The sequence below is a fragment of the Lepisosteus platostomus genome, chromosome 8 (assembly GCF_059453375.1).
Source record: "Lepisosteus platostomus isolate fLepPlt1 chromosome 8, fLepPlt1.hap1, whole genome shotgun sequence".
In the NCBI taxonomy this organism is placed as follows: Eukaryota; Metazoa; Chordata; class Actinopteri; order Semionotiformes; family Lepisosteidae; genus Lepisosteus; species Lepisosteus platostomus.
Window position 1 is genome coordinate 30,064,368 of NC_142618.1, and position 105,258 is coordinate 30,169,625.

General features: G+C 36.4%; 5 protein-coding genes across 7 annotated transcripts; 1 reads left to right on the forward strand and 4 right to left on the reverse strand.

The window, feature by feature from the left end:
* Positions 1–227: 227 nt before the first annotated feature.
* Positions 228–31,705, reverse strand: cdk5 (cyclin dependent kinase 5). Of its 2 annotated transcripts, none has more exons than XM_088643078.1 (12): positions 31,552–31,705; positions 29,830–29,918; positions 29,309–29,376; positions 24,059–24,119; positions 22,271–22,327; positions 20,611–20,706; positions 19,050–19,124; positions 9,024–9,120; positions 8,578–8,649; positions 7,970–8,028; positions 5,627–5,707; positions 228–4,959 (listed from the first exon to the last, which is right to left on the reverse strand). In XM_088643078.1, the coding sequence occupies exons 1-12, from the start codon at positions 31,586–31,588 to the stop codon at positions 4,873–4,875; spliced, it is 879 nt and encodes a 292-aa protein (XP_088499204.1). In that variant the 5' UTR covers positions 31,589–31,705; the 3' UTR covers positions 228–4,872. The 2 variants fall into 2 exon arrangements, with proteins under 2 accessions (XP_088499204.1, XP_088499205.1); XM_088643079.1 differs by lacking the exon at positions 31,552–31,705 and adding an exon at positions 31,363–31,448.
* Positions 31,706–35,094: 3,389 nt separating this feature from the next.
* On the reverse strand, positions 35,095–48,851 carry abcb8 (ATP binding cassette subfamily B member 8). Its single transcript, XM_088643069.1, has 16 exons — positions 48,622–48,851; positions 47,660–48,005; positions 47,089–47,244; positions 45,972–46,066; positions 44,238–44,343; positions 42,646–42,807; positions 42,041–42,126; positions 41,793–41,890; positions 40,942–41,047; positions 40,517–40,550; positions 39,098–39,234; positions 38,636–38,730; positions 38,150–38,283; positions 37,571–37,718; positions 36,496–36,746; positions 35,095–35,925 (listed from the first exon to the last, which is right to left on the reverse strand). Exons 1-16 carry the CDS (start codon positions 48,726–48,728, stop codon positions 35,851–35,853), a joined length of 2,136 nt encoding a protein of 711 aa, XP_088499195.1. The 5' UTR covers positions 48,729–48,851; the 3' UTR covers positions 35,095–35,850.
* Positions 48,852–49,109: 258 nt separating this feature from the next.
* Positions 49,110–86,603, forward strand: atg9b (autophagy related 9B). The gene is made up of 15 exons (XM_088643068.1): positions 49,110–49,343; positions 56,304–56,449; positions 57,324–57,367; positions 58,985–59,049; positions 60,236–60,406; positions 65,283–65,424; positions 67,987–68,735; positions 69,485–69,638; positions 71,207–71,386; positions 71,853–72,098; positions 72,502–72,734; positions 73,368–73,470; positions 74,419–74,503; positions 77,014–77,171; positions 77,745–86,603. Exons 2-14 carry the CDS (start codon positions 56,341–56,343, stop codon positions 77,148–77,150), a joined length of 2,418 nt encoding a protein of 805 aa, XP_088499194.1. The 5' UTR covers positions 49,110–49,343; positions 56,304–56,340; the 3' UTR covers positions 77,151–77,171; positions 77,745–86,603.
* LOC148657177 (cathelicidin-1-like) lies at positions 83,745–91,435 on the reverse strand. 2 transcript variants are annotated; one of them, XM_088643082.1, is made up of 4 exons: positions 91,217–91,419; positions 90,533–90,655; positions 89,806–89,898; positions 83,745–83,919 (listed from the first exon to the last, which is right to left on the reverse strand). In XM_088643082.1, exons 1-4 carry the CDS (start codon positions 91,394–91,396, stop codon positions 83,839–83,841), a joined length of 477 nt encoding a protein of 158 aa, XP_088499208.1. In that variant the 5' UTR covers positions 91,397–91,419; the 3' UTR covers positions 83,745–83,838. The 2 variants fall into 2 exon arrangements, with proteins under 2 accessions (XP_088499208.1, XP_088499207.1); XM_088643081.1 differs by lacking the exon at positions 83,745–83,919 and adding an exon at positions 88,056–88,592 and having other exon boundaries at positions 91,217–91,435.
* A 3,412-nt stretch (positions 91,436–94,847) lies between these two features.
* LOC148657178 (cathelicidin antimicrobial peptide-like) lies at positions 94,848–97,138 on the reverse strand. Its single transcript, XM_088643084.1, has 4 exons — positions 96,904–97,138; positions 96,227–96,349; positions 95,745–95,852; positions 94,848–95,016 (listed from the first exon to the last, which is right to left on the reverse strand). Exons 1-4 carry the CDS (start codon positions 97,081–97,083, stop codon positions 94,969–94,971), a joined length of 459 nt encoding a protein of 152 aa, XP_088499210.1. The 5' UTR covers positions 97,084–97,138; the 3' UTR covers positions 94,848–94,968.
* Between the last annotated feature and the right edge of the window lie 8,120 nt (positions 97,139–105,258).

The window sequence follows — 105,258 nt, forward strand, 5'->3', positions numbered from 1 at the left end:
AAATATATTCCGTAAATAACTATCTGCATATTTTGTGAATGAGCTAAGAGCCAACGTGTTATTTAAATAAAAAAAAAATCTCTCACTCATGTTGGTTGGTCAAACTTTTGAGTCTTTATTGTGACTTGTAATACACGTCCAAAGAATCAATAGAGGATTTTAAATGTGGAGACCATTTTAAAGATGGAGAGGAGAACATGGATTAAAATCTCATCACATACCAGTCATTATTTTTTGTGTAGACTTTATTCACAAAATGTGAGGAATGCAATACAGAGAAAAGTTACACAGGCAGAATATACACCATAAATGTACTGTTAGGAGCCCACCGTGTTCTCTTCATAACAGAGATACTGAAGTAAGGATAATACCAGTATGAATCTGTCTGCTCACACATAATGTTAATCAGCTGAAACTTGCATAAAGGCCAAACATTAAGGAGAAATTAATGTTGCTATCTTTGCATCTACTACTACCTTAATAAGTCTGGCAATGTTGAAAGCATCTGGGAATTAAAAAAAAACTTTACAATAAAAATAAGAATAACTAGAACTTAAAACATATGGTACATGAAACTTTGAATCAACTTAATTAAATATTTACCAATCATACAAATTAAAATGTACAGTATGTGTGTATACAACATAAAAATAACAACTAATGTACTCAGAAAAGCCAGCTATTGTAAATTGCCTTTGGGCAATGAAGGTGATCTCACTGCAGAGTTCTGTTCTTCCAGTGGTCATATGTGACCCAATTAATCTTTGAATCCTTTTAGATGTGAATTGTTTATTGTTTGCCAACCATGTTCAACCTGATCATTTCTCCTTTAGGCTTTTAAGATAGAAAGATTTTGGTAATAAATCAAATGACAACTAAAGTACCTTTACATGTGATGAAACAATATAAAACATTTCCAAATCATAGTTACAGGTATACTGAGGTAATCAAGAAGTTGTTTAAATAATGTTCTTTTATTTTTTTTTAAGTGCACTCTGAGACAAGAAATATCTTCCTAAACTGACAATACAGCACTGAGTAATTTCAAAAAAGCAAATTAGACACATTCTTCCACTGGTTATCCAACCATAAACTTCAAAATAATGAAGTGCAAGGAAAAAAGCAACCTCCTTTACAATTTTTAATGATACTTGTTAGATCTGTTTTTCATTTGTTTCAAGTCAAATTGGAAACAGGCTGCAAACTGTTACCAAAAGAAAACTATATGAATGTAGGACTACTTGATTAAAAGGTGCATTCTAGAAGATTTAAGATGAACACTTTTTTATTTTACAAATTCAAACTTAGTCCATTGGCAATTACTAATTGGAAAAAAAAACATCAAATAGATATTGACTACTAAAAAACTTGTTTAGTATCCAATAGGTTATAATTTAAGGTTCTTGAGATTCATGCATTATACTGTACATCAGTTAATGCTACCATGGGTTATTCTTAACTTAAATTAGCACTTCTCAAATATACTTCACATTACGCCTCTCCAGTCACAAAATATAAATATAAATACCTGACAACAATCCTAATTGTGATTCACTTCTGATCAAGAGTGCAATGACCTATTTGAACAATGATGAAATGCACATACTGTACTGTACAACACAGTGGAATGGTTATTTACTGGATCTTCCTAAAGCAGTGATACCATATTTGCACAACATTCTAATTATCAATATTAACAACAAAGGAAAATGATTTCAATTTTCTTAAAAAAGCTAAATCAACATAAATGCCTCAACGAAATAACACAATTTTCATCTTTGCAGAAATACCACTTAATACCAAAACAGTAAAGAAAATTCAATATTTTCAATTGCAGTTTGCCAGGACAGATGGAAGTCGAGTAATTAGTTACCAGCTAAAACCTCAGTGAATTAGAATGAGAATATTTTTGAAAAATTCAAGATATTTGAAAAACAATTGTATACATTTTACAAATGGACTTTGAAACACTGGAATCAAATATTAAAATACCTTTGTCTAGTCATCACCATTTTAAGTAACATCTAGCAAATGCTTCATGTCTATATTCAACTATGAAGTAGCAGAACGTGATTTCAAATGGAAATCATTGAATTCTAAAGGGACAGCATTTTATTGAGTACTGCAAAATCACAGTCAAATCTTCCAAAAATGTATAAATAACCCAATTATTTGCAGTATATTTCACATTTTAATGAAAATATATAAACCTGCCTTGAAGACAAACAAATAAAACCAAAAAAATAATGTAAAATATACCAGTGACTGTTATAATCCGTTCTGTCATTTACAATATCAAATTGGTCCCGATGGAGAGTTCATCCTACCTCAAATATTCACTCCTATGAATTAAGATGGACCCCATTAAATAAAACTGGGTTATTGGAAACTGACGTGGCACACTTAGAACACCATGTCATGTGGTCACTAATCTCTATGGCAGAAAAGACGAACAACTAAAGAACGTTATAGTCATGAAACTATAATTCAAAGTATAGTGGTACTGCCAAATACTATTCTTATTCTTGGGGTAAAGAACAGAATGGATGGGAAAATGCAAAGGCTATTTCTGTTCAGGGTCATGAAAACCAAAGTGGAATGAGAGCATACAACTGCTCTAACCCCTGGGGTGAAGGGTAATGAATAAAGGGACAACTTAGAATAGGCAATCAAACCTAGCCAGTATGCCTTTAGGAGGAGAGGTGGGAGGAAACTGATTATGGAAAAACATGCAAGTTCCACCTAGACAGATACCCAAGATAGTTGGGCTGTGAGTCAGTACTTCAAAATGTCACCCATTACCATTTGAAGCCTTACAAATACTAGATTACTAACCAAAATACTTTACACAACTGCCAGCTCAGAAGAATAACCACTGTAATTGTCCCGTCAGACAAGATCACATGGTATTGTCATTGGTAGACAATGTCAGTATTGTTGCAAATCTTCTATTTTGTCTCTATTAGATACAGTACCCTTCCAGACCGACATTGGAGACCTGCAAATTGCATCACTGCCAGATCAAATGTTTAGAATAGTATGACAACAACAGAATAAGCATGGACACATTTATTTATGCTATTTGTATTATTGTGTGCTGCAATGTGCATTTTCTATGCATTCTCATGGTCAGTTCCTGAAGTGGCCAAGCAATGGTATGTATGGTATGCATGGATATACTGTATGATCAAATGTATAAACAGAATCGACCAAAAATAAAATGGAATATTATGTTGCCAATCATATTCATCTCATGATGACAAATACACAGTAAAAATGATGGTTATCACTTTACTGTTGGAATACTTTTGGAGGGCACTGTAAATACAGTACCTGTATTCTTATTTCAGACCTAGTACTTCTATTTTCTGGACTGACTTGAATATTGTAGTGAAACAATTGTGTGCTTCTTTAAAAAGACATTTTATTATTTTATAAAAAAAATATACATTAAGGATTTTATGCCTACAATAAAAACAACCTAGGACCTAAACTGTAGGAGATGCGTTTCTTGTACATTAGACACAAAGCAATCATTCAAAAAAATTCAAGCATTTTGCTTACTTAGAATTCTACATAACTACACTTACTCTGTTTTGTGATGCTACAACTTGTGGTGCAAAAGCACCAGTAGCAATTTAAGGTTTGATTACTTATAAATATATCTTAAGATTCAATTCCGACACATCAGAAAGATTAAATTTATGTCAAAGCTCACTTTTCATCACATGGCCATCTCATACAGTATGTATCAAACTCAATCTTATTTTTGTGCAGAAGGTTATGTCATAAATGTAATGTCTTGTATATTCTTTTATGTTTTGGTTTGAAGAGAGTATTATTATTATAAAGTTAGTTAAGGAAATTACATTAACACCACAACTATGCCATACAATTTTTCACTGTCCTGCCATGCTGTTTGATTCCTGCAGCAGAAACCTTATCTTTTTATTTTATGTATGATGAGCATGGCATTTCTAATTGCCGCAGCACATACCTTTTAGGAGTAGTAATAACAGAATAATAGTCAATTTGGAGACTTCCCCCTATGGAATGAAAATATCACCTTGACAACATATGTAGGCTACATGTTCCTGTAAAGAATTATATACAATTTTGAATTGGAAAGCTTTTTGTAAAATGTATAGCTGCCACCAAACTGCTACATTCTGTCCATCTGCCAATAAACAAATAAAGTTGCTTCTCTTATCCAACACTGCATCCATGAAAGTTTTGATTATATCCAGTGAAAAAGAAAAGAATGTTACATTGCAGTGAAAAAGAAGAGAATGTTGCGATGCGTACAATGGAAGTGTCAAATTTGGGCTTTATATGAACTGTTTACTTTAAGCACAAGATTAGAGGTGGATAAGAATCAACAGTTCCGATATAATGACCTACCTTTACATTGTGATTAACTGCTTTATTACTTTTTACACATCATTCTTCTCAAATACAGCCTAGACAGGATCGTACTATGCTGTGAAAAATTAAAAATCCGGTGTGTAAAGAGAAGCATGGACACTTACATTAGAGTATCCTACTGTATATAGTCTGGGTTGAGTCCGTTTCATGCTCTTATTTTTCAACAAGCCAGTTTAGGTGAGCATGCATCTAAACAGATAAAGCGTTGATATGCTGTCCGTCAAAGTTCTGGATGAGGCCAGAACAAAAGAAAGAAATTAGAGAAAAGAAACAGCGAAGCTAAAAGCCCTCAGGACTGTACTTCTTCAGAATGCGCAGTAAATTTACAAGCAGTTCCAGGTTCAGTGTGGGTTCTCCTGTCATTTGACGTGTCCTTCGTTGAGCTCTTGAGTGAAACCTTTGATGCAGGATGATAGCCGAAGTGCAATAGTAAGATTTGGCAAATGTCTAAGGAGGACAGAAGTCAGCGAAGTATGGGTGCTGCAAGGCTTCCTCTGCAGAGATCCGCTGCACGGGATTGCACTTTAACAGGTTCTGTAAAACGCACAGCCAGCAAGGAGTTGAAGACACTGGGAAAATGAAACTCAACAATAACAAAGTTCTCAATAAGCACCTGCATTATATTTGCTTACAATAAGGATGTGTCTTTAGGAAATTTGAGATGGAAAAGGAGAATAATGAGTTTAGATAATTCAATAATAATACTTTTCTCCCTTCTGCCTTTATATAAGATGGCTTATTGAAGTCCTGTCTAATCCTTTCATAGGAATATTCAATTTTATAAGACCACAGCCACATAAAATAAAATGAAACCCTCACAAATATGCACATCAAGCTAAGTATGTAGCTTGTGCTACAATATCTGTAGCGAAAGTAATATTTGTGCTACAAAAATACTTCTTTATAGTACAAATATATCTGTATACAATGGCCAAGCAATGTGAAAATATTGTTTTTGTACCTGAACTGGTCAGTTCAATGGAGCAGAATTTTATAATGCAGAAGCAGGAATGAGTTTCTAAAGGGCACCACTTACTTTTTGCTTGATAAAACTACAGTAATTGGGAGCAATGTTGAATTTTGTCTGGCAAACAAGTACTTACATTTTAAGAGACATTAAATAATGAAAGTCAAAGACGCTTCACACCTATCAGTTCTAGATACCACTTACTCTCTTTGCTTTGATTTTGATGATACTAACCTGTAACAGGTCTCGTCCTGTGGGACTTAACTTTGGAACAACATTCACCAATGATGTTGTAGCTGGATACATGGGGTAGGGCTGGAAAAAAAAACATGGGGAAACTTAAAATAATAATAATAATAATAATAATAATTGCTTACACTTATATAGCGCTTTTCTGGACACTCCACTCAAAGCGCTTTACAGGTAATGGGGACTCCCCTCCACCACCACCAATGTGCAGCATCCACCTGGATGATGCGACGGCAGCCATAGTGCGCCAGAACGCTCACCACACATCAGCTATCAGTGGGGAGGAGAGCAGAGTAATGTAGCCAATTCATAGAGGGGGATTATTAGGAGGCCATGATTAGTAAGGGCCAATTGGAAATTTGGCCAGGACACCGGGGTTACACCCCTACTCTTTTTGAGAAGCGCCCTGGGATTTTTAATGACCACAGAGAGTCAGGACCTCGGTTTTACATCTCATCCGAAGGACGGCGCCTGCTTACAGTATAGTGTCCCCATCACTATACTGGGGCATAAGGACCCACATGGACCGCAGGGTGAGCGCCCCCCGCTGGCCCCACTAACACCTCTTCCAGCAGCAACCTTAGTTTTTCCCAGGAGGTCTCCCATCCAGGTACTGACCAGGCTCACACCTGCTTAGCTTCAGTGGGATGCCAGTTGTGAGTTTCAGGGTGATATGGCTGCTGGTAATCTATTAACTATTTTAGCTAAAGCAAAGCTTAGTACCTAATAAAGTAAACTATTGTACATGATTCTAGGCAAGACTATAAACAGAAGTCAGTCACCAAGAACAAAGGCCTGTGTCTCCTCAAACTAATGCCATAGTGTAATTTACACAAATTATAAATCATTATGATCTACTCAAATGATGGTCTTTATGTGATTAGTCAAATGATTAACCTGCTCATTTTGTCTGTCACATTAGCTCAATGCCTTTAATCACTAACAATATTTTTTTTTAATAATAAGAGAAAACTAATTAGAATACCTTATATTTATCATTCAAGCACAAAAAATCCATAAAGGTATTAACTATAAAATGTTTAGTATTAATAATTTCTTTGCTTAAGTGCATTTTAAGACTTTCATTGTGATGTCATTTAATTTGTTTCCACTGGGGCATAAACTGAACGTACCTCAGTCTGTGATCTACAAAAGTAGTTTACAGTTCAGTGTGGCCACACCGTCCTCTAGTATGCGACAGGTAAATACTAATGCTTTTAAATTAGTCTTGAATAAGCATATTGCAAAGTATTACTGACAAACCAATGAATGGATTACAATGATTTAATTCTACAAACCAAAGGAGATCTTTAAAGTCATCAGGGTAAGACTGTATCTACAGAAAACTAGTCAACAGAAAATCACATTTTGCACATACTATGGAGGTTCCAGCCTCCAACCCTAGTCCCAGTCCAGCACCTCGTATAGGTCAGTCGTTTTCATGTTTTCAAAGACTAGAAACACTTATTTATGCAAATTTTTCTTTCCCCAGACATATTAAGAAGAAATATTGGACATAACATTATTTTTTATTTACTCTGATCATTATTTATTGATTAGATGACAGTAAACAATTCTAGTGACATTGTAAAACATTTGTACAAAAGAAGAAATGTACAAATTTACTGAGAGAATTTACTATTGACATTTCTTTCATGAAATGTTTTACAATCGCCTCACAAAGTCATCTTTTTTTTCAACAAATTCATGGAAGGTCTGAATTGCAAGCAATATTGTAAACACAGATTGAACACAACCTCATGATGTAGCTACAAATTCATACTAATACTTGGAAATGGAACTCTTGGAGATGGAACTCTTAGATCTAAATGTTACACTGTTGTGATAGGCTGCATGGCTTGCACTCAGCTATAGTATTCTCACATTGTATTTAAAAGCCTCAATTACTGTGGCTCTTCTTACAAACAACATTCCAAACTCATTATTTATATTGCTACTTATTTAATGTGGACTTTGTTTACCAGACACTTTTACATCTCTCAAGTTTGTATTATGCTTCAGGCATGATTTCTTTTGCTGTCAGGTAAGGGGTTGTAGGAAAGATTGCACACACTTGCTTTATTTGCAGAAATTATTCTTATGAGAAGATGTACAGTTAACTGGTGCAAGAACCGTGACTGTGTGGTCAGAAGCTTTCTCTTATCTTGAAAACCTGAATAATTAGCTCACAGACTAAGCAAAGAAAAGGGGGAAAGAGGGCTCTCATTTTTATATAGGGTTTCCTAATGAGATTAATTTGTTTTTTATGTTCTTTATTGAAAACGAAAATGTTATTTTCAGTTCTATGATACAGGGGAAGTAGCTTACCTTGTAATCTGGAAGCTTGGTCATAGTGGGCCACTGCTCTTCTGTTGGTGTCCCTAACAATGTAGCCATATTAAAGAAAACTAAGTTCAAATTTCGGGTTGAATCCTCATCTAATTAGCTGAGTTCATCTTCCTAATAAATTCATAACGTATGACAGCCTAGCATTTCACATGCTGTATTATGCTACACTCTGACACGGAGTCTTCCATAGCTTAAAGACATAGGATATTATAAATTGCTTTATGTACCATATTGTAGAAAATACCAATATTGAATTTGATAAAAATACAAATGAACAGTTTGTATAAAATAGTGTCACACAGTCCACAAAGAGATAAAACATTTCTCTTACTAAACTCTATCTCGCCTGTCTAAAGACCTAAACTTGCCATTAACGTCACTACAGTAAACACCCACAGGCATGACATTCAAACGATGCATGAGTTACTTTGTCCACAAACTGCTCTTACTCTTAAATCATTACAGTCTAAATGCGTTTCCCACTCACACTCAAGTGTCTTAGAAAAAAAATACAAAAAAGCAAATGCTTCAGAAATGTTTTGCATTGATTTTATTCAATGAAATTGAATTCAAAAGTTTAAAAGGATATCTGAAAATCCTCTTCAGCTGATCATCGACATCATTTCCTGGGAAAAGTGGCCTTCCAGCATTTGCCAACTCTGAGAAATAGAAATATATATATATAAATAATTTTTAGAGGACCTATTAGTCACTAATTTGCATTCTTGAAAGCATTAATTTATTGAAATTGAGATGTACCATGTCAAAAATTACATTAATGTTATAAACGCTATAGTAGTGTCACTCACTGTGCAGATATTAAACACTCTACTGCACAATGCAGAATTAATTAATCCATAAATAGATTAAAACTTAAATGGAATAGATGTGTTCTATTATCCGGTTCTAGCTCATAGATATTGATAATTATCCAAAGCCTCTGAGAAATGAGAGCGGGTTTAGAGAACAGAAATGTTGGTGATTTTTTTTTCTGCTCAGCTGTTGAACTAAAAACCTGCAAATCTTTAAATACCTGCAAATATACAGCCTGCTGACCACATGTCAATGGAGGTAGAATACAACTTGGCACCAAACAGCACATCTGGAGGCCTGTACCACAATGTCACCACCTATAAGAAATTAAAACCTCTCTCAGAAAATAAAAATCAAAAGATACTTATACTGTGACATTTCATTTATTAAAAAAAAAAACTTTTCCACATACAGAATAAAAAATATAGGATTCATTTAAAAAAATAATTCATATACTTTATTATTTTTACCTTTATTAATAGGCTAGGCAAACAATTTTTAAAATTTTAAAAAAATAAATAAAAAATGAGATATAATGATGTGTTCCTGATTAACTTAGACATTGCACGACTTTAAAACATATAAAAACAGGTTTCGAGAGTTAAAAACCACTTTTTATGCACGAGAAATTGGTGATTTTTCTTCCTCGTGATCAGCTCAGAATCTTTGTTTACGCTGTAAGGTTTTTACTTCTTAATTAAACGTTTAAAATACACAAATTTCATAAAGACAACACACGTTTCGAAGAGAAAAAATCCCATTCTTTTCTCTTCCTGTTGTGTGAAACTGATCAGCAGGTCTTTTTTTCCCCAATCAGAGGCTCTGAAAATAGCGTACCGCCCACTGCGCTCCGTCAGAGAGGGGCGCGGCACCGAGAGAGGGAGGAGGCGCGGAGCTCAGCAGTACAGAACAAACGTTCTGCTGCCTGGAGCGCTTATGGCAGCAATCGCGTCTGCATTTATAACTTAGTTTTTTAAATTAATCAAGCAATATGAAGCATCTCTTTTTACTTTTAAGTCACTTAATTATCATTAAGCACAGCTTTCTCACCACTTAGACTACTTTTTGATACCATCCTTAGACAAAGCAGAAACTTCTTGTTCTGTCTAATGACATTACAAGTGGAAAGATTACAGATTTTAATCATCTTTAATTTTGTTACGTTATACATTTTAGAAATGTTTCATCCATACAAACACCACAAAACTATTCTCGATTGTATTTCTGAATGGTATGTTACACTTAGTTCACTGTTTTAAATACATCTAATTCAAAAAGTTATGTGTTAGCATAAACTATTAGCAATCAATATTAAATTTAGCACTGTAATAAGTTATTGCACTTTCCCCCACATCTTGTAAAAATATATTTTCATTGTTTAATATACATTAAATCTATCATATAATAAGTTAAATACAAAACTAAAGAAAAAATAGGGTTAAATATAATTCAAAATATTTTGCTAACAATGTTAACTGTTTATAAATAATAAATTGTATTAACTAAAGAGTAGGATGGCACAGTTGTTAGTATGTTTTTTGTTTTGTTTCTTTTTCATAAATACAACAGTAGTACCTGATGTCTCAGTGGCTTTCAAAATTAAATTATGCATGCAAACCTGTGAACTAGAAAGATAACTAAGATATCCATCCATTTATAATGGTGGTGAAGTGGTTAGCATTGCTATCTTGCAGCACTGGGGTCCTAGGTTCAATTCCTGCCATCCTGTGTGTGTGGGGTTTGCATGTTCTCTATGGGTTACATGGTTTTTCTCCATATGTGTGATATGACTCCCTCTCGCACTCCAAAACATACTGGTAAGTTAATTGGTTTATGGGAAAACTGGCCCTGGTGTGTGTGTGTTTGTGTCTGTCTGTCCTGTGATGGACTGGCGCTATGTCCAGGGTGTATTCTGCCTTGTGTCCGTTGCTTACTGGGATAGGCTCCAAATCCTCTGTACTGGATAAAGAGATTAGAAATGGATGGAAGTAAAGGCACTGTGTGGATGGAACTATACACAGTGTTAGAAACCCACTATGAAATGGCAGCATCTCACTGAGAATAAAATATTTTATAGTGCTGGCTTAAGGAAACAGCCTTTCCACCTCTCTTGGACATCAGTATCCATACCTAGTTATTTAAACAAATTGCCTCTAATTATAAACATCTTAATATGCTGGCTCTGTGGATCCGCATCAGCTATGTTTGCCCATTCCTTCAATTCATGTGCATCCAACACACAGTTCAATGCTAGCAACTACACAAAATCTAAAATACAATCCTCATTTCAGTATCTATGTAAACATACAGTCTGGTAACTTCATCATCTTCATCAAAAGTATGCCTAACCCCATTAGGAAGTGTTCTTGTTATCAGTGTATTCTTCAGCTATCCCAAAATTATCTTCTTCTTACCAACATCTCTAGTCTTTTATCCTGCAATAACTCAGCCAACACTTAAATCTCCAAAAGCTGCTTGTGTTAATTTCTTTAAATCACAAATATCATGTGTAAATACTGGCCATGTAATACTCTGCATTGTGGAATAATAGTTTATTTTAAAGGGAACTAGAGAAACTAAGAACTAGAGAAATCAAGAAAGGCTTTTTTTCTAGAATTAATAAATGCACATCCTGTTCACTGGGGAAATTAAATCCACACTGAGCAATCTTCAATATGTTCAGAATATGACAGCGAGAATCCTATCAGGGATGCATTACACCTGTTTTCAAGTCCTTGCATTGGTTACCTATCAGGAACTTCAAAATCCTCATCCTCATTCAGTACCTACAGTATATGGCTTATTATCTGTCTACTCCCCACCTTTGTCCGTCTGACTCTGGTCTTCTAGCTGTCCTCAAGAACATCTACATTCTGTGGGTGACAGGGTCTTCTCTAGCTGCACCCCAGAGCTCTTAATTTGTATTCCCAGTGATATCAGTCACGTACCCTGAGTGCATTTAAATCTAACCTCAGAACCTTTCTTTTCAGAAGACTTAGTCTGTATCTGCTTCATTTTCTAATTTTGGTAGCACCTCTAACTGTTTGTCTTTCTTATATGTATTTACTTTGTAATCTGTGGTCCTTTTATCTGTTTTTATATCTACTGTATTGCTTTGAGATGCCACTTTTAAAGGTGATATATAAAATAGTTTTTTATTATTGTTAAAGAGAAACATGATCAGATTTTCCCTGGTTCAGATAAAAAGATCTAAAGTATACTAGTTTGTCACTCTTCTCATTCCCTTTGCTAAATAACTTTTCATACTAATCTGATCAATCTAACTGCCTGTTTTCTGTGCTTTCTCTATCCTGCTAGATTTGCAATTATTCTGAAAATTTTCTTCTTGAAATAAGTCATTTCTAAATACCTTTTTTCACTGTTAACATCTTGCAGCAACTCTGCGTCAAAATATACACTTACAGATGCAGCCATTCAAAATGGGTGAGGTATTTCGCGGCATACCCCGGTGGGCGTGTCACAGTATCACGCAGTATCACGCGGTATCACGTGTGTCACGTGTGTCACGTGACTAACTATCCGGCGTCGCCTTGTAAAACCGCCAGGGGGAGCTTAACCTCTCATGTACAGCATTTGAGCCTTTAATTTGGAACTGTGTATTACAGCATGTTAATCATCAGTCATTAAAATGTTGGTATATATTATGAAAGCAAGATTGCTCAGTTGGACAGAAGTACACAACCTACCTTTATCAGAAATATTTATGCATCAAAGCCTTTACTGAAGATATTACTAATAGTATTAATAATGGATGACTTTGGACAAGCTGTATACTCAAAGTATAATTTCTTTAGCACATTTGTACAAGCACTTGGAATCTGTCCAAGCCATACTTTGTCAGGCATTTTGTTTTACTTCAACGGGGCATAAAAACTTCCTTGCTTTTAACAGGGCGTTTCATAATTTCTAGCTACGAAAATGATTTAAAATGCGACACCTATCATTCAACTAGAGCTTAAAATATCACAAGGAAAAATACACACCGGTATTCCATTTCTCCCTAAACATTGTAAGCTTCGAAGTCTTTAACTAACGTGAAACCGGAGTCAACAAGCATACTTTTAGAATTTGATTAAAAGGGAATATAATATGGAATCGCATATCTCAATAATTTAATAACGGTATGATTATATCCGTGTACTGCGGCAGAGCTATGTAGGGCTGTTTCGCCTGCCTGATCATGTGAGCTCTCTTGTAGCCTACTGGTCTAGGTGCGTGCACACCAGCTGGTAGGTTGGGTGTTCGAATCCAGCTGGTTCTGGACTTTTCATTTTTATTTATTTATTTTTTAATCGCGTAACATAAACATATTACCGTATGCAAACTGTACTGTATACAGTATGTATATGTATATTTAATGTCTTAACTGTGCCCGTTTAATTGAATTTAAAAAACATATTTAACACGAACATTAAGCTGCTTACATCTTCCGCCTGAGAACAGTCACCCGTTGCTACCCAACGCAGAATGGTGATTGGCTGACACCATCTGACACCCCTCTGATTGGAGAAAAAAGACGTGCTGGTGTGCTATACCAGGAAGAGGATTTCTTTCCATTCAAAACGTGTATTTTAAAAGTTTAAGAAGTAAAAACCTTACAGCGTACACAGATTTCTAAACTGATCAGGATCGTTATCTTTGTCTTATGCATAATAATGTTCACCGCTCTGTCCAGCAAATTAATAATAAACTTTATTTTATATAGCGTTTTAAACGAATAAGAAATTAGATTGCTCATAAACCTAATCACTTGCTTTTTCTTTTTATTTAGGCTCAGATTTCAACTATAGATCGTATTATTAATAACCATAATAACAACCAACCAACAAAAACAACCATATAAACATAATGGTGGTGCTGGACCTTCCAGTTTTATTTATTTATTTTTTAATCGCGTAACATAAACATATTACCGTATGCAAACTGTACTGTATACAATATGTATATGTATATTTAATGTCTTAACTGTGCCCGTTTAAGTATTGAATATTCATATCTAATTTTACCACTGAAGGGAAATCTTAACATAAACATACAGTATATGGCTGGTCTCGGTACTTTAAAGAAAAAAATACGCACCAGTATTCCATTTCTCCCTAAACATTGTAAGCTTCGAATGAAACCACTAAATAAAGACATAAATATAGAAATCTTAAGATTTGTTTTATTTAATGTTGGTAGCAGGATGAACTGTCAGAGTGTATATTTTGTCGCAAAGTTGCTACAAGATGTTAACAGTGAAAAAGGTATTTAGAAATGAGTTATTTCAAGATGAAAAAGAAAACATACACGAAACATGGTTTCATTACGACCAGAATCGTTCTTGAGATATTTTTAACTTGATTTACAGTATTTGAGAGGTATGTCTTAACACCGATACTACAGTGCTTAAGTACTGCTCACGTATATGTTTCTAGGTTTATATTATGCATTTCATACGGTCAAATTACTTTTGAGCAACTAATAAGAAGCGCGAAACGGTATGCGTTTTACTTTCGTTTTGTGCTGGGACCCGTGGATTGATTAGAGATATCAAGTACATACAAGTCATTTTTTAAATGTTGTAGTTCGTCTTGAAAAAATGTTACGAGTACATCATCTATCAACAATTACACAGGTTCTGTTTCCATATTGCGGATTTTGGTTAGGTACAGTATTATCAAATCCACTGGCGCTGTGTGTTACTTTACTGAGTCCCAATCTGTGATTGAAACCTGTAAAACCGGTTTAATTCGTCACAGCCAGCACTCTTCAGGTGTGAGGGTCTTCTGCTCAGAATGAAACGCTAAAAATAAAATGTTTGTGTATATTCTAATGGTAGTGGGGGCAGGGTGTGTGGGAACAGGTTTGTTCTTCACACCTGAAACATTTTCTCTGAAAGGATTTTCTTCGAAGTTTAACCGATCTTGTTACAGCATGTTACAGTTTACTATTATTAACCATATTAATTTTAAGTGCTTAATGTAAAATCTTGTAAAAATATATTTTCATTGTTCAAATATACATTAATATACATTAAGTCTATCATATAATAAGTTAAATACAAAACTAAAGAAAAAATAGGGTTAAATATAATTCAAAATATTTTGCTAACAATGTTAACTGTTTATGAATAATAAAATGTATTAACTAAGGAGTAGGATGGCACAGTTGTTAGTATGTTTTTTGTTTTGTTTCTTTTTCATAAATACAACAGTAGTACCTGATGTCTCAGTGGCTTTCAAAATTAAATTATGCATGCAAACCTGTGAACTAGAAAGATAACTAAGATTTTAATACTAATTAAATGACCGCGGGCACTTCCCACCCCCCCCCCCCTACATTCTCAGAGTAGAACAGACTAACCTTCTAATGAAAGACGGTCCACCCCCCACGGACAGGAAAAGTGCCCACAGGCACTTAAACTTAATATGGTCAGTAACGGTAAACAGTAACATGGTAAGAAGGAGCACGTACAAACGTTTTCGAAATAACCACATGTAAGACTCTGATCCTAAAAATGTTTAGGGAGAAAGTGGAATACTGGTGTGCTTCCAGAAGAATCAGTATGGCTCAGAGATTAAATAAAACTTCACAGACATTAACGAAGAGCATAACGCGTGTACTGTATACACTGCAAGTACAACCCAACTCTCTGCAGGAGTGCTGGCTGTGACGAATTGAACCGGTTTCACGGGTATTTTCAAAGTAGGAGGCGAGATTTCCAGCGAAAGACACCCCCCCCCCCTCAAAAACCCAGTAAATACAGTACTTACTAGTTAAAGGCTAGGCTCTCGACTACGGCGAAAGGAACCCTTCTTTCATTAGAAGACAATGAACATATTTTAGCCCTGAATGAATTAATAGCAAACATGGTTTACATAAAAGACATTTTTCCAAGAAAGTTTAGCCTTTGTCACTAATGAAACCACTAAATAAAGACATAAATAGAAAAATCTTAAGATTTTTAAAATACATGACTTTGCTAAAATTTATTTGAAAATAAAAACAATTACAACCGCCAGGGGAGAGAGAGAACAGGGGAGGGATGTTGGTTTTGCATAAGGGGCGGGGCTATGGAAAGTAGGTATGTTTGGGAATGTGTAGTTACATGTTCTGGCTGTTTGTGAATTATCGTTGTTGAGTATGGAGTGTTGAGGTATTGATTTTGTGTAATGCTTTATGTTGAAAATTGAGGTGGATTTTGTTTATGATAAACAGGATAAACTGGGATGGGAGGAAGGTTTGGTTTTGCATAAGGGGCGGGATTATGATAATTGGATGACTTTGCGAGTGTAAAATGGTTTGATTATTTGATTTTGTATTGTGGTTGTTATCTATGTTTTTGGTTGGTATTATGTTTATATGGTTGTTTTTGTTGGTTGGTTGTTATTATGGTTATTAATAATACGATCTATAGTTGAAATCTGAGCCTAAATAAAAAGAAAAAGCAAGTGATTAGGTTTATGAGCAATCTAATTACTTATTCGTTTAAAAAGCTATATAAAATAAAGTTTATTATTAATTTGCTGGACAGAGCGGTGAACATTATTATGCATGAGACAAAGATAACGATCCTGATCAGTTTAGAAATCTGTGTACGCTGTAAGGTTTTTACTTCTTAAACTTTTAAAATACACGTTTTGAATGGAAAGAAATCCTCTTCCTGGTATAGCACACCAGCACGTCTTTTTTCTCCAATCAGAGGGGTGTCAGATGGTGTCAGCCAATCACCATTCTGCGTTGGGTAGCAACGGGTGACTGTTCTCAGGCGGAAGATGTAAGCAGCTTAATGTTCGTGTTAAATATGTTTTTTAAATTCAATTAAACGGGCACAGTTAAGACATTAAATATACATATACATACTGTATACAGTACAGTTTGCATACGGTAATATGTTTATGTTACGCGATTAAAAAATAAATAAATAAAAATGAAAAGTCCAGAACCAGCTGGATTCGAACACCCAACCTACCAGCTGGTGTGCACGCACCTAGACCAGTAGGCTACAAGAGAGCTCACATGATCAGGCAGGCGAAACAGCCCTACATAGCTCTGCCGCAGTACACGGATATAATCATACCGTTATTAAATTATTGAGATACGCGATTCCATATTATATTCCCTTTTAATCAAATTCTAAAAGTATGCTTGTTGACTCCGGTATCACGTTAGTTAAAGACTTCGAAGCTTACAATGTTTAGGGAGAAATGGAATACTGGTGCGTATTTTTTTCTTTAAAGTACCAAGACCAGCCATATACTGTATGTTTACGTTCCAAAATTAATATCGTTTATGGCCTTCACACGCGTTACAGTATGCTCCTATTCTTTTTATGCTCAGCTACTAAGATTTCCCTTCAGTGGTAAAATTCAATATCTACAACGGGCACAGTAAAGACGTTTACAGTACAGTAAGTCTTTCTACGACAGACCAACGGACCACGAGTGCCCCTGTCGGTCAACCAATCACGCACCGCGGTATCGCGTGTCATCTTACCTGCGGTATCTGTACTGCGGTGTCTTTACCGCGCACTTTGAATGGCTGCATCTGTAGCTCAACCTGACAGTTCATCCTGCTACCAACATTGAATAAAAAAAATCTTAAGATTTCTATATTTATGTCTTTATTTAGTGGTTTCATTAGTGACAAAGGCTAAACTTCCTTGGAAAAATGTCTTTTATGTGTTGCGGAAAAAACTGACTTGCTTTAACAAAGTATGTTTACAAATCCTTTCACCTGGCAATCTACCTGAATGCCCAACTATCTGAGAAGCCCTCCATGAAACCATGGTTGCTATTAATTCATTTAGGGCTCATTGACAGAATTGCTGTTTTTTATGCATGCTAATTTTCTGATTCCTCACTCTGTTTCATGTTTATAGATAAGACTTTATTGATTGCGAAGGGAAATTGATGTACATGTTCATGTACATGATGAACATGTTTGCATGTTCTTTTGTAACATACACCTTTTTGTGATTTTTTTGTATATCTAAGCAAGTGTTCCTGCATTCCTCTTCTGCACTATAGTCATGGCTTTTTTCTGTTTGCTTATTTCAAAGCAACACCTGCTCCATTTCTAAAACTTTTTACTCATGTGCATTTTTGTATTTTTTCCACCTCTAGCACTTTAACGTCCTGAATTTTCATTTGCCTTAATTTGTAGAATGAACTTGAGTTCTAGCCTAAAAAAGCTTAAGATTTCACTATCTTTTGTTTCTTGTCCTACAACTGTTATTATTGATCACCGAATTATTGTACTTGACATGACTTCATTCAGCCTTTCCTGAACATCTATGACAGGCAGAGAGAGTGCTGTCTCTGGTGCGATCTTTTGCAGCTGACATTTCCCTGTTTTAAACGAACAAGAAATTAGATTGCTCATAAATCACTTATCCTATATAAACACAGCGTAATTGCCCTCTGAAAATCCTTTTTCTTGTTCGTTTTAGAGACCTTGATCGAAACTGATTTTAGATGTAAGAAAGGATTTATTTTCTCTGTATTTCTTACATTGCTTTGTCGAGATTTTAACTTTATATGTAACTTTATATCTAGGCTCAGATTTCAACTATAAATCGTACAGTAATTAATAGCAGGAAATACTGATGTTTTGCGCCCTCTTACCACAAAAATATATATGTTTTGTAGCTGGGATTAACTTTATTTCGTACGCGTAGCTACTACGATTCGTACACGGAACATTTAAAGATGGCGGCAAATCAGACACCCAGAGAGGGGGGGTTCGGGGGGCATCTTCTCGCCTCCATAACTAAAATGCCAAATAGGAGTGGCTTAAGCGACATACACAGTCGTGTAACTGACAGTTTGAGGTAGCCTATCGTGTAAATTTCGCTTTGTTGCTGATAGGTTAAGCTTTCGAAACTCTGCCCCAAAGTCATGTGACTGATTTTTCGCCCTGTTTTGTTGGTTAAACGCAATGATCACAAGCACCACCATGGTAACTGGGATGTGTAGTTTTTAATTCCGTTTGAATTATAACTGTACGTACTGTCTTCATATTTGGCCAGGGCTTTAAAGAGAATGCGCGCCAAAAAATTTCGGTGCCATCGTCTCAGCTTTAAAGGTACCCCCGTGCTGGAAGAATTTGACCTCGGAACGTTTGCCCAGCGTATTATTAAGCACTTTTCAATCTAGCAAACAGAAAAAAAATCTAAGAGTTTAATAAAACATTATCTAATTATTAGTACACCATAATAATTGTAAGACATCATATTATTTACCTCAGCTGAGTAACATCTGACTGGAATCCCAAATGCTCTCGCTAATCCAAAATCGGCTAGTTTCAGCTCTCCATTCTGAAAGAAAATACACAGAGCACGGTTTATAGAAGGTTAAAATAAATGTCACTGCAAAAATTAGAAGCCTCTTTGTATAAAAGAAAACTACCCTTTTAGTCCTTTTGCAGTTACTCCACTCTGGAACTTTAAACATCTTCACTGACTTTGTTACATAAACCATTAGTTCTTGTGATTTTAGACTCTTAAATTGTGTAATATTCTTCACTACTACAAGTTTTGTTCCTTATGTTTGTACTGTCCAAAATTATGTTGCTGTCTCCGATTTCTCTATTGATAAATGATTGGTTGCCACAATGATGTTCCTCTCCTAGAAAAAAAAAGTAGAACGTAGAGCTCTGGATGTTCCCAGAGACAACGCAGCACACTCTGATTTCTAATTACTACCCACAATGGCAAACTATCTTTCTGGGGTAACTGCATTCCCCTTTTGTTGTCATCATAGTTGCAGTAGTAACAACAACTACTTTGCATGTTGACCTCAATGGGATGTCTGTGAAATGAGAACTGAGCTGTTTAATACTTCATATAGATTAGAGGGATAGTGGACTATTAAGGACATGCTTGCACGCATGTTGGGTAAATGACTAGGTAATCAAGAAAATTATGAGATGAAAGAAACATGAAAAAGAGATGCAAGAAATTAAATAAAGATTTTCCAATAAAGAATATGACAATCCATACAAAAGTAATAAAGTAAAAAGTAATAACTTTTTAAAAATAAAATCTAATGTTAAATGCAATTACAGTATCTGGCATAACTATATTACTTAGATAACCTACAGTGAACTCATCAAAAATACATAACACATTATTGAACAAGACCCTGCATTGAGCCCACTGCTTCCCAGGATAGGCTCCAGCTTCCTCACAATCCTGAATTGGATTGAGTCGTTAGAAGACATCTTCTCTCGTGTCTCAAAGAGACAGTAAGGAAAAAGGCATATTTATTTCTATTGTCTATTTCCCTTTTTAACTCCTAGTCTTTGTGTTTAGTAGAATGACAGAACAAACTGTAATTAGAAGTAAAATAAAAAGCCCTAGGTTTAAAGTAAAAGATGAACAAATGTTTACAAAAACCTGAAGAAAAGGGATCCTAGAAAAAAAGTGCAATCGCTTGAAAAAATAATTTACATAATTTACACAACTAACATTAAGATTGATTCTATGTTTTTTTGAAAAAAAAACATTTATATAACTATTTTAAAATTAATTTTGAAGACATTACACTTTTTCAATAATTGAAAGGTGGTTGGAAATACAAACTGACGGGATGGGTAATGTTAAAATAATATGCATTAGATGTAACGGCGCACTGCAGTGTAGATTGTTAGAACTAGTTTTAGTTCAATTCTATTCTTTAGTTCAACTCATTAGTGTGGAAGACGTGCCCCATACAAAAGAATAAGATTTGACCCAGGAATGGGTCAATCAGCCTTCTATCTATCACTTTCTATATACATTTCTACTTACATGATCTACTCACCCTATTAATAAGAAGGTTCTGAGGTTTGAGGTCTCGGTGTAGTACATTTCGGCTGTGACAAAAAGCCAGCCCTTTCAGCAGCTGGTACATGAAGGACTAAAAGGAATTAAACAAACAGAACTTCAAGTATGATATGCAGTAGTCCATCAATACTGTTTACTTATGACAGAATTTATTAGAACAATATGGAATGAAAACAAGTCATTTTGCTATTAAAGGCTCTCGTACTGTAGATCCTATAAATCCAGCAACTCACTGAATCTGACTGAACCTGAGATATTGCTTCTTAAATATAACCCAGATGTACAAGTGGCAAAGGGTAATGTGTAGGATTTAGATTAAAAATGGGCCCTCGAGGGCTGGAAAAGAAGTTGACACAACCTCAGTTTACAGAATTTTATATATTCAAAATAATGAAACCATGTGATCACACTATTACTGGGTTACTGGGTGTAACGTCTTCAGGTTATTACAAGAGACATCAACGAAAGCAAACAACAGATGTCCTGTATCTCAGGCACATTCTAGACAACCTGGTCACGAGCAGTATAATATAAAGACCAAAAAGCGCACAAAATGAATTCTTATAGTAATTAAAAATGGAGAATTGTAGGTACTAAGTTAAAATACTTTTGGTCAATCTGTAATTTCTTATTACATTAATCCCAATTGTCAGTATGCAGACTATTTGATTACATCTTATGTAATCTAATAATGTTCTTAAAACATTTTTTAAATTCCACTCCAAAATCCAAATAGCAACTTGCAACATAATAATGGTTTACATTTATAAATTGCAGTGTTTCAAATCAACCACTGTGGATTTGTGATATGGCCAGCAGCCATATCACCCTGCAACTCACAACTGGCAACCCACTGAAGCTAAGCAGGTGTGAGCCTGGTCAGTACCTGGATAGGAGACCACCCGGGAAAAACTAAGGGTGCTGCTGGAAGAGGTAATAGAGGTGCCAGTTGGGGGCACTGACCCTGAGATCTGTGTGGGTCCTAATGCCCCAGTATAGCGATGGGACCTATATATAAAATACAATAAAAAAAGGCACCGTCCTTCAGATGAGACATAATACCAAGGTCCTGACTCTCTGTGGTCATTAAAAATCCCAGGGCATCTCTCGAAAAGAGTAGGGGTGTTACCCTGGCATCCTTGCCAAATTTCCCATTGGCCTTTACCAATCATGGCCTCTTAATAATCCCCAACTATGAATTGGCTTAATCACTCTGTTCTCCTTCCCACTGATAACTGGTGTGTGGTGAGCGTTCTGGTGCCCTATGGCTGCCGTCACACATGACGGGGGCTGCACATTGGTGGTGGTGGAGGGGAGTCCCCATTATCTGTAAAGTGCTTTGAGTGGAATGTCCAGAAAAGTGCTATAGAAGTATATATATATAATTAATTATTATTATCAGCTTCATTATCTGTCTTTACAGCATACCAGACCCTATAGCAAGGCTATTAATGCAGTTGGGTGTTTTTAAAAATGGCAGAAAGACAAATCCAGGAAATGTTTGTGCATCATTTTCTTGTTTTTTTATCTAGGGATACAGGAAAAAAATATGTTTTTTAAGCACTTTTTCAGACAGCTACAGTTAAACAGTTCTGTTTTCTGTTTACCTATTCTCTGTAGGTATGTACTGTGCTTACCTTTACAGTCTCAGGATCCAAATCACCATTACAGCTGTCAAAATATTTCTTCAAATCCTGTAAAAGATTATTAATCTTACATGTTTTTGAACTGCAGCCTTTAGGTATACAGAACACATTGAATTTCAAATGGCATTTTCTCCCAGTGACTGCCATGGCACAGAAAGAATACCTTTAGGATTATCATCATTCTATGGTGATGTATTGAAAATGCCTGCTCTTCACACATATATAAACACACAAAATAAATCATATATGAAATTTATGATAACTAAGATCTAATAAATTATAATTTTGATAAAAAATGCTATATTAAAATATTTTAATTATTTCTCAATACTAAGGTATTTCACTTGGTTCTTAAACTAGATTTTCTTTTTAAAGCTGACTAGAGTCCTGCAGAATATTCATAATTATAAGACTCAGTTAGACCCCAATCTTATACCGTCAGTGACAATAAATCTCATTAATACAGCCTCTTTATAGCCCACAAGCCTAATCCTAAAGGATATTCATTAGTCAATTCTCAATATAATTGATTTCAAACCTTTTAAAATTGACAAGATATCTATAATAGGCAATGACTCCACTGGGCAGACAAAGCAGTACATTAATATAGTTATTTATAAAGCATACTAAAGGTTTCCTTTTGACAACTCTCACATGCAGATCATTTTTGTGTTAGCAGTGCTGTACAGACAACTACTTCAGTGTCAGCTAAAGATCTCTGCAAGTCCTTAGAAATGGTCTGAGGATATTATTTTGCAGGTCTGACTACTTTCTGAGCAGTTCTATCAGAGATTTTTGTGGGTCTTCCAGATCCAGATCTTGCTTTGACTTCAACAGTCAACCCTTTAACTTCCATTTCTTAATGATGCTTCCGACACTTGAAATGGTGGAAAGCTGGAAGGGTTTACAGATCTTTTAAAGCCTACCCCTGCTTTGTTAGAGTGAATAATCTTTATTTTCAAGACCTTAGACTTGGACAAAAAATGTAAAAGGTAGTAATGAATCAAATGCCTAAACTTTTGCACAGACCACATTCACTTCTTTTATTTTTTCTGTTAAATGAACAAATAGCAATTTTACATTATAATTTACAGAAAGGTTGGGTTTAACTTTGCACCATGTAGAGGTTGTGTCACCTACTATTCACTTGGAGATGTGTTACAAAAACAGGGATGCCTAAACTTTTGCACACAATTGTTTATTTCAAAGGGAGAACTAGAAGTCTGGTAAATTGCCTCAATATTTCTTACCATAATTAATAGTGACAGCATTAATGCACTCTTAGTGTATACAGATCATATGATTCTTACATATTTGAAGATTATTTATGCCCATTTCAGAGGTCCATTAATTTCACACTGATGAGTTCTAGAAATGGTCAAGCAGATACATGTGACTACTAACTTTGAATTTATATATGCATATATGTGCAAAAAGTGAATTTATAAGTCTATTTAGATGGTTCCCTCCCTCGCAGTTATGAAGAAAAAATAAATAATTAATATTTGTTCTAATAATTCATTGTGAGTACAGGCTCTTAATACATACCACAACACTCAAAACAGAAAACTAGTCGTGGAACACTATTTAATTTGGAGTACATTTCCTTATTTTATTTCCTACTGTAAATAACTTCAGCATGGCAAGCAATAAATCTTAGCAATGAAATGTAAACATTAATTCATTTCATGAAATTATGTGAAAATAGTCATGGTTAGCACAATAGTGATGAAAATTATGTAAGTAGTAAGGTGCATGTGTGTGTGCTCTCAGTCTCACCTGATCACAGTACTCAAACACTAAAGTTAACTTCTTATCGCTGTGCAGAACATCATGCAACCTGTAAAGAAGAAAAAAAAAACATGAAAACATGAATTATATTCCTTCTCCCATCTGATCTATTAAACTTAAACCAAAGCTGACATGTCCTGGTAAAATAGTGACCTTGAGAGCATATGCAGCTTACCAACAGTTATATATGACCACATAAGAAATTATATTCCAGTCTTTTTTTTAAATTGAAATCTGTCAGCTCTTAATTACTCCAATTATTTTGCTATTTACCTGCCCAATTTGGGATTGCAACCTCACACAGGGGACAATAAGAAACTTTAGCTGACTTGCCTCTCTCTATCACATTCATTTTTTTAATACATTTTACAATATATAGTCCTGTATGGGACATTCCAAACTGATTTGATGGGAGGCATGCCCTCTGACTAACAGCACCACAATGCAAGCAACTGGGAAGCTGCAGAGGTCTCTGTGTTATCAGGAACTGAGAAATTTCTCACCCACTAATATCATTGGCGCTCTGTTAATTGTGCACTACAGATTGGGGAGCGAGTATAAATATTCTTGATTCAGGCTTTTGCCTATTCTTTATTTTTTCAGAATTTAAAATGTATTTTTTCTATTTTTGATTTGGGATCAACTGTTTTTGGAATGACACCGTTCTTACATATTCGGGGGGGGACAGCCCTACAACCACCTTGTCTATTGCTCTTTCTCCTGGACTATTTGAAAGACACTTAATATATAGATACAGATGCAGCCATTCAAAATGCGCGGTAAAAACCCGCGGTACAGTAACCTACCCACAAGCCACCGCAGGGCACCGGAGGGCACCGCGGTAAGTGATTGGCTGGCCAAAATGACCGACAGGGGCACTCGTGGTGCATTGGTTGGTAGTGAAAAGATTAAATCATTTAATGTCTTTACTGTGCACATTTTAATCCACTTAGTTTTGAATATTTATATGGAATTTTACCACTAAAGGGAAATTTTAGTAGCTGAGCATAAAAAGAAGAGGAGCATAACGCATCTGAAGGTCATAAACGATATTAATTTAGGAACATAAACATTACTGTATGTACATAAACTGTACTGTGTATGGCTGGTCTTGATAGTTTAAAGAAAAAATACACACCAGTCTTCCATTTCTCCCTAAACATTTTAAGCATGAAAGTTTTATGAAACGGTACCCAAATATGCGATTGCTGTATAGAATGAATTTTAATTTTTAAAAATAATTTAACACAAAAATTAAGCTGTTTACATCTTCCGCCTGAGAACAGTCACTCGTTTGCTACCCAACGCAGAAACACAGCCACTAACTAGCAAAGAGAGGACATTAGCTAGCCAATATGATAAAGAAATAAATGATTATTTTGTTTATTTCTTTTGCACATTTATTTGAACATTTCCATCGATTGTACAAGCACTTGGAAACTGTCCAATCCCTAGTTCATCGGGCATTTTACCGGTCTGGCGCCGGTCTGTGTCTTCTAGGATATAATGCCAGCGAACTCTTGTTTTTATGTCCACTATAACAGACAATCTCCTTTGCTTTTAACCGAGCGTTTAATAATTTCCTAAAATGAAAATGATTTACTTTATTTCCCTCACGGGATCAATAAAAGTATCTATCATCTGTCTAAACTATGGGACAGAATTCTGGGGTCTCCCCATACCAGAGATTATGGTAGGGCTTCAGAATGGTGATTGGCTGACACCATCTGACACCCCTCTGATTGGAGAAAAAAGACGTGCTGGTTTGCTATACATACAGTACTGTACCAGGAAGAGGATTTCTTTCTATTCGAAACGTGTATTTTAAAAGTTTAAGAAGTAAAAACCTTACAGCGTACACAGATTTCTAAACTGATCAGGATCGTTATCTTTGTCTTATGCATAATAATGTTCACCGCTCTGTCCAGCAAATTAATAATAAACTTTATTTTATATAGCGTTTTAAATGAATAAGTAATTAGATTGCTCATAAACCTAATCACTTGCTTTTTCTTTTTATTTAGGCTCAGATTTCAACTATAGATCGTATTATTAATAACCATAATAACAACCAACCAACAAAAACAACCATATAAACATAATACCAACCAAAAACATAGATAACAACCACAATACAAAATCAAATATATCAAACCATTATACTCTCGCAAATTCCTCCAATTATCATAATCCCGCCCCTTATGCAAAACCAAACCCTCCTCCCATCCCAGTTTATCCTCTTTATCATAAACAAAATCCACCTCAATTTTCAACATAAAGCATTACACAAAATCAATACCTCAACACTCCATACTCAACAACGATAATTCACAAACAGCCAGAACATGTAACTCCACATTCCCAAACAGACCTCATTTCCATAGCCCCGCCCCTTATGCAAAACCAACATCCCTCCCCTGTTCTCTCTCTCCCCTGGCGTTTGTAATCGTTTTTATTTTCAAATAAATTTTAGCAAAGTCATATATTTTAAAAATCTTAAGATTTTTATATTTATGTCTTTATTTAGTGGTTTCATTAGTGACAAAGGCTAAACTTTCTTGGAAAAATGTCTTTTATGTAAACCATGTTTGCTATTAATTCATTCAGGGCTAAAATATGTTCATTGTCTTCTAATGAAAGAAGGGCTCCTTTCGCTGTAGTCGGGTTGAAATTAGAAGCTTCCCACGCCCGGACTGTTACACCAACGCATTAGCATGTTAAAGCGATTTCATTGAGGAGCCTAGCCTTTAACTAGTAAGTACTGTACTTACTGGGTTTTTGAGGGGGGGGGAGGTGTCTTTCGCTGGAAATCTCGCCTCCTTCTACTTTGAAAATACCTGTGAAACCGGTTTAATTCATCACAGCCAGCACTCCTGCAGAGAGGGGGTTGTACTTGCAGTGTATACAGTAGATGGGAAAGCCAGAGCTGACCTCTACGCCACCCACGTGTTATGCTCTTCGTTAATGTCTAAGCCGGAACACATCATTATATCTCATTTTGTATTTCTTAAAAAAAAAAATTGTTTGCCCAGCCTAACAGTATTGTTGTTATGGAACAAGTAATAGGTTTATTCCATGCTGAAAAAAAGAAGAAAGAGAACACAACGTTTCGGCCGTGGAGCCTTCTTCAGGTGTGAGGTCACCTGAAGAAGGCTCCACGGCCGAAACGTTGTGTTCTCTTTCTTCTTTTTTTCAGCATGGAATAAACCTATTACTTGTTCCTTTGCAGCCTACGCATGCTGACACAGCTACCCACCTGAACTAGTATTGTTGTTATTGTTTTTAACCTGTAAAGCGCTTTGAGGAGCCACCTTTAAAGGTGCCATATACAATAAAGTTCATTATTATTACTATTGTTAATTTGCTGGACAGAGAGGTGAACATTATTACACAGAAGACAAAGATAGCGATTTACGTTGCATTGTGCATTGTGCTGCTGTAATACAGTTTTAAATAATTAAAAGTCTAAACAGTATCAGCTTTATTTATGGGTTTTAAATAAAGGCGATTTAAACGCGATTTAAATCAATATAAATGTTAATATTGTAACGCCTAGGTGACTATTCATTGTTATTAAAATGACTTAAATTCGATCATGTTGTGATATTTAGAAATATAAATTTGTTTGGTGCGAGTGAGGTTTTAATTAATCTCTGACTAAGGAAACGTTTCATTTTTTCAAAGAAATGTTTGTTAAAAAAAAACCAGTAGGATTCGATCACAGACCGTGTGACGTGGGAGTCAGAAACCTAACCCACAGCACCACCGGCAAGGTCACATGCAGAGCGCTGAAAAAGCACTACAGAAACATTATCAACAGACAATGTACAGCGTGTACTATTCTTGTGTTGTGGTACATGAATACAATTATATCATTATTAATTTCTTTAGATACACGATTCCATATTATATTCCCTTTTAATCAAATTCTAAAAGTATGCTTGTTGACTCCGGTATCACGTTAGTTAAAGACTTCGATGCTTAATGTTTAGGGAGAAATGGAATACTGGTGTGTATGTTTTCTTTAAAGTACCGAGACCAGCCATATACTGTATGTTTAAGTTCCAAAATTAATATCGTTTATGGCCTTCACACGCGTTGCAGTATGCTCCTATTCTTTTTATGCTCAGCTACTAAGATTTCCCTTCAGTGGTAAAATTCTATATAAATATTCAATACTTAAACGGGCACAATTAAGACATTAAATATACATATACATACTGTATACAGTACAGTTTGCATACGATAATATGTTTATGTTCCTAAATCAATCTCTTTTATGAGCATGTGAAAGGCATGGTGAATCAATTCTCAAAAATGACTGTACTTTGCATGATTGGAAACAAATGCGTGATTGCGAGACCGCGTAAAGCGCACCGCAAAATAATGCGGTATCGCCCGCGCATTTTGAATGGCTGCATCTGTATTATTACATTACGATTGACAGTTTGATTTACATTATTTTTTGTGCAATTGTTGAATTGAAACCCAATTCTTTTAAAATAGAGTTTGTGGTATTGTTTGAATGGTTTATTCTTCATATTATCCCACATACAGTATTACAATTACTTAACTTTCCCCTTTAAACAACAACATTTTTCTAGTGAAGTTCTACAAGAACTGTAGTTTTTATCTATAATTTTAGTACTTGCATATTTTGCAGGTAGAGCGGTTGAACAGCCACTGTGTTTTAGTATATATATATATGTGTGTTTTTAAGGGAAAGGCTAAGAGTGTTATCATTAAATTGCAAGTGAATATACTTTAGATAGAAAAATATACTGCAGTTACCCTATAACATCTATTACATTACAAACCCAGGTCCCACAGCTAGTCCCCTGACTTGTAAGAAGTATTCAAACTAGAGATCAGAAGCATTGGGTCACAAAAACATATATATATCGGCCAATCGGGCCTGCTAAATTAAGAAAGGCATTCTTAATTGTAGTTCAATGAGTGTTGCTCACCTCAGAATCTGAGAGGAGCTACATGTTAAGTTACAGTATGATTACAACTTCTATACATTCAGAATTTGAATGTCAGACAAACAACAATTTAAATGTTATAAGAATCACAAAATGATAAGTTCTTGTTACCTAGAAACAAACAAACCTGCAGGAGCACCACATAATTTACATTCCAATATCAAGCTTCAGATACAAACATTATTCAACACAACACCATTAAACAATTCTGTTTCATGCCAGTTAATAACTGAAGAAATCAAAAACCACTTACCTAACTATATTTTTATGTTTTAGTTCTTTCAACAAGCAAATTTCTCGCAATGCTGAACTTGGAACACCCTGAAAAATTAGAGACATAATACTAATACATAAGAGACATAATATGTATAAACATGGTAAATTTAAGTCGCTATGGATAAAGTTTCAAACTGCATTCTGAGTTTTGTAATTCCATTATTAAATTAATTGTAACTGCATCACACAGCAAATTTTATGCTTTTGTCTAAACTCTTAATAGCACCTGAATGTAACAAATAATCTGTTGTGAATCTATCATGAAATTGACCAGAGAGAAAACAAATTATAATTTTCTTCTACTTTACTGTTCTGCCCACATCTCATCTGATGTATGACTGGACTAAACCTTTGCTAAGATTTATTCATAACAGAAATCAATACAACTAATGATAATGAATGATATAACCATAAATAACAGCTTTTACAGTAAGCTTCAAAACATTGGTACAGTACCTCACTTGGTATGCACTAAAAAAGAAAATAACCAGTTCATACCTCATCGTCGTCGTCTAACCGTACTCTTTTCAGAGCTACAATCTCATGAGTTTCTCTGTTTTTGGCTTTAAAGACTGTTCCATATGTACCTGTATGAATATAAATAAAAGAAAAGAATAAATAGTTGGTTTTAGAAAAATTGGAAACAAAGGGTAGAAGTATCAATTGGGAAGTAAATTTACAATGACTTCCAAATGAGACAGGATACTATGTTTATTAAAAATGATTATATCTTGAAGGCAGAATACATAACTTGAACTTTTGAGGCAAATTTGCTTCTTCAAAACAAATATCTGGTTAATTTAGTATTTATATAACGGGAAAACTTTTATTGCAATGAAAAACATGTGATGGTAGCCTTACTATGTAAAGAAGGAGATCAAAATAAAACAAGCATGCAGTGAAACCAGCTGTGTTTAATTGCCACGTGAGATTGCTGTTACAAATAGGCAGCTGCAATACCCGAAGCTATGGAGAAAGATGATTTGTTTTCATCGGAGGCAGAACACTGAAAAGGATACACAGGCGTTCTCTTTTATCGCGTATTCCTTTAAGAATATACGACCGAGAGACCGAGATAACCCAGTTTCCATTTATTACGTTTGTACAGTATATACAGGATAACTGTCCGTGCCCATTTGTAGGTTTTCTTCATGCCAAAACTACAGTAAAACTACGAATTCTGAAGTGTTATTTGTTTCAGAAGAGACAAGTCAGTAAGCACATATATAATGTTTGATAACTGTCCCCCCTAATAGTATTATATCAATAACTTTCCCAGGTTACTAACACACCCCGAAGTATATCGGTTCCCATGGAAACATTTTATGTGTGGGAATTTTTAGTTTAATAGCTTTAGACGAGCAGAACAATTCATTATGATTATAGATGCAGTATATACATATTGTTCAACAAAAATTTATACGAGATTTTAGCGGATGAAATAGTGGCAATTAAAAGCACTCAACATCTAAAACAGTTTGAAAAACAAGATTGCTTGCTTCTATACCGATTTAATCATCTTTTTATATTAGAAATACGTTATTGTTATCATCAGTTACACAAGTCCAACTACGTTTGGGCCTCAGGAAAAAGGTTTAAAATAATAGAACTACTAGGATATTATTTTACATTTATAATAACTGTAAGATAATAAAGACGTCTGCTATAATGCGGTTCAGGCTAATTACAAATAAATAAAGCGCTAATAATTTACCATCTTTTACCACAGGACAGGTTTTAAAAAATCATTTATATTATGCTAAAAAGGAGCGGATTATCTATATTTCTATATATAAAAAGATTCTACAGATAATTTTAAGTGGAAAGAATCTAAAGCTGAATTGACAGCCCACTAAACAGCGGATCAAACAAACGAAAAATGTTATCTTACCGATTCAGAGTGAGATGAAATGTCATTATAAATTTTAAACAAAAAGCTAAGAATAGTTTAATTCATTCCCGTCGATAAATAAGAACCGACGACCTTTGAATCACGAAAATGACCATCAGAAAGAATTGCCTGTAACCGACCTGCTTTGCCCAAACTCCGCATTAGCTTTTACGCGAGGCCCGGGGCTTCTGATGGCAGCGTAGGCCACAGTCGTACGGAGATTTAAATAAACTGACTACAAGAAGAATTAACAGGCTTTCATCGCACACAAAACAATAAAAACGCACAACTACATATATCTGATCTAACAAATGTGCATTGTCTCTTACCTTCTCCAATCTTCTCAAGTTTCTCATATTTCTGCATTTTCTGTTCAAATTATATATATGTATGTTTTGTTTTCTCCCAGGATTAATTTCAAGGGAGGTTTTGCAATAAATTTTGAATGTAAGACTACAACAAACTGAGACATCTATTGGCAGAAAAATGAATTGCATGACTACAAAATCTGTCACCACCCTGAACTACAAGCGACAGCGAATGTGACGGACCGGCAAAGGTGTTGTTCATACAGTACATTTTCCGTGTACATACATTTTTTTTTGCGAAATCTTATTAAATTCTTTGGAATTTCATTATCACATAGAACAGTTAATGGAAGTTAAAACTGCATCTTGTTGGTACAACCCTGGTTCTCTACAAGCAACGCAGCAATGATTTCCCATCCGCTACTGTGATGATCACTCATTTTTACTTGCAACAGACTCCGAAACAAATACTATGGTTTCTGCACTTTACAAATGCTCGTCTAATATTCAAATACTGATGCAACAGATCTTTCTTGGAATAAAATGAATAAATTTGTAGGTTTCCATTTTGTAGGTTATTAACAAAGTTGATAAATTGATGGTGCTGAAATAAACCCCTTTGATGTACTTCAGAAACATTGGTGTTTCTCGTGTTATTTGAAACATTTCAGTAACATTGACAGTTGGTGACTCCTCCAAGTTTTATGGGTGCTAAGACCCTTATCCCCCACAACACGGTCTTTTTCAACCTAGAACCACCAGTTCATCGACCCCAGTGTACATAAGTAATCCTACATTATATCCCAATTTATTACAGCCTATCAAGCTATCCATCTCACACAGCCCATGACTCAGAATATCCAAGGGACACACACTCATAGACCATATGAACAAGATGGACCCGAAAAAAACCAGCTCAAGTCGGTGACTGGGAGTGCCTCCTTCCACCACAGTGAAGAATGTCTTTGTAATCCTTCGATGGTCTTTGGCATCCTCTTCAGCTCCAGCCATCCTGAACATTGTGGTCTCTCATGTTCCCCTTTGCCCTGGTTTGTCTATGTCCAGTTTTGGGTGGGGGAGAGGAGTAGACAACACAGAAGCCCTCCTCTGCTGCTCGCTAGAGACTCCCTGGTGTCCACATCCTCTCCTAGGTCTACGGCTGCAACCTGTGTCCTCCTCAATTTGTCCATCTTGAACTGTTTTCTGAGTTCTCCTAACTGGGACTAAAGAATCTCTCCTAGAAAGGGCTCAGGATTCCTTCTTAAGGGAGGTGGAAGTGTCACAATGATGGCGCCTCTGAACTGTGTGGTACAGTAATTAAGGAGTGTGTGGTAAATAACGAGCGCGTACGCCGAGAGGACCTTTGCTCAATGTAAGGAAGCTCAGAGACCAAGGATAGATAATGCATCAATTGGCCATTCTCTGCAAAATTAAAGTCAACTTTGTCCTTGATACCTGTTGGCCCCGCACTCATTTTTTCCACTCAACAATAGCAGAAGTATAATCCTTCTTCCAACCATGTAACACTGCTGTTAAAACACTTTCGCTGCCTGTCCAATACTAAATTATTAATACAAGTCTTTATTTAGATTAGACAACTATAATACTATTGTTAATAATAATATAGTACTATAGCATGTGTATTTTAATTGAGGTACTAAACAGACTTCCGAAAGCTCATAATCTAATACAAGTATGTACTTGCATTACCAAAAGTCTATATTCACACCACCTATACTTAGAAGAAGAAAATGGAATGCTTTATTTTCTCGGTCAGATTAAAATTTGAAAACTGCACTATATTAAAATACACATCTGATTGTAACTCTAACATTTGGAATAAAATAGTATAGACACAACAGAGTAAAATAAAACATATAATTATTAAACTGCATTTATATAGCCCTTTTCACTTTAAAGGATCCACCTTAACCACCACAGCAACAGCACCCACCTGTGTGAAGTCCACATCTGTTAAGTTCCAGTAGCACTGCCACCCAACATATCAGGAGGAAAAGTGAGAAATAGCTCTACTAATTGAATCAAGAGTTGTGGTAGGCTGTATTGGGTAAGCCTAGAGTAGAACTGAGCTGGGGCTCATGAGTTAACACCCCGATCCTACCATGATTGCCACAGGATCGTTTAATGGCCAGCAGCCATATTACCCTGCAACTCACAACTGACAGCCCACTGAAACTAAGCCGGTGTGAGCCTGGTCAGTACCTGGATGGGAGACCTCCTGGAAAAAATAAGGTTGCTGCTGGAAGAGGTGTTAGTGGTCCAGCAGGGGGTGCTTGCTCTGCAGTCTGTGTGGGTCCTAATGCCCCAGTATAGTGATGGGGACACTATACTGTAAACAGGCACTGTCTTTTGGATGAGATGTAAAACCAAGGTCCTGGCTCTCTGTGATCATTAAAAATCCCAGGGCGTCTCTTGAAAAGAGTAGGGGTATTACCCTGGTGTCCTGGCCAAATTTCCCATTCGGGCTTTACCAATCATGGCCTCCTAATAATCCCTATCTATGAATTGGCTTCAACATTCTGTTCTCCTCCCCACTTATAGTTGATGTGTGGCTGCTATGGCTGCTGTTAGATCATCCAGGTGGGGCTACACATTGGTGATGGTGGAGAGGGGACCCCATTACCTGTAAAGCTCTTTGAGTGGAGTGTCCAGAAAAGTGCTATATAAGTGCAAGCAATTATTATTAATTATTAATTAATTATTAATTAATTAGAAGAAGAAGAAGAAGAAGAAGAAGAAGAAGAAGAAGAATGATTATCAGGATCTCAGTTTAAGGTCTCATCCAAAGGACTGCAACTGCTGGAACATCAGCACAGTGCCCCTGGTAACCACACTGAGGCACTGGTTTTGGGAATACATCAGTCAACCAAATAATTAGTCAGGAAAGGCAAACTCCAAATGAGTTTACCCCATATACAGTGTCTTGCAAAAGACTCAAACTCAAAAAGGACTTTATAGCTCCTTTTATAGACTAAGGAGCTAAAAAAGCAAGCTGGGAATTAAGTCATTGAAAAACACAGATCAGGAGACGGGTTCAAAAATCAAAGTCTCTCAATCATCAAGAAATGGAAGGCACCTTGTACCACCCAGAGAACTTCTGAGATCAGGTTGTATCTTCATACTGAGCAGATCAGCAAGGGATGCTACTGTACCACGAGGTTAATGGCAACTTTGAAAGAACTGCAAAGCTCAATAGCTTAGATAGGACAAAATGAGTACTGATGAGTGAAGAAAAAAATAGATGGAACAAAACACAAGCAAATCTTAGGAGAAAACCTGCCTTAATCTACTAAAGACTTAAACAAGTTATTGGATGACAGGTCATCTTTCAGCAGGATAATTGAAAGAATTGCAATTGCAAAAGAATTGCTGCAAAAGGTGCTACCACCAAATATTGAATTCATGGGGCTGAATACTTAGGCAATCAATATGTTTAAGATTTATTTGTTTTAGTTTTTGCTGACATTTACAGTAGCTTATCTTAACCCTAAACATCTGCTGTATCAGCACTGATTTTTTAAAAATTAGAGCTTAAAAAATGTGTATACTGTACATCCATTTTTATTTCACAAAATGGGACACCACAAGAAGGGTCTGAATACTTTTGCAAGGTCCTGTACACACACTATGTCATTGGTCTGTTAAGTGGACGTAGATGCTAATTCTAACTCCTTAAGGTAGAATACTTTCCTGTCCTTCAAGATATCATTACTGTATTTTAAACACGATGGTCCTGTAAATGTAATACAAAGTCAAAGAGGAAACAGAGAAATCATTTTATACTTTTCCAACACCTAACTTCTTAGGGTTGAAAAAGTTGTCAAGTTTAATTATCCAAAAGAATAAAGCAAAACTCAAGCAATAATTCCTCCTGTTCAATGGTTTTCATAAATTACTGCTGACAAACTCCTGTAGTGTTTTCATCGCTGTCTGCTTTTAAGGGATATACCTTCTTTTATAGTTCAAAAATTATAATCAGTATTGTACAAACTTTTAAACCTCATGATTATCTACAGATCAGTAAAAGCCAATTTCACATTAAACTAGATCTTCAAACATTTCCAATGATATTTCAAAACCAAAAGAAAAATGCATTTTTGGACAAACATTCTCAAAGCAGGTAGACATTTTACTGCTCGGATTTTTCCCATCATGGTCAATAATTTCTTACAAGATTGTAAGATATGAACTGTCAGTAAGTGAAATCGATCTGAAAAGAAATTGATTTAGAAGGCAAAGACAAAGAACAACTGTTGATTAAAATCTTCTGTAGACTATGCTACTTTAGATTCATTTCTTTCACTCGGTCCTCTGTCTTTGAGTCAGATCTGCGTACAGTCCACCTTTCTTCAGAAGTTCAGAATGTGTACCAGCCTTAGGAAAGACAAAAAAAGAACAACATCTCTTTTTCAGTGTTGCAAGATGAAGACATTAAGCAAACCACACAATGTTCAGTCTAAAGCTGGACTGAAAGTGGTTATTAAAGCAGTTAAGGTTTAAACTAATTCTCTTCTAATTAATTAAATGAATCCAACAGCCATTCTTGGATTTACGCCTATCAGTACAATCTTGTTTTAAGAGAACATTTATTTCAGTCTTTAGAGAATATTAAAGATCCTCTCAGTTCTAGAAGTATAAACTTGTCAGATTTAAGACAATATTTGATATTAGAATCACAAATTAATCATGTCCCTGAAATTAGGAATTAGTTTTGTCTTTCTATTCTGTAAAAACCCTGATGTTTAACAAATCCTTTAGTTAAGATATGTTATCTTGTCCATGAACACAGTTTTTTGGGAACAAGTACTCATTTTTTCAATACGGTATCTCCTGTATCCCGAATTACAGTCTTCACTGATCCCCCAGGTCTACAGCTAAAAAGAACAGTGCAATTCAGTTTTATTCTTTGTTAACCTCTACTGAGAAACTTTCTGCCCCTCTTACCTCCGTGACGCTCCCGTTGCTCAGCACACAGATGAGGTCGGCTCCCTGGATGGTACTGAGGCGGTGAGCAATGATGAGCACCGTGCGGCCAGAGGTGACCCGATTGAGCGCCTCCTGCACCACCCGCTCCGACTCTGTGTCCAGTGCACTGGTGGCCTCATCCAGGATCAGTATGCTGGGGTTCTTAATGAGGGCTCGGGCTATCGCAATGCGCTGTTTCTGTCCCCCGGATAATGTCACTCCACGCTCACCTGGAATCCATATTTATCATTATCATCATCATAAACAAGGGTGGCATGATGGCACAGTGGTTAACATTGCAGCCCCGCAATGCATTTGCTCTGGGTTCAGTTCGGCAGCTGGGGTGCTATCTGCGTGGAGTTCGTATGTTCTCCCCAGGTTTGCGTGAGTTTCTTCTGGGTGCTCTTCTTTCCTCCCACTAGTCTAAAAATATACTGTTAGTTTAATTCCCTTATGATGATTCATCCATTCACCCATTTTCTAACTGCTTACAATTCAGGGTAGTGGGGGGATCTGAGTTGGAGCCTATCCCAGCAAGCAACAGGTGCAAAGCAGGGTATAACCTGGACAGGATTCCAGTCCATCACAAGGTAGACACACAGACAGACGCAGACCCTTATGCTTAGGGGCAATTCCCAGATGCCAATTAATTTACCAGTATGTTTTTGGACTGTGGGAGGAAACTAGAATAAATGGAGGAAACCATGAACACAGGCCTAGGCCCAGAATTGAACCCAAGGCCACAGTGCAGTAGGGCAGAAACAATGTTGCCACCGAAAACATCACATATTTGATTTATAAGATATAAGTATAATATTTCAGCTTAATTCTTTAACCCCAAACTGTATTAGTTTCACTGCATTATTTTAAAATAATATTCTTCATGAAAGATTTAGATATGAATCCAACTTAAAAGTGAACAGAGAACATGAAGCATTGTGTGTTTGTGTGGAGGGATAACAGTTTTAATTTAGACTGAAGACAAAATTCACCCTTTGTAAAAGGTCAAAACTAAAAATCACAATACGTTTTAAATTTGGTTAACTTTGCTTACCAACCACTGTGTCGTAGCCATCAGGGAAATTGGAGATAAAGCTGTGGGCGTTTGCTTGCTTGGCGGCAGAAATGACTTCAGCATCAGTGGCTTCAGGTTTGCCAAAGCGGATGTTCTCCATGACAGACGTTCCAAACAGAACAGGCTCCTGGAAATGTTTAAGAAATTAAGGGAACATTTGAAATAGGTCATAGACAACCTTCAGGAATATTTAATATCATTTGCTTACAGTATATCTCTGCAATATCTTTTAGGATATAATTGGACAGTACAGGTTACCCTTTTTTGTTTCTCTTCTTCTCTGGCTTGTAAATTACTTAAAACATTATAAATGTCTGTAGTGCACTATAATAATGAACATAAACACAAACACAGAGGACCTAGCCACATGGGCGGCTTCCCACATGCATTTCAAATACAACTGAAAGTATGCAGACCTTTTTCTCTAAAGAATACTTTAAGTCTAAGGAAATCAGTAGCCCTAGTACTATCTTTCCGAAAAGCTGATATTGCTCAATATGTTGTGTGTATAATTTAATTAATGACTTTCTTTCTGGAATATTTCTTGTGATGTGTTACCTGGTTGATGAATCCAATAGCCTGTCCTCTAAGCCAGGATGGATCAAGGGTTCTGATGTCCAGCCCATCCAGTGTGACAACACCACTGCTGGGGTCATAAAATCGCTCCAACAGAGCTGCCACTGTTGATTTACCTGGGGAAGAGTGCATACAAGTTCATTTATACATCACTTTGCTGCAGAATATTTTCTAGTGAAAACAAAAGAAGTCTAAATAACAGCTTTTAATCTTTGCATTTTTCATCCTAAATACACCATAACTAAGCACAACAATCAGGAGTGCAAGTCAAAATCTCTACAACAAGTTTCATTAATAATAGAATGATTGAATCTATGCATTTAATTGACTTTTTTTTCTCAAATAACTATTGTTTATTCAGAATTACAGTATTCCATCCCGTCTGCTTTCATGCATATTATAGTGCTGAGCTGATGCGTTAATAAAATCAAACAGAAAATAACAAAAAAACACCTCAAATACTGTTACCTCCTCCAGATTCTCCTACAATGGCCACCGTCTTACATGGGGGAAGGACCAGGCTGAAGTTCTTCAGGACCTGATGACCTGGTCTGGTTGGATAGCTAAACAAGAAATTACATCAGATAACTATTAGTCCTTCCATTCCTCTGCCAGCCTGGGTGATCCCAGATCATTCTTTTATTTCTATGAGTGGATCAGCATGAGTTTCAGTAACCACCAGGGAGATTAAAAAAATCAGTTTTCAAATCTGCCAAAATTTGCATCAGTATAAACCCAGAGCCAAGGACTATAGTGTGTACATTTAAATCGCTGGGCAATGTGGTTTCAGGGAATAAACTGCAACAAAGCCTGTCCCTCTGCTTTATTTTTTTCCATTTTGAGGTGATACTTTTTTTTGTTGTTTTAAGGGTACACATACTGTACTGTACGTGGCAGAAGTTCTTTTCTGAGCAGCATTTGATGCCTCACCTGAAGGAAATGTCTCTGAAGTGGATCCTACCAACCAAAGAGTGGTAGGGGATTCTGGCTCCCCCATTCAGTGGAATGGTGGGCTCCAGTGTGAGGTACTCAAACACCCTGGCTCCAGCACTCATACCTCGTACAACCTGAAAAACAGAGGGAGCTGCATTATAAAGAAACAAAATGGAGCCATTATTTTTTTTCCTTCTTTGGCTAGACATGAACCAATTTCTGAGCTCTAACTTCTAAAACATTTTATGGCCAGCCCATACATGACCAGGTATATTTAAGTCACCATATAAAACCATACAAAATATAAATGTCACTGTATTTCATAAGGGAAAAAGGGTTGCTTATATGGGTTAACTTTCAAAAGGCAGGAAGATCCTTCCTGGAATTTTTCTGACACATTCTTCAGGGCCTCCTGAGTGGCACAACCAGCAAAGGTGCTCACAATTAAAAGATAAGCTCTACAATCGCAGGTTCGAGCCTCAATCATGTCACTAGCCAACTGTGTCTGGAAGTCCCCAAGAGCTGGCCCACAACTGGCTGAACTCTGCCAAGGGTAGGGTAGGATTAGTTGGTCAACGATCTCACAGGAACACATGCATATGATGCTATCTGTGAGGGACACACCTCTCCTCCAACTGATGCTAAACCTTCCCTACAGGAACGTGATGCTTATGATGTGTTAAAAGAGTGTCTCAAATATTGGCAGGTTACAGCAATCTGCCTACACGTCCTTTTGCTCCCCTGTGTGCAAGGGGTTAACAGCTGGTTGGTATGTGCACCACAGTGTGATTAATTGTGTAAAATTTTGATAAAGAAGCATGTTCTCCAGTATGGTACAAGTTAGAAGTCTCCTAAACTGGCATGATGACACTGATTGTGGAACTGATGTGGAACACACATGCATTAAGGCTCATATCTGAGAACTGTTTTATAAAAGCAATAAGGCACTTGAGGCCTGTGCTCTATCATGAATGAAAGGGTTAAAAGGGTTGCCCATCCTCCACTTCGCTTTGGGCCTAACAACGTCTTTTAAATGTGACTATACTCACGATATAGCACGGCCTCTCATGCCTTATTGCTTAATTATAGCCACACCACAGTCCAGAAGCAAACTGACAACCACACTCACACATACTGTAGGTAACAGTCCTATTAAACATATCCTCTGTACAACACAAGTACAAAACAACACCAGTACCAAATTCAGTAGCAATTATAAGCATATAAACATAAAGAAGAGAAAGGACATTTCTAAATAAATATCTTGTTTATACATTTTCTCTTCAACTGCACAGTTGAATTCATTCATTGATTTAACTGCAAGCTCAGTAATCTGGTGCTCAAACACACTCAAGAAATGCAGTGTACATTGTCATATAAAATTGCCCCGCTACCTCTTGTAAACTTTATACTCACTTGTCCAAACAGGACAGAGATACTGGCCATGGACCTACACAGGAAACAAGATATGTTATGATTACTGCAACATTTGGAATAAACTTTACTTCTCAAGACAGCATGGCTATTATTAGCAATGCAGTATTCAGATAATATCAATGCTTTGAATTAAGAAAAAGTGAAGACTTCATACCACAGTATGTCACTTAAAACATACTTGAAAAGTAGAAATCTGATTCACTAATTTGCATATAGAGAGCATATACCTTATCTGCCTGAAATCTATATGGATTGCTCTTCTGATCAGCTTACTAGTGATAAGTACATGAAATATTATATTTCTTTTATAAAACAGATATTTCACCCTTGAACGTATGGCTGCTTAATAAAATAATAATAATATTGATCAAGTTAGGAAAGAGGACCTTAGGAGGCCAGCTAACCTCTGCACTGTTTGCGAAGCAACCAGAAAAGACATGAGATCGCCAGGGGTCATCTCATCACCAGCCATTAAGGCTCCACCTGCAAAAATGGTGCCAAGCACAATGCCTGACACAAAATGAGAGCAGGTTACTAAATGATACATTTTTTGATTACATTCAATTTTTTTGATGACATTGTAATTCCTCTTTGGATGGTGACCATTGGTTTTTAACCTACCAATGTATAATGGTTATATAAACTGCTTAGATGGTTTATTTAGAGCTATCTACAGTACCTTCTAGATTGGCCACTGTCCTGAAGTACAGATTTTGTGACCATTTGGCATCATTTTATTTCTGCACCACTGTAAACCTGTGATCATACTCATCACAAACCAAATAGTGTAAAAAGGCAAACATCAGCAGATGCCACAGTAGGGTAATATAGGACAAATATTAACAATGTGGATTATCAGAGTAATAGCAAGATTAAAATAAAGAAATATAGTCACAAAGACAGAGAGATACTGTATAATTAAAATTATTTATTTATAGTATCAAAAGAAAACCTGATAGAACATACCAGCATATTTTGTTTTAAAAAAAGTTATAATGGCCAAGTCAGCTCATCTAGAGCTCAAGATTCAAAGACTCAAGAACTACACCATGTTCTTCTCATTTACTATTCGAAAAGCATTGTTTGTAAGAATCGGTTATTGTCCACTGGCCATTCATTTTAAGATTGTATCCATTTATTTGTTATTTCTTTTGGTCATGCCTTATTCTCAGCTCTCAGCTGATCTACCAATAACATGATTCACACGCTTCTGATTTATTTTGAGCATTCCCAGGACTTGCTTTATCTCACTTACAGTTCAGGACGATGTTTGACAGCCCCTGAAACACTGCAATTCCCATTCCCAGAGCCTCATTCATGTCACATGACTTGTCAACCTCCGCAGAGTACAGCCTGCAAGATGCACAAGTAAAAAAGCACAATGGTAGCGGGACTGCTGATTCATGATGCTTGAGATGGAGAAAAACTGGCCAAAATTCCACTCCACTCATGTGGCTTTACTATAAATAAAAAAATTATAAAAATGACAAGAGTCCTTCTTACTGTGCTTCTCGGTTTTCCATGGCAAAGGCTCTCACTGTGCGAACATTGCCCAAGGCCTCATCTGCCACTCCTGTAGCTCTGGCAACCTGTGGAAAACGCATATCCAGAGGGAAACACTAAATAACAAAGCGATAACAAACAGCACATACTCCATACTCCACACTTCATATTTGTTGGCAGTCAATTAATTCTTAATGGATGATAAGACAGAAGTGGAGGAGTGTACTAACTCAGACACCTATAACAATGTACAGGAGTGGCCAGATTTTGTCCTGAAGAGTCACAGTTTCATAGCTTTGATTTATTTCATTTCGACCACTAAATAAGGGTATTGTTAAATTAAGTACTTAAAAGGGCCATTTTAAAATTAAAATAATAAGCAGCTTTAGATTTAATGTTGGCCATTCTTGGCTTCAAACATTCACCTACTAATGTGATGATTTAAGCACAATTTAAATCACCCCATTAGTGATGCTGGATTAGTGTTCAAGGACTTAAACTGCCAATACTGGCCGTAGTATCATTTTACATTTTACAAAATTTTACAACATTTTTACATGTAAAATTAGGCTTAATAATAATACCAATAATTTGTCCCTGTTTACCTGTTCCTGAGCTTTTCTGGACAGTCGTCGCAGGAATGATCCAATGAGAGCCCCAGCCCCCACCAGGCACGGCATTACCACTAGGGTTAGGCCTGTGAGTTTGGGGGAGATCAGGTAGAGGGACACAAAGCACCCCGCTGTCTGTGTGGTACTGCGCAAACCCTGCAGAATCACAACAACACTGGATTTAGAGGAAAGAGGCTTCTAAGCACATGGGAAATGTCCAAGGCTTGAGGATAGGTGTGAGTTAAACCATAATCATAATTTCTAATAAGAGTCAATACTTTTTAAATAAATAATTCTTTTACAGTTTTGTGATAAAAATAGCTACCTTAGTTGAAAAACTAGTGAGTAGCCAAATTATTACTGCTAAAAAATTCATAACATTTCTATACCACTTTTCATTCCAACAGATCACAAATCCATTATTACAGGGTCACAGTGGTTGGCATTGCTGCCTCGCAGCACAGGGGCCCTGGGTTCAATTTCTTGGGTGCTCTCTGCAAGAAAGTCTGTATGTTCTCCCTATGTTCATGTGGACTTCATCCAGGTGCTCCAGTTTCCTCTCACAGACAAAAGACAAACTGCTAGGTTAAATGGCTTCTGGTAAAACTGGCCCTGCTGTGAGTGTGTGTCTGTGTGTCTGTCCTGTGATGGACTGGTGTCCTGTCCCCTCCCCTCCCCCGTGACCCTGGATTGGATGAAGCAGTTCGAAAATGCACGGATGAATGGATGGATCACAAAGCACATTACACATAGAAGGAGACTCAAACCATTCATCTCAGAAATGTAGCCATTACACAGCTGCAGATGAACAACACCAGCCAGAGAAATAGCAGGGCCAGACAATACAACCATATACAGTATTTTAGAAATGTAAACTCCACTTGATCTCATCTAAAGGATGGTAGCTTGAACAGTGTCTCCAATCAGCATACGGTGGAATTGGTTTGGCCATTCTTGTCAGCAGCTAAAATTTCTACCTACATTAATGAGTAATATACCTTAATTACTCCTCATTTTATGCTGAAGTTTATTCACATAGTCATGAGTATTAAAATAACTGCTATATCACTATCGTGATCCCAAGTGCTGTTTTAGCATGTTTACATATATTACATAACCTAGTCAATTAAATTAACATTACTACCTGATCTTGTCAGACCTCAGACGTTAAGGCCCCCCCAAAAAAACAAGGTTGCTGCTCTAAGTTGAGTTGGTGGATGAAAAGATGGCAATCTTCCCCCTGAACCAGAATTTACAGTAAAAAACACATGCCCTAGTGTGTGACTAGTGGCATTGGTCTGTAGAAGGCGCAATCCTTTAAATGAGAAGTTAAAAAAAGGTGCTGACTTTTTGGTCATCAGAAGAGAATACAGTAGGTGTATCCCTGGTATCTTGGCAAAACTCCAATATATGTTTGCACAGTCTGACCTACCTAAAGTTCTCCATTCGTTGAACAGGTGAAGGAATTTCTCACACTTCTCTTTGTGATCTGTGAAATCATGCAATGTAAATGTGGCAAATAACAGCAGCTGTACCACTGCGTTTTTCACGTTTGCAAAAAGGGGGAGATGTGCTATTCACCATACCTGTGAGATGACTAGTTTAAATGAAGACTTAAACTCCTGGATGTCAGAAGTCAAACGGTTTACCAGCTGCCCTGTCTTGTTGGCATCAAAGAATGCTACATCTTGTCTAAAAAACAGAAGAAAAATGAATAGTTAATGAAAATGTTAGACTAGTAACTTCACATAAGAATCTACTAAGTTTGGAATTTTATGATTATTATTTTTGTATTTTTGTAATTTTGTTTGCAGGAGTAATTACTGAATTTTACAACAGGAATATGGAAGTACTCTTCCATATTTCTGTGTCTCTAAGATGTTTAATATTGTATTATTAGTCTCTATTATCTACAGTATGTTTCTGTGATTCCAGTTACATTATTATTTCCTTAGGTGGTGCTCTTATCCATGTGACATAAAATATAGGAGATGTATAATAAGCTTTCGAACTATGGTGCTGGAGAAGACTGTTACGGATACCATGGACAGCAAGGGTCACCAATAAAGAGGTTCTGGAGAAATTTTGCTTGAGGGAAAGATCACCAGACTCCGGCTCACTTATTTTGGTCACGTGATGCGATCAGATTCATTGGAGAAAGCAATGATGCTTGCAATGGTCAGCGGAACAAGAAAATGAGGCCGCCAAAGAACGCGGTGGCTTGACGCCATCAAAATAGACACTGGCTTAGGCATAGAACAGCTGAAAGAGAAAGTCTAAGACCGGAAAGCGTGGCGAGAGATGGCCTATAGAATCGCCGAGAGTCGGATCCGACTGACCGGATAACATCATCATCATCATAATAAGCGTTTGTACAAGTAATGATAATGAAGAGACAAAAAGTATATAAGTTAAATAAGTTAAAAAATATATATATATCAAGGAGCCTAGCACACACTGACATGTGAGTGCCATGCAAATAAAATGAACTACTAAGACTTAAAACTGTATAAAGACACTATGGATACAGAGAGATATTGTACAGTAAATTATGTAAATAATGTTGGTAAGCTACGTATTCCATTGTTATAAAGATTATAACAAGTGGAGTTAGCAATTTACATTACTTGCTTGAGAATTATTAACATTAGTGCAAAACAGTTTCAGAGTTATTGAAGCACATACAAGACTTGCTCCACCTGTTTCACAAGCTTGATGAGTATTTTTCATGTACAGTATATACAGTATGAGAATTGGTAATCTACCCCTCCTCAATCATCACTTGTCTGTGGACAAGTAGGCTGCCAATCATTTGGTTTGTTATATTTTATTGAAAACCAGGACATCAATATCCAATCTTAACTGCTATGTACCAGTATAAACTAAATGTAACTCAGAAACAGAAATGATTCCTCAACTTATAATACCAGATGACTTAACAAATTGGATGTCTTCCTCTAGAAAGTTAAACTATAAATTATAGCCCAATCAATAGTATCAGAATAGGTTTTAGTGATGTGTTGTGATGAAGCTGTATTAGCAAGCAACTTAAGACAGCTCACATGTTAACAACAGCAGTTCAGAACACAACAGGCAATGTAATCCTAACTTACAATGTAATTATGCTATAAACATGACAACCATTTTGCTAATCTACAGAGAAGAAACACAAGAGAAAGTACAGGTATGTACTGTATGACTAGTTAACTAAGCTTGAAACAGTTTGAAAGAAATCCAACTAAAGGAGCATTCCTTGAAAGATCTCTTCAGTAACCACTAAGGAACTTTCAAGGCTAGTTTAAGTCTTGCTACAATCCTACCTAAGCAGAGACAAAAACAGAGTCTTTCTCATGTCCGCAGCAACATGTTCCCCCACCCTGGACAGCAGAATGATGTACCCGCAGGTCAGCAGCCCCTGGAAACATGAGAAGAATTCTGAATTCTACCACTATGATTGAGAGATAAACTAAAAAGTCTCTCATTATGAGCTAATCAATTATTTTTTGGAAACCTAGATCCAGTGGTTCTTCTAGTCTGATCAGTCTGACTCTCAAAAGAGGTTTTGAGTTATTGTATTGTATCGTACTGTATTATATATCCCATTTGCACCTGATACAAAGACACACGTGGAAACTACGTGGAAGAGCATTTAAAACTGAAAACATGAGGCACTTCTTTACCCAGTACTTTGTGGACGTATGGATCAAGCTACAAAGCTATATTACATTAAAAAAATGTCTGGATAAGATGCATGGATCAATAATCCACCAACTACTGTGCCGAGTTAAGATCACACTGGAAAGTCATACGCGGTCTATGTGTATTACAACCAAGCAAAACCAGGGATGTGAAAATGTAACATTTAGTTTCTTTTAGTTAATCAGGGTTATTTAACTTTTAATGCATATGGTACTTTAATTATCATATAAAGGAGGGCTACTTATGTCTTTTTACCATACAGACTATATACTATAGTAAATTAGGCAATGGTATAGGGGTGGAACTTGTTAGATGAAATGTGGCTATTTGTGATGGCTCTCTGCACCAAACATTTGTGAATGGTAAAATCTTACTGTACAATAGAGAGAAAAAAACAGCTGTGCTTAAGGAAAGGCTTAAACTTTGCATGTCTTTAAACATAAGAAAAAAGATCCACATTTGTGAGTTATTTTAATTTGTAGTGGATATAACATGTAATCTTCCTAGATCTTGATGTGTAAAATCTGAGTCAAATACTGCAGTACAGTAAATGCCAGAGGCTGCAGCTATTTCTGAAGACAGTATTACAGTACACTATTACACTAACACCAAACACTAAAACATCCATTATATAATATATAATATTTTTCACACATACAAAAACAAAAATATATAAACATTTTTCACACAAACTACAGCACAACCAGTTCTACTGCCAAACACAATTAGACAGCTTACCTGAAGGCCATAAAGTCCCAGCAGTTTTATGGCAGGACGCTTCACTTCATTAAGATAGTTCCCGATGTGGTCTCTCATATACCTGGCCACCACATTCACCAAATCTCCCAGCATCAGGGGGATCTGAATATTCAAGATTGCTGCACCAAATGCCAACTAGAAAGAAATACACAAACTTGACAATAACAAGCTTCAATATTGCTTCATTACCGCAAGTCTATTCAATGAGTTAATTGCATCAAGTGAAAAAACACTTCTGATCCATTTATATCAGTGTTGTCATCTCTGCAAAACTAATTAACAACCAATAATTAAATACCCAAATGGTAACATGGGCATGTAGAGTACATTTTATCACTGAGGTCAATGTACAGTTTGTTAAAACTATCAACTTGTCATCATCAACTGTATGCAATATATAGCAAAAAAAAAACAAGTAATGAAACCCTCCACTTCTTTTACATCTCTGAAAGAAGAAGACAATACTCAGGAAGTATTAACTGTAGAAATTAACAACTTAATTAAAACTACTTCACTTCTAAGAAGACAGCTTTTTGGGGTTCATACTTACAGCAACTGCACCCAACAGTGCCAACAGCTGGGGCCTAAGAAACTTCCAAAGCACTGTCCAACTGAACTCTGGTTCAGTTTCGTGAGGGTGTGTTGGCTGTGACAACTCATTATTATTGAGGTCCACTTGACAGTAGGCAACACAGCTGTACAGCCTCGCTGAGAAGGTGAGGACTGCTGGACCCACCACAAAGCCCAGAGCCTGGTGAGTCTTGGGAGCTCTCAGCTTTTGTTCAGCTGCTTTTCTGAAGGCTCTCCGAGCCTGATGCCAGAAGCGGACCAAGGTATTGCAGGGGCATAATTTACAGTTACTTCGACTGGTATGTTGAGTCCAAACTGTGCAGTAACTAAATTGGGACATAAAATATAAAATAAACTTCAAGAGACTGCTATACAGTTGGATTCCACACACTTGAAATTTTCAGGATCCTTCAAATTACGTTTTTATTTTATTTATGAATAATTACAAGAATCATAAACGCATACACTATAAGGGAACATCGCGGTGCTGTTGTAAATTCATAACGCTACATGTTACAGGCTGCAATTATTTGTTTTTATCTCTCCATCAGGTGACACACTGCTATAATAACACACTGCTTTTATAACTTCAGAATAACAAGTACAAATACACAATTAAAAACACAACTGGGGGAAATTGGAGGCACCGTTTCCTTATTGAGAATGGTGGCATATTTGAGTTAGAGTTACATTTGAAATTTTGTTTTTTTAATAAAAAAGAATGAAACCTTCAAGCAAACATTAAAAATAAAACACAAAACACCGTTTAGAAAAGTGGCAAACATTTCCCAATGTACCGTACATGCTTGTAATTGAGGCAAGTGTCTTTGGGAGTTGTAGTCCTTTCTTTTGACTCTGTTGGTGCCCAAACCTTGACAGAAACAATAAAAAACACCAGTTCCCAAGATACGCTGCGAAGAAATCAAATTCCCTTTTGCTTACCTATTGTAGCTCCTTAAATATCTCGTTTTGTTGAATCGAAAATAGAAAGTACGCAGAGGAACAGCTGTCCTGCTACTAACATTGTTGTTTACTAAAAGGTAAAACATCTTTCAATTATTCTGTATTCAAGCTTTATAAATTTGAAGCAAAACCCTTATTCATTTAGATCTTCCTGTATAAGGGAGCAGACATCTTACTTTACCCATAATTCCATTTGTTATCTGCAAATGTATGAGTTTTGTTTTCTAACATCGTTATTTTTCATAGATGACTGATACATTATCATACATTTTATTGCCTATGAAAATTAAAATGTACAATAATGTAAATAAAGGCACGTTTATATACAGTAGTATTTAAAACATTTCCCCCTGTAATATTAACATTTTACTATTGCTTTTAAAAATATTTTTTGTTATTCCTTATGCCTTTCATGAGAATGAAAGAGGCCATCTGTTTGATTGGTTCAAAGGTTGAATGAGTGACGTCCCTATAACGGCCGAGTGACGTCAGATGATGATTTGTTGACATTTGTGTTGCAGCAGAAAGTGGTTCTAAAATCTTTGTCTTGGTGATTCAAAACTGAAGTGACAGTACATTCTTATCCCGCATTGTACACAACTGTTTTTAGCAAGAGCACACTAACGTGTCGGAAGGAAAGGAATGAGCGAGGACCTATAAAAAACTGCAACTTCAAAGGCAGAAGCAGCAGCGTCAGAGAGGTAAGAAAACCAGCACATGCTGTTCCTGTTGTGCCCATGAGATCGACAGGTCTGTTGTCAATTCTGAGAAACAAAATTACAGTGCCGTTTAACTTAGTTAAAGCTGTTTGCTTAACAAAGTAACACGGTGTAATCGTCTGACTGCATTTACAGTCGAAGACGAAATTCTGTTGCTTTAACGAATCGCGATAGACGATTTCATTACCCGTTTATTCGCAAAGTTTTTTTTTACCAACTGGCCGCTGTACAACAAGCTTCCTTTATTGCCGCGTTAGTACAAGTGTAATTAAAGCGAATCAGCAATGCTAATTGTGATTAAGTGTTTAAGCAAGTGGAAAATCTAAAGCAGTGATCTTTCTTTGTCTTCCAGTGGGTTTGTTTTTGTCCTTAAATACGAGATGACGCAAACACATCACAGGATGAGTACATGTATGCACAGATGGCAAGTTACGAAATAATTGTACTTCAGAATTCAGCCTATGATTTTGAACTGAGCCTCGTCTGGCTACAGCAGACAGGCACATCTTGAGATCCCAACAATAAATAAAATAATAGAAATGCATCTAATCACGATTCAAGTCGGATGTGTTCCTTTGTTATCTCTACATGTCCTTAAGATGCAGCATGAACGCGGTGGCATTTGAGGACCAAAGCTTCAGTACATACTGTATATCGGTTTACCCTTTTTTCTGTGCCTTTTTTCCTAAGATGTTAAGTGGTTTGGTTTTAATGTTTTTGAAATAATGTTAATGCCTTTTAAATTGGATTTAGCGAAAATACATTTGAATATATTGCCTGTTTTATCATTCCTGCACTTCCTCCCTGTGAATTTCAAAAGACGTGTCAGAACACTGCTGCTCACCTTTAAGAGCTGGATTTGACTGGCTTCTGGCTACATGAGTGATCTGTTAAACCCCTATAACCCTACAGATTGTTGATGTTCTTCAGACTCCAATCTTCTTTCTGTTAATGTGAGGCTCCAGACACTAGGGGTCTAGGGGACTGGGTTTTCTGTTCTTGTGCTCCATGAGCGCGAGCCCATTTTGGATCTTGTAAGTCAGTCAGGACTTTCAAATCCTGATTTATAGCTCACTTTTATACTCCAGTTTTTCAACTCTGTTTAATTTACTGCTTTAATGTGTGAATACTTGCCACTTTTATTTAATTGTTTTATAATTCAAGTGTTTGAGATGATGTACCATCAAAGGCACCATATAAATATTCTAAAGCTTTTTAGACCAATCACAACATAGAAGTTGTTGTAATAAATCCCTAAATTGTTTCTAAAACAGTCCCATTTTTAAAAAAGTCTGTTGGCATCTTCTCATTTAATCCACAACATGAATGTCAGTTGGCATATTAAAAAGAGTAGTCCTTTTTATGTAGAAGACATTAGTTCAAATACAGTATGTCTCATGCCGCTATACTTTATGATCCACTAGGGTATAAATCTGCAGAAAACAACACACATTTGTTCATATTTAGAGAGATGGAGGGGACATGAGAGACCAAACCAAGGACTAAAACTTGAATCTTCATCTCATTTTTTAAGTAGATCATAACTAGCATATGTCATTTAATGTAGACAAGTGTTGTGTGTTACATACAGGCAGCAAGAACAGAAACTGTAAGATGGGAAATATTAAGATAGAAGTAGCTATACAGTATATGAAAATGACTGAGGTGTCTGTGTTGCAATCGGCTACTTCTAGGTAATGTGAGGAAGCAGAAAATGCTGAACATGTAAACAGAATGTCAGGATATATAGTCAAAAGTGTAGCATTTATATCAAGTTTAAATTGCACAATCAAAATTAGGACCTAATTTGGGATATTGTGTATTATTTTGGTCATTTTATTCCAAAAAAAGATGTTGCTTTATCAGACTCCATTTGAAAAATAGTGGCCAGATACACTTCAAGGCTTAAAGGATTGTCCTACCTATGATAGGCTGACAGAACGAAAAAAGTTTAGTCATAGGAGACTATGAGGAGGCCTAATTCAAATATTGAGAGTTCTCAACCCAGAGGACTTTTTCAGAATCCAGAGTGAAATATTAAATGAAGTACATTTTTAAACTGAGAACAGAGAGTACTTTTATATGCAAAGGGCTGCAGTAGTCAAATAGATCATTTAAATAGAGTTATTAAATATGTTTTAAAATGAACACTTTAATCAAAAGTACGAGGCAGTTTTCAAGCTGCAGTCCATTAGCTACATCATAATTCCTTGTGAACATTTAACTTGCTGTTTTAGTCAATGAAGGTGCAAACGGAAAAAAAAAATGTCTACTTGCTAATTTTCTTGTACATAAGACTGTGACATTGCACGTAGTGGATTCCCACTAAAGTGGCTTTGAACAGTGTTTTTTTTTTTATTTTAGCAGCAGTCATTTTCCCCTCCCCTAGTATGTGCTCTCAGCCCATAATGTGATATGGTTACAAACATGTGTTCTGAAATTGCATCATAAGTATGGTAACTTAGTGTACCAATGAGTAAATCATCTGCCAAACATTTTATTCAGTATTTTTGTATATGAATCTGAGCTTCTTTCTTGTATTCTGTATGTTAATTGCCATAGATGATTCATTATTCCTGTTTGGATAGGTTATTTAAAATTGTTACCAGTTATTGTAGTAAAATTACTGCTGGAAAATTTTCAAAATATATTTCAGGGAATTTAAAAATTGAAGGAAAATGAAATTCATTTTATATTGAAGCCTGAACAGCACTATTTCCTCGTCTAATCTATTGGAGCACCTGCAATCAGCCTTAAAGAAACTTGAATGTACATTTTTGCTGAAGTGGTGTACTGTATGTTTAAATCTTAAATGTCAATCTGACCGGTAACAACAAAGAGACAGTAAAAACCAAGTAAATAACATTATTATCATTATTAAAACAGCTTTTTGGAGCCTCTTACATAATCTCACTTAAACCTCAATTATGGGAGATTATATTTTTTGTTTGTTTGTAGTGCAGATGGATTGGCAGTTTGTCAATGCTCCAGTGTGTAAACAGCAAAAAATAACTGTTTGGAATTCAACCATTTACATTCCAGTGAGCATGTCTTCTCTGTGATTTTACACTTGGCGAACATAAACAGAGTTTTCAGATTTACAGTGCCTATAGAAAGTCTACAAACCCCTTTGCTGCCCATAGTTTACTCTTTATGTTGAGATGCACTACCCAATGGAGGAGACCTACAGAAACAGATGATCATCAGAATAAATCACTACACTTCAACACAGGTGGAGGCTAGCTTGTCTTGTAATTTGGAAGGCAATTGATTACACTACAGCTAATTTACAACTGCTATGATTTTGTTTCTAGGTTTTCATGTTTATTAATCTGAGTAATTGTTATTCACTTGGAAGTAGTTTTGTAAATTCATTATAAGCAGATTCCTCTTCCAGAAACGTGACAGTTTTACCCAGAGCAGACAAGCACTGTACTCTATTTATGTTGAACTGCTTCCTGCTCAAAGATTATAGTGCTACCTGCTATGCCTGCTCCTTCCCAATTGCTTCACACCTGTTCTAAACACAGGTTTATCAAATTTGCTTTAGTGTAGAAGTGAGAGAGAGCTCGTTCTCTGGTCTTTGTGCATTGTGCACAAAGAGACTGAAGATATGAACTGAATCCTTGAAAGACATTTGCAACATGTCTGCCTTCCTGCTGCAGGAAGTTCTGTAAAGTGGAAAATTGATTTCAGAACAAAATTAGTATGGGCCATTTCCAGTGTCTATGGTCTTTGCTGAATTTAGTTCAAAGCTGAATCAAAGCATATAGCTTGTTAGAGAAATGTGTTTATCAAAGATGCATGTTACTCTTTCTGAGCTCTCGAGGAGGATATAAATGCAAGTCAAAATATTATAAATAAGTAAAAGCACCTTATAATTATAAAATCTTAAAAATACAATACAGTGCATACAGAAAAAAATCAGAAATAACTCACAAAATCCAACAATGCTTGAACTCCTTTCATTTTCACAGAATGAACAGTTTGCTGCAAAAGAAAAACAATTCTCCCATTCTTTGCTCAGGTCATAACCCTCTCTTTACTCCTCTTTCCTTGGTGCCTCCTTTGACATCCTGAACTGGTTTTCTAAACTGGCCATTTACGTCTTAGGTTGCTATTTAATTACTACATTAGGGCATAAGTGTACATTACTACATAAGTGTTCGCATACTTGTACTGTACCTCCCACTCAAAGATGGGCTTAGGTTCAGTGTACAGTATGTGGCCTACTGTACCACGACTCTCTCAAAACTCTTCTTTGTGTACTGGTGTTTAGAACAGTCAGGGGCTGTACAATTATCTATTATGGTATAAATGCCTGTAACATTAAACCTTATCGTTGGTCATATTCTTCTTTGGAATGGAATCAGTTTTAGAGGGAACTTGCAGTCCCAGTGTCTCAGACCAGTTATTAATCTTTAAGAAAATTAACAAAATGATTTCATTGACACTATAAAAAAATTAAAAATTGGGAATTGCGCATACAATCGTGGATTTTGTGAAAGTACTGTATGTTCACCATTGTTGTTGTAAACCCTGGTCTCGTCATGGGCGAGAGCGAGAGTTTGCGCGAATTGCGACGTGAAGGGACCCTTCCTGCTCACTAGTCACTGTAATGACTAAAGTAATATGATGTATGAGCGGATAAGCACAGATTGTGCAGCAGACATTTCACCACAGATCTGCATCCAATGTGATCTGCATGCACAGTTAACAAATAAGTAGTATATGTTGGAAAAACGATCTCAAATCTGAGAGCCATATTATTATTGGATTAAAAGAGATGTATTTACACACGTGCTTGATTACAATGTAATAGGGCTGTTTCACCTAACCGGGTGTTTTGTTGCCTCATTCTTAATCACAGATAATGACAGCAATATGACGCTGTTAATACCTAGAAATTTTATCTATTTTGTGATGTAAATTGGAAGTTTTACAAGTTACTGTGTACATTTCATTAAGGTTTAAAATACTGATTCTTTCTGTAACACCAAAATATAAAAATAGCGTTACATTTCCCCCTTTAATTTCAATACAGGTGACACTAAAATTTAGGTTCACTGTTATGTCTTGTCACACTGCTTCAGTGATGTTTTAAAAATTAATGGAACGATTGCAGTGACATACAGTATCTGACAAGACTGAAGTTACAAACTGAAATTTAAGGTAAGACTGAAATTAGGCTGACCGAATCTTCTAATCAGCTCTTCTAACTGTCTCGACCGTAGTCTGATGGTCTTGTAATCAGTCCAGTTTCTCGGGTCAAAAAAATCTTGGTGCCCTCTTTGATCTGAGCCTTGATCTGAAACTCATGTTAGCAGTGATGTGAATGTGTCTTTATTCCAGCTTTGTAACATGGCTTGTAGCTGTTAATATCTTTCCTAATGTAATGAAGGAAAACTGATGCACGTTTTTTGTCTTTTCCAGGTTTTTATTTGCAAAGAAATGGTTGTTGGTAGATCCACATGTTCTTAAATTGCAAATTTGAAAACGCAGCTTCAAAGATTTTAACTGAAACTAAAAGGCACACTAATGCATTTGCTATTTTCATTTTTTTTGTACTGGCTCCCTTTGCATTTCATAGTAAAATTCATGGTTTTACTTGAATGGTTAATTGAATGGTTTGACCCATTTGACTTGACAGTGACCTCCTACACCATTAGCTCTTTAACACTCTTTGAACTCTTTGGCCTTCTTTCAGTTCCCAATGCCAGGCTTGAAACCCTGGGAGACATTATTTTCAGAGTCCATATTAGATGCAAGTCAGTCAGCACTTTCAAAACCTCTTAAATCTTACTTTTGATTTTGTTTTGTTTATTGTGTTAATTTGTATATACTGTACCTGTCTCTTGATTTATTGCAGGTGGCTTGAGGTGACATGTCTTGAAAATGGCTGTGCTAACTCTTCTTAATCATTGCCTGTTGAACTCTCTCTTTTTCTTTTGCTATGGAATAATTCTGAAATGTTCTGTGTTAGTAAAAAGACCTGAAGGACATCTGTTGTGAATTTAAGATTCTGTCACGTACTCTCTTTCAACATTTTGTCATTATAACCAGTGACAGCCCTAACCAAAAAGCAGCACAGTATTGTAAATTAAAAGCAGATTGGTAGGGGTGAATTTATTACAGTTGACAATGGCATATAAAAGCAGAATGTCTAACACTTAGGAATTCACAAGAGACATGAAAAAAGATGGGAAATAGCCTATCATAATAAGTCAGATTACAATATTCTAGCATTATCTAATATTAAGCATTATTTTTTGCTTTTAATGTTGTCTCCCTTTTATATTCATATCTGAAAGACAATGCAAAATTGCTTCATATAAGCAATTATAAGCAATTTTGTAAAGCAGATGTATTTCACAGTAGTTACACTCTTACAGTAGATGAACAACATTTAATTAGCGATATTGCTGAATCTGTGCTATTCCATATCCTCAGTATTTGGAATCCTGTGCTGTGTGCTTAATAAGACAGCATCCATAAAAATAAAATATTCTAGTATATGGCTCACATAGACTAGAAAAAAGACAGAGGCACATCTTGTTATAATCATACTGTCCTATGTTAGTCATTGTGATATTGACTGATTATTAAAAACATAAAAATCATTACAAATGAGAGGGTGCTATTAGGCCTGTCTCTGGTAGTAGGATCTCATCTATCCATTTCTTGAAAGAAGGTAGGGAATTGGCTTCAACAACATTGCTGTATAGCTTGTTCCAAGCTCCTACAACCCTTTAAGTAAAAAATTGCCTCCTATTATTGGTTTTAAATGTGCTTACATATAGTCTACACTTGTATCCTCTTGTTCGAGCTTCAGTCTTTATTCTGAAGAAATCTTCTGTATTGACTTTGTGAATGTCTCCATCAACTGTGAGTGTCTTTTTAATTATCTCTTCATTGCTCGTGGTGCTGTGTTTTTGCTGACAGGAGTCTGGGGAGTGTGCCAGGGAGAATGTGAAGCACAATGGCTAATTTTGAAGCGTATCAGGAGTACCAGCGGATAGAGGACTTTGAGGAAGACTCGCCGCCCGGGGAAGAGGACTTACTAGTACATGTACCAGAAGGCTTGAAAGGTACCGTAGAGCTCTGATAAAATAAAACTCTGTTACCTCTCATACTTTTTAGTATGACAATTAGCATTTTAATATGTTTATCACTTTACTGTACAATGTATTACAATTTTCCCTTATATAATTGTAATGTTTGTGACTAATTATTGTGGGAGTTAACTGCAGATCTTTAGGGCCCTGGAAAAGACCATCACTCATTCTAGCCCAGAGAGGCCCTTTCTGTTTTCAGCATATGGAATTAGTTTAATGAAAATGTAAAAAGCACATTTTCATTAAGCAGTATGTTAAGAACAATTTTCTACAAATAATGCTTGTCCACATTACTTATGTGGCAGTGATCTACTCAGGGTGCATAAATACGATTTATTAATAATGTTCTGCAGTTATTGAGCAATAGTGGACAGAATTTTGCAATGAGCATTTGCTAGTTGTAGATTACATTTTAGATTGTGGGCTGTGTCTTTCATTTGATTTTCTGAGATTTTTCATCGATTGTTTTCTGCTGAAGCAAAAATAGCTTCTACAAACATCAGTAAGTTGATGTTTAGTTAAACCTACAAAGTGAATGCCTCTGAACATTCTACTGTTGTTGAAACACTAAATGCAACATGTTAAGATCCTAGTGTGGATTTTACATTGCCATTACAGTCAGTGCTGTATTTTATAAGTATTTTTAAACTTAATATATACTAATGCATTGTTAAAATATTAATTGAATGTTTTGACTGTGAAGGTGAGAAAGCAGATGTACAGTACAGTATATAGAACCAATGGGATATTACTCTGTAAAGACTACTCTGTGATGGAATGCACAACTAGCATAGTATTAGACACATTTTAAAGGGATTTCTAAAATGTCTTTTTTATATTCCTACAGATTCATGGCATCATATCAAGAACCTAGATAACTTCTTCACAAGAATATCCTTTATATAGTATTTACATAAACTGTATTGACAATTCTCTGTAGCAGTGCTGTTTGGATGCTTTTGTTAGCGTGTGTGTGTGTTTTTTTGCAAGATAGGAAATGGAAGTTTCAGGAACTTTCAAGAGAATGAGATTTCAGTTGCTTGTTAGAAAATGAACTGTCCAGATTAAGGTCAGTTAATAGAAAAGGCTCTTTAAAATGTTGGAAATGCTTAAACAGTCACATAATCTGTATCAGTCCCAGGACTTTGTGGTTCAGTGACATGTGATGTGCTGCATGTTCCCAAAATGTCACTGTAATTACAGTATGGGATTTATTTTGTTCTGGGTTAATTGTAATTTAAGACATTGAAGTCATTGAACTTGGGGAAGTAGCCTATGAAAAGTATAGGCATTTGCATTTCTCCCCTGTTGTAGTAAAGTGTTAAAAAACAAAATGCTACAATATATTTTATATATATTGTATATATGTATTACCTTTAAGGAACTAATGTCACAATTATAATAATGCATTTAAGAATATTGTGTAAAGAATATTGCTAAGTCAAACCCATGAACTACTTTAGGATCAGGAATGAGATAGGAACACAGAATTGGAGATAGACGGCACGCATTTGGTACTGATGGTAGGTGACCCTTTACATAATTCCTACATACTGTACATTTCTCAAATTTGAAACCAGTGTGTGCCATTTGGAAACAACTGAGCAAACCTGTTTCGTATGTTTTTAAATGTAGAAGTAATAAACTATGCTCGTTTTGAAAGTGAACTGCTCTTCTCTAATGTTTTAGGTATGCAAAAACAGTATGCAAACGGAAAGCCTGTTATTCCTAGTAAGGGCCATTGCAACATGAAGCCTATCACAGAAATGTGAGGCACAAGATGGTACAGCACCCTGGGCAGTGTAAACTCATGCACCCAGCACCAAATTAGACACCAATTAATGTCACCCATATGCAAAATACTAACCTATTTTTTAAAGTTGCTTCTTTCTTTAATAAGATATGTAAATTATAAAAAAAATGTTTATAGTATAAATAGTATTATTATTCTCATTTTTTGCTTAGCAAAAGCCTTTTTTGAAGTAATTGCAGTCATATATTACAATGATATACTGTACAGTAATATATAATGGTGAAGAATGAGACAGTTCGTACTTTTTACGATACAGAATGGGGATATATTTCAACCACAAGGCTCTGATCAAATTTTGTTGTAAATCAAATTTAAGGCTGTTTTAAAACTGTTATCCCTGGGAAATGCACTAACCCACAACACTTAGACAGTAAAGCAGCATTGCAGTTAACACACTCCCCCAGGAAGTTTAGCATAAAGTTGCAACAGATGATTTCAGGGGAAAGTTGTGGTTGACTTCATCTAACACCATTCTTTTATACTTTGATTACAGTGGAAGACAGTATGTAAAGTTAAGCATATGGATTCTGTGCGTTCTTTGATATCTTTCAAAGGATATTGTACCTCGTGTAGAGAGCATGCAAATTCCCTGTATATCAGTCTTCTAAAAGTACATGTTATGTTATTTATCATTGTAGGTTTGAATTTTGCACTTTATAAGAAGGGTATCATATTTCTTTAACATTCCTCTCCACATCTATCACTTTCACCAGAAGAATGGCTTTGCCTGTATGATGTTGACTGAGTTTTTTGAACTGGTGTAAGTATTTTTTTACTGATTGCTAATGCCTTTACTACTGTAGGTTAAATGGTCAATAAGAAGTATGCTGTAATTTCAAGATTTTTGTGGGGTGATATTGCCACTTTCTAAGGTTTTTATATTGAAGCCATGTTCAGACAAATCAGTAAAATATCTGCATGTGCTAAGATCAATTGGCTGCTTTAAAGGGGAACTTCAATGCTATTTTTATGCTTAGGAGTTTGAAAGAATCAGCATTGATGAGTGCATTTCAAACCACAATTAAAGTAAAATGTACATAGTAACATGTAAAACCTCCAGTTTACATCACAAAATTTCCAGGTATGAGCAGTGCCATTTTTTGCAATTCAGAACGAGGCAATAAAACTTCCAGCGACATGAAGTGAATACTACTTACTTGTAAACTCTAACGTAGATCATGTTGGAACATTTCTGTATTATTCGCTTGTACAGTACATCTCATTACATTAGTCATTACATTACAAACTCTCGCTCTTGTGTGTGGTGAAACCAGGGTTTTTCGACAACATGACACTATCCAGTACGATTTTGTGCTTGATTCGGATTTTGTCAAATTTAGTGATACTGGCAATTAATTACTGTTGAGATTTAATAACCAATCCCGGTAGGGACCACTGTTATCCTTACCAGATGAATCATTAAATCTTAAAAGCTGAATCATATTTCTCTCCAGCATCTACTCACAAGCTGTTCCAGTGATGATTGTGGTTTGAGATGTGATTACTTTACCACCTGGATATAAATCACCAGAACTAATTACATACTCCCCATAAGCAGCCATTGAATCAAAGGGAATCTTAATCAGATTTAAGCATGGCTGGAGCTTGTCTTCCTGATGTCCTACAAGTATGATTTTTTTTATACAGTGCTAATGTGCCTACCTCATAGTCCTTTTGCAAACTGTTCTTTCATTTGATACTGTAGCACTGACTCATCAAGATGGAATGTGTGGTTGGTGGCTTTCCCCCATATACTGTACTAACCACATTCATCACTTCATTTCTCACTTTGTTTGGTTTTGGGGTGAAGTAGCCATTTTGTAGTCATGAAATTGGTAAGATCAAACAAGCAGTTTTCTAGTCTGTTTGTGTTTAATTTTCTGGGGTTTCAAAAACTCTATTAATTTTTCTTTCTGCTTGTTTTCAATGTCATTTTCTCTTTACAGACAGTTCTTGTTTGTGGTCACCTTTACCACTTTTCTCTTCAACTGTGTGGAGTATGATGTGCTTTTTGCTAACAAGGCAGTGAATCACACAACACACAACCTCGGACCTCTGGACAGGAGCAAAGTTACACTGCCAGATGCCATCCTGCCCAGCCAACAGTGCACTAAGAGGTGCGATCATACTTACTTTATATCGGGGGTTCAGTGTGCTGAGGGTCAGGATACTCTCCTTCTTGAGATGCATTTTGTAATGTGCGGGTCCATACCCAATGAACGTCTTCATTATTTAAAAATTCAGTTAATAGATTCCTGTATCTTGATGTGTTTTAGTAATTCTGAAGTGAACTGTGTAACTGCTGAACTGTTCTACAGTACATAGAACATTCATTTTCTGCAGATCAGGAAGGCTCCAGAAATGAGGTGTACAGGTTCAATTTCTCAGAATGAGGATTTGAATTTAAACTACTTTATGTTTTGGAGTAAATTTAGACAGCCAAGGATTGTTTGTATTGTAGCCCCTTCGTAAAACTGGTTTTCTAAACTAAACCTTTACTTATAACCTTACATAGACATTTAGTAAGAAAATTAACATTCAGCAAAATCTACATTAGCCTGCAGTAGACCATTTTTCATATATATAAATCAAGAAAAACAACTATGATTTGGTTTTGACTTATTAGTCAATTAGATATACTGTACCACTCATTGTACGTGGTGTGGGAGGAAATTTTAATGGCTATGAAGCTAAGGAATTTGAAACCTTAAGCTGAAATTAATTATTCATAATTTATTATAATTTTACATCAATTGCAAAGGGTCCTGCAGAGTTTTAAGAAATGTTAAAAAAAATCTTGCAACAGTCATGAACTCAACTTACAAAACATGATACTTTTTAGTTCCTCATATTAGCTGTGTTTTTAAACTTTCAATGTTGTGAAATCATCTGTGACGAATGGCAGCTGTATTTTAAGAGATGATAGAACACTGCAGATACTGAGCCAGAGAATGCTGGGCAGTATTCCCAAGTACTGCATGATTCTTAGTCTTCAGTGAAGCTTTTAGACTCAGGCTATAAAACGAAAACATATTGACTCAAAGTTAGCATGCATTTTTCATTTTCCCCCGTTATTTCAATCCGTACATGTAAACAAGGAGTATTTAAAAACTATAAAATAAAGGTAGAAGAGCAGTTATGCTATCCTGGCAATATACAGATGAGTATTTATGACAGTGATGTAAAAGACCAGTTAAAAGCTTTCTATTAATTTGAGGTTTGAGTGGATTCTTCCCTACCTGCCATCTTCTGTTCCCAACACCACACAACATTGCTTAAGACCCAACACAAATTACACATTCTGCAGAAAAATTAAGATCTTGAAGTGATTAACCTTCAAAATAATTTTCATTTTTTTTAAAAAGAAGCAAATTTCTTATTAATCCTGAGCAGCATTTGTGTATATCTTTGGTTTAGATGAAAAGATCGGGATTCTTTTGAAGTTCTAAAAAATAAATGACATAATATTCCCTTGCCAGTGATGAGGAGGGAAGCATGTGGTGCTAAATGTTTCACTTGGCCATCTGTTATGAGAGGTTTGATATGCCAGCTCTTGTGATGTGAAATTCAATAGCAAGTGAGTTCTCTTTACATTGGACTGCTGTAAACAAGAGTCCAGTGTTGCAGACCTTATATGTACTACTCCAGGTTTATTGCCCTGCAGGTGCAAATTGATTTTGTTGTATAATCTGCTTCTTCATTGCTTTTATAATTACAACTAGAGAAACAAGATGATAAGCCTCTTCTCTGGAGCATTTTTAGATAAAATGTCTTAATGATTAAAGTCTCATTACTTTCAGGTTATTTTTCTTTCAGAAACATCAGTAGAGTGGCTACACACTGCGGCCATTGTGAGGCAAACTTTCTCAATTCACGCGAAGCTAAGGGTTACAGTTAAAAGCGTACAAATATTAATATGCTGTTATGTAGGAAATACCTTATAAAATGGTTTTTGTATCTTTTAACATTTTGTATACAATTTTTAATGAAATTTGGTAATACATTAAATGAAAGAAAACAGTTACCCTAATTTGACATGAGAATTTTGATTGGATCCCTATAGACTTAAACTGGTATGTTTTTTAAATAAAGAAAAAGGATCATAATGCATTAAATGAATGGAATTCTATAAACAGAGTTCTTTAAGGTTCTTGCTCTATTGTTTCAGGTTTATGATGAGAATATATTTTAAGATTTCAAGACTTTCTAAATGTAATTATAGTAGTTCTAAGAGGCTTTAGCAACAAAATCATCCCAAGTTAAAGAACAATGAATGTGTAAAACATATGCCCCTGGATTTTTAACAGTAATTTTCATCTTTAAGATAAAAGTACAGGTATGTATGTTTTTACACTGTTTTATTGCTAAATTTCCACTTTAATGAAAGAAAATGTCAGTGTGAGGAATAGGATATTAAACTTACAGGAAAAAGAAAGACTGCTCTGTATATGAAGATAAAAAAAGAATGAGTAAAAGAATGCATATAAAGAGAATGTTTAATATTAGTTAACAGTGTGTACAAGATGTGAAAATGCTGATGAATGAGGCCCACGCCCTCAGCAAATTTAAAATATACTACATAATAATAGTGCTTAAATAGGACTGAACAGATAACTCAAATTTTGGAAACATGTTAATGTTTTAAAAGAAAGGCTTACTATATGCAACTCAAGGTTGTGCTAGCATTTCCTGCAATGTGCTAAGTATTAGTTTGTTTTCAGACATTTGTAGTGCTGTCACTACCTTTGCTTTTCAGTTAATGCTGATTGTTTAACATTAGAATACTGAGTGTAGATGGTTCTGTTGGTGCTATTTGCCACTGCAAGACATACTGATTAATAGATGAGTATCCAGAGGGCAATTGTTGCCATCCACCTGTGAATATGGGAGATAATGAACTAATGAGGAATGTAAGCATGTTAATGCCTGGCGAGAGGCTGATATCCAGCTGATTCAGCATGCACAAGTAGTTCAGTTTCTTCATTTAGCTAACTCTGTGTTTCCTTGATAACATAAAGCCTGAACCAGACAAAGTTGCAGAGAAGCTGCTGAACATACACTGTTCCTGAAAAGCTGCACACTAGCTGCACACAGTACTTGATGTACTGTAAAAAAACATTAACTGTTTATTGATGGGTCTATATTATTTTTTATAAGTAATAGTGTAATAGCACAAGGCACAGTGAGAATTAACTATTTCTTTCAGACAGGTAAAAAGAACAAAATGAATGCCTTTGTGATGGCTTTCAAACCAATCAACCATTAACTTTGTAACTTTTAAGTATTCTTCAAGTAGCATTAGAAATGTACGGAAATAATGCTGCAAAAAATGCATTTGCTCTCGGCAAATGGGTTGGAATCTTGAATTACAAATTGAGGAAGTCTTAAAAGTTTGTTGCTGAAAATAATAGAATGAAGCTGTTATCCTGAAATGATGCTAACTAAGAAAGAAAATTTAGGTTAAAAGAAATTTTAACATTAAAACCAGGATCTGATGTGTTACAAAGCTTCTGTACGATAGTTTTCCTTACTATAAAAATAAATTCTGTGATTGCTGACTACAGCATGAGTTACAATTACATTCTGCTCCTGTAAGGGGCTTAATGTATAGGATCTGGGTTAGCATATGGTGTAACAGACAGAGCAGCTTGGCTTGCCTAATGCGCATTTCTGATAAAGAGCATGGTCTACGGATTCCGGAATGCTCAATATGCCACTCATTTATGGGACTAATTTTAATGTGATTATTTCTTAGCGGCCTGTACCATTTATGGTTATTTTTTCTAGTTTTCCACTTTTTTTCCCACACAAAATACTGATTCAAGTATTACTTAATTGTATTTTTTTCTTCAGGATGTAAGGCTGGGCATGGTTTTTAAGGAGCCAGATGCCGTTTGCATCTTAAGACGTATCACGTGACGTCAACAGAGACTAATTTGCATGTCTGTTCAGCATTTTATAATGGCAAAATGTCCAATCAAAAGGGCATGCACAAGCAAATAAGGAAACTGAGACATAATTATAAATAAAAATGTTCTAGATAGGCATTTGGTCCTCAAATGTGCAATTTATGGTCAGTGGCTCCTTAACAACACTTGTTATAAATTATTTTATTTTTCTATTCCTTTACTATTCAACATATGGCTGTAATAAGTCAAAGACCACCTAATTAAACAATGGTGAAAAGGCAGGATACACCTTGTATTGCAGGGCAAACACGTACAAGAGATCAATTTAGGTATGGTTATTTAACCTAGACAGGATGAGAACAGAACTTTAGATCAGTTAAAAACGTGGGGAGGCCTCTTGGTCTACTTTTGTCAGTAACTAAGTGACCCATGGATGTTTCTTAAAAGACACCAGGGCATCAGCTTCAGCAACAAGGCTGGGTAGCTTGCTCTTCTTCCTCCACAAACTTTTCTTTACGAAAGCACCTCTTCTTCTTGGGTTTAAATGTACTTGCTCATAGATTTTACTGTATTTGTTTTACCTGTGTCTTCTGGTTCGTGATTCGCTCTTGATTCTGAAGAACTCCAGTGGGTTGCTTTTGTAATTTTGCAGATTTAGAACCTATGAATCAGGTTTCCTCATACACTTGTGTGTTCAAGTTTTTAGTATGTGGGAGGAAACTTGAGTACCTGAAAAAAAAAATCACCATGAGGAGAGTACCTGTATGTAATCTCTACACGGAAGGTTTCCTAAGACAGAATCTAACACAGAACTCATTAGCTGTGAGGCAGCAGCACTTCCAACATACCACAGTGCTATCCAAATTTAACATTACCATTCACATAAAGATAGATCATTTAGTAAGCAGGGAAGAATAATGGTCTTTAGCTGAACGGAGATGGTTTCCTTGATTTAATAGAATGCATTGTTCACAGAAGTTTTTCTGTTACTACAGAAAAGCTTTTCTGTAGCTCTGGGCTGGTGACATATCTAAATGTAATGAAAGGATTGTTTTCTTTTTTTTCCCCTTTTTTCTGTACTCAGAATTCAAGAAAATGGTTGGATCATTTTCCTTCTGATCATGGCAGCTATCTTCTGGATTTATCGGCTGATCAAAGTGTTCTGCAACCTCCTAAGCTACTGGGAGATCCGCCAGTTTTATATCAAAGCACTGAAAATAACAATGGTAAGATTTCCTGATGTCTGTCAGGGCCTCGTTTACTAAAGTGAATGTGAATTTTAAAGGGCAGTGATTGTGAAGGTTTGTATTAAAACAGCAGAGACTCACAGTACTGTTCATTAAATACTGCATGTAGAATTGTGCAGTGAGGTACAATGAATTGGTCAAAATCATTTGTAATTTGTTTTTATCAGTATTTACCAGTAGATGGCAGCACAATGCTGTTTTGGCTTTTTAATGTTTTTTTTCTCAGTGAATCTTCTGTGAGGAAGAGTGAATTAATAGACTTTGTAGTGATGGGGATTAATTAAATTCTCTTTAAGCAACAAGTGGATTGATTGCAACAAACCTGGAACACTGCTCACTAGGCTATTATACCTTTGCAAAACATACAAAGAAAGACCACATACAAATAGGAAGAAAAAGAAGTGGGCCATTTTTCTTTGTGATTACAGTCTCATGGTTTTACAAAATATCTGTTGCTTCTTGGAGAAAAATATTTCTGACGTTCGAGAGCTGCATTTCAAATCATGTTTTAAAACTTAGTCTATGTGTGAAATGCTTACGTCAACATTTGAAAATATTGTTATTTCTTTCCACATTAACTTATTTGCGCTATACAATAAACCCTTCTGAAGCATTATAGAAGAAGCATTAAAGACATCAGACAACCAAATACAGAGCTAGGTAATAAATTGCTGGATAATTTTATAGCTTTGTACCAGCAAAGCAACCACAAGGTAATAATATCAAAACTGTATAATAACATTGAAGATATGAAAATAGATTCAACAGAATATATAAAAATAAAACAGTATTTTTTGTTTTATTAATCTTTGTTTAAAAGAAAACAATAAAACAATTTCTGACTTTTTTTATCAGTCCTAATATTCAAGCAAAACAAAAGGAATCAGTTCACAATGTTGGAGGTTATGTGGAAAACAAACGACTATTTACACATATTCTGGTCATGCCCAGAAATACAACAATATTGGACTTTAATAATCTAGAAAACCTAGACATACCTGATTTGAATTCTCTGTTACGTATTTGGGTAATTTTACTTTTGACTACATGGAACTTAAGAATAGATATCTACTAGGAATTATTTTAGCTGCCAGTAAGAAACTATCATAAGAAAATGGTTTACTAAAGAACCACCAACACTGAATCGGTGTTGTGTAGGAGATTCATATAATGGAATTATCATTTTTCTCTTAGGTTACAAGCAGAAAGGTTTTGCAAGTACTGGCAAACCTGAATTGGTTTTGTGGCCCTTTGAGACCTGATTTTGTGCTGTGAAAGAGGATAAAGCAGTATTTTGTCTTGATTGTTGGTTACTTAATATAAAAATACCTAGGTCCAGGATAGACCTTCAATTCACATTCTTATGTGAACTCAGTTGCTTTCTTCATCTAAATTATTGAAAAAAGATCAGGCAGAGAAACTGGAGACAATAAGGATGATTTGTTAGTTGATTTTTGTTGCGCATCTGAAGATTTGGAGCAGTCTTTAAATGTTTTAAGTATTTTATGCATCCTCATTCTCAGCAGTGACGTCCATCTGAAAAAGACAAGACAGCAATAAGACAGGATCCCTATTCAGTACAGAACCCTGTCTCTGGTTGTCTTGTGTTTTTTATTTTTATTTTGTAGGATACCAGAATAATAGCCAAGACAAAGTAGAATCTTTTTTTTTCTCTTCAGATTTCACAGTTATGCCACTGTTGGCATAGCTTTTTTTTTTTACCATACTGCACTTCACGTCTTAATTCAATGTTTCAGATGTAAAGTCATTATGAAGTAAAATTCCTTTCCAGCCTTAACTGATCAGTTAACAGATATGTCACATAGACGTAAATGCCATACATTTGATATTTCATTGAAATGATATTGAAATCTTTTTTTTCTGTTTATACCCCCCCCAACTTACAAATACAAATTAGAAATAGCTGACTACAATGAGCTCTCCACATCCCTTACATCTTGCATATAGAGATGAAGGCCAGAATGTGGTCTTGCACAGTGATATTTGCAATTTGTTACACTGATCATCCCAAGATGTATCCAAGAGAGTTGATTTTGATGCAGCTTTCACTAACATCACTGCATGCTGACAGGCTCCTGGCAGGTCATGGGGGTTGCTTTTGCATGCTAAGCAGGGGAATCCGTGGCCAAAACAAGCCCCTGACTAAAAAACACACTCAGCCAATTATGCTCTGCTCCTTTAAGAATCCATATTGCAGTGAGAAAATGAAATAAATCAAATCTGACTTGCTAGTGTGTAGACTGTTGGCCTTTGCCAGCTTGCTAGTTTTCTAGTAGTACCTTTACTAGAGGAACCACTCAGAACCCCAGATTACAAAGTATTACATACTTTTTGTAACTATTTTTAAAGGTGCCACTGTTGTTCTCTAATGAGGAGGAATTCTTTCATTTGTTCATTAAATGTTTTATATGCTTAGCTTCTAAACCAAGTCTATTATACAGCCCAGATTCAGTTTTAATTTCCAGCAAAGTGATCACCCAGTCTCTAGCTCGATTCCTCTATGTCTTGCTTACATTCCAGGATGAGCTGTGTAATTACAGCTGGCAGGAGGTACAGGACCGACTGATCAGCCTGCAGCGAGAACAGCAGATGTGCATCCACAAGAAAGAGTTGACTGAGCTGGACATCTACCACCGCATTCTGCGCTTCAAAAACTACATGGTAGCCATGGTCAACAAATCCCTCCTGCCTGTTAACCTCCATGTGCCCTTGCTGGGGGACGTGGTCTTCCTCACACAGGGATTAAAGTACAACTTTGAGCTCATCTTCTTCTGGGGGCCTGGCTCCCTTTTCCAGAACAAGTGGAACCTCCACCCTAAGTACAAGCGAGCCGGGAACCGCCTGGAACTGGCCCAGCAGCTCAGCCACATCATCCTGCTGACAGGGCTGGCCAACCTCCTGCTGTGCCCCTTCATTTTGGTGTGGCAGGTGTTATATGCATTCTTTAGTTATACAGAAATCATTAAGCGGGAGCCTGGCAGTTTGGGGGCACGGCGCTGGTCCCTTTATGGGCGTCTATATCTGCGCCATTTCAATGAACTGGACCATGAACTGCACAGCCGCCTGGGCCGTGGCTACAAGCCTGTGTCCAAGTACATGAACTCCTTCACCTCACCACTTCTCGCCGTTATCGCCAAGAATGTGGCCTTCTTCTCGGGCTCCGTCCTGGCCGTCTTGATTACACTGACTGTGTATGACGAGGATGTGCTCACTGTTCAGCACATCCTTACTGCTATTACCATTCTAGGTGTGGTCATCACCATTTCCAGGTTAGTACAGGATATGGGCCTGAACTGTTGGATCAAGATTTTGCCCGTCTTTCTGTTTCTTTTATTTGCATTGTTAAACAAATGGATAAAAAGCTTGACATGTTTTTTTACTTTTGTTGCTAAACTTGAAGACATAATGGTATTGGATAAATTAACATACTTGTCCAATAATTTCTTTATATAGCTGGTGTGTCTTGGGATTAAAATGTCCTTGTTTTGGATATCCTATTAAGTTATCATTTGAGTTTTCATTGAAAAGAGAAAAAAGTGGATGAAACTTGGAAAGGAACAGCAATTTCTGTAGAAAGTTGAGATCAGATGTAATGGTTGTTTCAAAAAGCAGTGTTAAAATATCTCACATAAATACAGTATATAATATCTTCATCTTTTTAGTGGAAGAAGTGCAGAATTTTATATATCTTTTTCTGCATTGCATTTTTATATGCTTGCTGTGTTTATAACAACAGAGATGACTACAAACTTTACATCCATTTCCTGTCTAAATCCTTGTAAAGGTATTTATTGCAATTCCTTATCTCTAAAATAGGTCAAATCTATCAGTCAAAGCTAAAAAGCTTGCTGCAAAATAGCCCTGTAGCTGGAATGTTTTTAGGATCTATTGCCAGTTAGTTCCATGCTGAGTACTGATGTTCCATGCTGATGTTTTTTTAAGATTGTAGGACAGCCATCTACAGTGGCCATTCCAAATTGGTCTGTCTGCCAGCTTTTTAACCGTGTATGTTTTGCAGGTCTTTCATCCCTGATGAGCACATGGTGTGGTGCCCAGAGCAGCTCCTGCAGTATGTGCTGGCTCACATTCATTACATGCCTGACCACTGGAAGGGAAATGCTAACAAAAGTGAGACTCGGGATGAAATGGCTCAGCTTTTTCAGTACAAAGCGGTGAGGGTCTGATTTTATACATGACAAGCTTAAAACAACTTGTAGATAACTAGTATACCTATGTTTGTACTAAATAACTGGTCGTTTTTGTTGGAAATCTGCTCATCAGAGGAAAGACTAAAGAAATGTTCTTGGTACTTGACATTTTCTGGTAAATTACCATTCATTGATGTTTTGTTGCAAGGTTAAAAGGAAAGCATATACATTTTTGCTGTTTCTGTTATGGATATTTAGTGTCACAAACTTTTAAATGTTTTTTTTTCCCAAATTGAAAACTACAAATTTTATATTTATTGAATGATTAATAACTGGCTCTGTTATGACCAAAATACAGTCAGTACAAGTACAATCAAAATGCAGTTGTTCAATCAGACCAAAATATTTCCCATGAACAACATACTCAAGTTAGAAGTCAAGAGTGTAATATCATGTGAAAGGGACAATTTAGTTGCATCTAGTCTCACAAATTGGAAAAATCCAGTTCCAGCCGCTCCACTTATCATTCTTTTATTATAAGCAGCTCAAAGACGTAACAGAGATCACCACATTAGCCTAATTTGTACTCTTCTCTTGCATTAGTATGTTTTGGTTCCTTTGAACGTATTGAGATTTTGTTTGTCTTACTGCCCTTAATGTTTTTTTAAGAGATTACACCATTCTTAAAAGTTTTCTTTTAAGAACTTCCTCTGAAACATAATTCTACAATTCCACATCTGTTGCCAGATCATAGCTTCTTAATGACATTAATTTACATTTATTTCTTTCCATATCACTCCAAGTCACCACTTTCTGAAAACCAGTTTACCTTATAGCTTTATATTGTCTGTAAGATGACTGTTTTCTTCTGTCTGCCTTTGTTTTTTTTATGAAGGTGTATGTAAAGTTATTTTTACAAGAATATATCAATGATTGTTTTTGCACACATGCAACATGCATTGCTGTAATTTATGAGTCTATAGAAACCTAGACTAATGATTTTAAAAACATTATCTGGTTATAAAGTATTATGCACAAAACAAGTTTGTGTCATTCACCTTTAAGAACTTTCCCAGTACTGCATGTGAGACACTCATTGACCTCATTGACCTTTCTGCTATTATTTGTCTATTAAAATGACAGTTTCATATACAGTAGCTGCAATTTTTTTTATTGAAAGAAGAATTTATTTGGTCATCAAAATAAATTATGAAAAATAACTGCATGTATTTCACAAGATAATTCTGTCTGGCCATACAGTATATCTTTTTGGCTTTATGTTGAGATTTTACTTTTTTATCACTTTTAAGAAAAAGCCTATGATGTTGTGAACTACTGTACATGTACAGTATGAGGTTTAGATAGAGAAGTATTGTAATCTGGTGCTCATTGGGTCTCTGCTAAGATATGTGCAGCCATCTGGCAAGTAAGTTGTTTAGCCTATCAGAAGCACTGCAGATAATTTACCTGAAGACTAGTTTTATAATTAACAAGAATTTTATGTTCACTTCAGCGTGACTTGTTATGATGACTTGACCAGTTGTTGGTCTGCCTGTGGATGCTGATACAGTAGTGTGGTGTTTCTGTTGCAGGTTTTCATCCTGGAGGAGCTGCTCAGTCCCATCATCACTCCCTTTATTTTAATTTTCTTCTTGCGGCGCAAGTCCCTGGAGATAATTGATTTCTTCCGCAACTTTACCGTGGAGGTGGTAGGCGTGGGCGACATCTGCTCCTTTGCTCAGATGGACATTCGCAAGCACGGGAACCCACAGGTCAGTCAGCACAACCTGGACAAATCACACAGCATCATCAACACAGTTTTAAACTGAAGATTAAAGCGCCTGGTAAAGCTTTAAACATTAAACTGAACAAGTGTGAGATTTAGATGTCTATGCCAGAATGTTGTTTTCAGAAAATGTTTGAAATAATGTGGCACAGTTTTAAGATTGTAACTTATGTTAGGTTTTTCCTTTTCTGATGTACTCTTTAATGAAAGTTGTGAATGCTTTGAGAATTGTAGGCCCTGTTAGGGGACTGTGTTAAAGCAGGATGAAAGTTAAGTGTTTGAGAATTTGGGGTAGGAGGTGTAAGGGGCTGTAGGACCTTCATCTTGTCTGAACCTTTTGCCCCCTTGCAAAGGGTATAATTGAACTACAGTACATCTAAAAGATGTTTTTGATCATCTCCTCTCTTTTTACCCCTGAATCTCACCATCCCTCATTACACTCTTTTCTGCAGTGGCTGTCTGAAGGCCAGACAGAAGCCTCAGTGTACCAGCAGGCCGAAAATGGCAAGACAGAGCTATCACTGATGCACTTTACCATCAAGAACCCTCACTGGCAGCCCCCCCAGGAGAGCTCCTTCTTCATCAGCCACCTGAAGGAGAAGGTGCAGCAGGATGCTGCTGGGGCCCCCCCTGCTCAGCACATCCTGTCTGAAGCCCCTCTCTGCACCTCACTGCTGTCCAACGAGTCTGGCACCGCAGTGAGTATCAGGCTTCTCAGGATACTGTACAACCCAACTCATCAGTACAGACTGCAGGTTTTTTATATAGAATGTGTCATGATGGTTTGAACTTCTGGAGGCATTTTTTTCATTCAAATGGAATACAAATTGGTAGTGTGATCTTGCCAGGCCTGTTCATGTTACGTCAATTGAAAAACAGGATTTAGACTTCTGTTAAATGTATTTTAATTATTATACCAAAGGGTAATCCAGACAAATGTATTCTGTATTTTTTGTTGAAACGTTGTGGTAGTTTAAACATAAAGCAGCCAGTCACACTTAATGTTATTGAAGGAATCTCTCAGATCCCTATTTTTCTTTGTTCCTTGGTGTCTCTGAGTGGTTCGGCTTTCCTGAATTGTGTTTGTCTTTGTCTCCCCAGCCTGAAAACCTTTTAGCCAGTGTTCTGGCTCATCCAGTCCTCACAGCTTCGGGGCTGCCCGGCAGAGATCGACGTTTTGTTCCACCCAGCACCACTGCCTCCGCCGCTGCTAGTGTCCTGGCGTCCCTCTGCACCTCACACCTCCCCAGCCGGACACGATCGCACACCCTGCTGCCCTCCACTTACCCCGAGAGCCCCATGTACCGCAGTGAAAGGACCATCATAGACGAGAGGTAATCTCAGAACATGACTGTCTTGGCCTGTTACTAAGAGAAGGAAGAGAGATGTTAACTTTTCATTCCATGATTACAATTGAAATACTAGTGTTATCTGGGCACCTGTATTTATGTATATGATAATAAATAGCTATATGGGTATTGATATGTATAACATATTAAATGTACCCAAGTAAGTTCTGTATGGTTTATACTTTCTGAGCTCAAGCTGTATGTGAGGCATTGTGTGGGTGAGTGTGGGTATGTTTTATGTGTTTGTTTTCTTGTATTTCAGGGTTTTTTATATTTGATGGAAAATATACCGAAGAGAGCCTATTATGTTATGCTATTTTAAGTGGTTTACCTTGGCACATATCTTTGTCATAGAAACTGTACACATTATTAGCATTATACACTGAAATGACATCAGAAATGTCCACCAAAAACATTTCCTATGTTTGGTTGCACGTTTACTTTCTATTGCTGTTTCATTGTAGCAACACAACATAAAAGACTAGAAACTAAAGGAAATTCTGCTATTCGGGCTTGTTTCTTTTGGTGTTATAAAATTTTTCTAGAACAAATTAACACTATATTTGTGAGAATTACATTTTTGAATATTAATATAAATATTGATTCATTGTTTTTCAGCATGTCTGCAAGTGACTCCAGAATACGGAGTGCCAACCACTCGGCTCTACAGTCAGAATTTGCTTCTGCTGAAATGAGTCTTCATGCCATTTACATGCATGAGGTGGGTACTGACCTTCGATATGTAGAGTAGAGGAGTTTCTTGTCACATCTGTCATATTCACATTGGGAAATACACAGTACAACAGACACCAACACACAACGGAACATTACAAACGGAATAAGTAATAACAACAGAACAATATATGTTGTACTGGGAAAAAAAAATACATAGTAAGCCATGCAAACAATAGTGCAGATGTGCATTGAATCTGAGGCATTGCAGTTAGCTGTTAAGGATGTGTACTGCAGTAGGGTAGAAGCGGTTCTTAATCCTAGTGATCTCTGGATTAATAGTGAGGAACTACAATACTTGCCACAGCGCAGTGTGGAGAATGGTTTATGGCTGGGATGGTTGCGATCCTGTATAATGGATTGGGCTTTATTGCTACAGCAGATCATGTGAATCTAACCTATTGCTGGTAAAGTGTTGTGTACAAAAATGGGCAATTAATTTTGGCTCCACAACATTTAGCATTAAGCAATGCGACAGAGAAAATAAAACATAAGAAAACATACAAAGAGGAGGAGGAGGCCATTCAACCCATCTAGCACATGGTCAAGTTAACTGTAATTTACAAACAGAAACAAATGCAAGAAAAAATATATAAAGAAATCAAGGGCCAGGAATATGACATTACGAAAGCAAAACAGTACAATGAAAAGATTCTAAAAAAATAAGTCTGAAGGACTAGACAAATATTTACATATCATATTAGGCTGGACCTGTTCAGGGTCATTTATCAAAGACCTTTTGTGTATTCGCTCATATCAAGAAATTAGTTGCATCCTTTAGTGCAAAGGGTTTGTGACAATAATCAGATTTCTGTATTTTCCACATTCCAATCAGAATTGAACTGAGATGAAAGACATTATATATTTTTCTGCTCATCTTCATTAACTTAAGAAAGTAAACGTGCAACCCAACTCTGCCTTTTTTTCTATGCTGTAGGTCCACCAGCAAAGTTCCCAACCACAGCAGATATCAGGACTTTGGCAGGCACCAGTGCCAATGAGAGATCTATCCAACATGCCAGGTTAGGGAAATGTCAATAATGGTCTATATGGGCTACTGTACCAATTTAAAAGAACATTTTTAATTGTACTTTGTCTTTCTCACTTCACATTACTAATACCTTTGAAAACATCATCTTATGTTTTACTTTGGGATTTTGTTTATTCTATATTTCTAGGTGTTTCCTTACTTTACTGTATTTGCTGTAATTACAGAAATTACTTTTACTAAATCTCTAGTAATTTTAGACTGATTTTGTCATTCCTTGGTGGAGTTTGAAAAAAATAATGAACATTTCATTAATGTAAGCATCCACTTCCCTATTTTGCTTTAGGGAAAAAAATCCTTTCGGTCTCTCTGTGCACAAAATTTTAATTGTGAGGTTCACAGTTTCTTAATGATTAGCTTTGAACTTGTTACACAGTACAGTAGTTAATGGTTTTTAATGTAATGTGGCTATCAGAGCGAAGCACGTTTATTTGGAAAGCTATTCCAAAGAAAAAAATTGAATGATGTGCTTGTTCTGTAAAAACACCTGAATGTTTTATGCATCAACAGAAGACGGTCAGTGAAGATATACTGTATGTAGTCTCTAACACCTGGCCTAACCAGACATGTGCTTCCTGAGACTTCTGTCTCCCTTTCTCTTTATTCAAGCTCCTCATAACAAAAATGTTTTTTTGTTTTTGCCAGTGATAAGTGTTTTTATTACCCCCACTAATGGAACATAAACCCTGCTCTCAACAGAAATGTGTACCACATAGTGGGTAGAAGTGGAGGAATAGGGTATAGCAGTGCATTCATGTGGGTTAGCACAGTCAAACCTAAAGATTAACCTTAAGCTTCTAACTCCTATTGATACTAAAAATAACATGCATGAAGCAGTGTTCAGTTTTTGGATGGATGATATGATGCAACACCATGTCCCACTCAGCCAGGCAATGATAATGCAATCTTTAATATTTCTTATAAATAAAAGTGTTTCCAGTTTTCAAGCTAGATTCATCTAATTTTTGTTAGTATTTAGCAATAATGTCCTTTTGTACCTCTATGTTTTCCAGGTTCTAGAGCACATTCCTCTGCCTTCTAGGTTTTTTCTACTTCAGATAATAAAGTGACATCATGGAATGCATATATTTTTTTAGCCGAGGGTTACCTGTATTTGATTACATGACCAGGGTTCCAGTATGGTGACCTGACACTAAAGTTCCTGTTACTCACTCACCTCTGTTTTTCTTTTCTAGTTGTTCCCCACATAATTTTTGTTGAGTTTGTTTCTGAAGGGTCAGTGATTGTTGGGGGGGCATGGCAGAAATGGCAATGGTTCCCCACTTCCTCTGCAAGTAAGAAGAAATTAAATGAGTCTGACCCTGCAGAGCTGACTGCAGGGGCCAGTGTGCTGCAGCATTCTTTGGATCAGCAAATGCAGCTTATAAGAGCAGAAATGGCAGTGATGATGGCTGCGAACCTGAATACATGTGAAACTTGCTATTCGGCAACTTGTTTCTATATTGGAAAGCGTCTTCCAACCAGCAGGCACAAAAAAAAGTTCAAAGATTTAAAAAAAGAACACATTAAAAACAAATCTTGATCTCGAAGTATTAGAGCTTGAGAACAGTTAAGACAAACCAACATGTGAGTTATGGTCTTGGAACAGGATGATCTGATTGGATTCCTTAACAAAGTGATCCTAGGGTTTTTCCTAGCTCTGGCACAAAAAGACATTTTCATTGAGAGGAAACACAGGATATGTGGAGGTCACTCTTCTAAAAAGGTCACGAGAATCCCTCAGTTTTTATTTTCAAATTTCTCCGTTATAGAGACAGTCTGTTCTTTTTAAGTAAAAGCAGGCAGTCTGGCTCTGCTTGTTTATAAGAGGTATCTGTGCTGCAATTTTACCTGGATTATAGTCCAGCAGAGATGTTACCTTGGCAGGAATGGATGTAGACAGGGTCCAGTTCTTCCTTCTGTACTACTTGATGCTTAAGGTACTCTATGCTTGCAAATATTGTTAGCAAATATTGCTTGCAACAGTTTATTTCAAGGAAGAGGCAGAGGCATCCACCTCATTTAAATTAACAACTCTGCTGCAATTTCCTTCTTCATTACAGTGAATAAGAACAGAGATCTTACTGGCTTTAACTTGTTCTTTTTTTTTCTGTGCCAACAGTGTCACCTACCCAGTGCATTTTTTCTTCGACTAATGTTTTCTTTTATTATTTATTTAGTCATTTTACTGTGAGGAATTATTTTGGTTTAGGTATTGCTTTAACCAACAGTAGCAGAAAAAGCATATTGACTGCTTGGCTCGGGATCTGTATATTCAGTAGTGTTTGTAAAACTGATTTAATTTTGCATCTGGACCAATAATCAGAAACATTTTGATTCGCAAAGGTGGGCTGTGAATACTGAAATCAATGTGAACTCTGAGATCGTGTGACAACTGGCAGTTGTTTGAGAAGGTTAACTCTGAACACTACTTTGTGGATATCTGATAAGGTTGATTTTAACACAGTTGGTTTTCGGTCGTAGGTTCTCAGACACAGTATAGTCAACCTGGAAGTCTCTCTGGACGCTCTCCAGTTCGCCTGGGAGAATGGACGGAGGAGGAAGAGGAAGAGATCAACCACGAAGCCCCACAACAACATGATACAGAGATCAGGAGTTAAAAGTGCCTTAAAACACTACAGGTACTCCAGTTTTCTTTGACATATTCTAACACTTTAACAGCACATTTATCCGGCCTGAGATTTGTGCACCAGCAATCACTGGCTCATCAGTATTTACTAATTAAGTTTGTTCAGCAAAGAAGGTCTGGACTGAAATTAGATGATACTTATTGATCTGTTATAGTCCTACTTGCTATGGTGAGGGTTGTAATATGGCAATATAAATGGTGCAATGAAAAATTTATTTTAAAAAGTATGAAGGACTAGCCAAATATTTACATATCAACCAAGGTTGATTAGTCAAATTCCAGGTGCAATGCTGGTGGTATACCCCCTGAACACGATAGATATTTAGATTGTACTAGTAAATACCCTGCTGTGTAAATGTGTCCTCTCCAGGCCATCACTATAAATGAAAATCTGTCTTATTAAGGCATATCTGGTTAAAAAATGGATTTAATAAAGTAAAACTCAAGCAACAGTGTTCATGTTCTGTTTTATCTTAATATTATAATCAGGCTTTTTTTCTGTTAAAGATACAATTATTTTAAAATTTCATATGTATTTTGTTGTTTGTTTTTTTGTCATCTACAGGTCTTATGACTCAGATAATGGTGTGGCCTTAGATCATCTGTTCAAACCTCATCAGTGTTTTGTGTGTTAGGCTGGATATTTTTGTGGAAAATGCAAGGTTATTATCCTCAATGTCTTCCAGTTACACAAGCTTGAAGAATGAGTGACAGTAAGGATACGTCTTCCAGGACATTTTTGATCGTTCTAGTTCAATGTTGAAATACCAATTTTATTAAGAACTGCTGTTTGTGTACTCGGAGTGCTTAGTGTTAGTGTAACTCAGTTGGCCGGATTTGTTTGGAAACAACGCAGAGAAAACAAAGACATACTGTACAGGTATAGGCAGACTAAGACTGAGAAATAAATGTAAGCATTGCATATATATATATAGAACATTTTAGTTTTCTTTTTAACAGAACTACTAACATTGAAAATGTATAACTTAGGGATGCTCCACATGCATTTCCGTTTCTGGAGCTCGAAAGCCATCAGGTATGTTTAGGACAGGTTCCAGTTGAAATAAGACATTTGAGGAATTCTCAGTGTAAGCTGTCACTTATCTGACACAAGGGAGTTTTGCTGCTGAGCACAGAGATCAAGCATCCCAATGACTTCTAACTTCAACCATATAAACTGTCATACAGTCAAGGGTTTTGTTCTAGACAGGTTTTACTTATCTTTAATGTTGTTTTTTCATTACTGGTGTTACTTTTTAAGTTGTGTGTTGATGAGTACAGGCTTTGTAAAGTTAATTTTTATATGCACTAAAAGCAAGCTGATTTAACACTAAGCTGCTAAAACCTACCTGGAACAAAAATCATCAGATTTTCAGTGTCCTGTTAGGCCATCACGTGAAGAGAGTATGCTCTTGATTTTATTGAGCTTTCTTTTCTGTCAATAGCGATACCACTTCATTGCAGGGATTCTGTAACTGAGGTACTTAAAATTACATTGGAGGTGTGATGTTTCCTGCAAAGCAATTCCAACAGATACTTTTTTTTCCATTTTCAAATCATGCATTGTTTATGGAATGTATTTAAAACCATAATGAAAAAGAAATATTAATTTCTTAATATGAATAATATTAATATTAGTATGTGTCTCTAAATCTTAACCTTTATTTAGATTATCGTTCAGAAATGTGGTATATAGAAGGTTATATTTTAAGACCTCCAGTACTTGACAGAATATTTACAAATGATAAAGGTGCTTTATTTATTGCTGTACTCTAAAAAAAGTTTAAGCCTATTCAATGTTTCCATTGCCTATAGTGGAACATGCACTTCCATTGTGAATATTTTGTCTACCCCCCCCCAAAAGAAACAAAATGTATTTATAAACGTTAATGTATGATTAAAGACATTTGTTTAGGAAATTCTTTATTAAATTATAATACTAGTGTTACCTGATCAATTCTTTTGTTTTATCATTAAACTATTACGTGACACTTCAGGCTTTGAAAAATGGTGACAGTTGATGTTTTGCGTGGGACACAAACAAAAATAATTTTGTTAATATCTTTTGAAGTGACTAAGAGACAAAATTGTCTTGTTACATGATGTCTAGGTTTACTGAAAATTGCATAGAAATCAGGCTGTTTTGTCAGCATCAGAGTTTAAAAATTGTCTTCCAATTGTCTTGTCAAAATGCAAATTACATCATTACTAATAATATTTGGTAGGAGAAGCATGAATGCGTGTAAGTTATATATATATATGTGTGTGTGGCATTGTTTTGAGCGGAGAGTGGCATCAGCATGCATTGGCTGTAAAGGAACAAGGTTAACCCCACACAGAAAACTAGAACAAAGACAACATAATGGTGTTCAGCCTTAGTAAAGAAACTGAAAAAGAGTCCCAACAGTATCCAGGAGATTTGAGTGCATTAGTGCGTGGGTTACAAAGGAAAAAGCAGAGGTTAATTTGACCCTGAAAATTAGAAGGTAAAAATATGTTTAAGCTATTGAGCCTTCATCAAAGGGTGAAGAAGAGAGATGCATGGATATAAAGCACAGGAGAACAAAGGACAGAGCAGAATGGGCATCCAGTGTCTCAACAGCCACAAACTTTTACTTTAAATCCTTTTTTTAAATAAATGTGTAAATGTTTTTTTTTTATAAACAAATGGTTTTATAAGTTGGGGCTTTATTATTTGGACTTGCAAACTTTTTTATGCCCACAGTTTTTACCCACCCATTTTGGAATAGTCAGTTGTCTGAGACTCGGGCCTACAGCTATAAAGCCAGTACAGCACAGGCCAGATGAGGACTTACAGACAAGCTCCTCCAAAATGCCCTTTTTCAAAGCCAGCCAATATTTGATAAACAGCAAGCTTCATTATGCCTTGGAAGAGAGGTAATGTTGGAGCAGCAGTGCATCTCTCACCGATATCACAAGCCTGCAGGAGCTTGATAATTACAGGAGTCATTAAGGAGTTGTTATGCGAAAAGTCAAGAAAACACAAGCTAAATAATACACACCCTCCCCTGACACTATTTAGCAAACAGAACGTCACTGTTTGGGAAATCCTTATCACATTGGTTAAATGACATGGCCAAGGCTAAAACCACCAAGATTCAGAACGAATGGTTCACATTGCCTTTGCTGAAAACAACGCTTTTGACAAATAGACCAATTATGATTACAATATTACAATAAGCTTGAGTAACAGAATAGTCTGCCAATGTGTATACTTTGGGAAATGAATTTAAAAATAGGATTATACATTTATTACTTAATCAATAAGAAGGGATGTATTTACAATAGCAATCCATCCATTTGCTAACTGCTTCATCCAATTCAGGATCACAGGCATGGCCCAGCAACAGGCACGAGGCAGCATACATCCTGAACGGGACGCCAGTCCATCGCAGGGTGGACAAACAAATGCAGACACACACAGATTCATGCCAGTTAACCCAGAAGCCACTTAACCGGCTAGTATGTCTTTGGACTGTGTGAGGACACTAGAGCACACAGAGGGAACTCAACATGAATGCAAGGAAAAACATACAAACTCCATGCAGATAGCTGCTCAGTTCTTCAGCACTGTGAGGCAGCAGTGCTAACCACTGCACCACAATGTGCCCTGCATTTACAATAATAAAACTTTTTAGCAAACAGTTTCTTTCTGATACAGAAAACAATTGAACACTTGTTTGAACAAAACAAATACTGTATGCATTTCAAGAACATTTGTTATAATTTTACTTATTATTATAGTGTATAACAATATGTTGTATAGGCTGAATTAAGCAGAAGGAATTTTAGGCCATTTGTTACTGAGACATTTATGAATGCAGGAGGGACAAAAATGTAGTGTAAGAGCATGCTATGCCATTAGTTGAGGACTCATCTTGATCTGTTGTCCACAATATTTTTGTAGGCATCCCGAATCAATCAGTTCCTGTGAACAGCCCCTTTATTCTTCAGCTGTCTATTCACAGTATTCACTGTTTTTCTGATAGAACTTAAGATGGATAAAAAACCTGTACCACCACTGCAGAAGAGAGCTTTGCACTTTCTGTAGTAAACTCCAAAGTATCAAGTTGCTAAAATGTATTCAGGGTCCACAAGTTCTCTGTTTACTGTATAGATGCCTGCACAAATGTAATTTTCTCGTTCTCTGGCCTTATTCCATTTTATTCTACAAGGCTGAAACCAAAGTGAAACACTTGACTTGGGGATAAACACACTACTGTCAGAGTTATGGTATAAAAGGGGAGCTACTCAGCTGTAATAGAACTGAGGGAATTGCCTGGTAACTTTTGCTACTAAGAAGTAATATGTACCAGATATTTTTTCTGCACATGAACCTTAATTTCAGTTCTTATAATTGCTGCCGTGCACATTTTTAGAGTTGTTACACTTCTTTTAAGCAAGAGAAAGGACTTCAGACCAACTTTCAGGACAAAATAGATTTACTGTAAGCTTGCATATTTTCTCTTGTGTGCTTAGTGTGTTTGATGTGTGTGTGCTGTGTCATATTTCAACAAGGATAATTAAATATGTATTTTCTGAACAATTAAAGGTCAATTAAAGGGCTTTGTAAAGAGGTTTGAGTTTTAAGCATTAAGATCTTAAAAGCATGAAAACACTGATACAACTGTTTACAATCAGCAATGAAGTCGTAAAATTTGGGTTCTTTTTTAGTGTTTACTTTCCAGTGGCAATTTGAAATATCTGATTTGACATTTCTTTTCTTGTAGTCTATGAATACTGTTTGTGCTGCTGAAGATGAATGGGTGATATCAAACCCCTTTATTCACCTTGCTATTAAAAGGAAGTGTTACAGTGAGGTTAGTCACACTTGAAATGGAAATGAAGTTGAAGCCAATGCAGTAAGACTGATGACAATGTTATGCTTCTTCCTTTGTTATTCATATGTTTTGTTCCCCAAGCTAAGAAATTGCAATTGCAATAATTGCAAAACACTTTTAGAAGCAAAATCTTATTTTATCATGTTATTCTCAATGAGGAATGTATTTATATAAGCTGTGCATATTTTCATATATGAACATATATATCCATCAATCTAAATCAGAAAGCCACTTATTCTTCACAAGGGTTAGATAGATAGATAATACTTTATTAATCCCGTAGGGAAATTGATGGTTGTTACAGCAACCAGGAGCATATACTAGAAGCAATAGGTGCATTGTAGGCCTCTATGTGTATGTGTATATACAGTATATTTAATGCGTTAGTGTGTTAATAGAATATTTTTTAAAAATGTAGACTCATTCAAGGTGGCTTACCTCATAAACATTGTGCACCATCCTTTTGGTGACGTTTATTTATTTGAGATACAGCATTAAAAAATGTGTACATTGTAACATATAACTTATGTCATTGATTAAAAATTTTCATATGAATAACCTTGATTTTGAAAGAGCAGCCCAATAATCTATAATGTAAATCAGCCCATTTAGAGACACTTAATACATACTGTAGTAAGGTCATTCATTTAGACCCCAGAGATTTTAACAGTTTTCCTTCAGCCAGTTGATCCAGTAACTTCATATAGCTGCTGAAACAGTAGGAATAATTCTCTGATTTAACAAGTCAAACTGTAGCAGATTGATTATTCACTTGATTACATGTCCGAACAACTAATGAGCAGTATTAAATCTGCAAATCCTTATGTTTTTTTAATCTATTGACAAATGTATTAAACATTTATGAGTAGAAATAAAATATGCATAAGCACTGCTGCTGAACAGCAAATTAACTGTTTGATATATTATTAAAATGTAGTGAATGTTAAAGTGTATTTGTTAATATTGCTTTAATAGTTTCTTCTACAATACATATATTGAAAAAAACTGTACAAACTTGAATGTTCTATAAAATTCAAAGCATTAATAACAATATTATCTCATTAGGATAACTAACACAAAATACACAAGTATTTTGCACTGTACAAAGTCTTCTGCCTTTATACTGTGTGTTTTGGTGTCATTGTTGCTTATGCAGAGAGTAACTTTTTATTTGGGTTTACAACACTGTTAATAAGCTGACAGCAGCTGTCATCCCACAACTCAAGGTCAGTTCTTCCAGTTGTTGTGGCCCTGTCATTCCCACTCTTACTGGGGTATTGTGTAGTAAGTGTGGTTCCACTGTATGTAGGTCTCTTGTAATATGCCAGGCTCTGCGCCTGTTTTCCAAAATACAGTTTCCATTATCACTGTACAGAGGTTTTAACCTCTGTTTTTTATTCCCCTGGCTCATTTTAAAGACAGCTTCCTTTAATGGCAGTATATGTACTGTATATTGCATTGCCTTGCAGCACAGTGGTTTATTATTTTGAAATTAGTAATTCCAGTTCATTGTAAACAACATAAGCCATTTATGTTTAGGACTGGACATTTATTTCATAACATAACTTTGTTTTGATAACATTACTTTGTCTTTGGTCTGGCACTTGGCAGCAGTAGAACATTTGCTCACAGTTGTTTCATTTGAACACAAATTAACAATCAGCCTATAGATCTTTCTGGTTTCACAGACCCTTATTTGCCAGGTGTCAATACAATACATAGGTTCCCAATGTCAGTATGAATGTTGTAAGACATGTCTTGACCTCTAAAGCAGTCTGAGTTTTACCTAAAACAATGCTAGAGAAATGATAATGCTGCACATTGTGCTCCATTTTCAACGTTTACCATCAGTTGATCAGAAATAGTGTTGTTTAGTACCTAAGAGGAAGGAATAAAGCATACAGTTCTTTTTGACCTCGTTGTATCCACTGCCTTCCCAGTTGTGTCTTAGGTTTAATATGATTTTCCACAGTCCTCTGTGTAACCACATTCAAATGATCAGTTTTGACAATAAAATCTGTAGAATTTGGTTAATTAAACTTTTGATATTTTTCAGTGTTGTAGTACAACAGAGAACTGTCTTAAGGTTATTTAGTACTCTACACATTTTTGCAAATATAATGCAAGCAATATCATAGTGTCAAGTACGGTACAATGGGCCACATGCAAACTGTAAAACAGATGACTCTGGTAAACGGTTTATTTTATTTAATAACACCACAAAGGGTGCTGTCTCTTTTTACGTTGTTGTATGACAAATAACACTAAAAAATATAAGCTGCTGACCTAATGTTATGAATGCAAATTAGCATTCTCCTAAACTCTTTTTAGACATCTAGACATTGTGCTTCTCTTTATAGCAAAATGAGGGAGCAAGAAATAATTTGTGACAGACAAATTGACATGACACTAATTAAAGTCCAGTAATAAATTCTAAGGATGGGTAAAGGCAGCTAAAATAGTGTCAACATATTTTATTCTAGTCTTTCTGTAGTTTTGACCTTGATATAATGTATATATTATGTTTCAGTAAAAGTGAGTTTGAACATGTTCTGTTACATGTAGAAACGTTATATGCATGTCAATAACTGAGCATCTACAGCTGTGCATAGTTTGAACTTGAACTTCAGATTATTACAATAGCTTGCTTTTATATTTTAGGATAGTATAATTTTTGTTGTGTGACAAAACCCTGGAATGCTCAACCAGCTCTTACATTTTTAAAATATAAAATCTGTAGTTTAAAACACATTTGTACAGTATTTAAGACTGTCCCTAGTAATGTTTTGACTAGTGTGCAGACATCCAATAGTTTCCTTTTGGGAGATACGAAGTAAAATATGAAAGGTTTACTTCACTGCATGGCTTCAACAGGAAGAAAATGCTTAGTTTCCTTTATACTTCCAACATTTAGGTTTTGCACATTTATCATCTTCATACATCGTTTCAGAGATTCTCCTGTGTTGGTTCAGAAACTGATATACTGTAAGATGAAACAGTATAACTAATATTTTTATACACAAATCAACATCCTAGTTTCCTTTTTTTAAAATTGTTGTAGTGTTTTGTCACCATTTTCTTTGAAGGAAACATATTACATAAAAGTATGAATACCCTACTAATTCAAGTCAAGCATTATACTTACCTTATTTAAACTACTGTCTGTGGTTTCTTAAAAAGGGAACAGAATTACAGATATTAACCATTATTGCATAACTATAAGTTTTCCAAGTAGTCAGATTCAAAGCAGTAGAATGATGCTGTACAGAAAAGTTCATGTGGAATGAAGGTCTCTACCAACACCTACTTTATAACAAATATGGTCTGTATACTGTATCTACAACATACCCATTTTACATATACTGTACTGCATTCTGCACACTTGTCTGTTGTATAGTTTTATCATTAAAATTCACCTTCTTTTCTGCCAATACCCACTCTAATCTGATGTTATATGAGACAAACCTGTTTTAAAAGCAAAGAAAAATATTTTTTTAAAGTTTAAGGTGCTATCTGTGTTCCAGATCAGAATTCTTTTTTATTGTTGTTTTATTTTATAACAAACGTTTGTTGAAAATGAACCATGCCATAGAAACATGTCAGTCATGCCTGAATGACAGTACTTGCAGTCTTGTTAAGCTTTTAGGACACATTTTCATTTGTTTTCCATTACCAAAAAAGGTCCTGTTTTGTGTCTGTTAAATGTATACTGTATATCATTGAAGATAATGTATATGATTTAAAGTAAAATAAAAAGTAAAGTTGGTTCTGCTTTGTACAGTCTTTCATTTTACTTACTTAATGTTAGGTGGGGTAAATTTCTACCACAGTTTTTTTTTTAAGTCACAATCTCCTTTATTGTTCTTTTGTTTCCTTATGTTCCATTTTGCCTTCATAGGGCACAGAAAGTAACTTTAATACTCATGAAAAGAAATATACCATAGCTAAAATGATTTCCCCCTCTGTGAAATACAGATGCAGGTTTATGTACAACATTAACAATTTTATAATTCAAAATTAATCATTATTCTGCATTTTTATACCTATTTCCAATTGATCATCTGCTAACCTTGCAGCTTCATCCTCTGTATCAAAATGGGAGAAAGAGGACTTGTATATGAACTCTTACAACAGAGCAGTTCTGCTTTTCATGTACTGCAAGCTCCATAGTGTCTCAACCACAAAATGGAGAAATGCTACAGTAGGTCACACCCTGTCATCACTGCAAACTCACAGGCAGCTAGAAGTCACAGTTGCTTTGCAACCTGAGGATGTTTTGGTGAATTCTACACTACCATTTGGGGCATCCTTGTCATATCTGACTATGAAGCAGCCCAGCCTTAAGAAATGGATTGTTTGAGATACAGTATAAGGCAAAGCAACCGAACACTCAATCATGCCCACTGTTCAATCAAACAATGTGGGCAAAATGTTTTTAGAAACAATTAATGCACTCTTCCATTAGCCAGATTTTTTTACACTCCATCTAATTGATCAGAATCTAGAAGTAAACACTCTTAACCTTCATTGCAGAGTCATTAGAATTAGCGAGGACTTTTTTTTACAAATAGAAACTGCACAAAAAATGTGCATACATACTGTAGCACTTAGGCAATATTCAATCATACATTAGAGTAGGAAATATTTAACATGTACTGTATGTACAGTACACATTACATTACCTCTTAAAATGGCCATACTGGAACTGTAAACAAGCAAGTGTATAGTCACAGAAAAAAGTATTGGTGTCCTTCATCAGAAAAAAAAAATCAGAACTGATTTAATTTAAAGTGGTTTATCAAACAACTTTTAGTACTTTGGTAGTTTACTGTACATACATATGGTATATGTATGCCAATATCAGTGTACTGTAATTCACCAATTTATCCTAGTGATTTCTATGAAAAATTCCAGATTGAATAAATGTTTAGTGTTTTTCTAATTATTACTGTATATTTGTCTGTGCTGTTTTAAATAAAATAAAAACCTCATTAATAATTTGTCTTGAGTAGGGTCAGTTAAAAAAAATCAAATTCAGAGACAACTCTTTGTCTGTTAAAAAAGGCATGCTTCAATATATGTTTTTGTAAACTGAGCATCCTAAGAAGTATTAGTTTAAATATTTCTGCCAAAGTGCACTGTTGTGTTTTGGGAACCACCATATTAAATGACACCTACAGTACTGTGAATAATGTTTATATATAAGATAATGTTTCAGTGAAAAGGGTACAGTAAGAGCTTTTGTGATTTTTTAAGTGACTATAGGTATATTATACAATATATTAAGAATATTCTACACTTGACTTTGACTATGAATGGACTTTTTACTTAATAGAAATTGCCTTAGTGTTTTTTATGGATAATATCAACTTCTTGTGACCAACATGGCATATGATGCTAACTTTGCATGAAGTTATGATGTTTTGTAGCATTAATTTAAGATGGTCTCTAGCTAATACTATCTAAATATGGATTAAAAATTCAACAAAGGCAGTGGTGTGAATTTACAGAGAGAATAGTGTATGACTATAACTGCAGGGCGTGGAGCTTCAAAGGACGATAAGCAACATCTGTCTAATCAGACTTAGATGTGAAATATAGAATCTGACCTTTTGTGTGCAGATTTTCAACCTCCAGAGTACATGAATTATGTACTAGGATATGAATTATCTTTAGAGAATCCAATGTTTATTTCATGCAGAAAATAGGGTGTTATCTTTTATGAGAAGGAATGAAGGAATATGTCTGTTTCTGTAGGCCAAGACAGTGCTAACTGATATCTGTTTCTTCAGAATAGACATTGAATTGAAAGATCCAAAAACCTGTAAAAATGTAAAAAGTCACAACACAGTATACTTAAGTTCCAGTGTGATACTCAATCACTTAATCTACTCCTCTGTTTTACAGGAGTCTTCTGTGTTACAGGATTAATTTCATTTCAATCTCTGTCTATGGGGAGGAAAGGAAACTTGATTCTTAATGGTGAGAATAGTAAGCACATCTGAAGGAGCACATAGATATCCACATTATTTTTATTGATCAGACCGAGAAGTTCAAGTCCGTCGAACATTGTACATTTCCAACACTCTTGCATTATTCACTAAGACAAACATTCAGATCAGTTCCTTTAACTTTCATCTTAATACTGAGATTCCCAAGAGCAGTCATACTGAAGGAGAAAAGAGTTTGCTAAATTTTGATTAACATTATGACTGAATCAAGGATGCATATCAGAATTCATAAGGACAATAGTAAGATTAGGTCTGTTTTTATTTTCTGTCTGTGCTACTCCATATCTTACCCCTTGAAAGAACAAGACAGGTATCATTGGACTCTATGAGCCCATTTATTGCTAGGTCTTATTTCTATTAGGAATGAAGAGTAAAATTAGTATTGTCAAACCAGCTCTAAGCTGTGCGAGTGTTGCCTCCATGTCCTCGACTAGCAACGGATGAGCCCGATCCCACACGTCCGCTTCCTTTCCCCCTTCCGCCTCTGCCACCTCTGCCACTTCCCTTGGACCCCTTGCTCCTTTTCCCTCGAGATCTCACCTGCCGGTGAAACATTTGAGAGAGGTTCCTGCGTGTTTCCCCTAATCACATCGTTACAAAACATTTCACTTACCTACAGTAAATATGCTGTCTCCTATGCGCGAGTCCCAGTCTTGGAACAGACTGACGAATGGGGGCAAGTTAACATTGGTACTACTGTACATACTGTACCTATCAATTAGCTCTCACCATTTAGCAATGTTGAAAAGCAGAACTTGCTAAATAGAATTCTGATTCTGCATCATGCACACCGCCTTCAGAAAGTTTTCACCCCTCACATGCACACACTCACATGGAACAATTGCAAATATTGTGTTACAACCAGGATACTTAATGCATTGAAATTCATTAATTTACTTAGCAGCCAGCCAGCAGCCATATCACCCTGCAACTCACAACTGGCAACCCACTGAAGCTATGCAGGTGTGAGCCTGGTCAGTACCTGGATGGGAGACCTACTGGGAAAACTAAGGTTGCTGCTGGAAGAGGTGTTAGTGGGGCCAGCAAGGGGCGCTCACCCTGCAGTCTATGTGGGTCCTAATGCCCCAGTATGGTGATGGGGACACTGTACTGTAAACAGGCGCCGTCCTTCGGATGAGACGTAAAACCGAGGTCCTGACTCTCTGTGGTCATTAAAAATCCCAGGGGGTTTCTCGAAAAGAGTAGGGGTGTAACCCTGGTGTCCTGGCCAAATTTCCCATTGGCCCTTACCAATCATGGCCTCCTAATAATCCCCATCTATGAATTGGCTTCATTACTCTGCTCTCCTCCCCACTGATAGCTGATATGTGGTGAGCGTTCTGGCGCACTATGGCTGCCGTCACATCATCCAGGTGGATGCTGCACATTGGTGGTGGTGGAGGGGAGTCCCTGTCATTACCTGTAAAGCGCTATATAAGTGTAAGCAATTATTATTATTATTATTATTATTATAGACAAAACCACAGCACAAAGATAGCTTTATGCTCATGATGGACCTTAATAAGCAGTAAACAGCAGTCTTACTTTAACATTACACAGTCTATACAGTATATACACAGCAGAAGTAAAAGTCTATTTAGATGGTCTGGCTTTTCAGTGTTGAGGAATGGTGATACTATTCATTTCTAAAATTCATAGTATGTGCTTGATCTTAAAACAGAATGGGAACTTGAAGGGTATTCCTGGCGCATGCAATAACTGAAAGGGCATGACTGAACATAGTTTTTGTTACCTCTTTTTTGTTACCACAGTTCACTTCCACACTGGCTGCCTGGCTAGGGTGTTCACTCAGGACAGAGACAGTGGCAGTACATCTCTTCACCTTCTGTGCAGGGGAGACAGAAATATCTCAATCTATCTGAAATAAAAGACCTCATGTTTTATTACTCTACTACTGCTACACTATAGAATTAGAAGAAAACCCAGCCTGGGTTATTTTGTAATGTTTTCTTCACCAACAATACATTTGTTACATGTTTTCTGCTGGTAAGAGAAAAAATTGGGAGGTTAACTAAGGGACGACATGCCCTAGCTATGGGGATGGAGATTAGTTTTCTTCTTTAGATGAAGAAAACTAGACATTGTTTCATATTTCTAAATCTGTGCTTTAGTATTTTTTGTAAAATATATGACGTTTTCTCATTTTTATGATTTTAGTTTCTTTCAAGCACAATGATTTTAATAAAGTAAAAATAACTAACACTGCATAAATCTAAAGAAGAACTTTTTCTATAAAATATTTATCGTTTCATATCCCAGTATATTGTTTCCTTTCATTTCACTATAACATGCCTCAATTGCAAAGCAGACAAATAAAGAAGATATTGTAAGTTTAAGAATCTGTATTAGCCATTAAAGGTAGGTTTAACATTTATCATAAAAGGTTATTGACACTGTTTATAGTTACTGCATATTAAATCAGTCACTACAGATGGTCAAAGCTGCACATATAATCTTACGCCATTCTCCTTGAAGGTGCATTGTTTTTCCTGGTAATCCTCTGAGCGTGAGCACACCGTCTCCCCAAGTGTAAAAGACAGTTTGTAAACAGAGGAGAGCCCATCCACAGAAAATGCAAGATCCTGTGTCAAGATAGGAAAACAGTGGAATGTCACAGTGAAGCAAACATTATTTTCATATATTTCCAATACGAATGCTTGAATGGAGATCTTATCTTCTGGACCATCAGTTCATTAAGTATTCATGGGTATCTAAATTGAATTTGCATAGTGATTGGAAAACAAGTTAGTACTTTCTGAATGATGCCACAGTCCTGTTTATCTCCTTTTATTAATTTCCTATGTAAATCAGTTTAATCTTACTTTGCACAGAGCTAGGGGGGTCAGCTAGGGATAGAATTACCCTGAAGTACAGTACTTCTAAATTTCTTTAGTTTCTTAGAACAAAACCCCCAAAAAGAATACAGTTACCATGTTGGCCTATTTTTAGGTGAGAAACTTAATGTTAGAAATCTAGAGATGATACCATACCATAATCATCCTTATGAACCTTATGTTTTAAAAGATAATTAAACTAGTATTTAAAATTTAAAGCAGAACATTCCACCAGTCTTCTTTATTGAAATTACAAGTGTCAGTCAACATATCCCTGTTTTTCTTAATTCAGACGTCTGCTGTACTCACCTCTCCTTCTAGGGGATGTTCACCAAGTGCTTTAAATGCATTTTCCTCTAGGCTGTCCTTGTTGTACTGAGCTGTAGCTGAAGAGAGGGCATCGAAGAAGCTGAATGAGTTATTGGCCAGAACTGCAGGGAGAAGAGCACCCACTGAGACGAGAAGAAATGAATTTATAACTGCAATCATTCTGTCAGTGAATTCCTCAACGAATGAATGAGCAAGCAAAGGGTAGCCTGTCTACTTATACTCCCTCTGTGGAGTTCCCAAAGTTGAGCAATTATGCTAGTGATTGCAATGAATGTGATGTGCAAATTGTGACAGGAGCTACCTGCTGGGAAGAGACTTCTGGGATTTTTCCACAGATAAAAGGGGTCAAACTGTTGCTGGGCAGGACTGAAAAACAGTTGCAGATGCCAACCCCTGGTTTAATGACTTCCTCAACAATTATTTGAAATCAGTTCTTTCTTTCCAAGCACAAACAACTGCCACACAGTACATACTGTATGAAGATATTCATCAGGGTACAAAACATGATATTTTAAACTTTATTTTTTTTATTCTTTAAAGGTGTTTAAAAGATGCTACTTGTAAATAAAATGATACTATTTACTTGTTGTCAAAGACATTTCATATTGTTACAAATAGAGGGTTAAGAAACTGGTGAATATCAGAAATATTATTATTATTATTATTATTATTATTATTATTATTGTTATTATTATTATAAATAGGGCAGTGCATGTTAACCGATAAGTAAATTAAAAAATCATAACCCTCAAATTGTAAAGCTTTTGCCAAGAATATACCCAAGCAGTTGGTATAATTAGAGGAACCTGTGTTTTTTGTTCTCTGCCACAGCTTTGATGAAAAGTGTAATACATTAGGCACATTGCATTAAACAAATATTTATTAATAATGAAAATACACCTACTAAACAACACACAGCAAATAGAACATCCAAATTACTCTATTTCCAAACAAGGTATTCCAGAGGCCTATATTCTGACCACCGAGAAAAACCCTAGACTGCTACCAAGTATTCAAATCCTCTATAACACATGTACTGTACAGTAGAGATAAATCTGCCTTCTAAACCAACAGAATATGACTTGCAGTTAAACCTCTCCCGATATAAACCCCAATGCTACAAAGTGAATTTGAAAAATTCACCCACTAACAAGGAATACGTTGTTTTTAATCAAGGGATTCTCTATACAAAAATCAGTTTCCCAAAAAGAACAGAATGACAAGCTCTCTTAACAAGTCAAGTACTTATTAGAGCCTGGTCGTTTCGGATGATCTGGACAAGAAGATCACATCTGGCACTTCTTTATCTTTGTCCTCTGTGATTCTCTCTCCATTGTGGTTTTTTTTCTGTCTCCTTCTGTCTTTTTTATGATTTTTTCCTGAACTGTTGATGAGACTTTAATCATTTACCCAGAACTTAAGTAATTAACAAAGTGGAACAGATTTATCCTTATAGGTAGCACAGGGAATGTTCACATAAATGCCACCCAAGGATAAGGGAGGTTAAATGGTTCAGGAAACCATCCTACACCTTAGCCACCCTTGAAGCAGTGGAAAATCCTCACCCCGTCAAAAGTCAACACAGAAATGATCAGGGCTATTACTAAACTGAAAGAGTCTTCAACAGACTTCACTCAACCTAAAGACTGGGTATACAGTTGGGAAAAATGTTTTTCCAGAATCTCACCCAGATATCTTTTAGAACTCACTGCCAAGTGTGACTGTGAGGGTTTTTCAGACAACCTCTGACTCTTCCCTGAGTGCTTTTAGGGGAAGCTGGTGTCCCCAAGTGTGGCCAATTCCCAAATTCCCTTGTTGGAGTGTTAGGAATGTTTGCCCTGGACAACCGCAACACCACCTCCTGCTGGTTCAACCTTGTTACTATAAGTCTGGCTCTTCCACCCTGCTACACCAAGACAAACCAGAGATTCTTACTTTGAAGCTGCGGAGAACTTCAGATGTATACTCTAGCCAGGTGTTAATCATGGTATCTACAAAACAGTATCACACCATTTGCACATTAGTGAAGCACCTTAAACATCAATAAGGTTGTTTTGATAGAGGTTATAATACATATAGCTGGAGCTATTCTCAGGAGATACAAATCCTTAGTTAATTTCAGATTGAATTAATATTAATGTGGCAAATTGGTTGACTCGGAGTGAGGATGAGAGAGTGAGCAGACAGAAGGCGAGCTGCAGCAGTAAGGAGAAGACTTTATTGCCCTTTTGTATACAGAAGTGCGGTGGGGGAAGGTGGGAGATGGAAGACAGAGCTCACAGCTGCAAGGTAACCTCTAGAATCCCATGAGGGAAAAAGAGAGCGAATGCCATGCCTCGGGGTCCCCTCAGGACAGCGTTGATACTGTATATCTTCTTCAAGCTGCCTGAAGTTTAGTGAGCCAACAGGCCTAATGCCCAGCACAATCTGGTTCTACTAAGAACTCCTAGCCATGGAGTTCTCACTTTCTCTCTTTCTTCACTTCAGCCTAAATGCACACTGAATCTCTTACTTCCCACAAAGACATCATAAACTCCAATGATTACCTATGGAAATGGCTAGTTCAATGGCTCGTCCAGCTGCAGGTGATCTCTGCTTGTTGGCATTCTCACGTGGAGCGTCAGAGAGATTAAATTGTTCTCTGCCACCCACATCTGGTGACCTCAATTTTTAACACTTTATTACAATATGTCTAGCCACAATTTTAGTTAAGTTTTTGTGGTTTTAAGTGTTTTTCTTTTGACTCAAATGTTCTAGTTTATAGTAAATTAATTAATACAAAGAATTAGGTTAAACACTGATAACTTCATTTGGAGTTTAGACAAGAATTTTGAGGAACATTACAACCTAGAGATAATTTCTGCTTACTTCTATGAAAATTCTTTGAAGTGACCTAAAAGCAGACAATCTCCTGGACAGATGTGCTGAGGAAAGATTTTTCAGAGTGATCTATCAAATGGTTTGGAAGATTTTTCATGTAGAGTTCATAAGTGTGCCCCTAATTAAATAGGTTAAATATTAATTTAAGGATTACTGTTTAACCCATAGCACAGCTAGGTAACAGGTTTTAAATACAAGCTGACTTTACTATTATCCCAGACAGTTAAAACTTCAAAGACACCACAGCTGAACCCTGGAGTTCAGTGCCTGTATGATCCTAATATCTCCTGATTCTACTGTACTGTATGTGCCAACAAATATTTTCCATCATAGGGTATAGTAAAAACATTGTCAAGATGGCTACACGTGTTATAATTATTTCTCTTAATAATGAAACTGATCTGAAATTGAAGTTTATTTTTTGTGTCATAGGTTATTATTTGGTTATTGAAAAATATATAAAAGAATTAACCTAGTGCAATACTGTATGTCCTCACGAAAAGATGACTTAACTGGATAAGAAAGGGCTTCTGCTCTTTATTTTCCTTTGTTGCTCTTTGAAGGCCCAAAGAAATTCTGCTTCCCCAAATAATCTGTGGAAAGGCTCCTACTGTACTGTATATAATGACTCTTAAATGAAGCGAATTAATATAGAAAACCTTATATAAAAATGTTGCCGACCACAGTGGTTCTTCAAAACACACAAAAGCAAACAGAAAGCATGTAATAAAATAAAAGAGCTTTATTGAATCAAATCATCCACAATGGTCAGTACAATGATAAACATAAATCTTGGTCACATCAGTCCGCAGGTGAGCTCCAGGGAAAATACTGCTATTCCTGACATGTTCTTATGATCCACCAAAAAGATACCACCAGCTGGGTGGTTCTTCAAGTTTCTAAAATAGAGATTAAAGATAGCAGGTTACGAAAAGACATTACATACTTTTTGATAATTCAAGAAAAACTAAAAAAAAACATTACATGTATTGGCACAATTATTATTATTATTATTTTTGTTGTTGTTGTCGTTTTTCAGGCATTCTATGATTATGACATATAAGCACAATTGAAATATTGATATTTTTAGGCCACTTTCTTTCTTTCTTTCTTTTCTTCTTAAATACAGTCCTTTTTCACATAAATATCTCATTGAAGAGTGTCTTAGTGATTCACAGACATCAAACTACTAACAAATCAGGAGGCATTAAACATACTGAGACAAATCTGGATTTCAATCATTAAGTGTAAAAGCAAGTAAAACACCAAGTATGATAGGTCTGGGTTTAAAAACAAGATTAAGACAAATATATTTCATATCTGGACATATTACCAGGTGTAATGATGATTTTAGTACTTGCTTGTCATGTGTTTCATGATTGTCAGTAAAGGTTCAATTTGTTGAATACTGGCAATCGCGTGTAATTGTTCTGATCATACCTGTTATATTTAGAAAATGTGATATTGTACATGATTAAAATACACTAGGCATCAGGGTATGTCATATTTGTGTTGAAGATAATATTTTAAACAAAAAATATGCAAACCTTATTCAATGTCAAAACATTCACAGTTGAAATAATTTACTCCAGAGATGGCTTTTAAGCTACTTTTTTGAAGGATTTACCTTGCGCTCCTCTGGGTCTGTAACTTCTTCACAGGTCACTACTACAGCGCTTGCTTCTCCTGGCTTAGCCCTCACAACCGTGACAAGACCTGTGCACTTCTTTAAAGACTGCAAAAGAGAAAGAGGAAATGCCCACTGTTGTTTACTGCTATAGGACTTGAGAAGTGTTTAAGGGCTGTACTATCTCTTGGTAAATATCTGGATGAACTGAATGCCATGTGTTTTGCAAAAGAACAAAGGTGTTATCAATGACCTGCTTTGCACATCACCAAGAGAATAGCAAAAGAGTAAATACTGTGCACCTAGTAACATATTGATTTCATTGATATTGATTTAGTTTCCCCAAATTGATTTCACTAAATAGCAGGAATTAACATTATACCATTTTAGAAGTTAGTTGTAGGGTGCACAAAGAAAACATATTATATCAGAGGTACAGTATTTTTGGCTATAGTGAAGAATGAAGCACAGCTAGAGCTCACCCCATTTTCCTTGAAGTCACATTCTTCCTTTCCATAATCCACAAGTTTGGGGCACACAGTCTCCTTCAAAATGAATCTTATAGTATACTCGGTTCCAGAGCCATCACCAGGAATGAACATTGACTGAAAAAGAGAGAAAACCATGACACATCCTGCATAAGAGTCATATAAATCATTGTGCTGACCACCGTCCTGTTTTAACAATTTCAGCTCTCAGTTACTCAATTGAACCCTTAATTGACTGAATAATTGGACAACATTGAACTGTTTGACGGCTTTTAAATCTACAACATGTTAGAGGCAGCCTTTCAAGTATTACATTTCATTAAAAAAATCCCAAACTTAAGAGAAGAAAATGCAAGCTTGCCAATATTCAGTTCCATGTTGCTCAAACAAGAATCTTATTAGTTTAATGAAGGCTTCAGTTTGGTCATTAAGCACAGCTGAAAAAAAAACACAGTAGGTACTTTTATGTGGTTCTCCAAGATCAGGAGAGTGAACCCCTGTCTTAAGGTACAACCTTTTTGGTAGCATAAACAAAAAGGCTACTGTTATGAAATGTTTTAATATGCTTCAGTGCTTTGATCAAAGTTAATTGTTGTTGTCTTTATGTACAGACTGTTTTATAATTCACTTCCAGGCAAAAATAATCTGAGATTTGGACAATACCAACTTACCATTCCCTTTAGAGGAGCTACTTTGGGAGGTTTGAAAGCATTAGTCTCCACACTTCCCTGGTTGTAATGAGCTGTCGCTGCTGAGAGAGCATCCATGTAGCTGAAGGTCTTCTTTGCTAGAGACACAGTGGCCACAGCAGCCATGCAGAGCAGCAGCAGATATTCAACTGAAGTTCTCATCTTGTCAGTGAGCTCTTTACTCTCAGATGGGGTTTATAATCTGCCCCAGACAGCAGACAGCCTTTTGAATGTTCTGAAATTGTGCAACACACTGCAGAACATGGTGGATGTTTGCCTTTGAGGAATTTAGGAAACTTTCGTTTGGGGGAATTGTGTCATGACATGACTTCGAGTTTCAAATTTCCAGTAAATTTGAAAACAAGATGAAGGAGGCAGTACTAAAGCAAATCAATAACGTGCTCAATGGCACACTGATTGTAACAGTAGACAATCATGGAAAGGAGTAGAGAGTGTTTATGTATCGTGCCCCTCAAAGTAAATATTGATTTTGGCCTTCAAAAATATTGATTTCTTAATCTTGTAAAGATACAGTATGTTCTTTGTGCCAGTCAGAGAGATGTGAGTACGTGAACAGCCCATTTGGAGAGGGACTGCAATGGTCAGTGATAACACGACCAGAACTACACAATAAAATTCCTACAGCATTTCCTCATGATGGAAAGCACTAAGGTGACCTCTTGCTCTTTTAAATTTCTACATTTGTGTGATTATTGCTACAGTCACTCCTAAGCTCTCCTGAGAGCTGGGTTTCTTATTTTCTCCTTCATTGTTCAGATTGCTTTACTTACTGTTTTTCTTCTATATTTTACCCCTTTCCCCTTTTCCTTGTATTTCATTTCCACTGTCATACTAAGAGCAAACTTCCTACTTGGGATAACACTTGGATGAAAATATCAGAACACTGCAGTCTTAATGGCCTGGACTGCCAATTTTCACGATTGTAGTCCCTCCTCCTTAAGGGCGCTCCGGCTCTTTTCACTTCGGACCTAATTTTGTGCACCAGCCCCTTGTACCAGCCTCCTTTCCATCCCCCTTAAAAGCCAGACACTCAGTCAGGTCCGGGCTCTGCATCTGATTCCCATATCGTGCGAGCCTGGGACCTGGAATCGCCTGGCTCCATTATGTTTTTAACCTTCTGTTTCTGCTCCTGTTCCCCCTGCCGGTTCCGACCCAGCTCCTGGTTTTAACCCATCTGTTCCTGATGGACCGCCTGGCTTTGGACTTTGCCCGTTTTTTGGATTCCCCGTCTGGATTACTTTTGCATTGTTTGCCTTGGCCACACCTCCCCCGTGCACCAGCACACCATGGACACGCCCCCCTGTCCTCCTTCCTGTCTCCTGCATGACTTTTTCCCCAGTGTTTCCTCACTTTTCCCCTAATTGTGTCGCCGCATAGGGTCCGGAAAGAACTGTCCGTTACACCAATTCCAATATCCATCCATCCATTTTCTAAAACACTTAATCCTGGTCAGGATGACAGGGAGCAGGGGCAAATCCCAGTTAGCAAGCTACCAGTCCAGTACTGTAGGTTAACTGGAGCACCCAGAAGACACCAATGCAAAGACAGGGAGAACATACTAATACCATGCAGATAGTACCCCAGGACTTAAACCCAGGACTCCATTGTTGTGAGACATTTATGCTATGCACTGCACCATAATGCTGCCTTAAACACCAACACTTTCCTTAAAACACTGACTAGACCTTGATCAGCTGCCCTTAGTGTCAAAAACAATGTCATTATCAAGAATAATCAGCACAGGACAGCTTTCTTGGCCTTGAGTACACCAAAGACAAAATAACAAAACCAATTATGACATTATCTCAACTCTTAGTTTATCAACATTAGGAATCCTCCACTATGCTCTTGATGGTAATCCCCTAAGCATCTTAGCACATTCTGCTGAGAACAGTTTTGTCGACCTTGAGAGTGGCTCCTACTTACAGAGAATGGTCTCCAACTCACCAGATATCACCCCGCACAATCTGCAGTAATTCTGACTCTCTCAAGTGTGGTCTGTAAGTCCTTCCGACATAAGACCCAAATAGATAATAAGAAATAGAATAAATTAACTCTTCTTATTCTTGGATGTGACAAAATACACTTAAGAATAATGTACAATTTATAAATATAAATGTCCCTTCGTTTCAGTTTTGGAAATCTCTTCACATGGCACAATGTTCTGAAAAAATGAATACTCCTGCAACCTACACTTTGCTTGCAGTGATTACCTTATTGAAATCTGACATTAATTCCTTTTTATGTATCATTTCTAAAATGTGTGATTGATGTTCCTTAAACAGCACATCTATAAGCCATTGTTGTTAATTTATTTGATGGTTTGAGTGCAGATGTATACTATATACACCAAAAAAATGACAAAGCGGGTGTTTTTTTTCTTAATCCAGTTGATTAAATACATTTCCTTGCTAAAAATAATAATGACAGGGGAAGTTTTACCATTTTAAAAGATAGACCAAGAAGGAAAACTGTAGGGAACTTTCTTATTTAACATGATAAATACCACAGGGAAACAAGCTAATAATCATTAATAATAATAAATAATTGGTTACACTTATATAGCACTTTTCTGGACACTCCACTCAAAGCGCTTTACAGGTAATGGGGACTCCCCTCCACCACCACCAATATGCAGTATCCACTTGGATGATGGGACGGCAGCCATAGTGCGCCAGAATGCTCACCACACATCGGCTATCAGTGGGCAGGAGAGCAGAATAATGAAGCCAATTCATAAATGGGGATTATTAGGAGGCCATGATTGGTAAGGGCCTATGGGAAATTTGGTCAGGAAGCCGGGGTTACACCCCTACTCTTTTCAAGAAATGCCCTGGGATTTTTAACCACAGAGAGTCAGGACCTCTGTTTTACATCTTATCCAAAAGACGACGTCTGTTTACAGTATAGTGTCCCCATCACTATACAGGGGCATTAGGACCCACATAGACCGCAGGGTGAGCGCCCCCTGCTAGCCCCACTTACACCTCTTCCAGCAGCAACCTTTGTTTTTCCCAGGAGGTTTCCCATCCACGTACTGACCAGGCTCATACCTGCTTAGCTTCAATGGGCTGCCAGTTGTGAGTTGCAGAGTGATATGGCTGCTAGCAAATCATGATTCTGTTATAGTAAACGAGTGAAATTTGCAAATAACACCAACATATGAAGACCTGTAAAACTGAGACATTTAAAGTAGACAGTGTGGTGTATTGCATGCATATAACAGCAGAAGATATAAATAAAATGTACACTAGGTTTTTATGCTGACACATTAATTTTTCTCCTCTAGAAATTGTGGGACCGAAATAAAACAGGTTAATTGTATTGTATGATATGTAGATAAAAGTGGAAGGTTTTTAAATAAGCAACGCCATGTGTTCATTTTATAATCCAGAAGTATGACTGTATACAAAGGATTGTGTACAGTTTTTGTCACCATGTTTGGTTAATTATGGCTCAATTTTAACTTAAAATGAAGATATCAACAGAATGTAAATAGCTTTTAAACACATAAAAAATGTATATATTGTTGCATTGTTAAATAGTTAATTCTATTTCCTATAGTTAGTTTGATTAAACATTACATTCATTTTAAAGGGCTGGAAGTAAAAATGACTTTAGGGGTGCACTGATATTAGCCTGCTTCTCACCAATGTCTGACAATGTCTGACAGGCCAACAGTGTCAGAGTGTTGTTTATGTGATCTTAATACTTTAACTGCTGTGGTAGTTTTTTAATATGTATGTTGAAATAACTGATTGTGATTGCTTAATTCCTGTAAATTTTAATATACTGTATGCACTTAAATGTTCTGGTTAACAGAACAAATTGCCTGATTAGGACATGAATACATGGTTCTTACTTATAGTAAAAAGCATAGGTATTGGGACAATGTAATGAAATTCATTTTTGCTGTGTAATAATTACATTTAGATTTGAGATAAAAGATTATTATGAATCTAAAGTATAACATTTCACCATTTATTTCTGGGTACCACCCTCCATTTCTTCACTTTCTCACTCTGTTTCACTACCCTCTCTGAGGCCTCAGGTGCACAGAGCAAGAGTACAGTGTGCTCTGTTCACAGCTTCCCAAAACTCAGCAGTTTGTAAACTTATGGCTACAGTTTTGGGACACTGCCAAATGTGTGTATAGCCAACTAAGCAGTTAACTATATGATTACTTTTAGTACAATAATAAATCTTTTTTTGAAAGCAATAAACTTAATATCAATTAGAATGCTAAGACAACTAAGGGTGTATTTGTGGCGAACTACAACAATAACAGTGTCTTTTACATTAGAGTGCATTTTGGAATGTTAGCCCTTCATCTATAAAAAAGCTCACAACAAACAAACAATAGCTGAACTTATTACAGTTTTTCTTATATAACTAACACTGATACCTCATGACACCCCTGGTCCAACAAGCAACTTCTATATCATGGCAGCAACACATCCTTAACTTATGCCTTGTAAAGAAATTATCCACGCAACTTGGCCGTCCAAGATCTGAGGTGTACCTCAGGAAAGCGTTGATATATCTTCTTCAAGCTGCCTGTAGTTTGCCTAAAACATTCTGCCTAAAACATGCCTAATGCCTAAAACATTCTGGCTCTACTAAGAACACCTAACTTTGGAGTTCTCACTTTCTGTCAAGTTCGTTAACCCCTCCTCTTAAGAACGCTCCAGCCCTTCCTTGTTCTTTACTCATCTCCCACACCTGCTCCCTGTTCCTGGAAGTGCCTGGTCCCATCAAGCTTTTAAGTTCCTGTTCCCGCTGGTTCCGACCCGGTTCCCGTTTTTATTCTCTTTGTCTTGGATGGACCGCCCGGTTTTGGATTTTCGCCCCCTGTTTTCATTCCCGACTCCCGCATGCTTTTTCCCCGTGTTTTCCTAACTCTACCCAGGATCGTGTCGTCTGTTTAGGGTCCTGAAAGAACAATTCCATTACACTTTCCTTCTTTCTTTACTTCAGCCTAAATGTACACTGAATCTCTTACTTCCCACAAAGACATTATAAACTCCAATAATTACTTAAAGCAATGGTTAGTTCAGTAGAGAGCCTATCCGAATAGCTTTATCCGCCAGTGGAATTCCATTTCCTGTCAAATTCAACAACTCTTCCCAATTACCAGGCGTCCTTCCTGGCTCCAGACCACTGGGTGTCTGGTATTGAGCCGAGCCAGTGGCTTCCTCAAGGAGCCATCTGTCAGTACATTAGACTGATCTCTAGATTATTTTGTTTTCTTTTAATTTTTTCAATAAAGATAGATCGATTAATTAAAAGTGTTTAGCACCCTTTAGAAATTATACAGTTCTGTGTTTTTTATAAATCATCAATATCATTATTGTATTTTGTGATCAAGTCAGGTATTCAATTTAAAAAGCAGGTAATGCTGGTGCTAGTCAGCAGCATAAAATGCCTGATGTGTAGTTTTACTTTTAGAAACAGCTGAGCCTCTGGCTTAGATGCTATGAGAATGACGCAGCTATGAACACTTGGTTATTCCCTTACGTTGTCGATATACTGTAGCTTCCATCTCTGGAACAGCAACTGCGGGTGATCTCTGCTTGTTAGTGTAGCCAGGATCTCCTCTCCTGATGGCTACCAGAAGTGTAAATTAACTAAGACTCACTACTTCAGGAGAGGGGGCCACGCCCGCCTCCGCTGGAGGAGGTGGAGACCCTTCCCCTTCCTCTTCCTCAATCTATTTGATTGGGTGGAAGGGTTCTTGCCTGGAGGTCAGTGACTCAGATTCAGGTGCAGACTCCACCCCTGAAGTCACAGAGAAGGCCTGCTTTAACCAACTCTTAAGAGAGTTAGAGCAGCGAGGAAAAGTAAGACGCATTAATATCAAGGTCACTATTGAAAACCTCTTACACAGGGAGGCACTGATTGACACTGGGGCTGAAATTTTATTTGATATCATCAGACTCATTCGGCGTCCTCAAACAGGTAGCAAAAGAAAAAGGCATAAGACTTAGAGTGGAACATGTGAGGCAGAAACCTACACCCAAGATGTCTGAGAGAACATGAGAGTGGCCGGAGGAGCAAAGTTCTGAAAGTTTAAGATGGGCGATGAATGGTTGAGAGTTTGGCAGGCGTATGAGACCAACGTGGGGTTACCACGCCCTGCAGGTTCCTGATTGGTTGGTGAACTGTTGGAAAGAGTAAAATTGATCTCTTGACTCTAGGACCATCAGCCAGGTGTTTATAAGGTCCGAGTGGACCTAAGCAGACATCCTGGTGCCAGGACTAGCCCATCCATTATGATAGCTGGGCAATCCCTAATCCTGGGAACTGTTCCTTAAAGAAAACACTTTAAATCAGACCCCACAAGGGATGACCTCTGTGTGTCCTGCACCACAGAGATGAGAGAGAGACCTCCCTGGGAAAACACAGCAACACTTAATTCTGGCGTATTAATTAGTATTGCCGCTACATAAACATTCTCACGTGGGGCATCAGAGAGATTAAATTGTTGGTGTTGGTGACCTGCTGGTGTGAACCTCAATTAATATTAAGGTTTCTGCCACAGTTTCACAATATGACTAGCCACAATGTTAGTTAGGTTTTTGTGGTTTTAAGTATTTTTCTTTTACCTCAGAAGTTCTAGTTTAAAGTAAATGAATTAAAACAAAGAATTAGGTCAAACACTGATAAGGCCACTTCATTTGGAGTTTTGATATGGAATTTTGGGGAACAAATTCCTACAACCTAGAGATAATTTTTGCTTAGTTCTATGAAAAGTCTTTGAAGTGTTCTAAAAGCAGACAAATCAATTTATCAAATGCTTTGGAAGATTTGGATAGTTTTTATGTGGATAGTTCATAACTATTTGTGGCTAACCCTGATTAAATAGGGTAAATATTAATTTAAGGATTACTGTTTAACCCAAAGCACAGCTAGGTACCAGGTTTTAAATACAAGCTGACTTTACTATTATCACAGATACCAGAAATGGTTTTGCCATTGAACCCTGGAGTTCAATGCCTGTATGATCCTAATATCTCCTGATTCTACTGCCAACAAATATTTTCCATCACAGGGTATAGGAAAAACATTGTCAAGATGGCTACATGTGTATGATTATTCATCTTAATAATAAAACTGATCTGAAATCTAAGTTAATTTTCGGTTATTGAAAAATATATAAAATAATTAACCTAGAGAAATAGGTCCTCATGAAAAGATGACTTAACTGGACAGGAAAGGGCTTCTGCTCTTTATTTTCCTTTGTTGCTCTTTGAAGGCCCAAAGAAATTCCGCTTCCCTAAATAATTTGTTGAAAGGGTCCTACTGTATACTGTGAGACTTCAGAACTGTGTGTCTGAACTGGTAGTGAGTAACACAGGGGCACCTCAAGGGACAGTTCTTTCTCCATTCCTCTTCACCCTCTATACTTCGGACTTTAAGTACAACTCAAAGTCATGCCACCTGCAAAAGTTCTCAGATGACTCTGCAATTGTGGGATGTATCAAGGGTGAGCAGGAGGAGGAGTACAGAGGACTGGTCAGCAGCTTTGTGGAGTGGTGTGGGGTGAACCACTTGGAACTGAATGTTACAAAGACAAAGGAACTGGTGGTAGATTTCAGGAGGAAAAAGGTCAAACCTACTCCTGTCTACATCCATGGGAGTGGCGTGGAGATGGTGGACTCGTACAAGTACCTGGGAGTGCACATCGACGATAGACTGGAATGGTCTAAGAACATCGAGGCCATCTATAAGAACGGACAGAGCCGACTTTACTTCTTGAGGAGGCTCAGGTCCTTCAATGTGTGTAGTAAGATGCTACACATGTTTTATCAGTCGGTGGTAGCGAGTGCCATTTTCTACGCAGTGGTGTGCTGGGGCTCTGGGATTAGAGCAGTAGATTCCAAAAGGCTGAACAAGCTCATCAGGAGAGCAAGCTCTGTCATTGGGTCTGACCTGGACCCCTTGGAGGTAGTGGCTGAGAGGAGAATGATGTCCAAACTAGAGGCCATCATGGACAACTTCTCCCATCCCCTCTATGACAGGCTTGCAGGAATGAAGAGCACGTTCAGCAATAGACTGATTCATCCACGGTGCGACAGGGAGCGCTACAGGAGGTCATTCTTGCCGTCTGCCATAAGACTGTACAACGCATCCACCTTGCGTCTTGGCAGAGGCAACAGCGACAGTGACCTGTTTCTGGACTAAACGCATATACACATCTACTGCTACATCTGTTCTCTTTCTTTTTCTTTTTCTTTTTCCCGTTTACAACCACTTTTGTGCAATATATGCCAGGGACCTGTGCAATACATTTATATTTATATTTATATCTATGGT

Bases quoted from the DNA above. Each gene is read 5' to 3' on its own strand.
- LOC148657177 (XM_088643081.1), bottom strand. From the start codon at position 91,396: ATGATTGCAGTTATAAATTCATTTCTTCTCGTCTCAGTGGGTGCTCTT. The intron at 90,656-91,216 runs GTGAGTACAGCA...ATCTTGACACAG, and splicing joins AACATCCCCTAGAAGGAGAG to GATCTTGCATTTTCTGTGGA. The intron at 89,899-90,532 runs GTAAGATTATAT...TCCCCTGCACAG, and splicing joins GCACCTTCAAGGAGAATGGC to AAGGTGAAGAGATGTACTGC.
- atg9b (XM_088643068.1), top strand. From the start codon at position 56,341: ATGGCTAATTTTGAAGCGTATCAGGAGTACCAGCGGATAGAGGACTTT. The intron at 56,450-57,323 runs GTACCGTAGAGC...ATATTCCTACAG, and splicing joins TGTACCAGAAGGCTTGAAAG to ATTCATGGCATCATATCAAG. The intron at 65,425-67,986 runs GTAAGATTTCCT...CTTACATTCCAG, and splicing joins AAGCACTGAAAATAACAATG to GATGAGCTGTGTAATTACAG.
- cdk5 (XM_088643078.1), bottom strand. From the start codon at position 31,588: ATGCAGAAATATGAGAAACTTGAGAAGATTGGAGAAG. The intron at 20,707-22,270 runs GTAAGCACAGTA...AATTCCTTTTAG, and splicing joins TGGATCCTGAGACTGTAAAG to TCCTTCATGTACCAGCTGCT. The intron at 9,121-19,049 runs GTAAATAATATG...AATTTCTTATAG, and splicing joins TCAGATGTTACTCAGCTGAG to GTGGTGACATTGTGGTACAG.
- LOC148657178 (XM_088643084.1), bottom strand. From the start codon at position 97,083: ATGAGAACTTCAGTTGAATATCTGCTGCTGCTCTGCATGGCTGCTGTG. The intron at 96,350-96,903 runs GTAAGTTGGTAT...TCTCTTTTTCAG, and splicing joins TAGCTCCTCTAAAGGGAATG to TCAATGTTCATTCCTGGTGA. The intron at 95,017-95,744 runs GTAAATCCTTCA...TCTCTATTTTAG, and splicing joins CAGACCCAGAGGAGCGCAAG to AAACTTGAAGAACCACCCAG.
- abcb8 (XM_088643069.1), bottom strand. From the start codon at position 48,728: ATGTTTTACCTTTTAGTAAACAACAATGTTAGTAGCAGGACAGCTGTT. The intron at 38,731-39,097 runs GTGAGGCATCAA...TTTCTTGTTTAG, and splicing joins TTCAGAGACATTTCCTTCAG to CTATCCAACCAGACCAGGTC. The intron at 35,926-36,495 runs GTAAGAGGGGCA...GTCTTTCCTAAG, and splicing joins GCAACGGGAGCGTCACGGAG to GCTGGTACACATTCTGAACT.